This window comes from Anser anser, assembly GCF_964211835.1.
Source record: "Anser anser genome assembly, chromosome: 26".
NCBI classification, from domain to species: Eukaryota; Metazoa; Chordata; class Aves; order Anseriformes; family Anatidae; genus Anser; species Anser anser.
The window spans coordinates 7,164,641-7,308,819 of record NC_139747.1 but is presented as its reverse complement, the minus strand read 5'-3'; positions in this window follow the sequence as shown (position 1 = coordinate 7,308,819).

Here is a 144,179-nt window from a genome sequence, read left to right as displayed (position 1 = left end):
TGGATGAGAGGTCCAGAGATTATTTTGCCTTCGAGTGGGAGGACCCCGAAACGGGACGAAAACAACAATTAAGATGGACTGTGCTACCACAGGGGTTTACAGAGTCACCAAATCTATTTGGACAAACTTTAGAAAAAATTTTACAAGATTTCACGTTACCTAGGGGGGTCAAATTATTGCAATATGTGGATGATCTATTAATAGCAGGAGAAACTGAAGAGGGAACCCGAGAAGCTACTATTAAATTGCTAAACTTTTTAGGGGAAAGAAGATTAAAGGTGTCTCGATCGAAATTACAGTTTGTGGAACAGGAAGTAAAATACTTGGGGCACTGGCTGAGTAAGGGAAAAAAGAAATTAGATCCTGACAGGGTATTAGGGATTCTATCTTTAAGACCCCCACAAACTAAAAAGGAAATTCGGCAAGTATTGGGATTATTAGGATATTGTAGACCGTGGCTTGAAGGCTACAGTGAAAAGGTCAAATTCTTATATGAGAAATTAACTAATAACCAGCTTAAGTGGTTCACAGAGGATGATCAGAAATTTGAGGAAATAAAAAGGGCTTTAATACAGGCACCTGTACTGAGCCTTCCGGATCTGGAAAAACCTTTCTATCTCTTTGTAAATACATCGAACCAAACAGCATATGGAGTTCTCACTCAAGATTGGGCAGGGATTAAGAAACCTGTAGGGTATTGCTCTAGGTTGCTTGATCCAGTAAGTAGAGGGTGGCCTGCTTGTCTTCAAGCTCTGGTCGCTACAGCATTACTAATAGAAGAAGTTAGGAAGATTACCTTTAGTGCTCCTTTAAAGGTGTATACTCCACACAATGTTAGAAGTGTCTTACAGCAAAAAGCAGAAAAATGGTTAACGGATAGTCGGATCCTAAAGTATGAAGCAATACTAATTGACTCACCTGACTTAGAACTGAGGGTAACCTCTGCTCAGAGCCCAGCACAATTTTTGTTCGGAGAACCACAGGAGGGAGTACAACATAACTGTTTAGAGGTAATTGAGACTCAGACAACAGTGAGGCCGGATTTAAAGGATGCTGAGTTGGAGAAAGGAGAGGCACTGTTTGTAGATGGCTCCTCCCGAGTAGTGGAAGGAAAAAGAAAATCAGGATATGCAATAATTAATAAGAACTTAGAACCTGTGGAATCCGGACCTTTGAGCCCATCATGGTCAGCTCAGGCTTGTGAGCTGTATGCCCTATGTAGGGCCCTGGAACTATTAAAAGGGAAAAGTGGGACGATATATACAGACTCTAAATATGCATATGGGGTGGTCCATACTTTTGGAAAAATTTGGGAAGAAAGAGGTCTAATTAACACTCAAGGGAGGAATCTTATACATCAAGAGTTAATAATAAAAATTTTAAGGGCATTAAGAGAACCAAAGGAGATAGCAGTGGTACATGTAAGAGGACACCAAAAGGGATTGGATTATCGAATCAGAGGAAATAATCTAGCAGATAAGGAGGCCCAGGAAGCAGCCCTGAGGACTCAGGTTGTTAAAATCAATGTGATACGAGAGGAAGAAAGGCGAGAAAGAGAAGAAAAGAAATTTACCCCTGAAGAACAAGCAAAATTGGAGAAAATAGGGGCTAAGTTAGAACAAGGAGAATGGACACTGCCTGACGGGCGAGAGATATTGCCAAAAGCCTATGCGAGGCAAATACTGGAACGTTTACATGCACAAACACATTGGGGTATGAAGGCATTAAGCGATCATTTCCTTAAACAATTTGGTTGCATTGGAATTTTTGAAATAGCGAAACAAATTACACAAGGTTGTTTAACTTGTCAGAAAATAAATAAGAAAATGTTTCGACAAGCAGCTATGGGAGGGAGAAAAACAGCTTATAGGCCTTTCGAGAAAGTACAAGTTGATTTCACTGAATTGCCCAAGGTAGGGAGAATGAAATATCTATTGGTAATCGTAGATCATTTAACACAATGGGTAGAAGCTTATCCTGTAGCACGAGCTACTGCACAGACAGTGGTAAAAATTTTATTGGAACATTTAATACCAAGGTATGGGATAATCCAGTACATTGATTCTGATCAGGGCACACACTTTACTTCTAAAATAATAAAATTGTTGTGTCAATCATTAGGTATTCAGTGGGAATACCACACTCCCTGGCACCCACAGAGCTCAGGGAAAGTAGAAAGGATGAATCAAACAATAAAACAACAATTGACTAAGTTAATGATCGAGACACAGCTGCCCTGGACGAAATGCTTACCATTGGCACTTTTAAACATAAGAACTAAACCACACAGTGAGACTGGATTATCATCATATGAAATGTTATATGGTATGCCTTATTCTCAAGGGATGCCCCTAGGGAACAATGTAATTGAGGATCATAGTATCCAGAAATACATAATTACCATTGGAAGGAGATTGCAGGAGCTAAGAGAAATTGGGATGATGACTCAGACACCACCTTTAGGATTTGCTATTCATAAGATACAACCAGGAGACAAGGTCTTAATAAAAACCTGGAGAGAAGAATCATTGAACCCCCGATGGGAGGGACCGTACCTTGTTTTACTTACTACTGAAACAGCTGTGAGAACGGCAGAAAGGGGTTGGACCCACGCATCCAGAATAAAAGGACCAATAACTACCGAAGCCTGGAGGGTTGAGTCCACTCCTGGGGAACTGAAACTGAGATTAAAGAGGAACTGATATCCCAGCAATAAGGTTCTGCATGAATTAAGGGCACTGGATAAAGAGGACAAGTCTGAAGGGAGGAAAGGGAGAAGGCAAGACCGGGGTAGGACCCTCCACTGCGGTGTGTATGGTCTACCGAGGGAGGCAACCCCTATGGGTATTGACTGCCGAGTGAGAGGGCCTCGACCGGACTTCTCCCGCGCTAAGATCAGGTTGTCCTGAGAAAAGTAACATGAGAATCTCTTAAACCCATAATGAAATTGTGATTAGTTTTTCCAGGAGCTGGATCACCCCGAAGGGCTGAATGGTAACACAAGCTCTGAAAGCGGGCCCAACCTCATGATTGAAGGCGTTTCCCACACTCTCAAGATTGGACGACGAAAAAGGATAAGAAATGCTATACTTTCTGGTATTGTTTTTACAGGGGCAATTGGGCCATGGGCAAGAATGGAGGAATAACTTTTTCACTTTGGGGGAGGAAGTGGCTAGGGCCTTTAACCTTAGTAACTGCTGGATTTGTGGAGGACCGGGGGGAACTGAAAGTTGGCCCTGGGTAGCAGGCCCAGTTGAACCCAAGTGGTGGGTCAGTAATCTGAGCGAAGTTCATAATGGGACGCAATTTTGGAAAGAGGAAGGAGGCCCATGGCAGTTACACTCGTCAGCTCGGGGTGTATACTGCTTGAACAGAACAGGAACAGTGGCGGTGGGAAAAAGCATTTGCAATTGGACTCTGTCTCCTGGATATGATTGTACCGATCCTGGATGTAGTCCTATAAACTGTACAGCACGTAGTGGGAAATGGAACACCACACATGTTCAGCTGAGAAATGGGACTTGGCTGAAATGCTCATACAGAGAATTTTTTGGATCCGGATGTAAAACTGTGGCAAGAGCCCAAGCGGGGGGACAATTCGATAGTCGAATCTTAGACTGTCAACATGATAACACAACTAAGGAACAGCATGTGGTGCGGGTCTATCGCTGGAGATGGCAGAATGAGAATGGGAGGCGAGTGTTCTTTAAGCATTTCTGGTCAGCTTATAATATAACTGGCCACCAAGGAGAACTGAATTGTGACTGTAAGTGGAAACCTGATGCGGGAGCTTGGAAGTGCGCATGTACGAGTACGAACGGGGCAGACATTGTAACAGGACCACTCGGTAACAAGGACACTCTGTATTATCACGCCCCAAGGGCTAAAAAGGGATGGAATGGTCCTTTTCCAAACGGGACGTGGGCCCTAAAGGGACATTATTGGGTGTGTGGCAAACATGCTTACAAGAGGCTACCTGAAAATTGGTCGGGAATATGCTATGTGGGGTACATAAGACCCTTGTTCTTTTTATTGTCACAAACACAAGGAGATCATTTAGGAATAAGATTATATGATGACCTGAACAGAGTGAAACGATCTATAGATACTTCCTTAACCGGGGGTAGTGCCCAAGAATGGGGAAAGGATGAATGGCCTCCTGAAAGAATCATACAGCATTATGGGCCAGCCACCTGGAACCCGAATGAGTTGATATCAGGAGCCCGAGAACCTATTTATAATTTGAACCGAATAATTAGGTTGCAAGCTATCCTCGAGGTTGTAACAAATCAAACAGCGACAGCCTTGGATCTTTTGGCTGACCAATCCACTCAAATGAGAAATGCTATATTCCAACATAGAATGGTCTTAGACTATTTACTAGCAGAAGAAGGGGGAGTATGTGGAAAACTGAACGATTCTAACTGTTGTCTACAGATTGATGATAATGGAAAAGTGGTCAAGCAGATAACAAAGGAAATTAGAAAGTTAGCCCACGTCCCAGTACAAACTTGGAAGGGTATGGATTGGGATTTCTTTTCATGGTTGCCTGGTGAACCATGGGTTAAAAGGATGCTGTTTTTATTTTTATGTGGTATAGTGACATTATTGTTTATACCTTGTATGATACCTTGCTTTACGTTGTTGATACGGCGAGTAATAAATAGCACCCAATTTGTGATGACTTCAGTGGAGAGAAAAGGTGACGTGTCGATAATGATGCTTAAGAAGTGGACACCCCGAGAACTGACTGATGAAATCCAATTGTTACTGACAAAGGTTGAAGGAGAGACACGAATTGATGATTAAAAAAAAAAAAAAAAGGGAGGAATTGTAAGAAATGGTCCAGCAATTCGTGCCACTAAGGGGTTTTGAAGGGTTAACATTGAGGCCTGGGTTTAGGCGAGAAAAGAACAAAGGGATTTCTTCGGAGAAAAACTGCTGACTTTGCACGAATGTGCAGTAACTTCTGACAGCCGGCCAAGAGACCACTAGATAAGGAGGAAGAATATGAGCCTCCCTGTCTCCCTGTCCGAGCGGCCCCCGAGAAAGTAACAGAGACTGATAAGCAGGTGCACCTGGAAGGACGTCGGATTCGGGAAACCAATTATAATAACCTTGCCTCTTTTAGAAGTAGTAATAAATATGTATTAGCCTAGGCGTATAAAAAATTAGATGCCTTACGTAACGGGTGTGCGTCCCGGTAGAGCAGAGACTCCCGGCGCACCCAGCGCTGTTTGCTTGCCTTTATTCGTTTAATAAATTGTAAACTCTGATTGTAATCCTATTTGGGACTCAGTCATTTATAACAGTATCAACCCCTACCAATCGGTATTTATAACCTCTTGCTTTAGGCAGTTCCACGAAGTCTATTTGCCAGTAATCTCCAGGCTCTATTCCAGCTCTAGTTCTTCCCATCTCAGCATGTTTCCTTGCTACCGGATTATTCTTTAAGCAAAGCTCACATTTTGACATTACTGACTTTGCCATTGTTAACATGTGTACCGAGATGACACCTCGTTTCAAATAGGTCACCATTGCTTCTGCACCCCAGTGACATTCATTATGTTTTATTTGTAAGATTTCTCGCATTATTATAGGAGGTACTATGAGTTGTCCTGTCGTAGTCACATACCACCCGTCAGGATTCTTCTGGGCCTTCATCAAATTTGCAAGTCTCTCATCTTCCGCTGAATACTTTGGGTCTTTAGGTAATTTAAAACAAGAGAGGCCTACCTTCGATGGAATTAGAGCCATTACTTTCCATACTTCACGTGCAACCTTCCGGGCCGTCAAATCCGCCAGTCTGTTACCTTCTGCAATCTCTGACACCCCTCCTTGATGAGCTTTACAATGCATTATGGCCACCTGTTGGGGTTTCTGTACAGCTGTTATTAATTTCAATAGTTCTTCCTGGTATTTTATATTAGTCCCTTGTGAGGATAGCATTCCCCTTTCTTTCCATAATGCCCCATGTATGTGGACTACCCCGAATGCATATTTTGAATCTGTCCAAATATTCACGTTCTTACCCTCGCTTAGTTCCAGGGCTCGTGTCAGGGCGACTATTTCTGCTCGTTGGGCTGAAGTCCCCGGAGGTAGGGAATTTGCCTCAATCACTACCTTTGATGTAGTTGCCGCGTATCCTGCATAACGAGTCCCATTTTCCACAAAGCTGCTTCCATCCGTGAAAAGTTCCCAATCCGGTCTCCCCCGAGGCTGATCCTTTAAGTCTGTTCTGCTGGCATAGGTATGTTCGATGATCTCCACGCAATCATGACTGAGGTCTCCTTCCTCCGTAGTTGTTCCTAGAAACACTGCTGGGTTCAATAAGTTAGTAGTTCTTAAGATTACATCATCTTGCTCAGTTAGTATAGCTTGATATTTCATCATTCGGCTGGGCGATAGCCAATGGCCCCCCTTTTGCTCCAATACCGTAGTCACCATATGTGGCACGAACACTCAATTTGCTTCCCTAATGTGAGCTTCCTGGCTTCCTGTATTAAAAGGACTGTGGCTGCCACGGCCCTTAAACACGAGGGCCATCCAGCGCTTACTGCATCCAATTGTTTAGAAAAATACCCCACAGGTCTTTTCCAGCTCCCAAGTCGCTGGGTCAGTACTCCTAATGCCAATCGTTGTCTCTCATGCACAAACAGCTGGAAGTCCTTTGATAAGTCCGGGGCATGGCATTCTGTACCCCGACTTGTACCCAATCTTGCTATCTCTTCAGCCTCCTTATTCCATCCCCTGTGTTATAATCCCATTGGGGATCCTCGGTGGGGAAGTTTTGATCTAGATTTCCAAGCACTAATCCATTACGTATATCTTCTCGGGCTCTCTCTCTGGCTGCCCGCAATACCATGTCTTTTTCTGTCGAGTCCATCAAAGTATCCAGGATCACCTGGAGATCATCCCAATCGGGATTTTGGGTTTTAATTATCATTTTCATTACCCTAGCTACTTTATCTGGGTTTTCCCTGTAGGTGCCGGCTGCTTGTTTCCATATCATTAAATCCCCAGCTGAAAAAGGCACCTTAACATATACCGGTCCTTCTGTCCCCACTCCTTGCCTGAGGGGAGCGATTATTTTCCCTCCCTGTTCATTTATAGTTTCTCCTGCCCTTCGCTGTTGCCGGGTCCTATGTGACACAGGGGAGACTAAAGTCGGGGATTCTCCATCACTACTGCTATCTTCCTTTTCTCTTTTCCCTCCCTGTCCTGGCTCTTCCGGCGGAGCCGACGGCGCAACTTCCAAATCAATATTTCCATTATTCATTTCCCCATAATACTTATTATTCTCTATTGCCTGATGCTGTATACAGTGTCCCTCCTTAGTACATGCACAACAACGTTCCTCAGTTGAAACCTCAAGCACCATTATTCCACAAGCATGCTGCCATTCAGGCTTTCGGCGCAAATAAAAGAATAATTCCACATACGACAGTTCATCATATTTTCCTTCCCGCTTACAGAATAGCATCAATTGTAAAATTGTATTATATTGCAATGTTCCATTCTCAGGCCAAGTTTCTTGGTCCTCTAGCTTATACTGTGGCCACCAAATATTACAATAATCAATCAGCTTTCCTTTCCGCATTTCTTGACCAAAACCTCCCTCTTTCCAGTGTGCTAGCAAACACCCCAGCGGGGATGTCCGCGGGATAGGTACATCTTTTCCCAGAATTCCTTTGATCTTTTTCATTTTGAGCTTATGATACAAACCCAAAAGCTGCCAGAGCAGCAGCACACTTTCCCAGAAGCTGCCGGAGCAGCAGTACACTCTCCCAAAAGCTGCCGGAGCAGCAGCGTGCTCTCCCAGAAGCTGCCGGAGCAGCAGCACGCTTTCCCAAAAGCTGCCGGAGCAGCAGCATGCTCTCCCAAAAGCTGCCGGAGCAGCAGCACGCTTTCCCAAAAGCTGCCGGAGCAGCAGCGTGCTCTCCCAAAAGCTGCCGGAGCAGCAGCACGCTTTCCCAAAAGCTGCCGGAGCAGCAGCGTGCTCTCCCAAAAGCTGCCGGAGCAGCAGCGTGCTCTCCCAGAAGCTGCCGGAGCAGCAGCACGCTTTCCCAGAAGCTGCCGGAGCAGCAGCATGCTCTCCCAAAAGCTGCCGGAGCAGCAGTACACTCTCCCAAAAGCTGCCGGAGCAGCAGCATGCTCTCCCAAAAGCTGCCGGAGCAGCAGCACGCTTTCCCAAAAGCTGCCGGAGCAGCAGCGTGCTCTCCCAGAAGCTGCCGGAGCAGCAGCACGCTTTCCCAGAAGCTGCCGGAGCAGCAGCGTGCTTACTACATACCAATAATACCAAGTGCTGACCCTTCAGCACAAACCAATACAATTACCAATACCAAACCACCAATGCCGAACCAGCAGAGCTTTCGCTCTGTCTAACGGACGGCGCCTAGGCTTACCCCGGGAGCTCCCTGCCCAACCGAGCGTGGCTTTCGCCGCGTCTGACCGGCAGGCTTTCCCAACCAAATCGGTACCGAATACCCAAAGTTGAAAGCACCTTTGCTTACCACTCCAGTGGTACGTCGTGAGCAGCGGAGGTCGGTCGTGGTCGACTGCTCCCCGAGAATCCCTCGGTGCCGGCTGGAGCGAAACCGAGACACGAGCCGCCTCAGCAGTGCCCACGCTGTCCCACCCGGGTCGCCAAAATGTTAGCGTAGCAACCACATAACCACCAAGTGATTATATGAAGGTGCTTTATTCAGCGCTGGAAGCCGGGGCAGGTGCCCAAATCTGGCCTCAAGTCCCGTTACTTCCCAGCCGTTATTTATACATACAATATTGCGTCAGGTATACATATTCATTACAGGTTGCAACATCAGCCTCGCTTTTCATTCTAATTAGCTCCCCTCCCCTTTGCACATGCGTGGCGCACTCTGGTGGTCGTCCAGGTGGTCGTCCAGATGAAGTAAGGAGTCTTCCTCTCCGCTAAACTTTTCACCTTTCTTACTCGACGCATGCTCCCTCCGCTTCTTGGTTCTGCTTCAACTCATTTCATCATTTCCAGGCCCTTATCCAAGGTCAGGTTGTACCTGTTCCCTCCCAAGGTTCCCCTTCAATGATTCTTTTGATTGTTCAATGTACTCCCTAAGTATCCAGTATACATAGATTAATTGATAATGTAAGTACATTTGGCAATGCTTAATTATACTGTAGGTCCCATTACCTAAGAGACATTAGTAAAACATCCATTCGATTCTCCCCAACACTAACACAGAGACTGCACTGGCACCACTGGGGATGCAGTGCAGTGAGTCCAGAGAGTGCACTGGAACCACTGGGGATGCAGCGCAGTGACTCCAGAGAGTGCACTGGCACCACTGGGGATGCAGTGCAGAGAGTCCAGAGAGTGCACTGGCACCACTGGGGATGCAGTGCCGTGAGTCCAGAGAGTGCATTGCCACCAAAGGGGATGCACTGCAATGAGTCCAGAGAGTGCACTGGCACCAATGGCAACGCAGTGCAGTGAGTCCAGAGAGTGCCTTGGCACCACTGGGGATGCAGTGCAGTGAGTCCAGAGAGTACCCCGGCAGCACTGGGAATGCAGTGCAGTGAGTCCAGAGAGTGCACTGGCACCACTGGGGATGCACTGCAGTGAGTCCAGAGTGTGCACTGGCACCACTGGGGATGCAGTGCAGTGAGTCCAGAGAGTGCACTGGCACCACTGGGGATGCAGTGCAGTGAGTCCAGAGAGTGCACCGGCACCACTGGGGATGCAGTGCAGTGAGTCCACAGAGGGCACTGGCACCACTGGGGATGCAGTGCAGTGAGTCCAGAGAGTGCACTGGCACCACTGGGGATGCAGTGCAGTGAGTCCAGAGAGTGCACTGGCACCACTGGGGATGCACCCCGGTGAGTCCAGAGAGTGCACTGGCACCACTGGGGATGCACCCCGGCAAGTCCAGAGAGTGCACTGTCACCACTGGGGATGCAGTGCAGTGAGTCCAGAGAGTGCACTGGCCCCACTGGGGATGCACTGCAGTGAGTCCACAGAGGGCACTGGCACCACTGGGGATGCAGTGCAGTGAGTCCAGAGATTGCAGTGGCACCACTGGGGATGGAGTGCAGTGAGTCCAGACAGTGCACTGGCACCACTGGGGATGCAGTGCTGTGAGACCAGAGAGTGCACTGGCACCACAGGGGATGCACCCCGGCAAGTCCAGAGAGTGCACTGGCACCACTGGGGATGCAGTGCAGTGAGTCCAGAGAGTGCACTGGCACCACTGGGGATGCACCCCGGCAAGTCCAGAGAGTGCACTCTCTGGACTCACTGAAGTGCATCCCCAGTGGTGCCAGTGCACTCTCTAGACTCACTGAAGTGCATACCCAGTGGTGCCAGTGCACTCACTGTACTCACTGTACTGCATCCCCAGTGGTGCCAGTGCACTCTCTGGACTCACTGCACTAAAACCCCAGTGGTGCCAGTGCAGTCTCTGGACTCACTGCACTGCATCCCCAGTGGTGCCAGTGCACTCTCTGGACTCACCGGGGTGCATCCCCAGTGGTGCCAGTGCACTCTCTGGACTCACTGCAGTGCATCCACTGTGGTGCCAGTACACTCTCTGGACTCACTGCAGTGCATCCCCGGTGGTGCCAGTGCACTCTCTGGACTCACTGCAGTGTATCCATTGTGGTGCCAGTGCACTCTCTGGACTCACTGCACTGCATCCCCAGTGGTGCCAGTGCACTCTCTGGACCCACTGCAGTGCATCCCCTCTGGTGCCAGTGCACTCTCTGGACCCACTGCAGTGCATCCCCACTGGTGCCAGTGCACTCTCTGGACTCACTGCAGTGCATCCCCAGTGGTGCCAGTGCACTCTCTGTAGTCACTGCGCTGCATCCCTAGTGGTGTCAGTGCACTCTCTGGACTCACTGTGCTGCATCCCCAGTGGTGCCAGTGCACTCTCTGGACTCACTGCAGTGTATCCCCTGTTGTGCCAGTGCAATCTCTGGACTCACTGCACTGCATCCCAGTGGTGCCAGTGTAGTCTCTGGACTCACTGCAGTGCATCCCCAGTGGTGCCAGTGCACTCTCTGGACTCACTGCAGTGCATCCCCAGTGGTGCCAGTGCACTCTCTGGACTCACTGCAGTGCAGCCCCAGTGGTGCCAGTGCACTCTCTGGACTCACTGCAGTTTATCCCCAGTGGTGCAAGGGCACTCTCTGAACTCACAGCACTGCATCCCCATTGGTGCCAGTGCACTCTCTGGACTCACTGCACTAAAACCCCAGTGGTGCCAGTGCACTCTCTGCACTCGCTGCACTGCATCCCCAGTGGTGCCAGTGCACTCTCTGAACTCACCGGGGTGCATCCCCAGTGGTGCCAGTACACTCTCTGGACTCACTGCAGTGTATCCCCAGTGGTGCCAGTGCACTCTCTGGACTCACTGCACTGCATCCCCAGTGGTGCCAGTGCACTCTCTGGACTCAGTGCACTGCATCACCAATGGTGCCACTGCACCCTCTGGACTCACTGCACTGCATCCCCTGTGGTGCCAGTACATTCTCTGGACTCACTGCACTGCATCCCCAGTGGTGCCAGTGCACTCTCTGAGCTCACTGCACTGCTTCCGCAGTGGTGCCAGTGCACTCTCTGGAAAAACTGCAGTGCATCCCCAGTGGTGCCCGTGCACTCTATGGACTCACTGCACTGCATCAACAGTGGTGCCAGTGCACTCTCTGGACTCACTGCACTGCATCCCCAGTGGTGCCAGTGTAGTCTCTGGACTCACAGCAGTGCATCCCCAGTGGTGCCAGTGCACTCTCTGGACTCACTGCACTGCATCCCCAGTGGTGCCAGTGTAGTCTCTGGACTCACAGCAGTGCATCCCCAGTGGTGCCAGTGCAATTACTGGACTCACTGCAGTGCAGCTCAGTGGTGCCAGTGCACTCTCTGGACTCACTGCAGTGCATCCCCAGTGGTGCCAGTGCACTGTATGGACTCACTGCAGTTAATCCCCAGTGGTGCAAGGTCACTCTATGGACTAACAGAACTGCATCCCCGTTGGTGCCAGTGCACTCTCTGGACTCACTGCACTAAAACCCCAGTGGTGCCATTGCACTCTCTGGACACACCGGGGTGCATCCCCAGTGGTGCCAGTGCACTCTCTGGACTCACTGCACTAAAACCCCAGTGGTGCCAGTACACTCTCTGGACTCACTGCAGTGCATCCCCAGTGGTGCCAGTGCACTCTCTGGACTCACTGCAGTGCATCCCCTGTTGTGCTAGTGCACTCTCTGCACTCACTGAACTGCATCCCCAGAAGTGCCAGTGCACTCTCTGGACCCACTGCAGTGCATCCCCACTGGTGCCAGTGCACTCTCTGGACTCACTGCAGTGCATCCCCAGTGGTGCCAGTGCACTCTCTGTAGTCACTGCGCTGCATCCCCAGTGGTGTCAGTGCACTCTCTGGACTCACTGTGCTGCATCCCCAGTGGTGCCAGTGCACTCTCTGGACTCACTGCAGTGTATCCCCTGTTGTGCCAGTGCAATCTCTGGACTCACTGCACTGCATCCCAGTGGTGCCAGTGTAGTCTCTGGACTCACTGCAGTGCATCCCCAGTGGTGCCAGTGCACTCTCTGGACTCACTGCAGTGCATCCCCAGTGGTGCCAGTGCACTCTCTGGACTCACTGCAGTGCAGCCCCAGTGGTGCCAGTGCACTCTCTGGACTCACTGCAGTTTATCCCCAGTGGTGCAAGGGCACTCTCTGAACTCACAGCACTGCATCCCCATTGGTGCCAGTGCACTCTCTGGACTCACTGCACTAAAACCCCAGTGGTGCCAGTGCACTCTCTGCACTCGCTGCACTGCATCCCCAGTGGTGCCAGTGCACTCTCTGAACTCACCGGGGTGCATCCCCAGTGGTGCCAGTACACTCTCTGGACTCACTGCAGTGTATCCCCAGTGGTGCCAGTGCACTCTCTGGACTCACTGCACTGCATCCCCAGTGGTGCCAGTGCACTCTCTGGACTCACTGCACTGCATCACCAATGGTGCCACTGCACCCTCTGGACTCACTGCACTGCATCCCCTGTGGTGCCAGTACATTCTCTGGACTCACTGCACTGCATCCCCAGTGGTGCCAGTGCACTCTCTGAGCTCACTGCACTGCTTCCGCAGTGGTGCCAGTGCACTCTCTGGAAAAACTGCAGTGCATCCCCAGTGGTGCCCGTGCACTCTCTGGACTCACTGCACTGCATCAACAGTGGTGCCAGTGCACTCTCTGGACTCACTGCACTGCATCCCCAGTGGTGCCAGTGTAGTCTCTGGACTCACAGCAGTGCATCCCCAGTGGTGCCAGTGCACTCTCTGGACTCACTGCACTGCATCCCCAGTGGTGCCAGTGTAGTCTCTGGACTCACAGCAGTGCATCCCCAGTGGTGCCAGTGCAATTACTGGACTCACTGCAGTGCAGCTCAGTGGTGCCAGTGCACTCTCTGGACTCACTGCAGTGCATCCCCAGTGGTGACAGTGCACTGTATGGACTCACTGCAGTTAATCCCCAGTGGTGCAAGGTCACTCTATGGACTAACAGAACTGCATCCCCGTTGGTGCCAGTGCACTCTCTGGACTCACTGCACTAAAACCCCAGTGGTGCCAGTGCAGTCTCTGGACTCACTGCACTGCATCCCCAGTGGTGCCAGTGCACTCTCTGGACACACCGGGGTGCATCCCCAGTGGTGCCAGTGCACTCTCTGGACTCACTGCACTAAAACCCCAGTGGTGCCAGTACACTCTCTGGACTCACTGCAGTGCATCCCCAGTGGTGCCAGTGCACTCTCTGGACTCACTGCAGTGCATCCCCTGTTGTGCTAGTGCACTCTCTGCACTCACTGAACTGCATCCCCAGAAGTGCCAGTGCACTCTCTGGACTCACTGCACTGCATCCCCGGTGGTGCCAGTGCACTCTCTGGACTCAGTGCAGTGTATCCCTTGTGGTGCCAGTGCACTCTCTGGACTCACTGCACTGCATCCCCAGTGGTGCCAGTGCACTCTCTGGACCCACTGCAGTGCATCCCCACTGGTGCCAGTGCACTCTCTGGACTCACTGCACTGCATCACCATTGGTGCCAGTGCACTCTCTGGACTCACTGCACTGCATCCCCAGTGGTGACAGTGCACTCTCTGGACTCACTGTGCTGCATCCCCAGTGGTGACAGTGCACTCTCTGGACTCACTGCAGTGTATCCCCTGTTGTGCCAGTGCACTCTCTGGACTCACTGCACTGCATCCCAGTGGTGCCAGTGCACTCTCTGGACTCACTGCAGTGCATCCCCAGTGGTGCCAGTGCACTCTCTGGACTCACTGCAGTGCAGCCCCAGTGGTGCCAGTGCACTCTCTGGACTCACTGCAGTGTATCCCCAGTGGTGCAAGGGCACTCTCTGAACTCACAGCACTGCATCCCCATTGGTGCCAGTGCACTCTCTGGACTCACTGCACTAAAACCCCAGTGGTGCCAGTGCACTCTCTGCACTCACTGCACTGCATCCCCAGTGGTGCCAGTGCACTCTCTGGACTCACCGGGGTGCATCCCCAGTGGTGCCAGTGCACTCTCTGGACTCACTGCACTGCATCCCCAGTAGTGCCAGTGCACTCTCTGGACTCACTGCAGTGCATCCCCAGTGGTGCCAGTGCACTCTCTGGACTCACTGCACTGCATCCCCAGTGTTGCCAGTGCACTCTCTGGCAACACTGCAGTGCATCCCCACTGGTGCCAGTGCACTCTCTGGACTCACTGCAGTGCATCCCCAGTGGTGCCAGTGCACTCTCTGTAGTCACTGCGCTGCATCCCCAGTGGTGACAGTGCACTCTCTGGACTCACTGCAGTGCATTCCCAGTGGTGCCAGTGCACACTCTGGACTCACTGCAGTGTATCCCCTGTGGTGCCAGTGCACTCTCTGGACTCACTGCACTGCATCCCAGTGGTGCCAGTGCACTCTCTGGACTCACTGCAGTGCATCCCCAGTGGTGCCAGTGCACTCTCTGAGCTCACTGCACTGCATCCCCAGTGGTGCCAGTGCACTCTCTGCACTCATGCAGTGCATCCCCAGTGGTGCAAGGGCACTCTCTGGACTCACTGCACTAAAACCCCAGTGGTGCCAGTGCAGTCTCTGGACTCACTACACTGCATCCCCAGTGGTGCCAGTGCACCCTCTGGACTCACCGGGGTGCATCCCCAGTGGTGCCAGTGCACTCTCTGGACTCACTGCAGTGCATCCCCTGTGGTGCCAGTACACTCTCTGGACTCACTGCACTGCATCCCCAGTTTGTGCCAGTGCACTCTCTGAGCTCACTGCACTGCATCCCCAGTGGTGCCAGTGCACTCTCTGGACTCACTGCAGAGCAACCCCAGTGGTGCCATTGCACTCTCAGGACTCACTGCAGTGCATCCCCAGTGGTGCCAGTGTACTCTCTGGACTCACTGCAGTGCATCCCCAGTGGTGCCATTGCACTCTCAGGACTCACTGCACTGCATCTCCAGTGGTGCCAGTGCACTCTCTGGAATCACTGCACTGCATCCCCAGTGGAGCCAGTGCACTCTCTGGACTAACTGCATTGCATCCCCAGTGGTGCCAGTGCACTCTCTGGACTCACTGCAGTGCATCCCCAGTGGTACCAGTCCACTCTCTGGAGTCACTGCGCTGCGTCCCCAGTGGTGACACTTTACTCTCTGGACTCACTGTGCTGCATCCACAGTGGTGCCAGTGCACTCTCTGGACTCACTGCAGTGTATCCCCTGTGGTGCCAGTGCACTCTGTGGACTCACTGCACTGCATCCCAGTGGTGCCAGTGCACTCTCTGGACTCACTGCACTGCATCCCCAGTGGCGCCTGTGAAGTCTCTGGACTCACTGCAGTGCAACCCCAGTGGTGCCAGTGTAGTCTCTGGACTCACTGCACTGTAACCCCAGTGGTGCCAGTGCAATCTCAGGACTCACAGCAGTGCAGCTCCAGTTGGTGCCAGTGCACTCTCTGGACTCACTGCACTGCATCCCCAGTGGAGCCAGTGCACTCTCTGGACTCACTGCACTGCATCCCCAGTGGTGCCATTGCACTCTCAGGACTCACTGCAGTGCATCCCCAGTGGTGCCATTGCACTCTCTGGACTCACTGCAGTGCATCCCCAGTGGTGCCAGTGCCCTCTCTGGACTCAGTGCACTGCATCACGAATGATGCCAGTGCACTCTCTGGACTCACTGCACTGCATCCCCAGTGGTGCCAGTGCACTCTCTGGACTCACTGCACTGCATCCCCAGTGGTGCCAGTGCACTCTCTGGACTCACTGCAGTGTATCCCCAATGGTACCAGGGCACTCTGTGGACTCACTGCACTGCATCCCCAGTGGTGCCAGTGCACTCTCTGGACTCACTGCAGTGCATCCCCAGTGGTGCCAGAGCACTCTCTGGACTCACTGCACTGCATCCCCAGTGGTGCCAGTGCACTCTCTGGACTCACTGCAGTGCATCCCCAGTGGTGCCAGTGCACTCTCTGGACTCACTGCACTCCATCCCCACTGGTGCCAGTGCAGTCTCTGGACTCACTGCACTGCATCCCCATTGGTGCCAGTGCACTCTCTCCACTCATGCACTGCATCCCCAGTGGTGCCAGTGCACTCTTTGGACTCACTGCACTGCATGAACAGTGGTGCCAGTGCACTCTCTGGACTCACTGCACTGCATCCCCAGTGGTGCCAGTGTAGTCTCTGGACTCACTGCACTGCATCCCCAGTGGTGCCAGTGCAATCTCAGGACTCACTGCAGTGCAGCTCCAGTTGGTGCCAGTGCAGTCTCTGGACTCACTGCAGTGCATCCCCAGTGGTGCCAGTGCACTCTCTGGACTCACTGCAGTGCATCCCCATTGGTGCCAGTGCACTCTCTGGACTCACTGCACTGCATCCCCAGTGGTGCCAGTGCAATCTCTGGACTCACTGCACTGCATCCCCAGTGGTGCCTGTGAACTCTCTGGACTCACTGCACTGCATCCCCAGTGGTGCCAGTGCACTCTGTGGACTCACTGCACTGCTTCACCAGTGGTGCCAGTGCACTCTCTGGACTCACTGCACTGCATCCCCAGTGGTGCCAGTGCACTCTCTGGACCCACTGCAGTGCATCCCCAGCGGTGCCAATGCACTCTCTGGACTCACTGCAGTGCATCACCAGTGGTGCCAGTGCACTCTCTGGACTCACTGCGCTGCATCCCCAGTGGTGCCAGTGCACTCTCTGGACTCACTGTGCTGCATCCCCAGTGGTGCCAGTGCACTCTCTGGACTCACTGCAGTGTATCCCCTGTTGTGCCAGTGCACTCTGTGGACTCACTGCACTGCATCCCAGTGGTGCCACTGCACTCTCTGGACTCACTGCAGTGCATCCCCAGTGGTGCCAGTGCACTCTCTGGACTCACTGCAGTGCAGCCCCAGTGGTGCCAGTGCACTCTCTGGACTCACTGCAGTGCATCCCCAGTGGGGCCAGTGCACTCTCTGGACTCACTGCACTAAAACCCCAGTGGTGCCAATGCAGTCTCTGGACTCACTGCACTGCATCCCCAGTGGTGCCAGTGCACTCTCTGGACTCACCGGGGTGCATCCCCTGTAGTGCGAGTACACTCTCTGGACTCACTGCACTGCATCCCCAGTGGTGCCAGTGCTCTCTCTGGACTCACTGCACTGCATCCCCAGTGGTGCCAGTGCACTCTCTGGACTCACTGCACTGCATCCCCATTAGAGCCAGTGCATTCTCTGGACTCACTGCAGTGCATCGCTACTGGTGCCTGTGCACTCTCTGGACTCACAGCACTGCATCCCCAGTGGTGCCAGTGCAATCTCTGGACTCACTGCACTGCATCCCCAGTGGTGCCTGTGAACTCTCTGGACTCACTGCAGTGCATCCCCACTGGTGCCAGTGCACTTTCTGGAGTCACTGCAGTGCATCCCCTGTTGTGCCAGTGCACTCTCTGCACTCACTGCACTACATCCCCAGAAGTGCCAGTGCACTCTCTGGACCCACTGCAGTGCATCCCCAGCGGTGCCAGTGCACTCTCTGGACTCACTGCAGTGCATCACCAGTGGTGCCAGTGCACTCTCTGGACTCACTGCGCTGCATCCCCAGTGGTGACAGTGCACTCTCTGGACTCACTGTGCTGCATCCCCAGTGGTGCCAGTGCACTCTCTGGACTCACTGCAGTGTATCCCCTGTTGTGCCAGTGCACTCTGTGGACTCACTGCACTGCATCCCAGTGGTGCCACTGCACTCTCTGGACTCACTGCAGTGCATCCCCAGTGGTGCCAGTGCACTCTCTGGACTCACTGCAGTGCAGCCCCAGTGGTGCCAGTGCACTCTCTGGACTCACTGCAGTGCATCCCCAGTGGGGCCAGTGCACTCTCTGGACTCACTGCACTAAAACCCCAGTGGTGCCAATGCAGTCTCTGGACTCACTGCACTGCATCCCCAGTGGTGCCAGTGCACTCTCTGGACTCACTGCACTGCATCCCCATTAGAGCCAGTGCATTCTCTGGACTCACTGCAGTGCATCGCTACTGGTGCCTGTGCACTCTCTGGACTCACAGCACTGCATCCCCAGTGGTGCCAGTGAACTCTCTGGACTCACTGCAGTGCATCACCAGTGGTGCCAGTGCACTCTGTGGACTCAATGCACTGCATCCCCAGTGGTGCCAGTGCACTCTCTGGACTCACTGCAGTGCATCCCCAGTGGTGCCAGTGCACTCTCTGGACTCACTGCACTGCATCCCCAGTGGTGCCAGTGCACTCTCTGGACAAACTTCAGTGCATCCCCACTGGTGCCAGTGCACTTTCTGGAGTCACTGCAGTGCATCCCCAGTGGTGCCAGTGCACTCTCTGCACTCACTGCACTGCATCCCCAGAAGTGCCAGTGCACTCTCTGGACTCACTGCAGTGCATCCCCAGTGGTGCCAGTGCACTCTCTGTAGTCACTGCGCTGCATCCCCAGAGGTGACAGTGCACTCTCTGGACTCACCGTGCTGCATCCCCAGTGGTGCCAGTGCACTCTCTGGACTCACTGCAGTGTATCCCCTGTTGTGCCAGTGCACTCTGTGGACTCACTGCACTGCATCCCAGTGGTGCCACTGCACTCTCTGGACTCACTGCAGTGCATCCCCAGTGGTGCCATTGCACTCTCTGGACTCACTGCAGTGCAGCCCCAGTGGTGCCAGTGCACTCTCCGTACTCACTGCACTGCATCCCTATTGGTGCCAGTGCACTCTCTGGACTCACTGCACTAAAACCCCAGTGGTGCCAGTGCAGTCTCTGGACTCACTGCACTGCATCCCCAGTGGTGCCAGTGCACTCTCTGGACTCACCGGGGTGCATCCCCAGTGGTGCCAGTGCACTCTCTGGACTCACTGCAGTGCATCCCCTGTAGTGCGAGTACACTCTCTGGACTCACTACAGTGCATCCCCAGTTGGTGCCAGTGCACTCTCTGGACTCACTGCACTGCATCCCCAGTGGTGCCAGTGCACTCTCTGGACCCACTGCACTGCATTCCCAGTGGTGCCAGTGCACTCTCTGGACTCACTGCAGTGCATCCCCAGTGGTGCCAGTGCACTCTCTGGACTCACTGCACTGCATCCCCAGTGGTGCCAGTGCACTCTCTGGACTCACTGCACTGCATCCCCAGTGGTGACAGTGCACTCTCTGGACTCACTGCAGTGTATCCCCATTGGAGCCGGTGCACTCTCTGGACTCACTAAACTGCATCCCCAGTGGTGCCAGTGCAGTCTCTGGACTCACTGCAGTGCATCCCCAGTGGTGCCAGTGCACTGTCTGGACTCACTGCAGTTTATCCCCAGTGGTGCAAGGGCACTCTCTGGACTCACAGCACTGCATCCCCAGTGGTGCCAGTGCACTCTCTGGACTCACTGCACTGCATCCCCAGTGGTTCCAGTGCACTCTCTGGAGTCACTGCACTGCATCCCCATTGGTGCCAGTACACTCTCTGGACTCACTAAACTGCATCCCCAGTGGTGCCAGAGAACTCTCTCACTCACTGCAGTGCATCCCCAGTGGTGCCAGTGCACTGTCTGGACTCACTGCAGTTTATCCCGAGTGGTGCAAGGGCACTCTCTGGACTCACTGCAGTGCATCCCCATTGGTGCCAGTGCACTCTCTGGACTCACTACACTAAAACCCCAGTGGTGCCAGTGCAGTCTCTGGAGTCACTGCAGTGCATCCCCAGTGCTGCCAGTGCACTCTCTGGACTCACCGGGGTGCATCCCCAGTGGTGCCGGTGCAATCTCTGGACTCACTGCACTGCATACCCAGTGGTGCCAGTGCACTCTCTGGACTCACTGCACTGCATCCCCAGTGGTGACAGTGCACTCTCTGGACTCACTGCAGTGTATCCCCATTGGATCCGGTGCACTCTCTGGACTCACTAAACTGCATCCCCAGTGGTGCCAGTGCAGTCTCTGGACTCACTGCAGTGCATCCCCAGTGGTGCCAGTGCACTGTCTGGACTCACTGCAGTTTATCCCCAGTGGTGCAAGGGCACTCTCTGGACTCACAGCACTGCATCCCCAGTGGTGCCAGTGCACTCTCTGGACTCACTGCACTGCATCCCCAGTGGTTCCAGTGCACTCTCTGGAGTCACTGCACTGCATCCCCATTGGTGCCAGTACACTCTCTGGACTCACTAAACTGCATCCCCAGTGGTGCCAGAGAACTCTCTCACTCACTGCAGTGCATCCCCACTGGTGCCAGTGCACTGTCTGGACTCACTGCAGTTTATCCCGAGTGGTGCAAGGGCACTCTCTGGACTCACTGCAGTGCATCCCCATTGGTGCCAGTGCACTCTCTGGACTCACTGCACTAAAACCCCAGTGGTGCCAGTGCAGTCTCTGGACTCACTGCACTGCATCCCCAGTGGTGCCAGTGCACTCTCTGGACTCACCGGGGTGCATCCCCAGTGGTGCCAGTGCACTCTCTGGACTCACTGCAGTGCATGCCCTGTGGTGCCATTACACTCTCTGGACTCACTGCAGTGCATCCCCAGTGGTGCCAGTGCACTCTCTGGACTCACTGCAGTGCATCCCCAGTGGTGCCAGTGCACTCTCTGGACTCACTGCACTGCATCACCATTGGTGCCAGGGCACTCTCCGGACTCACTGCAGTGCATCCGCAGTGGTGCCAGTGCACTCTTTCGAGTCACTGCACTGCATCCCCATTAGTGCCAGTGCACTCTCTGGACTCACTGCAGTGCATCCCCAGTGGTGCCAGTGTACACTCTGGACTCACTGCACTGCATCACCAGTGGTGCCAGTGCACTCTCTGGACTCACTGCACTGCATCCCCAGTGGTGCCAGTGCACTCTCTGGACTCACTGCAGTGCATCCCCAGTGGTGCCAGTGCACTCTCTGGACTCACTGCACTCCATCCCCACTGGTGCCAGTCCACTCTCTGGACTCACTGCACTGCATCCCCAGTGGTGCCAGTGCAATCTCTCCACTCATGCACTGCATCCCCAGTGGTGCCAGTGCACTCTTTGGACTCACTGCACTGCATGAACAGTGGTGCCAGTGCACTCTCTGGACTCACTGCACTGCATCCACAGTGGTGCCAGTGTAGTCTCTGGACTCACTGCAGTGCATCCCCAGTGGTGGCAGTGCAATCTCAGGACTCACTGCAGTGCAGCTCCAGTTGCTGCCAGTGCAGGCTCTGGACTCACTGCAGTGCATCCCCAGTGGTGCCAGTGCACTCTCTGGACTCACTGCAGTGCATCCCCAGTGGTGCCAGTGCACTCTCTGGACTCACTGCACTGCATCCCCAGTGGTGCCAGTGCACTCTCTGGACTCACTGAAGTGCATCCCCAGTGGTGCCAGTGCACTCTCTGGACTCACTGCACTGCATCCCCAGTGGTGCCAGTGCACTTTCTGGAGTCACTGCAGTGCATCCCCAGTGGTGCCAGTGCACTCTCTGCACTCACTGCACTGCATCCCCAGAAGTGCCAGTGCACTCTCTGGACCCACTGCAGTGCATCCCCAGCGGTGCCAGTGCACTCTCTGGACTCACTGCAGTGCATCCCCAGTGGTGCCAGTGCACTCTCTGTAGTCACTGCGCTGCATCCCCAGTGGTGACATTGCACTCTCTGGACTCACTGTGCTGCATCCCCAGTGGTGCCAGTGCACTCTCTGGACTCACTGCAGTGTATCCCCTGTTGTGCCAGTGCACTCTGTGGACTCACTGCACTGCATCCCAGTGGTGCCACTGCACTCTCTGGACTCACTGCAGTGCAGCCCCAGTGGTGCCAGTGCACTCTCTGGACTCACTGCACTGCATCCCCATTGGTGCCAGTGCACTCTCTGGACTCACTGCACTAAAACCCCAGTGGTGACAGTGCAGTCTCTGGACTCACTGCACTGCATCCCCAGTGGTGCCAGTGCACTCTCTGGACTCACCGGGGTGCATCCCCAGTTGTGCCAGTGCACTCTCTGGACTCACTGCACTGCATCCCCTGTAGTGCGAGTACACTCTCTGGACTCACTGCACTGCATCCCCAGTGGTGCCAGTGCACTCTCTGGACTCACTGCACTGCATCCCCAGTGGTGCCAGTGCACTCTCTGGACTCACTGCACTGCATCCCCATTAGTGCCAGTGCATTCTCTGGACTCACTGCAGTGCATCGCTACTGGTGCCTGTGCAGTCTCTGGACTCACTGCACTGCATCCCCAGTGGTGCCAGTGCACTCTCTGTAGTCACTGCGCTGCATTCCCAGTGGTGCCAGTGCACTCTCTGGACTCACTGCACTGCATCCCCAGTGGTGCCAGTGCACTCTCTGGACTCACTGCACTTCATCCCCAGTGGTGCCAGTGCACTTTCTGGAGTCACTGCAGTGCATCCCCTGTTGTGCCAGTGCACTCTATGCACTCACTGCACTGCATCCCCAGAAGTGCCAGTGCACTCTCTGGACCCACTGCAGTGCATCCCCAGTGGTGCCAGTGCACTCTCTGGACTCACTGCAGTGCATCCCCAGTTGTGCCAGTGCACTCTCTGTAGTCACTGCGCTGCATCCCCAGTGGTGACAGTGCACTCTCTGGACTCACTGTGCTGCATACCCAGTGGTGCCAGTGCACTCTCTGGACTCACTGCAGTGTATCCCCTGTTGTGCCAGTGCACTCTGTGGACTCACTGAACTGCATCCCAGTGGTGCCACTGCACTCTCTGGACTCACTGCAGTGCATCCCCAGTGGTGCCAGTGCACTCTCTGGACTCACTGCAGTGCAGCCCCAGTGGTGCCAGTGCACTCTCTGGACTCACTGCACTGCATCTCCATTGGTGCCAGTGCACTCTCTGGACTCACTGCACTAAAACCCCAGTGGTGCCAGTGCAATCTCTGGACTCACTGCACTGCATCCCCAGTGGTGCCAGTGCACTCTCTGGACTCACTGCACTGCATCCCCTGTAGTGCGGGTACACTCTCTGGACTCACTACAGTGCAGCTAAGTGGTGCCAGAGCACTCTCTGGACTCACTGCACTGCATCCCCAGTGGTGCCAGTGCACTCTCTGGTCTCACTGCACTGCATCCCCAGTGGTGCCAGTGCACTCTCTGGACTCACTGCAGTTTATCCCCAGTGGTGCAATGGCACTCTCTGGACTCACAGCACTGCATCCCGATTGGTGCCAGTGCACTGTCTGGACTCACTGCACTAAAACCCCAGTGGTGCCAGTGCACTCTCTGGACTCACTGCAGTGCTTCCGCACTGGTGCCAGTGCACTCTCTGGACTCACTGCACTGCATCCCCAGTGGTGCCAGTGCACTCTCTGGACTCACTGCAGTGCATCCCTTGTGGTGCCTTTGCACTCTCAGGACTCACTGCACTGCATCCCCAGTGGTGCCAGTGCACTCTCTGGACTCAGTGCACTGCATCCCCAGTGGTGCCAGTGCACTCTCTGAACTCAGTGCACTGCATCCCCAATGGTGCCACTGCACTCTCCGGACACACTGCAGTGCATCCCCAGTGGTGCCAGTGCACTCTCTGAGCTCTTTGCAGTGCATCCCAAGTGGTGCCAGTGCACTCTCTGGACTCACTGCACTGCATCCCCGGTGGTGCCAGTGCACTCTCTGGACTCACTGCAGTGCATCCCCAGTGGTGCCAGTGCCCTCTCTGTACTCAGTGCACTGCATCCCCAATGGTGCCAGTGCACTCTCTGGACTCACTGCACTGCATTCCCAGTGGTGCCAGTGCACTCTCTGGACTCACTGCAGTGCATCACCAGTGGTGCCAGTGCACTCTCTGGACCCACTGCAGTGCAACCCCACTGGTGCCAGTGCACTCTCTGTAGTCACTGCACTGCGTCCCCAGTGGTGCCAGTGCACTCTCTGGACTCACTGCAGTGTATCCCCTGTGGTGCCAGTGCACTCTGTGGACTCACTGCACTGCATCCCCAGTGGTGCCAGTGCACTCTCTGGAGTCGCAGCACTGCATCAACAGTGGTGCCAGTGCACTCTCTGGAGTCACTGCACTGCATCCCCAGTGCTCCAGTGCACTCTCTGGACTCACTGCAGTGCATCCCCAGTGGTGCCAGTGCACTCTCTGGACTCACTGCACTGCATCCCCAGTGGTGCCAGTGCACTCTCTGGACTCACTGCACTTCATCCCCAGTGGTGCCAGTGCACTCTCTGGACTCACTGCATTGCATCCCCAGTGGTGCCAGTGCACTCTCTGGACTCACTGCACTGCATCCCCAGTGGTGCCACTGCACTCTCTGGACTCACTGCACTGCATCACCGTTGGTGCCAGGGCACTCTCCGGAGTCACTGCAGTGCATCCGCAGTGGTGCCAGTGCACTCTTTCGAGTCACTGCAGTGCATCCCCAGTGGTGCCAGTGCAGTCTCTGAAATCACTGCAGTGCATCCCCAGTGGTGCCAGTGCACTCTCTGCACTCACTGCACTGCATCCCCAGTGGTGCCAGTGCACTCTGTGGACTCACTGCAGTGCATCCCCAGTGTTGCCAGTGCACTCTCTGGAGTCACTGCACTGCATCCCCAGTGGTGCCAGTGCACTCTCTGGACTCACTGCACTGCATCCCCAGTGGTGCCAGTGCACTCTATAGACTCACTGCAGTGCATCCCCAGTGGCGCCAGTGTACTCTCTGGACTCACTGCACTGCATCCCCAGTGGTGCCAGTGCACTCTCTGGACTCACTGCACTGCATCCCCAGTTGTGCCAGTGCACTCTCTGGACTCACCGGGGTGCATACCCAGTGGTGCCAGTGCACTCTCTGGACTCACTGCAGTGCTTCCGCACTGGTGCCAGTGCACTCTCTGGACTCACTGCACTGCATCCCCAGTGGTGCCAGTGCACTCTCTGGACTCACTGATGTGCATCCCTTGTGGTGCCTTTGCACTCTCAGGACTCACTGCACTGCATCCCCAGTGGTGCCAGTGCACTCTCTGGACTCAGTGCACTGCATCCCCAGTGGTGCCAGTGCACTCTCTGAACTCAGTGCACTGCATCCCCAATGGTGCCACTGCACTCTCTGGACACACTGCAGTGCATCCCCAGTGGTGCCAGTGCACTCTCTGAGCTCTTTGCAGTGCATCCCAAGTGGTGCCAGTGCACTCTCTGGACTCACTGCACTGCATCCCCAGTGGTGCCAGTGCACTCTCTGGACTCACGGCAGTGCATCCCCAGTGGTGCCAGTGCAACTACTGGACTCACTGCAGTGTAGCTCAGTGGTGCCAGAGCACTCGCTGGACTCACTGCACTGCATCCCCAGTGGTGCCAGTGCACTCTCTGGACTCACTGCACTGCATCCCCAGTGGTGCCAGTGCACTGTCTGGACTCACTGCAGTATATCGCCATTGGAGCCGGTGCACTCTCTGGACTCACTAAACTGCATCCCCAGTGGTGCCAGAGAACTCTCTGGTCTCACTGCAGTGCATCCCCAGTGGTGCCAGTGCACTCTCTGGACTCACTGCACTAAAACCCCAGTGGTGCCAGTGCACTCTCTGGACTCACTGCACTGCATCCCCAGTTGTGCCAGTGCACTCTCTGGACTCACCGGGGTGCATACCCATTGGTGCCAGTGCACTCTCTGGACTCACTGCAGTGGTTCCGCACTGGTGCCAGTGGACTCTCTGCACTCACTGCACTGCATCAACAGTGGTGCCTCTGCACTCTCTGGAGTCACTGCACTGCATCCCCAGTGGTGCCAGTGCACTCTCTGGACTCACTGTAGTGCATCCCCAGTGGTGCCAGTGCACTCTCTGGACTCACTGCACTGCATCCCCAGTGGTGCCTGTGCACTCTCTGGACTCACTGCAGTGCATCCGTTGTGGTGCCTTTGCACTCTCAGGACTCACTGCACTGCATCCCCAGTGGTGCCAGTGCACTCTCTGGACTCAGTGCACTGCATCCCCAGTTTTGCCAGTGCACTCTCTGAACTCAGTGCACTGCATCCCCAATGGTGCCACTGCACTCTCTGGACTCACTGCAGTGCATCCCCAGTGGTGCCAGTGCACTCTCTGGACTCACTGCACTGCATCCCCAGTTGTGCCAGTGCACTCTCTGAGCTCTTTGCAGTGCATCCAAAGTGGTGCCAGTGCACTCTCTGGACTCACTGCACTGCATCCCCAGTGGTGCCAGTGCACTCTCTGGACTCACGGCAGTGCATCCCCAGTGGTGCCAGTGCACTCTCTGGACTCACTGCACTGCATCCCCAGTGGTGCCAGTGTAGTCTCTGGACTCACAGCAGTGCATTCCCAGTGGTGCCAGTGCAACTACTGGACTCACTGCAGTGTAGCTCAGTGGTGCCAGAGCACTCTCTGGACTCACTGCACTGCATCCCCAGTGGTGCCAGTGCACTCTCTGGACTCACTGCACTACATCCCCAGTGGTGCCAGTGCACTGTCTGGACTCACTGCAGTATATCGCCATTGGAGCCGGTGCACTCTCTGGACTCACTAAACTGCATCATCAGTGGTGCCAGAGAACTCTCTGGTCTCACTGCAGTGCATCCCCACTGGTGCCAGTGCACTGTCTGGACTCACTGCATCCCCAGTGGTGCCAGGGCACTCTCTGGACTCACTGCACTGCATCCCCAGTGGTGCCAGTGCACTCTCTGCACTCACTGCACTGCATCACCTGTGGTGCCAGTACACTCTCTGGACTCACTGCAGTGCATCCCCAGTGGTGCCAGTGTACTCTCTGCACTCACTGCACTGCATCCCCAGTGGTGCCAGTGCACTCTCTGGACTCACTGCAGTGCATCCCCAGTGGTGCCAGTGCACTTTCTGGAGTCACTGCAGTGCATCCCCTGTTGTGCCAGTGCACTCTCTGCACTCACTGCACTGCATCCCCAGTGGTGCCAGTGCACTCTCTGGACTCACTGCACTGCATCCCCAGTGGTTCCATTGCACTCTCTGGACTCACTGCATTGGATCCCCAGTGGTGTCAGTGCACTCTCTGGACTCAGTGCAGTGCATCCCCAGTGGTGCCAGTGCACTCTCTGGACTCACTGCAGTGCTTCCCCACTGGTGCCAGTGCACTCTCTGGACTCACTGCACTGCATCCCCAGTGGTGCCAGTGCACTCTCTGGACTCACTGTAGTGCATCCGCAGTAGTGCCAGTGCACTCTTTCGAGTCACTGCACTGCATCCCCATTAGTGCCAGTGCAATCTCTGGACTCATTGCAGTGCATCCCCAGTGGTGCCAGTGCACTCTCTGGACTCACTGCACTGCATCCCCAGTGGTGCCAGTGCACTCTCTGAACTCACTGCACTGCATCCCTAATGGTGCCAGTGCACTCTCTGGACTCACTGCAGTGCATCCAAAGTGGTGCCAGTGCACTCTCTGCACTCACTGCACTGCATCCCCAGTGGTGCCAGTGCACTCTCTGCACTCACTGCACTGCATCCCCGCTGTTCCCAGAGCACTCTCTGGAGTCACCGAGGTGCATCCCCAGTGGTGCCAGTGCACTCTCTGGAGTCACCGCACTGCATCCCCAGTGGTGCCAGTGCACTCTCTGGACTCACTGCAGTGCAGCCCCTGAGGTGCCAGTGTACTCTCTGGACTCACTGCACTGCATCCCCAGTGGTGACAGTGCACTCTCTGGAATCACTGCAGTGCATCCCCTGTGGTGCCATTGCACTCTCTGGACTCACCGCACTGCATCCCCAGTGGTGCCTGTGCACTCTCTTGAGTCACTGCACTGCATCCCCAGTGGAGCCAGTGCACTCTATGGATTAACTGCACTGCATCCCCAGTGGTGCCAGTGCACTGTCTGGACTCACTGCACTGCATCCCCAGTGGTGCCAGTGCACTGTCTGGACTCACTGCACTGCATCCCCATTGGTGCCAGTGCACTCTCTGGACTCACTGCACTGCATCCCCAGTGGTTCCAGTGCACTCTCTGGATCACTGCACTGCATCACCATTGGTGCCAGGGCACTCTCCGGACTCACTGCAGTGCATCCCCAGTGGTGCCAGTGCACTCTTTCGAGTCACTGCACTGCATCCCCAGTGGTGCCAGTGCATTCTCTGGACTCACTGCGGTGCATCCCCATTGGTGCCAGTGCACTCTCTGGAGTCAATGCAGTGCATCCCCAGTGGTGCCAGTGCACTCTCTGGAGTCACTGCACTGCATCCCCAGTGCTGACAGTGCACTCTCTGGACTCACTGCAGTGCATCCCCAGTGGTGCCAGTGCACTCTCTGGACTCACTGCACTGCATCCCCAGTGGTGCCAGTGCACTCTCTGCACTCACTGCACTGCATCACCAGGGGTGCCAGTGCACTCTCTGGACTCACTGCAGTGCATCCCCAGTGGTGCCAGTGCACTCTCTGGACTCACTGCACTGCATCCCCAGTGGTGCCAGTGCACTCTCTGGAGACGCAGCACTGCATCAACAGTGGTGCCTCTGCACTCCCTGGAGTCACTGCACTGCATCCCCAGTGCTGCCAGTGCACTCTCTGGACTCACTGCAGTGCATCCCCAGTGGTGCCAGTGCACTCTCTGGACTCACTGCACTGCATCCCCAGTGGTGCCAGTGCACTCTCTGGACTCACTGCATTGCATCCCCAGTGGTACCAGTGCACTCTATGGACTCACTGCACTGCATCCCCAGTGGTGCCACTGCACTCTCTGGCCTCACTGCACTGCATCACCATTGGTGCCAGGGCACTCTCCGGACTCACTGCAGTGCATCCGCAGTGGTGCCAGTGCACTCTTTCGAGTCACTGCACTGCATCCCCATTAGTGCCAGTGCATTCTCTGGACTCATTGGATTGCATGCCCAGTGGTGCCAGTGCACTCTCTGGACTCACTGCACTGCATCCCCTGTGGTGCCAGTGCCCTCTCTGGACTCACTGCACTGCATCCCCAGTGGTGCCAGTGTACTCTGTACTCACTGCACTGCATCCCCAGTGCTGACAGTGCACTCTCTGGACTCACTGCACTGCATCCCCAGTGGTGCCAGTGCATTCTCTGGACTCACTGCACTGCATCCCCAGTGGTGCCAGTGTACTCTCTGGACTCACTGCAGTGCATCCCCTTTTGTGCCAGTGCACTCTCTGGAGTCACTGCACTGCATCCCCAGTGGTGCCAGTGCACTCTCTGGACTCACTGCACTGCATCCCCAGTGGTGCCAGTGCCCTCTCTGGACTCACTGCACTGCATCCCCAGTGGTGCCAGTGTACTCTGGACTCACTGCACTGCATCCCCAGTGGTGCCAGTGCACTCTCTGGACTCACTGCACTGCATCCCCAGTGGTGCCAGTGCATTCTCTGGACTCACTGCACTGCATCCCCAGTGGTGCCAGTGTACTCTCTGGACTCACTGCAGTGCATCCCCTTTTGTGCCAGTGCACTCTCTGGACTCACCGGGGTGCATCCCCAGTGGTGCCAGTGCACTCTCTGGACTCACTGCAGTGCATGCCCTGTGGTGCCATTACACTCTCTGGACTCACTGCAGTGCATCCCCAGTGGTGCCAGTGCACTCTCTGGACTCACTGCAGTGCATCCCCAGTGGTGCCAGTGCACTCTCTGGACTCACTGCAGTGCATCCCCAGTGGTGCCAGTGCACTCTCTGGACTAACTGCACTGCATCACCATTGGTGCCAGGGCACTCTCCGGACTCACTGCAGTGCATCCGCAGTGGTGCCAGTGCACTCTTTCGAGTCACTGCACTGCATCCCCATTAGTGCCAGTGCACTCTCTGGACTCACTGCAGTGCATCCCCAGTGGTGCCAGTGTACACTCTGGACTCACTGCACTGCATCACCAGTGGTGCCAGTGCACTCTCTGGACTCACTGCACTGCATCCCCAGTGGTGCCAGTGCACTCTCTGGACTCACTGCAGTGCATCCCCAGTGGTGCCAGTGCACTCTCTGGACTCACTGCACTCCATCCCCACTGGTGCCAGTCCACTCTCTGGACTCACTGCACTGCATCCCCAGTGGTGCCAGTGCAATCTCTCCACTCATGCACTGCATCCCCAGTGGTGCCAGTGCACTCTTTGGACTCACTGCACTGCATGAACAGTGGTGCCAGTGCACTCTCTGGACTCACTGCACTGCATCCACAGTGGTGCCAGTGTAGTCTCTGGACTCACTGCAGTGCATCCCCAGTGGTGGCAGTGCAATCTCAGGACTCACTGCAGTGCAGCTCCAGTTGCTGCCAGTGCAGGCTCTGGACTCACTGCAGTGCATCCCCAGTGGTGCCAGTGCACTCTCTGGACTCACTGCAGTGCATCCCCAGTGGTGCCAGTGCACTCTCTGGACTCACTGCACTGCATCCCCAGTGGTGCCAGTGCACTCTCTGGACTCACTGCAGTGCATCCCCAGTGGTGCCAGTGCACTCTCTGGACTCACTGCACTGCATCTCCAGTGGTGCCAGTGCACTCTCTGGACTCACTGCAGTTTATCCCCAGTGGTGCAATGGCACTCTCTGGACTCACAGCACTGCATCCCAATTGGTGCCAGTGCACTGTCTGGACTCACTGCACTAAAACCCCAGTGGTGCCAGTGCACTCTCTGGACTCACTGCAGTGCTTCCGCACTGGTGCCAGTGCACTCTCTGGACTCACTGCACTGCATCCCCAGTGGTGCCAGTGCACTCTCTGGACTCACTGCAGTGCATCCCTTGTGGTGCCTTTGCACTCTCAGGACTCACTGCACTGCATCCCCAGTGGTGCCAGTGCACTCTCTGGACTCAGTGCACTGCATCCCCAGTGGTGCCAGTGCACTCTCTGAACTCAGTGCACTGCATCCCCAATGGTGCCACTGCACTCTCCGGACACACTGCAGTGCATCCCCAGTGGTGCCAGTGCACTCTCTGAGCTCTTTGCAGTGCATCCCAAGTGGTGCCAGTGCACTCTCTGGACTCACTGCACTGCATCCCCGGTGGTGCCAGTGCACTCTCTGGACTCACTGCAGTGCATCCCCAGTGGTGCCAGTGCCCTCTCTGTACTCAGTGCACTGCATCCCCAATGGTGCCAGTGCACTCTCTGGACTCACTGCACTGCATTCCCAGTGGTGCCAGTGCACTCTCTGGACTCACTGCAGTGCATCACCAGTGGTGCCAGTGCACTCTCTGGACCCACTGCAGTGCAACCCCACTGGTGCCAGTGCACTCTCTGTAGTCACTGCACTGCGTCCCCAGTGGTGCCAGTGCACTCTCTGGACTCACTGCAGTGTATCCCCTGTGGTGCCAGTGCACTCTGTGGACTCACTGCACTGCATCCCCAGTGGTGCCAGTGCACTCTCTGGAGTCGCAGCACTGCATCAACAGTGGTGCCAGTGCACTCTCTGGAGTCACTGCACTGCATCCCCAGTGCTCCAGTGCACTCTCTGGACTCACTGCAGTGCATCCCCAGTGGTGCCAGTGCACTCTCTGGACTCACTGCACTGCATCCCCAGTGGTGCCAGTGCACTCTCTGGACTCACTGCACTTCATCCCCAGTGGTGCCAGTGCACTCTCTGGACTCACTGCATTGCATCCCCAGTGGTGCCAGTGCACTCTCTGGACTCACTGCACTGCATCCCCAGTGGTGCCACTGCACTCTCTGGACTCACTGCACTGCATCACCGTTGGTGCCAGGGCACTCTCCGGAGTCACTGCACTGCATCCGCAGTGGTGCCAGTGCACTCTTTCGAGTCACTGCAGTGCATCCCCAGTGGTGCCAGTGCAGTCTCTGAAATCACTGCAGTGCATCCCCAGTGGTGCCAGTGCACTCTCTGCACTCACTGCACTGCATCCCCAGTGGTGCCAGTGCACTCTGTGGACTCACTGCAGTGCATCCCCAGTGTTGCCAGTGCACTCTCTGGAGTCACTGCACTGCATCCCCAGTGGTGCCAGTGCACTCTCTGGACTCACTGCACTGCATCCCCAGTGGTGCCAGTGCACTCTATAGACTCACTGCAGTGCATCCCCAGTGGCGCCAGTGTACTCTCTGGACTCACTGCACTGCATCCCCAGTGGTGCCAGTGCACTCTCTGGACTCACTGCACTGCATCCCCAGTTGTGCCAGTGCACTCTCTGGACTCACCGGGGTGCATACCCAGTGGTGCCAGTGCACTCTCTGGACTCACTGCAGTGCTTCCGCACTGGTGCCAGTGCACTCTCTGGACTCACTGCACTGCATCCCCAGTGGTGCCAGTGCACTCTCTGGACTCACTGATGTGCATCCCTTGTGGTGCCTTTGCACTCTCAGGACTCACTGCACTGCATCCCCAGTGGTGCCAGTGCACTCTCTGGACTCAGTGCACTGCATCCCCAGTGGTGCCAGTGCACTCTCTGAACTCAGTGCACTGCATCCCCAATGGTGCCACTGCACTCTCTGGACACACTGCAGTGCATCCCCAGTGGTGCCAGTGCACTCTCTGAGCTCTTTGCAGTGCATCCCAAGTGGTGCCAGTGCACTCTCTGGACTCACTGCACTGCATCCCCAGTGGTGCCAGTGCACTCTCTGGACTCACGGCAGTGCATCCCCAGTGGTGCCAGTGCAACTACTGGACTCACTGCAGTGTAGCTCAGTGGTGCCAGAGCACTCGCTGGACTCACTGCACTGCATCCCCAGTGGTGCCAGTGCACTCTCTGGACTCACTGCACTGCATCCCCAGTGGTGCCAGTGCACTGTCTGGACTCACTGCAGTATATCGCCATTGGAGCCGGTGCACTCTCTGGACTCACTAAACTGCATCCCCAGTGGTGCCAGAGAACTCTCTGGTCTCACTGCAGTGCATCCCCAGTGGTGCCAGTGCACTCTCTGGACTCACTGCACTAAAACCCCAGTGGTGCCAGTGCACTCTCTGGACTCACTGCACTGCATCCCCAGTTGTGCCAGTGCACTCTCTGGACTCACCGGGGTGCATACCCATTGGTGCCAGTGCACTCTCTGGACTCACTGCAGTGGTTCCGCACTGGTGCCAGTGGACTCTCTGCACTCACTGCACTGCATCAACAGTGGTGCCTCTGCACTCTCTGGAGTCACTGCACTGCATCCCCAGTGGTGCCAGTGCACTCTCTGGACTCACTGTAGTGCATCCCCAGTGGTGCCAGTGCACTCTCTGGACTCACTGCACTGCATCCCCAGTGGTGCCTGTGCACTCTCTGGACTCACTGCAGTGCATCCGTTGTGGTGCCTTTGCACTCTCAGGACTCACTGCACTGCATCCCCAGTGGTGCCAGTGCACTCTCTGGACTCAGTGCACTGCATCCCCAGTTTTGCCAGTGCACTCTCTGAACTCAGTGCACTGCATCCCCAATGGTGCCACTGCACTCTCTGGACTCACTGCAGTGCATCCCCAGTGGTGCCAGTGCACTCTCTGGACTCACTGCACTGCATCCCCAGTTGTGCCAGTGCACTCTCTGAGCTCTTTGCAGTGCATCCAAAGTGGTGCCAGTGCACTCTCTGGACTCACTGCACTGCATCCCCAGTGGTGCCAGTGCACTCTCTGGACTCACGGCAGTGCATCCCCAGTGGTGCCAGTGCACTCTCTGGACTCACTGCACTGCATCCCCAGTGGTGCCAGTGTAGTCTCTGGACTCACAGCAGTGCATTCCCAGTGGTGCCAGTGCAACTACTGGACTCACTGCAGTGTAGCTCAGTGGTGCCAGAGCACTCTCTGGACTCACTGCACTGCATCCCCAGTGGTGCCAGTGCACTCTCTGGACTCACTGCACTACATCCCCAGTGGTGCCAGTGCACTGTCTGGACTCACTGCAGTATATCGCCATTGGAGCCGGTGCACTCTCTGGACTCACTAAACTGCATCATCAGTGGTGCCAGAGAACTCTCTGGTCTCACTGCAGTGCATCCCCAGTGGTGCCAGTGCACTGTCTGGACTCACTGCATCCCCAGTGGTGCCAGGGCACTCTCTGGACTCACTGCACTGCATCCCCAGTGGTGCCAGTGCACTCTCTGCACTCACTGCACTGCATCACCTGTGGTGCCAGTACACTCTCTGGACTCACTGCAGTGCATCCCCAGTGGTGCCAGTGTACTCTCTGCACTCACTGCACTGCATCCCCAGTGGTGCCAGTGCACTCTCTGGACTCACTGCAGTGCATCCCCAGTGGTGCCAGTGCACTTTCTGGAGTCACTGCAGTGCATCCCCTGTTGTGCCAGTGCACTCTCTGCACTCACTGCACTGCATCCCCAGTGGTGCCAGTGCACTCTCTGGACTCACTGCACTGCATCCCCAGTGGTTCCATTGCACTCTCTGGACTCACTGCATTGGATCCCCAGTGGTGTCAGTGCACTCTCTGGACTCAGTGCAGTGCATCCCCAGTGGTGCCAGTGCACTCTCTGGACTCACTGCAGTGCTTCCCCACTGGTGCCAGTGCACTCTCTGGACTCACTGCACTGCATCCCCAGTGGTGCCAGTGCACTCTCTGGACTCACTGTAGTGCATCCGCAGTAGTGCCAGTGCACTCTTTCGAGTCACTGCACTGCATCCCCATTAGTGCCAGTGCAATCTCTGGACTCATTGCAGTGCATCCCCAGTGGTGCCAGTGCACTCTCTGGACTCACTGCACTGCATCCCCAGTGGTGCCAGTGCACTCTCTGGACTCACTGCACTGCATCCCTAATGGTGCCAGTGCACTCTCTGGACTCACTGCAGTGCATCCAAAGTGGTGCCAGTGCACTCTCTGCACTCACTGCACTGCATCCCCAGTGGTGCCAGTGCACTCTCTGCACTCACTGCACTGCATCCCCGCTGTTCCCAGAGCACTCTCTGGAGTCACCGAGGTGCATCCCCAGTGGTGCCAGTGCACTCTCTGGAGTCACCGCACTGCATCCCCAGTGGTGCCAGTGCACTCTCTGGACTCACTGCAGTGCAGCCCCTGAGGTGCCAGTGTACTCTCTGGACTCACTGCACTGCATCCCCAGTGGTGACAGTGCACTCTCTGGAATCACTGCAGTGCATCCCCTGTGGTGCCATTGCACTCTCTGGACTCACCGCACTGCATCCCCAGTGGTGCCTGTGCACTCTCTTGAGTCACTGCACTGCATCCCCAGTGGAGCCAGTGCACTCTATGGATTAACTGCACTGCATCCCCAGTGGTGCCAGTGCACTGTCTGGACTCACTGCACTGCATCCCCAGTGGTGCCAGTGCACTGTCTGGACTCACTGCACTGCATCCCCATTGGTGCCAGTGCACTCTCTGGACTCACTGCACTGCATCCCCAGTGGTTCCAGTGCACTCTCTGGATCACTGCACTGCATCACCATTGGTGCCAGGGCACTCTCCGGACTCACTGCAGTGCATCCCCAGTGGTGCCAGTGCACTCTTTCGAGTCACTGCACTGCATCCCCAGTGGTGCCAGTGCATTCTCTGGACTCACTGCGGTGCATCCCCATTGGTGCCAGTGCACTCTCTGGAGTCACTGCAGTGCATCCCCAGTGGTGCCAGTGCACTCTCTGGACTCACTGCACTGCATCCCCAGTGCTGACAGTGCACTCTCTGGACTCACTGCAGTGCATCCCCAGTGGTGCCAGTGCACTCTCTGGACTCACTGCACTGCATCCCCAGTGGTGCCAGTGCACTCTCTGCACTCACTGCACTGCATCACCAGGGGTGCCAGTGCACTCTCTGGACTCACTGCAGTGCATCCCCAGTGGTGCCAGTGCACTCTCTGGACTCACTGCACTGCATCCCCAGTGGTGCCAGTGCACTCTCTGGAGACGCAGCACTGCATCAACAGTGGTGCCTCTGCACTCCCTGGAGTCACTGCACTGCATCCCCAGTGCTGCCAGTGCACTCTCTGGACTCACTGCAGTGCATCCCCAGTGGTGCCAGTGCACTCTCTGGACTCACTGCACTGCATCCCCAGTGGTGCCAGTGCACTCTCTGGACTCACTGCATTGCATCCCCAGTGGTACCAGTGCACTCTATGGACTCACTGCACTGCATCCCCAGTGGTGCCACTGCACTCTCTGGCCTCACTGCACTGCATCACCATTGGTGCCAGGGCACTCTCCGGACTCACTGCAGTGCATCCGCAGTGGTGCCAGTGCACTATTTCGAGTCACTGCACTGCATCCCCATTAGTGCCAGTGCATTCTCTGGACTCATTGGATTGCATGCCCAGTGGTGCCAGTGCACTCTCTGGACTCACTGCACTGCATCCCCTGTGGTGCCAGTGCCCTCTCTGGACTCACTGCACTGCATCCCCAGTGGTGCCAGTGTACTCTGTACTCACTGCACTGCATCCCCAGTGCTGACAGTGCACTCTCTGGACTCACTGCACTGCATCCCCAGTGGTGCCAGTGCATTCTCTGGACTCACTGCACTGCATCCCCAGTGGTGCCAGTGTACTCTCTGGACTCACTGCACTGCATCCCCTTTTGTGCCAGTGCACTCTCTGGAGTCACTGCACTGCATCCCCAGTGGTGCCAGTGCACTCTCTGGACTCACTGCACTGCATCCCCAGTGGTGCCAGTGCCCTCTCTGGACTCACTGCACTGCATCCCCAGTGGTGCCAGTGTACTCTGGACTCACTGCACTGCATCCCCAGTGGTGCCAGTGCACTCTCTGGACTCACTGCACTGCATCCCCAGTGGTGCCAGTGCATTCTCTGGACTCACTGCACTGCATCCCCAGTGGTGCCAGTGTACTCTCTGGACTCACTGCAGTGCATCCCCTTTTGTGCCAGTGCACTCTCTGGACTCACCGGGGTGCATCCCCAGTGGTGCCAGTGCACTCTCTGGACTCACTGCAGTGCATGCCCTGTGGTGCCATTACACTCTCTGGACTCACTGCAGTGCATCCCCAGTGGTGCCAGTGCACTCTCTGGACTCACTGCAGTGCATCCCCAGTGGTGCCAGTGCACTCTCTGGACTCACTGCAGTGCATCCCCAGTGGTGCCAGTGCACTCTCTGGACTCACTGCACTGCATCACCATTGGTGCCAGGGCACTCTCCGGACTCACTGCAGTGCATCCGCAGTGGTGCCAGTGCACTCTTTCGAGTCACTGCACTGCATCCCCATTAGTGCCAGTGCACTCTCTGGACTCACTGCAGTGCATCCCCAGTGGTGCCAGTGTACACTCTGGACTCACTGCACTGCATCACCAGTGGTGCCAGTGCACTCTCTGGACTCACTGCACTGCATCCCCAGTGGTGCCAGTGCACTCTCTGGACTCACTGCAGTGCATCCCCAGTGGTGCCAGTGCACTCTCTGGACTCACTGCACTCCATCCCCACTGGTGCCAGTCCACTCTCTGGACTCACTGCACTGCATCCCCAGTGGTGCCAGTGCAATCTCTCCACTCATGCACTGCATCCCCAGTGGTGCCAGTGCACTCTTTGGACTCACTGCACTGCATGAACAGTGGTGCCAGTGCACTCTCTGGACTCACTGCACTGCATCCACAGTGGTGCCAGTGTAGTCTCTGGACTCACTGCAGTGCATCCCCAGTGGTGGCAGTGCAATCTCAGGACTCACTGCAGTGCAGCTCCAGTTGCTGCCAGTGCAGGCTCTGGACTCACTGCAGTGCATCCCCAGTGGTGCCAGTGCACTCTCTGGACTCACTGCAGTGCATCCCCAGTGGTGCCAGTGCACTCTCTGGACTCACTGCACTGCATCCCCAGTGGTGCCAGTGCACTCTCTGGACTCACTGCAGTGCATCCCCAGTGGTGCCAGTGCACTCTCTGGACTCACTGCACTGCATCCCCAGTGGTGCCAGTGCACTTTCTGGAGTCACTGCAGTGCATCCCCAGTGGTGCCAGTGCACTCTCTGCACTCACTGCACTGAATCCCAGGAAATGCCAGTGCACTCTCTGGACCCACTGCAGTGCATCCCCAGCGGTGCCAGTGCACTCTCTGGACTCACTGCAGTGCATCCCCAGTGGTGCCAGTGCACTCTCTGTAGTCACTGCGCTGCATCCCCAGTGGTGCCAGTGCACTGTCTGGACTCACTGTGCTGCATCCCCAGTGGTGCCAGTGCACTCTCTGGACTCACTGCACTGCATTCCCAGTGGTTCCAGTGCACTCTCTGGATCACTGCACTGCATCACCATTGGTGCCAGGGCACTCTCCGGACTCACTGCAGTGCATCCCCAGTGGTGCCAGTGCACTCTTTCGAGTCACTGCACTGCATTCCCAGTGGTGCCAGTGCATTCTCTGGACTCACTGCACTGCATCCCCAGTGGTGCCAGTGCACTCTCTGGACTCACTGCACTGCATCACCTGTGGTGCCAGTACACTCTCTGGACTCACTGCAGTGCATCCCCAGTGGAGCCAGTGCACTCTCTGCACTCACTGCACTGCATCACCAGTGGTGCCAGTGCACTCTCTGGACTCACTGCAGTGCATCCCCAGTGGTGCCAGTGCACTTTCTGGAGTCACTGCAGTGCATCCCCTGTTGTGCCAGTGCACTCTCTGCACTCACTGCACTGCATCCCCAGTGGTGCCAGTGCACTCTCTGGACTCACTGCACTGCATCCCCAGTGGTTCCATTGCACTCTCTGGACTCACTGCATTGGATCCCCAGTGGTGTCAGTGCACTCTCTGGACTCAGTGCAGTGCATCCCCAGTGGTGCCAGTGCACTCTCTGGACTCACTGCAGTGCTTCCCCACTGGTGCCAGTGCACTCTCTGGACTCACTGCACTGCATCCCCAGTGGTGCCAGTGCACTCTCTGGACTCACTGCAGTGCATCCCCAGTAGTGCCAGTGCACTCTTTCGAGTCACTGCACTGCATCCCCATTAGTGCCAGTGCAATCTCTGGACTCATTGCAGTGCATCCCCAGTGGTGCCAGTGCACTCTCTGGACTCACTGCACTGCATCCCCAGTGGTGCCAGTGCACTCTCTGGACTCACTGCACTGCATCCCTAATGGTGCCAGTGCACTCTCTGGACTCACTGCAGTGCATCCAAAGTGGTGCCAGTGCACTCTCTGCACTCACTGCACTGCATCCCCAGTGGTGCCAGTGCACTCTCTGCACTCACTGCACTGCATCCCCGCTGTTGCCAGAGCACTCTCTGGAGTCACCGAGGTGCATCCCCAGTGGTGCCAGTGCACTCTCTGGAGTCACCGCACTGCATCCCCAGTGGTGCCAGTGCACTCTCTGGACTCACTGCACTGCATCCCCAGTGGTGCCAGTGCACTCTCTGGTCTCACTGCACTGCATCCCCAGTGGTGCCAGTGCACTCTCTGGACTCACTGCAGTTTATCCCCAGTGGTGCAATGGCACTCTCTGGACTCACAGCACTGCATCCCGATTGGTGCCAGTGCACTGTCTGGACTCACTGCACTAAAACCCCAGTGGTGCCAGTGCACTCTCAGGACTCACTGCACTGCATCCCCAGTGGTGCCAGTGCACTCTCTGGACTCAGTGCACTGCATCCCCAGTGGTGCCAGTGCACTCTCTGAACTCAGTGCACTGCATCCCCAATGGTGCCACTGCACTCTCTGGACACACTGCAGTGCATCCCCAGTGGTGCCAGTGCACTCTCTGAGCTCTTTGCAGTGCATCCCAAGTGGTGCCAGTACACTCTCTGGACTCACTGCACTGCATCAACAGTGGTGCCAGTGCACTCTCTGGAGTCACTGCACTGCATCCCCAGTGCTCCAGTGCACTCTCTGGACTCACTGCAGTGCATCCCCAGTGGTGCCAGTGCACTCTCTGGACTCACTGCACTGCATCCCCAGTGGTGCCAGTGCACTCTCTGGACTCACTGCACTTCATCCCCAGTGGTGCCAGTGCACTCTCTGGACTCACTGCATTGCATCCCCAGTGGTGCCAGTGCACTCTCTGGACTCACTGCACTGTATCCCCAGTGGTGCCTGTGAAGTCTCTGGACTCACTGCACTGCATCACCGTTGGTGCCAGGGCACTCTCCGGAGTCACTGCAGTGCATCCGCAGTGGTGCCAGTGCACTCTTTCGAGTCACTGCAGTGCATCCCCAGTGGTGCCAGTGCAGTCTCTGAAATCACTGCAGTGCATCCCCAGTGGTGCCAGTGCACTCTCTGCACTCACTGCACTGCATCCCCAGTGGTGCCAGTGCACTCTGTGGACTCACTGCAGTGCATCCCCAGTGTTGCCAGTGCACTCTCTGGAGTCACTGCACTGCATCCCCAGTGGTGCCAGTGCACTCTCTGGACTCACTGCACTGCATCCCCAGTGGTGCCAGTGCACTCTCTAGACTCACTGCAGTGCATCCCCAGTGGCGCCAGTGTACTCTCTGGACTCACTGCACTGCATCCCCAGTGGTGCCAGTGCACTCTCTGGACTCACTGCACTGCATCCCCAGTTGTGCCAGTGCACTCTCTGGACTCACCGGGGTGCATACCCAGTGGTGCCAGTGCACTCTCTGGACTCACTACAGTGCTTCCGCACTGGTGCCAGTGCACTCTCTGGACTCACTGCACTGCATCCCCAGTGGTGCCAGTGCACTCTCTGGACTCACTGATGTGCATCCCTTGTGGTGCCTTTGCACTCTCAGGACACTGCACTGCATCCCCAGTGGTGCCAGTGCACTCTCTGGACTCAGTGCACTGCATCCCCAGTGGTGCCAGTGCACTCTCTGAACTCAGTGCACTGCATCCCCAATGGTGCCACTGCACTCTCTGGACACACTGCAGTGCATCCCCAGTGGTGCCAGTGCACTCTCTGAGCTCTTTGCAGTGCATCCCAAGTGGTGCCAGTGCACTCTCTGGACTCACTGCACTGCATCCCCAGTGGTGCCAGTGCACTCTCTGGACTCACGGCAGTGCATCCCCAGTGGTGCCAGTGCAACTACTGGACTCACTGCAGTGTAGCTCAGTGGTGCCAGAGCACTCGCTGGACTCACTGCACTGCATCCCCAGTGGTGCCAGTGCACTCTCTGGACTCACTGCACTGCATCCCCAGTGGTGCCAGTGCACTGTCTGGACTCACTGCAGTATATCGCCATTGGAGCCGGTGCACTCTCTGGACTCACTAAACTGCATCCCCAGTGGTGCCAGAGAACTCTCTGGTCTCACTGCAGTGCATCCCCAGTGGTGCCAGTGCACTCTCTGGACTCACTGCACTAAAACCCCAGTGGTGCCAGTGCACTCTCTGGACTCACTGCACTGCATCCCCAGTTGTGCCAGTGCACTCTCTGGACTCACCGGGGTGCATACCCATTGGTGCCAGTGCACTCTCTGGACTCACTGCAGTGCTTCCGCACTGGTGCCAGTGGACTCTCTGCACTCACTGCACTGCATCAACAGTGGTGCCTCTGCACTCTCTGGAGTCACTGCACTGCATCCCCAGTGGTGCCAGTGCACTCTCTGGACTCACTGTAGTGCATCCCCAGTGGTGCCAGTGCACTCTCTGGACTCACTGCACTGCATCCAAAGTGGTGCCAGTGCACTCTCTGGACTCACTGCAGTGCATCCGTTGTGGTGCCTTTGCACTCTCAGGACTCACTGCACTGCATCCCCAGTGGTGCCAGTGCACTCTCTGGACTCAGTGCACTGCATCCCCAGTTTTGCCAGTGCACTCTCTGAACTCAGTGCACTGCATCCCCAATGGTGCCACTGCACTCTCTGGACTCACTGCAGTGCATCCCCAGTGGTGCCAGTGCACTCTCTGGACTCACTGCACTGCATCCCCAGTTGTGCCAGTGCACTCTCTGAGCTCTTTGCAGTGCATCCAAAGTGGTGCCAGTGCACTCTCTGGACTCACTGCACTGCATCCCCAGTGGTGCCAGTGCACTCTCTGGACTCACGGCAGTGCATCCCCAGTGGTGCCAGTGCACTCTCTGGACTCACTGCACTGCATCCCCAGTGGTGCCAGTGTAGTCTCTGGACTCACAGCAGTGCATTCCCAGTGGTGCCAGTGCAACTACTGGACTCACTGCAGTGTAGCTCAGTGGTGCCAGAGCACTCTCTGGACTCACTGCACTGCATCCCCAGTGGTGCCAGTGCACTCTCTGGACTCACTGCACTACATCCCCAGTGGTGCCAGTGCACTGTCTGGACTCACTGCAGTATATCGCCATTGGAGCCGGTGCACTCTCTGGACTCACTAAACTGCATCCCCAGTGGTGCCAGAGAACTCTCTGGTCTCACTGCAGTGCATCCCCAGTGGTGCCAGTGCACTGTCTGGACTCACTGCATCCCCAGTGGTGCCAGGGCACTCTCTGGACTCACTGCACTGCATCCCCAGTGGTGCCAGTGCACTCTCTGGACTCACTGCACTGCATCACCTGTGGTGCCAGTACACTCTCTGGACTCACTGCAGTGCATCCCCAGTGGTGCCAGTGTACTCTCTGCACTCACTGCACTGCATCCCCAGTGGTGCCAGTGCACTCTCTGGACTCACTGCAGTGCATCCCCAGTGGTGCCAGTGCACTTTCTGGAGTCACTGCAGTGCATCCCCTGTTGTGCCAGTGCACTCTCTGCACTCACTGCACTGCATCCCCAGTGGTGCCAGTGCACTCTCTGGACTCACTGCACTGCATCCCCAGTGGTTCCATTGCACTCTCTGGACTCACTGCATTGGATCCCCAGTGGTGTCAGTGCACTCTCTGGACTCAGTGCAGTGCATCCCCAGTGGTGCCAGTGCACTCTCTGGACTCACTGCAGTGCTTCCCCACTGGTGCCAGTGCACTCTCTGGACTCACTGCACTGCATCCCCAGTGGTGCCAGTGCACTCTCTGGACTCACTGTAGTGCATCCGCAGTAGTGCCAGTGCACTCTTTCGAGTCACTGCACTGCATCCCCATTAGTGCCAGTGCAATCTCTGGACTCATTGCAGTGCATCCCCAGTGGTGCCAGTGCACTCTCTGGACTCACTGCACTGCATCCCCAGTGGTGCCAGTGCACTCTCTGGACTCACTGCACTGCATCCCTAATGGTGCCAGTGCACTCTCTGGACTCACTGCAGTGCATCCAAAGTGGTGCCAGTGCACTCTCTGCACTCACTGCACTGCATCCCCAGTGGTGCCAGTGCACTCTCTGCACTCAATGCACTGCATCCCCGCTGTTCCCAGAGCACTCTCTGGAGTCACCGAGGTGCATCCCCAGTGGTGCCAGTGCACTCTCTGGAGTCAACGCACTGCATCCCCAGTGGTGCCAGTGCACTCTCTGGACTCACTGCAGTGCAGCCCCTGAGGTGCCAGTGTACTCTCTGGACTCACTGCACTGCATCCCCAGTGGTGACAGTGCACTCTCTGGAATCACTGCAGTGCATCCCCTGTGGTGCCATTGCACTCTCTGGACTCACCGCACTGCATCCCCAGTGGTGCCTGTGCACTCTCTTGAGTCACTGCACTGCATCCCCAGTGGAGCCAGTGCACTCTATGGATTAACTGCACTGCATCCCCAGTGGTGCCAGTGCACTGTCTGGACTCACTGCACTGCATCCCCAGTGGTGCCAGTGCACTGTCTGGACTCACTGCACTGCATCCCCATTGGTGCCAGTGCACTCTCTGGACTCACTGCACTGCATCCCCAGTGGTTCCAGTGCACTCTCTGGATCACTGCACTGCATCACCATTGGTGCCAGGGCACTCTCCGGACTCACTGCAGTGCATCCCCAGTGGTGCCAGTGCACTCTTTCGAGTCACTGCACTGCATCCCCAGTGGTGCCAGTGCATTCTCTGGACTCACTGCGGTGCATCCCCATTGGTGCCAGTGCACTCTCTGGACTCACTGCACTGCATCCCCAGTGGTGCCAGTGCACTCTCTGGACTCACTGCACTGCATCCCCAGTGCTGACAGTGCACTCTCTGGTCTCACTGCAGTGCATCCCCAGTGGTGCCAGTGCACTCTCTGGACTCACTGCAGTGCATCCCCAGTGGTGCCAGTGCACTCTCTGCACTCACTGCACTGCATCACCAGGGGTGCCAGTGCACTCTCTGGACTCACTGCAGTGCATCCCCAGTGGTGCCAGTGCACTCTCTGGACTCACTGCACTGCATCCCCAGTGGTGCCAGTGCACTCTCTGGAGACGCAGCACTGCATCAACAGTGGTGCCTCTGCACTCCCTGGAGTCACTGCACTGCATCCCCAGTGCTGCCAGTGCACTGTCTGGACTCACTGCAGTGCATCCCCAGTGGTGCCAGTGCACTCTCTGGACTCACTGCAGTGCATCCCCAGTGGTGCCAGTGCACTCTCTGGACTCACTGCACTGCATCCCCAGTGGTGCCAGTGCACTCTCTGGACTCACTGCATTGCATCCCCAGTGGTACCAGTGCACTCTCTGGACTCACTGCACTGCATCCCCAGTGGTGCCACTGCACTCTCTGGCCTCACTGCACTGCATCACCATTGGTGCCAGGGCACTCTCCGGACTCACTGCAGTGCATCCCCAGTGGTGCCAGTGCACTCTTTCGAGTCACTGCAGTGCATCCCCAGTGGTGCCAGTGCACTCTCTGGACTCACTGCAGTGTATCCCCTGTGGTGCCAGTGCACTCTCTGGACTCACTGCACTGCATCCCCAGTGGTGCCAGTGCACTCTCTGGACTCACTGCACTGCATCCCCAGTGGTGCCAGTGCACTCTCTGGACTCACTGCAGTGCATCCCCTGTGGGTGCCAGTGCACTCTCTGGACTCACTGCAGTGCATCCACAGTGGTGCCAGTGCACTCTCTGGGCTCACTGCACTGCATCACCATTGGTGCCAGGGCACTCTCCGGACTCACTGCAGTGCATCCGCAGTGGTGCCAGTGCACTCTTTCGAGTCACTGCACTGCATCCCCATTAGTGCCAGTGCATTCTCTGGACTCATTGGATTGCATGCCCAGTGCTGCCAGTGCACTCTCTGGACTCACTGCACTGCATCCCCTGTGGTGCCAGTGCCCTCTCTGGACTCACTGCACTGCATCCCCAGTGGTGCCAGTGTACTCTGTACTCACTGCACTGCATCCCCAGTGCTGACAGTGCACTCTCTGGACTCACTGCACTGCATCCCCAGTGGTGCCAGTGCATTCTCTGGACTCACTGCACTGCATCCCCAGTGGTGCCAGTGTACTCTCTGGACTCACTGCAGTGCATCCCCTTTTGTGCCAGTGCACTCTCTGGAGTCACTGCACTGCATCCCCAGTGGTGCCAGTGCACTCTCTGGACTCACTGCACTGCATCCCCAGTGGTGCCAGTGCCCTCTCTGGACTCACTGCACTGCATCCCCAGTGGTGCCAGTGTACTCTGGACTCACTGCACTGCATCCCCAGTGCTGACAGTGCACTCTCTGGACTCACTGCACTGCATCACCAGTGGTGCCAGTGCATTCTCTGGACTCACTGCACTGCATCCCCAGTGGTGCCAGTGTACTCTCTGGACTCACTGCAGTGCATCCCCTTTTGTGCCAGTGCACTCTCTGGAGTCACTGCACTGCATCCCCAGTGGTGCCAGTGCACTCTCTGGACTCACTGCAGTGCATCCCCTGTGGTGCCATTACACTCTCAGGACTCACTGCACTTCATCCCCAGTGGATCCTGTGCACTCTCTTGAGTCACTGCACTGCATCCCCAGTGGAGCCAGTGCACTCTATGGACTAACTGCACTGCATCCCCAGTGGTGCCAGTGCACTGTCTGGACTCACTGCACTGCATCCCCAGTGGTGCCAGTGCACTCTCTGGACTCACTGCACTGCATTCCCAGTGGTTCCAGTGCACTCTCTGGATCACTGCACTGCATCACCATTGGTGCCAGGGCACTCTCCGGACTCACTGCAGTGCATCCCCAGTGGTGCCAGTGCACTCTTTCGAGTCACTGCACTGCATTCCCAGTGGTGCCAGTGCATTCTCTGGACTCACTGCACTGCATCCCCAGTGGTGCCAGTGCACTCTCTGGACTCACTGCACTGCATCACCTGTGGTGCCAGTACACTCTCTGGACTCACTGCAGTGCATCCCCAGTGGTGCCAGTGTACTCTCTGCACTCACTGCACTGCATCACCAGTGGTGCCAGTGCACTCTCTGGACTCACTGCAGTGCATCCCCAGTGGTGCCAGTGCACTTTCTGGAGTCACTGCAGTGCATCCCCTGTTGTGCCAGTGCACTCTCTGCACTCACTGCACTGCATCCCCAGTGGTGCCAGTGCACTCTCTGGACTCACTGCACTGCATCCCCAGTGGTTCCATTGCACTCTCTGGACTCACTGCATTGGATCCCCAGTGGTGTCAGTGCACTCTCTGGACTTAGTGCAGTGCATCCCCAGTGGTGCCAGTGCACTCTCTAGACTCACTGCAGTGCTTCCCCACTGGTGCCAGTGCACTCTCTGGACTCACTGCAGTGCATCCCCAGTGGTGCCAGTGCACTTTCTGGAGTCACTGCAGTGCATCCCCTGTTGTGCTAGTGCACTCTCTGCACTCACTGCACTGCATCCCCAGTGGTGCCAGTGCACTCTCTGGACTCACTGCACTGCATCCCCAGTGGTTCCATTGCACTCTCTGGACTCACTGCATTGGATCCCCAGTGGTGTCAGTGCACTCTCTGGACTCAGTGCAGTGCATCCCCAGTGGTGCCAGTGCACTCTCTGGACTCACTGCAGTGCTTCCCCACTGGTGCCAGTGCACTCTCTGGACTCACTGCACTGCATCCCCAGTGGTGCCAGTGCACTCTCTGGACTCACTGTAGTGCATCCGCAGTAGTGCCAGTGCACTCTTTCGAGTCACTGCACTGCATCCCCATTAGTGCCAGTGCAATCTCTGGACTCATTGCAGTGCATCCCCAGTGGTGCCAGTGCACTCTCTGGACTCACTGCACTGCATCCCCAGTGGTGCCAGTGCACTCTCTGGACTCACTGCACTGCATCCCTAATGGTGCCAGTGCACTCTCTGGACTCACTGCAGTGCATCCAAAGTGGTGCCAGTGCACTCTCTGCACTCACTGCACTGCATCACCAGTGGTGCCAGTGCACTCTCTGCACTCACTGCACTGCATCCCCGCTGTTCCCAGAGCACTCTCTGGAGTCACCGCACTGCATCCCCAGTGGTGCCAGTGCACTCTCTGGACTCACTGCAGTGCAGCCCCTGAGGTGCCAGTGTACTCTCTGGACTCACTGCACTGCATCCCCAGTGGTGACAGTGCACTCTCTGGAATCACTGCAGTGCATCCCCTGTGGTGCCATTGCACTCTCTGGACTCACCGCACTGCATCCCCAGTGGTGCCTGTGCACTCTCTTGAGTCACTGCACTGCATCCCCAGTGGAGCCAGTGCACTCTATGGATTAACTGCACTGCATCCCCAGTGGTGCCAGTGCACTGTCTGGACTCACTGCACTGCATCCCCAGTGGTGCCAGTGCACTGTCTGGACTCACTGCACTGCATCCCCATTGGTGCCAGTGCACTCTCTGGACTCACTGCACTGCATCCCCAGTGGTTCCAGTGCACTCTCTGGATCACTGCACTGCATCACCATTGGTGCCAGGGCACTCTCCGGACTCACTGCAGTGCATCCCCAGTGGTGCCAGTGCACTCTTTCGAGTCACTGCACTGCATCCCCAGTGGTGCCAGTGCATTCTCTGGACTCACTGCGGTGCATCCCCATTGGTGCCAGTGCAGTCTCTGGAGTCACTGCAGTGCATCCCCAGTGGTGCCAGTGCACTCTCTGGACTCACTGCACTGCATCCCCAGTGCTGACAGTGCACTCTCTGGTCTCACTGCAGTGCATCCCCAGTGGTGCCAGTGCACTCTCTGGACTCACTGCAGTGCATCCCCAGTGGTGCCAGTGCACTCTCTGCACTCACTGCACTGCATCACCAGGGGTGCCAGTGCACTCTCTGGACTCACTGCAGTGCATCCCCAGTGGTGCCAGTGCACTCTCTGGACTCACTGCACTGCATCCCCAGTGGTGCCAGGGCACTCTCTGGAGACGCAGCACTGCATCAACAGTGGTGCCTCTGCACTCCCTGGAGTCACTGCACTGCATCCCCAGTGCTGCCAGTGCACTCTCTGGACTCACTGCAGTGCATCCCCAGTGGTGCCAGTGCACTCTCTAGACTCACTGCAGTGCATCCCCAGTGGTGCCAGTGCACTCTCTGGACTCACTGCACTGCATCCCCAGTGGTGCCAGTGCACTCTCTGGACTCACTGCATTGCATCCCCAGTGGTGCCAGTGCACTCTCTGGACTCACTGCACTGCATCCCCAGTGGTGCCACTGCACTCTCTGGACTCACTGCACTGCATCACCATTGGTGCCAGGGCACTCTCCGGACTCACTGCAGTGCATCCCCAGTGGTGCCAGTGCACTCTTTCGAGTCACTGCAGTGCATCCCCAGTGGTGCCAGTGCACTCTCTGGACTCACTGCAGTGTATCCCCTGTGGTGCCAGTGCACTCTCTGGACTCACTGCACTGCATCCCCAGTGGTGCCAGTGCACTCTCTGGAATCACTGCAGTGCATCCCCAGTGTTCCCAGAGCACTCTCTGGACTCACTGCAGTGCATCCCCTGTGGGTGCCAGTGCACTCTCTGGACTCACTGCAGTGCATCCACAGTGGTGCCAGTGCACTCTCTGCACTCACTGCACTGCATCCCCAGTGGTGCCACTGCACTCTCTGGGCTCACTGCACTGCATCACCATTGGTGCCAGGGCACTCTCCGGACTCACTGCAGTGCATCCGCAGTGGTGCCAGTGCACTCTTTCGAGTCACTGCACTGCATCCCCATTAGTGCCAGTGCATTCTCTGGACTCATTGGATTGCATGCCCAGTGGTGCCAGTGCACTCTCTGGACTCACTGCACTGCATCCCCTGTGGTGCCAGTGCCCTCTCTGGACTCACTGCACTGCATCCCCAGTGGTGCCAGTGTACTCTGGACTCACTGCACTGCATCCCCAGTGCTGACAGTGCACTCTCTGGACTCACTGCACTGCATCCCCACTGGTGCCAGTGCATTCTCTGGACTCACTGCACTGCATCCCCAGTGGTGCCAGTGTACTCTCTGGACTCACTGCAGTGCATCCCCTTTTGTGCCAGTGCACTCTCTGGAGTCACTGCACTGCATCCCCATTGGTGCCAGTGCACTCTCTGGACTCACTGCACTGCATCCCCTGTGGTGCCAGTGCCCTCTCTGGACTCACTGCACTACATCCCCAGTGGTGCCAGTGTACTCTGGACTCACTGCACTGCATCCCCAGTGCTGACAGTGCACTCTCTGGACTCACTGCACTGCATCCCCAGTGGTGCCAGTGCATTCTCTGGACTCACTGCACTGCATCCCCAGTGGTGCCAGTGTACTCTCTGGACTCACTGCAGTGCATCCCCTTTGGTGCCAGTGCACTCTCTGGAGTCACTGCACTGCATCCCCAGTGGTGCCAGTGCACTCTCTGGACTCACTGCAGTGCATCCCCTGTGGTGCCATTGCACTCTCAGGACTCACTGCACTGCATCCCCAGTGGTGCCTGTGCACTCTCTTGAGTCACTGCACTGCATCCCCAGTGGAGCCAGTGCACTCTATGGACTAACTGCACTGCATCCCCAGTGGTGCCAGTGCACTGTCTGGACTCACTGCACTGCATCCCCAGTGGTGCCAGTGCACTCTCTGGACTCACTGCACTGCATTCCCAGTGGTTCCAGTGCACTCTCTGGATCACTGCACTGCATCACCATTGGTGCCAGGGCACTCTCCGGACTCACTGCAGTGCATCCCCAGTGGTGCCAGTGCACTCTTTCGAGTCACTGCACTGCATTCCCAGTGGTGCCAGTGCATTCTCTGGACTCACTGCACTGCATCCCCAGTGGTGCCAGTGCACTCTCTGGACTCACTGCACTGCATCACCTGTGGTGCCAGTACACTCTCTGGACTCACTGCAGTGCATCCCCAGTGGAGCCAGTGCACTCTCTGCACTCACTGCACTGCATCACCAGTGGTGCCAGTGCACTCTCTGGACTCACTGCAGTGCATCCCCAGTGGTGCCAGTGCACTTTCTGGAGTCACTGCAGTGCATCCCCTGTTGTGCCAGTGCACTCTCTGCACTCACTGCACTGCATCCCCAGTGGTGCCAGTGCACTCTCTGGACTCACTGCACTGCATCCCCAGTGGTTCCATTGCACTCTCTGGACTCACTGCATTGGATCCCCAGTGGTGTCAGTGCACTCTCTGGACTCAGTGCAGTGCATCCCCAGTGGTGCCAGTGCACTCTCTGGACTCACTGCAGTGCTTCCCCACTGGTGCCAGTGCACTCTCTGGACTCACTGCACTGCATCCCCAGTGGTGCCAGTGCACTCTCTGGACTCACTGCAGTGCATCCCCAGTAGTGCCAGTTCACTCTTTCGAGTCACTGCACTGCATCCCCATTAGTGCCAGTGCAATCTCTGGACTCATTGCAGTGCATCCCCAGTGGTGCCAGTGCACTCTCTGGACTCACTGCACTGCATCCCCAGTGGTGCCAGTGCACTCTCTGGACTCACTGCACTGCATCCCTAATGGTGCCAGTGCACTCTCTGGACTCACTGCAGTGCATCCAAAGTGGTGCCAGTGCACTCTCTGCACTCACTGCACTGCATCCCCAGTGGTGCCAGTGCACTCTCTGCACTCACTGCACTGCATCCCCGCTGTTGCCAGAGCACTCTCTGGAGTCACCGAGGTGCATCCCCAGTGGTGCCAGTGCACTCTCTGGAGTCACCGCACTGCATCCCCAGTGGTGCCAGTGCACTCTCTGGACTCACTGCAGTGCAGCCCCTGAGGTGCCAGTGTACTCTCTGGACTCACTGCACTGCATCCCCAGTGGTGACAGTGCACTCTCTGGAATCACTGCAGTGCATCCCCTGTGGTGCCATTGCACTCTCTGGACTCACCGCACTGCATCCCCAGTGGTGCCTGTGCACTCTCCGGACTCACTGCACTGCATCCCCAGTGGAGCCAGTGCACTCTATGGATTAACTGCACTGCATCCCCAGTGGTGCCAGTGCACTGTCTGGACTCACTGCACTGCATCCCCAGTGGTGCCAGTGCACTGTCTGGACTCACTGCACTGCATCCCCATTGGTGCCAGTGCACTCTCTGGACTCACTGCACTGCATCCCCAGTGGTTCCAGTGCACTCTCTGGATCACTGCACTGCATCACCATTGGTGCCAGGGCACTCTCCGGACTCACTGCAGTGCATCCCCAGTGGTGCCAGTGCACTCTTTCGAGTCACTGCACTGCATCCCCAGTGGTGCCAGTGCATTCTCTGGACTCACTGCGGTGCATCCCCATTGGTGCCAGTGCAGTCTCTGGAGTCACTGCAGTGCATCCCCAGTGGTGCCAGTGCACTCTCTGGACTCACTGCACTGCATCCCCATTGCTGACAGTGCACTCTCTGGACTCACTGCACTGCATCCCCAGTGGTGCCAGTGTACTCTCTGGACTCAGTGCACTGCATCCCCAGTGGTGCTGTGCACTCTCTGGACTCACTGCATTGCATCCCCAGTGGTGCCAGTGCACTCTCTGGGCTCATTGCACTGCATCCCCAGTGGTGCCAGTGCACTCTCTGGACTCACTGCAGTGCATCCCCTTTTGTGCCAGTGCACTCTCTGGACTCACTGCACTGCATCCCCAGTGGTGCCAGTGCACTCTCTGGACTCACTGCAGTGCATCCCCAGTGGTGCCAGTGCACTCTCTGGACTCACTGCAGTGCATCCCCAGTGGTGCCAGTGTACTCTCTGGACTCACTGCAGTGCATCACCAGGGGTGCCAGTGCACTCTCTGTACTCACTGCAGTGCATCCCCAGTGGTGCCAGTGCACTCTCTGGACTCAGTGCACTGCATCCCCAGTGGTGCCAGTGCACTCTCTGGACTCACTGCAGTGCATTCCCAGTGGTGTCAGTGCACTCTCTGGACTCACTGCACTGCATCCCCACTGGTGCCAGTGCACTCTCTGGACTCACTGCACTGCATCCCCAGTGGTGCATGTGTAGTCTCTGGACTCACTGCAGTGCATCACCAGCGGTGCCAGTGCACTCTCTGGACTCACTGCATTGCATCCCCAGTGGTGCCAGTGCACTCTCTGGACTCAGTGCAGTGCATCCCCAGTGGTGCCAGTGCACTCTCTGGTCTCACTGCACTGCATCCCCTGTTGTGCCAGTGCACTCTCTGGACTCAATGCAGTGCATCCCCACTGCTGAGAGTGCACTCTCTGGACTCAGTGCACTGCATACCCCATGGTGTCAGTGCACTCTCTGGACTCACTGCACTGCATCCCCAGTGGTGCCTGTGAAGTCTCTGGACTCACTGCACTGCATCCCCAGTGGTGCCAGTGTAGTCTCTGGACTCACTGCACTGTAACCCCAGTGGTGCCAGTGCAATCTCAGGACTCACAGCAGTGCAGCTCCAGTTGGTGCCAGTGCACTCTCTGGACTCACTGCACTGCATCCCCAGTGGTGCCATTGCACTCTCAGGACTCACTGCAGTGCATCCCCATTGGTGCCAGTGCACTCTCTGGACTCACTGCAGTGCATTCCCAGTGGTGTCAGTGCACTCTCTGGACTCACTGCAGTGAATCCCCAGTGGTGCCAGTGCACTCTCTGGTCTCACTGCACTGCATCCCCTCTGGTGCCAGTGCACTCTGTGGACTCAATGCAGTGCATCCCCACTGCTGAGAGTGCACTCTCTGGACTCAGTGCACTGCATCCCCAGTGGTGCCAGTGCACTCTCTGGACTCACTGCACTGCATCCCCAATGGTGCCAGTGCACTCTCTGGACTCACTGCACTGCATCCCCAGTGGTGCCAGTGGCTCTCTGGACTCACTGCAGTGTAGCTCAGTGGTGCCAGTGCACTCTCTGGACTCACTGCACTGCATCACCAGTGGTGCCAGTGCACTCTCTGGACTCACCGGGATGCATCCCCGGTGGTGCCAGTTGACTCTCTGGACTCACTGCACTGCATCCCCAAGGTGTCAGTGCACTCTCTGGATCACTGCACTGCTCCAGCCACGGTAGCCCCTCCAGCAGCTGCAAACGCTCCTGACACTCCAGCCGCCTCAGCCGCTCCAACCGCGGCAGCCGCTCCAGCCGTGGCAGCCGCTCTACTCGGTAGCGGCTTTATCGGCTGCCGCGACTGGAGCGGCTGCCGCGGCTGCCGCGGCTGGAGCGGCTGCCGCGGCTGGAGCGGCTGAGGCGGCTGGTGTGTCAGGAGCGTTTGCAGCTGCTGGAGGGGCTACCGCGGCTGGAGCAGTGCAGTGATCCAGAGAGTGCACTGACACCTTGGGGATGCAGTGCAGTGAGTCCAGAGAGTCAACTGGCACCACTGGGGATGCAGTACAGTGAGTCCAGAGAGTGTACTGGCACCACAGGGGATGCACTGCAGTTACTCCAGAGAGTGCACTGGCACCACTGGGGATGCAGTGCAGTGAGTCCAGAGAGTGCACTGGCACCATTGGGGATTCAGTGCAGTGAGTCCAGAGAGTGGACTGGCACCACTGGGGATGCAGTGCAGTGAGTCCAGAGATTGCACTGGCACCACTGGGGATGCACTGCATTGAGTCCAGAGAGTGCACTGGCACCACTGGGGATGCAGTACAGTGAGTCCAGAGAGTGCACTGGCACCACTGGGGATGCACTGCATTGAGTCCAGAGAGTGCACTGGCACCACTGGGGATGCACTGCAGTGAGTCCAGAGAGTGCACTGGCACCACTGGGGATGCAGTGCAGTGAGTCCAGAGAGTGCACTGGCACCACTGGGGATGCCGTGCAGTGAGTCCAGAGAGTGCACTGGCACCACTGGGGATGTAGTGCAGTGAGTCCAAATAGTGCACTGGCACCACTGGGGATGCAGTGCAGTGAGTCCAGAGAGTGCACTGGCACCACTGGGGATGCAGTGCAGTGAGTCCAGAGAGTGCACTGGCACCACTGGGGATGCACCCCGGTGACTCCAGAGAGTGCACTGGCACCACTGGGGATGCAGTCCAGTGAGTACAGAGAGTGCACTGGCACCTTGGGGATGCAGTGCAGTGAGTCCAGAGAGTGCACTGGCACCACTGGGGATGCAGCGCAGTGAGTCCAGAGAGTGCACTGGCACCACTGGGGATGCAGTGCAGTGAGTCCAGAGAGTGCACTGGCACCATTGGGGATTCAGTGCAGTGAGTCCAGAGAGTGCACTGGCACCACTGGGGATGCAGTGCAGTGAGTCCAGAGAGTGCACTGGCACCACTGGGGATGCAGTGCAGTGAGTCCAGAGAGTACACTGGCACCACTGGGGATGCAACCCGGTGACTCCAGAGAGTGCACTGGCACCACTGGGGATGCAGCGCAGTGAGTCCAGAGAGTGCACTGGCACCACTGGGGATGCACTGCAGTGGGTCCAGAGAGTACCCCGGCAGCACTGGGGATGCAGTGCAGTGAGCTCAGAGAGTGCACTGGCACCACTGGGGATGCACTGCAGTGAGTCCAGAGAGTGCATTGGCACCACTGGGGATGCAGTGCAGTGAGTCCAGAGAGTGCACTGGCACCACTGGGGATGCACTGCAGTGAGTCCAGAGAGTGCACTGGCACCACTGGGGATGCACCCCGGTGAGTCCAGAGAGTGCACTGGCACCATTGGGGATGCACCCCGGCAAGTCCAGAGAGTGCACTGGCACCACTGGGGATGCAGTGCAGTGAGTCCAGAGAGTGCACTGGCCCCACTGGGGATGCAGTGCAGTGAGTCCACAGAGGGCACTGGCACCACTGGGGATGCACTGCAGTGAGTCCAGAGAGTGCACTGGCTCCACTGGGGATGCACCCCGGTGAGTCCAGAGAGTGCACTGGCACCACTGGGGATGCACCCCGGCGAGTCCAGAGAGTGCACTGGCACCACTGGGGATGCACCCCGGTGAGTCCAGAGAGTGCACTGGCACCACTGGGGATGCAGTGCAGTGAGTCCAGAGAGTGCACTGGCACCACTGGGGATGCACTGCAGTGAGTCCAGAGAGTGCACTGGCACCACTGGAGGTGCAGTGAGTCCAGATGTTAGCGTAGCAACCACATAACCACCAAGTGATTATATGAAGGTGCTTTATTCAGCGCTGGAAGCCGGGGCAGGTGCCCAAATCTGGCCTCAAGTCCCGTTACTTCCCAGCCGTTATTTATACATACAATATTGCGTCAGGTATACATATTCATTACAGGTTGCAACATCAGCCTCGCTTTTCATTCTAATTAGCTCCCCTCCCCTTTGCACATGCGTGGCTCACTCTGGTGGTCGTCCAGGTGGTCGTCCAGATGAAGTAAGGAGTCTTCCTCTCCGCTAAACTTTTCACCTTTCTTACTCGACGCATGCTCCCTCCGCTTCTTGGTTCTGCTTCAACTCATTTCATCATTTCCAGGCCCTTATCCAAGGTCAGGTTGTACCTGTTCCCTCCCAAGGTTCCCCTTCAATGATTCTTTTGATTGTTCAATGTACTCCCTAAGTTTCCAGTATACATAGATTAATTGATAATGTAAGTACATTTGGCAATGCTTAATTATACTGTAGGTCCCATTACCTAAGAGACATTAGTAAAACATCCATTCGATTCTCCCCAACACTAACATCCCCCCCCCTTTGAAAATACTTCACTCATACCAAGAGCAAGTATTTTCATTACTGTTAGGTTGAATCAGGTTAGTAGAGGTTAGTGAGTATAACTTGATATAGAGATTAGTAAGTATAATCTTAACGCATCTTCGTTAGTCTACTATCTTATTGATTCCTCTATGCCTGCTTGTTAACGCTAGTACTATAGGATGGGGGTGGAGTAAGTGGGATAGGGTGTTCTGGGTGATTCCCAGTAACCTACTAACCTCCTTGACCACGTTGGCAATGAAATGTGGTCCCCTGTCTGAAGAAATACCCAACGGTACACCAAATCTAGGGATTATTTCCCGTAGTAACCATTTTACCGTTTCCTTTGCTTAGTTGGTGTGACAGGGAAGGGCCTCTGGCCATCCTGAAAAAGAATTGTAAGAAATGGTCCAGCAATTCGTGCCACTAAGGGGTTTTGAAGGGTTAACATTGAGGCCTGGGTTTAGGCGAGAAAAGAACAAAGGGATTTCTTCGGAGAAAAACTGCTGACTTTGCACGAATGTGCAGTAACTTCTGACAGCCGGCCAAGAGACCACTAGATAAGGAGGAAGAATATGAGCCTCCCTGTCTCCCTGTCCGAGCGGCCCCCGAGAAAGTAACAGAGACTGATAAGCAGGTGCACCTGGAAGGACGTCGGATTCGGGAAACCAATTATAATAACCTTGCCTCTTTTAGAAGTAGTAATAAATATGTATTAGCCTAGGCGTATAAAAAATTAGATGCCTTACGTAACGGGTGTGCGTCCCGGTAGAGCAGAGACTCCCGGCGCACCCAGCGCTGTTTGCTTGCCTTTATTCGTTTAATAAATTGTAAACTCTGATTGTAATCCTATTTGGGACTCAGTCATTTATAACAATTGGGGGCTCGTCCGGGATGGTCTTGGTTCCTGAATTCTGACTTGATCTAGGAGGGGCGCCCCCACCATTTGGTGGCTCCTGTTCGAGTCAGGTCGGGACTAATGCCATCTCGAACCTGAATAAGGGCAAGCAAAGATTTAGATTTTTATGAGCTCCCTTTTGCCGGCTGCAGCACTATATTTTGCCCGTAATTCTGCGCGCGAAGATCCGAACGAAGACGACGGAGTCGTAAGTATTTAATGTGTATACCGTTCGGTTGGGTGGGATTCGGTTGCCTGTGTGTGTGAGAGTGTGATTGAGACGGAACGTAGTTCCGAAGCGATTGTGGAGGTCTTCTAACCGCGGTTCCAATCTCCCGCGAGGGACTTGGCCGGTGAAGGACCGAAGCGATTCCTATAGGATTCGTGGGTGGGTGATAGGTCCTAAACCCCCTGCAAGACACTCTCACTAAGGCAACCAAGGGCTGTAGGAATTGCCACAGTAAAATTCCTAGATGGGTCAGATTAAATCGAAGACCCGGGACCAGAGAAAAGGGAGCAAATTACCAGACATACCACCAGAAAGTCCATTAGGGATAATGATTAGAAATTGGAACGATAGGGGCCCCAGAAAAGGAAAAAGCAAAGTAAAAATGATTCAGTATTGTATGATAGAATGGCCAAAGGAGCCTTTAAGACCACATGTCTTTTGGCCTATTTTCGGATCTTTTGAAGACTGGGTTTGCCAGGCTTTAAATCTACATGTTAACTCAAAGGAACCTTTTAGTCAGGAGGAAAGTGATTATGCAAGGTTATGGATCAGGACTTCACGTCCTTTTCCAGCCTCAGTATTTACACTAAAAACAGAGGAGGAGTTTGAAGAAGGAGAAGAAAAACGGGAAAAAGAAAAAGAGGATAAATGGGAGCCATTAGATAATTTACCACCTCTATATTCTAACAATCCACCTCTGGCAGTGGCCCCACCTCCGGCAGCTGTGGTATCTCCACCGCCGACAGCACCGGAATCAGACCGACCCCCGGCTGCATGTACGAGAAGTAGGACTGCCACATCTGAGGGAGCTTCTCTATATCCCTTAAGAGAGGTACCCCTGGGAGGCACTCAGGGAGGCATTGGGTTTGTGGCAGTCCCCTTAAATACCACAGATGTAAGGAATTTCAAGAAAGAAATGGGGGCCTTATTAGATGACCCCCTCGGAGTAGCTGAAAGACTGGACCAATTCCTAGGTCCCAATACTTATACCTGGGAAGAAATACAGTCCATTTTAGGGATCTTATTTACTGTCGAGGAAAAAGGAATGATTAGGCAAGCTGGAATGAGAATGTGGGAGAGACAGAATCAGGCAGGACCCCCAGGAGACCAAAAATGGCCAAACGTGGATCCCCACTGGGATCATCAACAACCCCAAGGAAGGCAGAATATGAGGGATTTGAGAACATTAATCATACAGGGAATAAGGGAAGCTGTTCCCCGAGGGCAAAACATTAATAAAGCATTTCATGAGCAACAAGGGAAAGACGAATCTCCAACAGAATGGTTGGAGAGATTAAGGAGAAGTTTACAAATGTATTCTGGAATTGACCCGAATACAGTGGCTGGAACTGCACTCCTTAGAACGCAATTTGTAGCTAAATCCTGGGGGGACATAAGGAGGAAATTAGAGAAGCTGGAAGATTGGCAAGAGAGGGGATTAGAAGAGTTACTTAGGGAAGCACAGAAAGTATATGTTAGGAGAGATGAGGAAAAACAAAAAGCAAAAGCTAAGATTTTTGTAGCAGCAGTAAGAGAAAGTCAGAGAAATAAGACTCTGTCCGGAGAAAGGAGGGAGAAGGGAATAGAGAAAGCCCCTAGGGGGCAGTCTTGTCGAGAGAAATACACCATTCCCGCTTGTTACTATTGCAACAAGAAGGGACACGTTCAGAGGAACTGTCGTAAGCGGGAACAAGATGAGAAAACATTCAAAGAAGAATAGGGGTGTCAGGGGCTATATCTTCTGGGGACGTCAACATCAACGGAGCCCTTGATAAAACTACTAATTGGTCCCCATAAAGAGGAAGTTTTGTTTTTAGTGGACACAGGAGCTGAAAAATCTACTATTCAAAAACTTCCAAAAGGAGTAGAGGAAGGGAACAATTATATGTCAGTAATAGGGGCAAAAGGAGAGCCTTTTAGAGTGCCTGTCTTGAAAAATGTAAAAGTAGAAACTGGGAAGAAAACTTATGTTAATGATTTTCTTTTGCTCCCTGAAGCGGAGTACAATTTACTGGGGAGAGATTTGATTTTAAGATTGAATTTGAGCATTCAGAGTCAAGGGGACGAATTGCAGATTAAATTATACACTTTGACACAAAAAGATGAAGAAGTCATTAACCCTTTAGTATGGTATAAGGAGGGGGAGACCGGAAGGATAGAAATGGACCCCATAAATATTCAAATAATGGATCCCCATCGTCCAATCCGAGTCAAACAATACCCTATACCAATGGAGGGTCGAAAGGGGTTAAAACCTGTGGTTGACAGACTTCTGGAAAAAGGAACTTTAGAACCGTGCATGTCGCCTCATAATACACCCATCCTCCCCGTAAAAAAATCGGATGGGTCATACAGGATGGTGCAAGACCTGAGAGCTGTAAATCAGCGAACACTCGCTAAATTCCCTGTGGTGGCAAATCCTTATACTTTATTGAGTCGCATATCTCCCAAACATACCTGGTATAGTGTAATAGATCTGAAAGATGCATTTTGGGCCTGCCCTCTGGATGAGAGGTCCAGAGATTATTTTGCCTTCGAGTGGGAGGACCCCGAAACGGGACGAAAACAACAATTAAGATGGACTGTGCTACCACAGGGGTTTACAGAGTCACCAAATCTATTTGGACAAACTTTAGAAAAAATTTTACAAGATTTCACGTTACCTAGGGGGGTCAAATTATTGCAATATGTGGATGATCTATTAATAGCAGGAGAAACTGAAGAGGGAACCCGAGAAGCTACTATTAAATTGCTAAACTTTTTAGGGGAAAGAAGATTAAAGGTGTCTCGATCGAAATTACAGTTTGTGGAACAGGAAGTAAAATACTTGGGGCACTGGCTGAGTAAGGGAAAAAAGAAATTAGATCCTGACAGGGTATTAGGGATTCTATCTTTAAGACCCCCACAAACTAAAAAGGAAATTCGGCAAGTATTGGGATTATTAGGATATTGTAGACCGTGGCTTGAAGGCTACAGTGAAAAGGTCAAATTCTTATATGAGAAATTAACTAATAACCAGCTTAAGTGGTTCACAGAGGATGATCAGAAATTTGAGGAAATAAAAAGGGCTTTAATACAGGCACCTGTACTGAGCCTTCCGGATCTGGAAAAACCTTTCTATCTCTTTGTAAATACATCGAACCAAACAGCATATGGAGTTCTCACTCAAGATTGGGCAGGGATTAAGAAACCTGTAGGGTATTGCTCTAGGTTGCTTGATCCAGTAAGTAGAGGGTGGCCTGCTTGTCTTCAAGCTCTGGTCGCTACAGCATTACTAATAGAAGAAGTTAGGAAGATTACCTTTAGTGCTCCTTTAAAGGTGTATACTCCACACAATGTTAGAAGTGTCTTACAGCAAAAAGCAGAAAAATGGTTAACGGATAGTCGGATCCTAAAGTATGAAGCAATACTAATTGACTCACCTGACTTAGAACTGAGGGTAACCTCTGCTCAGAGCCCAGCACAATTTTTGTTCGGAGAACCACAGGAGGGAGTACAACATAACTGTTTAGAGGTAATTGAGACTCAGACAACAGTGAGGCCGGATTTAAAGGATGCTGAGTTGGAGAAAGGAGAGGCACTGTTTGTAGATGGCTCCTCCCGAGTAGTGGAAGGAAAAAGAAAATCAGGATATGCAATAATTAATAAGAACTTAGAACCTGTGGAATCCGGACCTTTGAGCCCATCATGGTCAGCTCAGGCTTGTGAGCTGTATGCCCTATGTAGGGCCCTGGAACTATTAAAAGGGAAAAGTGGGACGATATATACAGACTCTAAATATGCATATGGGGTGGTCCATACTTTTGGAAAAATTTGGGAAGAAAGAGGTCTAATTAACACTCAAGGGAGGAATCTTATACATCAAGAGTTAATAATAAAAATTTTAAGGGCATTAAGAGAACCAAAGGAGATAGCAGTGGTACATGTAAGAGGACACCAAAAGGGATTGGATTATCGAATCAGAGGAAATAATCTAGCAGATAAGGAGGCCCAGGAAGCAGCCCTGAGGACTCAGGTTGTTAAAATCAATGTGATACGAGAGGAAGAAAGGCGAGAAAGAGAAGAAAAGAAATTTACCCCTGAAGAACAAGCAAAATTGGAGAAAATAGGGGCTAAGTTAGAACAAGGAGAATGGACACTGCCTGACGGGCGAGAGATATTGCCAAAAGCCTATGCGAGGCAAATACTGGAACGTTTACATGCACAAACACATTGGGGTATGAAGGCATTAAGCGATCATTTCCTTAAACAATTTGGTTGCATTGGAATTTTTGAAATAGCGAAACAAATTACACAAGGTTGTTTAACTTGTCAGAAAATAAATAAGAAAGTGTTTCGACAAGCAGCTATGGGAGGGAGAAAAACAGCTTATAGGCCTTTCGAGAAAGTACAAGTTGATTTCACTGAATTGCCCAAGGTAGGGAGAATGAAATATCTATTGGTAATCGTAGATCATTTAACACAATGGGTAGAAGCTTATCCTGTAGCACGAGCTACTGCACAGACAGTGGTAAAAATTTTATTGGAACATTTAATACCAAGGTATGGGATAATCCAGTACATTGATTCTGATCAGGGCACACACTTTACTTCTAAAATAATAAAATTGTTGTGTCAATCATTAGGTATTCAGTGGGAATACCACACTCCCTGGCACCCACAGAGCTCAGGGAAAGTAGAAAGGATGAATCAAACAATAAAACAACAATTGACTAAGTTAATGATCGAGACACAGCTGCCCTGGACGAAATGCTTACCATTGGCACTTTTAAACATAAGAACTAAACCACACAGTGAGACTGGATTATCATCATATGAAATGTTATATGGTATGCCTTATTCTCAAGGGATGCCCCTAGGGAACAATGTAATTGAGGATCATAGTATCCAGAAATACATAATTACCATTGGAAGGAGATTGCAGGAGCTAAGAGAAATTGGGATGATGACTCAGACACCACCTTTAGGATTTGCTATTCATAAGATACAACCAGGAGACAAGGTCTTAATAAAAACCTGGAGAGAAGAATCATTGAACCCCCGATGGGAGGGACCGTACCTTGTTTTACTTACTACTGAAACAGCTGTGAGAACGGCAGAAAGGGGTTGGACCCACGCATCCAGAATAAAAGGACCAATAACTACCGAAGCCTGGAGGGTTGAGTCCACTCCTGGGGAACTGAAACTGAGATTAAAGAGGAACTGATATCCCAGCAATAAGGTTCTGCATGAATTAAGGGCACTGGATAAAGAGGACAAGTCTGAAGGGAGGAAAGGGAGAAGGCAAGACCGGGGTAGGACCCTCCACTGCGGTGTGTATGGTCTACCGAGGGAGGCAACCCCTATGGGTATTGACTGCCGAGTGAGAGGGCCTCGACCGGACTTCTCCCGCGCTAAGATCAGGTTGTCCTGAGAAAAGTAACATGAGAATCTCTTAAACCCATAATGAAATTGTGATTAGTTTTTCCAGGAGCTGGATCACCCCGAAGGGCTGAATGGTAACACAAGCTCTGAAAGCGGGCCCAACCTCATGATTGAAGGCGTTTCCCACACTCTCAAGATTGGACGACGAAAAAGGATAAGAAATGCTATACTTTCTGGTATTGTTTTTACAGGGGCAATTGGGCCATGGGCAAGAATGGAGGAATAACTTTTTCACTTTGGGGGAGGAAGTGGCTAGGGCCTTTAACCTTAGTAACTGCTGGATTTGTGGAGGACCGGGGGGAACTGAAAGTTGGCCCTGGGTAGCAGGCCCAGTTGAACCCAAGTGGTGGGTCAGTAATCTGAGCGAAGTTCATAATGGGACGCAATTTTGGAAAGAGGAAGGAGGCCCATGGCAGTTACACTCGTCAGCTCGGGGTGTATACTGCTTGAACAGAACAGGAACAGTGGCGGTGGGAAAAAGCATTTGCAATTGGACTCTGTCTCCTGGATATGATTGTACCGATCCTGGATGTAGTCCTATAAACTGTACAGCACGTAGTGGGAAATGGAACACCACACATGTTCAGCTGAGAAATGGGACTTGGCTGAAATGCTCATACAGAGAATTTTTTGGATCCGGATGTAAAACTGTGGCAAGAGCCCAAGCGGGGGGACAATTCGATAGTCGAATCTTAGACTGTCAACATGATAACACAACTAAGGAACAGCATGTGGTGCGGGTCTATCGCTGGAGATGGCAGAATGAGAATGGGAGGCGAGTGTTCTTTAAGCATTTCTGGTCAGCTTATAATATAACTGGCCACCAAGGAGAACTGAATTGTGACTGTAAGTGGAAACCTGATGCGGGAGCTTGGAAGTGCGCATGTACGAGTACGAACGGGGCAGACATTGTAACAGGACCACTCGGTAACAAGGACACTCTGTATTATCACGCCCCAAGGGCTAAAAAGGGATGGAATGGTCCTTTTCCAAACGGGACGTGGGCCCTAAAGGGACATTATTGGGTGTGTGGCAAACATGCTTACAAGAGGCTACCTGAAAATTGGTCGGGAATATGCTATGTGGGGTACATAAGACCCTTGTTCTTTTTATTGTCACAAACACAAGGAGATCATTTAGGAATAAGATTATATGATGACCTGAACAGAGTGAAACGATCTATAGATACTTCCTTAACCGGGGGTAGTGCCCAAGAATGGGGAAAGGATGAATGGCCTCCTGAAAGAATCATACAGCATTATGGGCCAGCCACCTGGAACCCGAATGAGTTGATATCAGGAGCCCGAGAACCTATTTATAATTTGAACCGAATAATTAGGTTGCAAGCTATCCTCGAGGTTGTAACAAATCAAACAGCGACAGCCTTGGATCTTTTGGCTGACCAATCCACTCAAATGAGAAATGCTATATTCCAACATAGAATGGTCTTAGACTATTTACTAGCAGAAGAAGGGGGAGTATGTGGAAAACTGAACGATTCTAACTGTTGTCTACAGATTGATGATAATGGAAAAGTGGTCAAGCAGATAACAAAGGAAATTAGAAAGTTAGCCCACGTCCCAGTACAAACTTGGAAGGGTATGGATTGGGATTTCTTTTCATGGTTGCCTGGTGAACCATGGGTTAAAAGGATGCTGTTTTTATTTTTATGTGGTATAGTGACATTATTGTTTATACCTTGTATGATACCTTGCTTTACGTTGTTGATACGGCGAGTAATAAATAGCACCCAATTTGTGATGACTTCAGTGGAGAGAAAAGGTGACGTGTCGATAATGATGCTTAAGAAGTGGACACCCCGAGAACTGACTGATGAAATCCAATTGTTACTGACAAAGGTTGAAGGAGAGACACGAATTGATGATTAAAAAAAAAAAAAAAAGGGAGGAATTGTAAGAAATGGTCCAGCAATTCGTGCCACTAAGGGGTTTTGAAGGGTTAACATTGAGGCCTGGGTTTAGGCGAGAAAAGAACAAAGGGATTTCTTCGGAGAAAAACTGCTGACTTTGCACGAATGTGCAGTAACTTCTGACAGCCGGCCAAGAGACCACTAGATAAGGAGGAAGAATATGAGCCTCCCTGTCTCCCTGTCCGAGCGGCCCCCGAGAAAGTAACAGAGACTGATAAGCAGGTGCACCTGGAAGGACGTCGGATTCGGGAAACCAATTATAATAACCTTGCCTCTTTTAGAAGTAGTAATAAATATGTATTAGCCTAGGCGTATAAAAAATTAGATGCCTTACGTAACGGGTGTGCGTCCCGGTAGAGCAGAGACTCCCGGCACACCCAGCACTGTTTGCTTGCCTTTATTCGTTTAATAAATTGTAAACTCTGATTGTAATCCTATTTGGGACTCAGTCATTTATAACAGTATCAACCCCTACCAATCGGTATTTATAACCTCTTGCTTTAGGCAGTTCCACGAAGTCTATTTGCCAGTAATCTCCAGGCTCTATTCCAGCTCTAGTTCTTCCCATCTCAGCATGTTTCCTTGCTACCGGATTATTCTTTAAGCAAAGCTCACATTTTGACATTACTGACTTTGCCATTGTTAACATGTGTACCGAGATGACACCTCGTTTCAAATAGGTCACCATTGCTTCTGCACCCCAGTGACATTCATTATGTTTTATTTGTAAGATTTCTCGCATTATTATAGGAGGTACTATGAGTTGTCCTGTCGTAGTCACATACCACCCGTCAGGATTCTTCTGGGCCTTCATCAAATTTGCAAGTCTCTCATCTTCCGCTGAATACTTTGGGTCTTTAGGTAATTTAAAACAAGAGAGGCCTACCTTCGATGGAATTAGAGCCATTACTTTCCATACTTCACGTGCAACCTTCCGGGCCGTCAAATCCGCCAGTCTGTTACCTTCTGCAATCTCTGACACCCCTCCTTGATGAGCTTTACAATGCATTATGGCCACCTGTTGGGGTTTCTGTACAGCTGTTATTAATTTCAATAGTTCTTCCTGGTATTTTATATTAGTCCCTTGTGAGGATAGCATTCCCCTTTCTTTCCATAATGCCCCATGTACGTGGACTACCCCGAATGCATATTTTGAATCTGTCCAAATATTCACGTTCTTACCCTCGCTTAGTTCCAGGGCTCGTGTCAGGGCGACTATTTCTGCTCGTTGGGCTGAAGTCCCCAGAGGTAGGGAATTTGCCTCAATCACTACCTTTGATGTAGTTGCCGCGTATCCTGCATAACGAGTCCCATTTTCCACAAAGCTGCTTCCATCCGTGAAAAGTTCCCAATCCGGTCTCCCCCGAGGCTGATCCTTTAAGTCTGTTCTGCTGGCATAGGTATGTTCGATGATCTCCACGCAATCATGACTGAGGTCTCCTTCCTCCGTAGTTGTTCCTAGAAACACTGCTGGGTTCAATAAGTTAGTAGTTCTTAAGATTACATCATCTTGCTCAGTTAGTATAGCTTGATATTTCATCATTCGGCTGGGCGATAGCCAATGGCCCCCCTTTTGCTCCAATACCGTAGTCACCATATGTGGCACGAACACTCAATTTGCTTCCCTAATGTGAGCTTCCTGGCTTCCTGTATTAAAAGGACTGTGGCTGCCACGGCCCTTAAACACGAGGGCCATCCAGCGCTTACTGCATCCAATTGTTTAGAAAAATACCCCACAGGTCTTTTCCAGCTCCCAAGTCGCTGGGTCAGTACTCCTAATGCCAATCGTTGTCTCTCATGCACAAACAGCTGGAAGTCCTTTGATAAGTCCGGGGCATGGCATTCTGTACCCCGACTTGTACCCAATCTTGCTATCTCTTCAGCCTCCTTATTCCATCCCCTGTGTTATAATCCCATTGGGGATCCTCGGTGGGGAAGTTTTGATCTAGATTTCCAAGCACTAATCCATTACGTATATCTTCTCGGGCTCTCTCTCTGGCTGCCCGCAATACCATGTCTTTTTCTGTCGAGTCCATCAAAGTATCCAGGATCACCTGGAGATCATCCCAATCGGGATTTTGGGTTTTAATTATCATTTTCATTACCCTAGCTACTTTATCTGGGTTTTCCCTGTAGGTGCCGGCTGCTTGTTTCCATATCATTAAATCCCCAGCTGAAAAAGGCACCTTAACATATACCGGTCCTTCTGTCCCCACTCCTTGCCTGAGGGGAGCGATTATTTTCCCTCCCTGTTCATTTATAGTTTCTCCTGCCCTTCGCTGTTGCCGGGTCCTATGTGACACAGGGGAGACTAAAGTCGGGGATTCTCCATCACTACTGCTATCTTCCTTTTCTCTTTTCCCTCCCTGTCCTGGCTCTTCCGGCGGAGCCGACGGCGCAACTTCCAAATCAATATTTCCATTATTCATTTCCCCATAATACTTATTATTCTCTATTGCCTGATGCTGTATACAGTGTCCCTCCTTAGTACATGCACAACAACGTTCCTCAGTTGAAACCTCAAGCACCATTATTCCACAAGCATGCTGCCATTCAGGCTTTCGGCGCAAATAAAAGAATAATTCCACATACGACAGTTCATCATATTTTCCTTCCCGCTTACAGAATAGCATCAATTGTAAAATTGTATTATATTGCAATGTTCCATTCTCAGGCCAAGTTTCTTGGTCCTCTAGCTTATACTGTGGCCACCAAATATTACAATAATCAATCAGCTTTCCTTTCCGCATTTCTTGACCAAAACCTCCCTCTTTCCAGTGTGCTAGCAAACACCCCAGCGGGGATGTCCGCGGGATAGGTACATCTTTTCCCAGAATTCCTTTGATCTTTTTCATTTTGAGCTTATGATACAAACCCAAAAGCTGCCAGAGCAGCAGCACACTTTCCCAGAAGCTGCCGGAGCAGCAGTACACTCTCCCAAAAGCTGCCGGAGCAGCAGCGTGCTCTCCCAGAAGCTGCCGGAGCAGCAGCACGCTTTCCCAAAAGCTGCCGGAGCAGCAGCATGCTCTCCCAAAAGCTGCCGGAGCAGCAGCACGCTTTCCCAAAAGCTGCCGGAGCAGCAGCGTGCTCTCCCAAAAGCTGCCGGAGCAGCAGCACGCTTTCCCAAAAGCTGCCGGAGCAGCAGCACACTCTCCCAAAAGCTGCCGGAGCAGCAGCGTGCTCTCCCAGAAGCTGCCGGAGCAGCAGCACGCTCTCCCAAAAGCTGCCGGAGCAGCAGCGTGCTCTCCCAAAAGCTGCCGGAGCAGCAGCACGCTTTCCCAGAAGCTGCCGGAGCAGCAGCGTGCTTACTACATACCAATAATACCAAGTGCTGACCCTTCAGCACAAACCAATACAATTACCAATACCAAACCACCAATGCCGAACCTGCAGAGCTTTCGCTCTGTCTAACGGACGGCGCCTAGGCTTACCCCGGGAGCTCCCTGCCCAACCGAGCGTGGCTTTCGCCGCGTCTGACCGGCAGGCTTTCCCAACCAAATCGGTACCAAATACCCAAAGTTGAAAGCACCTTTGCTTACCACTCCAGTGGTACGTCGTGAGCAGCGGAGGTCGGTCGTGGTCGACTGCTCCCCGAGAATCCCTCGGTGCCGGCTGGAGCGAAACCGAGACACGAGCCGCCTCAGCAGTGCCCACGCTGTCCCACCCGGGTCGCCAAAATGTTAGCGTAGCAACCACATAACCACCAAGTGATTATATGAAGGTGCTTTATTCAGCGCTGGAAGCCGGGGCAGGTGCCCAAATCTGGCTTCCAGTCCCGTTACTTCCCAGCCGTTATTTATACATACAATATTGCGTCAGGTATACATATTCATTACAGGTTGCAACATCAGCCTCGCTTTTCATTCTAATTAGCTCCCCTCCCCTTTGCACATGCGTGGCGCACTCTGGTGGTCGTCCAGGTGGTCGTCCAGATGAAGTAAGGAGTCTTCCTCTCCGCTAAACTTTTCACCTTTCTTACTCGACGCATGCTCCCTCCGCTTCTTGGTTCTGCTTCAACTCATTTCATCATTTCCAGGCCCTTATCCAAGGTCACGTTGTACCTGTTCCCTCCCAAGGTTCCCCTTCAATGATTCTTTTGATTGTTCAATGTACTCCCTAAGTATCCAGTATACATAGATTAATTGATAATGTAAGTACATTTGGCAAAGCTTAATTATACTGATAGGTCCCATTACCTAAGAGACATTAGTAAAACATCCATTCGATTCTCCCCAACACTAACACAGAGACTGCACTGGCACCACTGGGGATGCAATGCAGTGAGTCCAGAGAGGGCACTGGCACCACTGGGGATGCAGCGCAGTGACTCCAGAGAGTGCACTGGCACCACTGGGGATGCACTGCAGTGAGTCCAGAGAGTGCACTGGCACCACTGGGGATGCAGAGCAGTGAGTCCAGAGAGTGCACTGGCACCACCTGGGATGCAGTGCAGTGAGTCCAGAGAGGGCACTGGCACCACTGGCGATGCACTGTAGTGAGTCCAGAGAGTGCACTGGAACCAGTGGGGATGCAGCGCAGTGAGTCCAGGGACTGCACTGGCACCACTGGGGATGCACTGCAGTGAGTCCAGAGAGTGCACTGGCACCACTGGGGATGCACTGCAGTGACTCCAGAGAGTGCACTGGCACCACTGGGGATGCACTGCAGTGAGTCCAGAGAAGGCACTGGCACCACTGGGGATGCAGTGCAGTGAGTCCAGAGAGTGCACTGGCACCACCTGGGATGCAGTGCAGTGAGTCCAGAGAGTGCACTGGCACCACTGGTGATGCAGTGCAGTGACTCCAGAGAGTGCACTGGCACCACTGGAGTTGCAGTGCAGTGAGTCCAGAGAGTGCACTGGCACCACTGGGGATGCAGCGCAGTGACTCCTGAGAGTGCACTGGCACCAGTGGGGATGCAGTGCAGTGAGTCCAGAGAGTGCACTGGCACCACTGGGGATGCAGTGCCGTGAGTCCAGAGAGTGCATTGGCACCACTGGAGATGCACTGCAATGAGTCCAGAGAGTGCACTGGCACCAATGGCAACGCAGAGCAGTGAGTCGAGAGTGTGCACTGGCACCACAGGGGATGCAGTGCAGTGAGTCCAGAGAGTGCACTAGCACCACTGGGGATGCACTGCAGTGAGTCCAGAGTGTGCACTGGCACCAATGGGGATGCAGTGCAGTGAGTCCAGAGAGTGCACTGGCACCACTGGGGATGTAGTGCAGTGAGTCCAGAGAGTGCACTGGCACCACTGGGGATGCAGTGCAGTGAGTCCAGAGAGTGCACTGGCACCACTGGGGGTGCAGTGCAGTGAGTCCAGAGAGTGCACTGGCACCACTGGAGATGCACTGCAGTGAGTCCAGAGAGTGCACTGGCACCACTGGGATGCAGTGCAGTGAGTCCAGAGAGTGCACTGGCACCACTGGGGATGCACTGCAGTGAGTCCAGAGAGTGCACTGGCACCACAGGGATGCAGTGCACTGAGTCCACAGAGTGCACTGGCACCACAGGGGATACACTGCAGTGAGTCCAGAGAGTGCACTGGCACCACTGGGGATGCAGTGCCGTGAGTGCAGAGAGTGCACTGGCACCGCTGCGGTTGCACCCCGGTGTTTTCAGAGAGTGCACTGGTACCACTGGGGATGCAGTGCAGTGAGTCCAGAGAGTGCACTGGCACCACGGGGGATGCAGTGCAGTGAGTCCAGAGAGTGCACTGGCACCACTGGGGATGCAGTGCAGTGAGTCCAGAGAGTGCACTGGCACCTTGGGGATGCAGTTCAGTGAGTCCAGAGAGTGCAGTGGCACCACTGTGGATGCACTGCAGTGACTCCAGAGAGTGAACTGGCACCACTGGCGATGCAGTGCACTGAGTCCAGAGAGGGCACTGTCAGTAATGGAGATGCAGTGCAGTGAGTCCAGAGAGTGCACTGGCACCACTGGGGATGCAGTGCAGTGAGACCAGAGACTTCACAGGCACCACTGTGGATACAGTGCAGTGAGTCCAGAGAGTGCACTGGCACCACTGGGGATGCAGTGCAGTGAGTGCAGAGAGTGCACTGGCACAAAAGGGAATGCACTGCAGTGAGTCCAGAGAGTGCACTGGCACCACTGGGGATGCAGTGCAGTGAGTCCAGAGAGTGCACTGGCACCACTGGGGATGCACTGCAGTGAGTCCAGAGAGTGCAGTGGCACCACTGGGGATGCAGTGCACTGAGTCCAGAGAGTACACAGGCACCACTGGGGATGCAGTGCAGTGAGTCCAGAGAGTGCACTGTCAGCACTGGGGATGCAGTGCAGTGAGTCCATACAGTGCACTGGCACCAACTGGAGCTGCACTGCTGTGAGTCCTGAGATTGCACTGGCACCACTGGGGATGCACTGCAATGAGTCCAGAGACTTCACAGGCACCACTGGGGATGCAGTACAGTGAGTCCAGAGAGTGCACTGGCACCACTGGGGATTCAGTTCAGTGAGTCCAGAGAGTGAACTGGCACCACTGGGGTTGTAGAGCAGTGAGTCCAGAGAGTGCACTGGCACCTCTGGGGATGCACCCCGGTGACTCCAGAGAGTGCACTGGCACCACTGGGGATGCACCCCGGCAAGTCCAGAGAGTGCACTGTCACCACTGGGGATGCAGTGCAGTGAGTCCAGAGAGTGCACTGGCACCACTGGGGATGCAGTGCAGTGAGTCCAGAGAGTGCAGTGGCACCAGTGGGGATGCAGTGCAGTGAGTCCAGAGAGTGCACTGGTACCACTGGGGATGCAGTGCAGTGAGTCCAGAGAGTGCACTGGTACGATTGGGGATGCACTGCAGTGAGTCCAGAGAGTGCACTGGCACCACTGGGTATGCACTGCAGTCAGTCCAGAGAGTGCACTGGCACCACTGGGGATGCAATGCAGTGAGTCCAGAGAGTGCACTGGCACCACTGGGGATGAACCCCGGAAAGTCCAGAGAGTGCACTGGCACCACTTGGGATGCAGCGCACTGAGTCCAGAGAGTGCACTGGCACCACTGGGGATGCAGTGCAGTGAGTCCAGAGAGTGCACTGGCACCACTGGGGATGCACCCCGGTGAGTCCAGAGAGTGCACTGGCACCACTGGGGATGCACTGCAGTGAGTCCAGAGAGTGCACTGGCACCACTGGGGATGCACTGCAGTGAGTAAAGAGAATGCACTGGCACCTTTGGGTTTGCACTGCAGTGAGTCCAGAGAGTGCACTGGCACCACTGGGGATGCAGTGCAGTGAGTCCAGAGAGTGCACTGGCACCACTGGGGATGCAGTGCAGTGAGTCCAGAGAGTGCACTGGCACCACTGGGGATGCACTGCAGTGAGTCCAGAGAGTGCACTGGCACCACTGGGGATGCAGTGCAGTGAGTAAAGAGAGTGCACTGGCACCACTGTGGATGCAGTGCAGTGAGTCCAGAGAGTGCACTGGCACCACTGTGGATGGACTGCAGTGAGTCCAGAGAGTGCACTGGCACCACTGGGGATGCAGTGCAGTGAGTCCAGAGAGTGCACTGGCACCACTGGGGATGCACTGCAGTGAGTCCAGAGAGTGCACTGGCACCACTGGGGATGCACTGCAGTGAGTCCAGAGAGTGCAGTGGCACCATTGGGATGCAGTGCAGTGAGTCCAGAGAGTGCACTGGCACCACTGGGGATGCACTACAGTGAGTCCAGAGAGTGCACTGGCACCACAGGGATGCAGTGCACTGAGTCCACAGAGTGCACTGGCACCACAGGGGATACACTGCAGTGAGTCCAGAGAGTGCACTGGCACCACTGGGGATGCAGTGCCGTGAGTGCAGAGAGTGCACTGGCACCGCTGCGGTTGCACCCCGGTGTTTTCAGAGAGTGCACTGGCACCACTGGGGATGCAGTGCAGTGAGTCCAGAGAGTGCACTGGCACCACGGGGGATGCAGTGCAGTGAGTCCAGAGAGTGCACTGGCACCACTGGGGATGCAGTGCAGTGAGTCCAGAGAGTGCACTGGCACCTTGGGGATGCAGTTCAGTGAGTCCAGAGAGTGCAGTGGCACCACTGTGGATGCACTGCAGTTACTCCAGAGAGTGCACTGGCACCACTGGTGATGCACTGCAATGAGTCCAGAGAGCCACTGGCACCACTGGGGATGCAGTGCATTTAGTCCAGAGAGTGAACTGGCACCACTGGCGATGCAGTGCACTGAGTCCAGAGAGGGCACTGTCAGTAATGGAGATGCAGTGCAGTGAGTCCAGAGAGTGCACTGGCACCACTGGGGATGCAGTGCAGTGAGACCAGAGACTTCATAGGCACCACTGTGGATGCAGTGCAGTGAGTCCAGAGAGTGCACTGGTACCACTGGGGATGCAGTGCAGTGAGTCCAGAGAGTGCACTGGTACGATTGGGGATGCACTGCAGTGAGTCCAGAGAGTGCACTGGCACCACTGGGGATGCAGTGCAGTCAGTCCAGAGAGTGCACTGGCACCACTGGGGATGCAATGCAGTGAGTCCAGAGAGTGCACTGGCACCACTGGGGATGAACCCCGGAAAGTCCAGAGAGTGCACTGGCACCACTTGGGATGCAGCGCACTGAGTCCAGAGAGTGCACTGGCACCACTGGGGATGCAGTGCAGTGAGTCCAGAGAGTGCACTGGCACCACTGGGGATGCACCCCGGTGAGTCCAGAGAGTGCACTGGCACCACTGGGGATGCAGTGCAGCGAGTCCAGAGAGTGCACTGGTACGTTTGGGGATGCACTGCAGTGAGTCCAGAGAGTGCACTGGCACCACTGGGGATGCAGTGCAGTGAGTCCAGAGAGTGCACTGGCACCACTGGGGATGCAGTGCAGTGAGTCCAGAGAGTGCACTGGCACCACTGGGGGTGCAGTGCAGTGAGTCCAGAGAGTGCACTGGCACCACTGGGGATGCAGTGCAGTGAGTCCAGAGAGTGCACTGGCACCACTGGGGATGCACTGCAGTGAGTCCAGAGAGTGCACTGGCACCACTGGGATGCAGTGCAGTGAGTCCAGAGAGTGCACTGGCACCACTGGGATGCAGTGCACTGAGTCCACAGAGTGCACTGGCACCACAGGGGATGCACTGCAGTGAGTCCAGAGAGTGCACTGGCACCACTGGGGATGCACTGCCGTGAGCGCAGAGAGTGCACTGGCACCGCTGCGGTTGCACCCCGGTGTTTTCAGAGAGTGCAGTGGCACCACTAGGGATGCAGTGCACTGAGTCCAGAGAGGGCACTGTCAGCAATGGGGATGCAGTGCAGTGAGTCCAGAGAGTGCACTGGCACCACTGGGGATGCAGTGCAGTGAGTCCAGAGACTTCACAGGCACCACTGGGGATGCAGTGCAGTGAGTCCAGAGAGTGCACTGGCACCACTGGGGATGCAGTGCAGTGAGTCCAGAGAGTGCAATGGCACCACAGGGGATGCACTGCAGTGAGTCCAGAGAGTGCACTGGCACCACTGGGGATGCAATGCAGTGAGTCCAGAGAGTGCACTGGCACCACTGTGGATGCACTGCAGTGAGTCCAGAGAGTGCACTGGCACCAACTGGAGCTGCACTACTGTGAGTCCTGAGATTGCACTGGCACCACTGGGATGCACTGCAGTGAGTCCAGAGACTTCACAGGCACCACTGGGGATGCAGTACAGTGAGTCCAGAGAGTGCACTGGCACCACTGGGGATTCAGTTCCTTGAGTCCAGAGAGTGAACTGGCACCACTGGGGATGTAGAGCAGTGAGTCCAGAGAGTGCACTGGCACCACTGGGGATGCACTGCAGTGAGTCCAGAGAGTGCACTGGCACCACCTGGGATGCAGTGCAGTGAGTCCAGAGAGTGCACTGGCACCACTGGTGATGCAGTGCAGTGACTCCAGAGAGTGCACTGGCACCACTGGAGTTGCAGTGCAGTGAGTCCAGAGAGTGCACTGGAACCACTGGGGATGCAGCGCAGTGACTCCTGAGAGTGCACTGGCACCAGTGGGGATGCAGTGCAGTGAGTCCAGAGAGTGCACTGGCACCACTGGGGATGCAGTGCCGTGAGTCCAGAGAGTGCATTGGCACCACTGGAGATGCACTGCAATGAGTCCAGAGAGTGCACTGGCACCAATGGCAACGCAGAGCAGTGAGTCGAGAGTGTGCACTGGCACCACAGGGGATGCAGTGCAGTGAGTCCAGAGAGTGCACTAGCACCACTGGGGATGCACTGCAGTGAGTCCAGAGTGTGCACTGGCACCAATGGGGATGCAGTGCAGTGAGTCCAGACAGTGCACTGGCACCACTGGGGATGCACTGCAGTGAGTCCAGAGAGTGCACTGGCACCACTGGGGATGCACCCCGGCAAGTCCAGAGAGTGCACTGGCACCACTGGGGATGCACTGCAGTGAGTCCAGAGAGTTCACTGGCACCACTGGGTATGCAGTGCAGTGAGTCCAGAGAGTGCACTGGCACCACTGGGGATGCAGTACAGTGAGTCCAGAGAGTGCACTGGCACCACTGGGGTTACAGTGCAGTGAGTAAAGAGAGTGCACTGGCACCACTGTGGATGCAGTGCAGTGAGTCCAGAGAGTGCACTGGCACCACTGGGGATGGACTGCAGTGAGTCCAGAGAGTGCACTGGCACCACTGGGGATGCAGTGCAGTGAGTCCAGAGAGTGCACTGGCACCACTGGGTATGCACTGCAGTGAGTCCAGAGAGTGCACTGGCACCACTGGAGATGCACTGCAGTGAGTCCAGAGAGTGCACTGGCACCACTGGGATGCAGTGCAGTGAGTCCAGAGAGTGCACTGGCACCACTGGGGATGCACTGCAGTGAGTCCAGAGAGTGCACTGGCACCACAGGGATGCAGTGCACTGAGTCCACAGAGTGCACTGGCACCACAGGGGATACACTGCAGTGAGTCCAGAGAGTGCACTGGCACCACTGGGGATGCAGTGCCGTGAGTGCAGAGAGTGCACTGGCACCGCTGCGGTTGCACCCCGGTGTTTTCAGAGAGTGCACTGGCACCACTGGGGATGCAGTGCAGTGAGTCCAGAGAGTGCACTGGCACCACGGGGGATGCAGTGCAGTGAGTCCAGAGAGTGCACTGGCACCACTGGGGATGCAGTGCAGTGAGTCCAGAGAGTGCACTGGCACCTTGGGGATGCAGTTCAGTGAGTCCAGAGAGTGCAGTGGCACCACTGTGGATGCACTGCAGTGACTCCAGAGAGTGAACTGGCACCACTGGCGATGCAGTGCACTGAGTCCAGAGAGGGCACTGTCGGTAATGGAGATGCAGTGCAGTGAGTCCAGAGAGTGCACTGGCACCACTGGGGATGCAGTGCAGTGAGACCAGAGACTTCACAGGCACCACTGTGGATGCAGTGCAGTGAGTCCAGAGAGTGCACTGGCACCACTGGGGATGCAGTGCAGTGAGTGCAGAGAGTGCACTGGCACAAAAGGGAATGCACTGCAGTGAGTCCAGAGAGTGCACTGGCACCACTGGGGATGCAGTGCAGTGAGTCCAGAGAGTGCACTGGCACCACTGGGGATGCACTGCAGTGAGTCCAGAGAGTGCAGTGGCACCACTGGGGATGCAGTGCACTGAGTCCAGAGAGTACACAGGCACCACTGGGGATGCAGTGCAGTGAGTCCAGAGAGTGCACTGTCAGCACTGGGGATGCAGTGCAGTGAGTCCATACAGTGCACTGGCACCAACTGGAGCTGCACTGCTGTGAGTCCTGAGATTGCACTGGCACCACTGGGGATGCACTGCAATGAGTCCAGAGACTTCACAGGCACCACTGGGGATGCAGTACAGTGAGTCCAGAGAGTGCACTGGCACCACTGGGGATTCAGTTCAGTGAGTCCAGAGGGTGAACTGGCACCACTGGGGATGTAGTGCAGTGAGTCCAGAGAGTGCACTGGCACCTCTGGGGATGCACCCCGGTGACTCCAGAGAGTGCACTGGCACCACTGGGGATGCACCCCGGCAAGTCCAGAGAGTGCACTGGCACCACTGGGGATGCAGTGCAGTGAGTCCAGAGAGTGCACTGGCACCACTGGGGATGCAGTGCAGTGAGTCCAGAGAGTGCAGTGGCACCAGTGGGGATGCAGTGCAGTGAGTCCAGAGAGTGCACTGGTACCACTGGGGATGCAGTGCAGTGAGTCCAGAGAGTGCACTGGTACGATTGGGGATGCACTGCAGTGAGTCCAGAGAGTGCACTGGCACCACTGGGTATGCACTGCAGTCACTCCAGAGAGTGCACTGGCACCACTGGGGATGCAATGCAGTGAGTCCAGAGAGTGCACTGGCACCACTGGGGATGAACCCCGGAAAGTCCAGAGAGTGCACTGGCACCACTTGGGATGCAGCGCACTGAGTCCAGAGAGTGCACTGGCACCACTGGGGATCCAGTGCAGTGAGACCAGAGAGTGCACTGGCACCACTGGGGATGCACCCCGGTGAGTCCAGAGAGTGCACTGGCACCACTGGGGATGCAGTGCAGTGAGTCCAGAGAGTGCACTGGTACGTTTGGGGATGCACTGCAGTGAGTAAAGAGAATGCACTGGCACCTTTGGGTTTGCACTGCAGTGAGTCCAGAGAGTGCACTGGCACCACTGGGGATGCAGTGCAGTGAGTCCAGAGAGTGCACTGGCACCACTGGGGATGCAGTGCAGTGAGTCCAGAGAGTGCACTGGCACCACTGGGGATGCAGTGCAGTGAGTCCAGAGAGTGCACTGGCACCACTGGGGATGCAGTGCAGTGAGTAAAGAGAGTGCACTGGCACCACTGTGGATGCAGTGCAGTGAGTCCAGAGAGTGCACTGGCACCACTGTGGATGGACTGCAGTGAGTCCAGAGAGTGCACTGGCACCACTGGGGATGCAGTGCAGTGAGTCCAGAGAGTGCACTGGCACCACTGGGGATGCACTGCAGTGAGTCCAGAGAGTGCACTGGCACCACTGGGGATGCACTGCAGTGAGTCCAGAGAGTGCACTGGCACCATTGGGATGCAGTGCAGTGAGTCCAGAGAGTGCACTGGCACCACTGGGGATGCACTGCAGTGAGTCCAGAGAGTGCACTGGCACCACAGGGATGCAGTGCACTGAGTCCACAGAGTGCACTGGCACCACAGGGGATACACTGCAGTGAGTCCAGAGAGTGCACTGGCACCACTGGGGATGCAGTGCCGTGAGTGCAGAGAGTGCACTGGCACCGCTGCGGTTGCACCCCGGTGTTTTCAGAGAGTGCACTGGCACCACTGGGGATGGAGTGCAGTGAGTCCAGAGAGTGCACTGGCACCACGGGGGATGCAGTGCAGTGAGTCCAGAGAGTGCACTGGCACCACTGGGGATGCAGTGCAGTGAGTCCAGAGAGTGCACTGGCACCTTGGGGATGCAGTTCAGTGAGTCCAGAGAGTGCACTGGCACCACTGTGGATGCACTGCAGTGACTCCAGAGAGTTCACTGGCACCACTGGTGATGCACTGCAATGAGTCCAGAGAGCCACTGGCACCACTGGGGATGCAGTGCATTTAGTCCAGAGAGTGAACTGGCACCACTGGTGATGCAGTGCACTGAGTCCAGAGAGGGCACTGTCAGTAATGGAGATGCAGTGCAGTGAGTCCAGAGAGTGCACTGGCACCACTGGGGATGCAGTGCAGTGAGACCAGAGACTTCACAGGCACCACTGTGGATGCAGTGGAGTGAGTCCAGAGAGTGCACTGGCACCACTGGGGATGCAGTGCAGTGAGTGCAGAGAGTGCACTGGCACAAAAGGGAATGCACTGCAGTGAGTCCAGAGAGTGCACTGGCACCACTGGGATGCACTGCAGTGAGTCCAGAGAGTGCAGTGGCACCACTGGGGATGCAGTGCACTGAGTCCAGAGAGTACACAGGCACCACTGGGGATGCAGTGCAGTGAGTCCAGAGAGTGCACTGTCAGCACTGGGGATGCAGTGCAGTGAGTCCATACAGTGCACTGGCACCAACTGGAGCTGCACTGCTGTGAGTCCTGAGATTGCACTGGCACCACTGGGGATGCACTGCAATGAGTCCAGAGACTTCGCAGGCACTACTGGGGATGCAGTACAGTGAGTCCAGAGAGTGCACTGGCACCACTGGGGATTCAGTTCAGTGAGTCCAGAGAGTGAACTGGCACCACTGGGGATGTAGAGCAGTGAGTCCAGAGAGTGCACTGGCACCACTGGGGATGCACCCCGGCAAGTCCAGAGAGTGCACTGTCACCACTGGGGATGCAGTGCAGTGAGTCCAGAGAGTGCACTGGCACCACTGGGGATGCAGTGCAGTGAGTCCAGAGAGTGCACTGGTACCACTGGGGATGCAGTGCAGTGAGTCCAGAGAGTGCACTGGTATGATTGGGGATGCACTGCAGTGAGTCCAGAGAGTGCACTGGCACCACTGGGTATGCACTGCAGTCAGTCCAGAGAGTGCACTGGCACCACTGGGGATGCAATGCAGTGAGTCCAGAGAGTGCACTGGCACCACTGGGGATGAACCCCGGAAAGTCCAGAGAGTGCACTGGCACCACTTGGGATGCAGCGCACTGAGTCCAGAGAGTGCACTGGCACCACTGGGGATGCAGTGCAGTGAGTCCAGAGAGTGCACTGGCACCACTGGGGATGCACCCCGGTGAGTCCAGAGAGTGCACTGGCACCACTGGGGATGCAGTGCAGTGAGTCCAGAGAGTGCACTGGCACCACTGGGGATGCACCCCGGTGAGTCCAGAGAGTGCACTGGCACCACTGGGGATGCAGTGCAGTGAGTCCAGAGAGTGCACTGGTACGTTTGGGGATGCACTGCAGTGAGTCCAGAGAGTGCACTGGCACCACTGGGGATGCACTGCAGTGAGTCCAGAGAGTGCACTGGCACCACTGGGGATGCAGTGCAGTGAGTCCAGAGAGTGCACTGGCACCACTGGGGGTGCAGTGCAGTGTGTCCAGAGAGTGCACTGGCACCACTGGGGATGCAGTGCAGTGAGTCCAGAGAGTGCACTGGCACCACTGGGGATGCAGTGCAGTGAGTCCAGAGAGTGCACTGGCACCACTGGGGATGCACTGCAGTGAGTCCAGAGAGTGCACTGGCACCACTGGGATGCAGTGCAGTGAGTCCAGAGAGTGCACTGGCACCACTGGGATGCAGTGCACTGAGTCCACAGAGTGCACTGGCACCACAGGGGATGCACTGCAGTGAGTCCAGAGAGTGCACTGGCACCACTGGGGATGCACTGCCCTGAGCGCAGAGAGTGCACTGGCACCGCTGCGGTTGCACCCCAGTGTTTTCAGAGAGTGCAGTGGCACCACTAGGGATGCAGTGCACTGAGTCCAGAGAGGGCACTGTCAGCAATGGGGATGCAGTGCAGTGAGTCCAGAGTGTGCACTGGCACCAATGGGGATGCAGTGCAGTGAGTCCAGAGACTTCACAGGCACCACTGGGGATGCAGTGCAGTGAGTCCAGAGAGTGCACTGGCACCACTGGGGATGCAGTGCAGTGAGTCCTGAGAGTGCAATGGCACCACAGGGGATGCACTGCAGTGAGTCCAGAGAGTGCACTGGCACCACTGGGGATGCAATGCAGTGAGTCCAGAGAGTGCACTGGCACCACTGTGGATGCAGTGCAGTGAGTCCAGAGAGTGCACTGGCACCAACTGGAGCTGCACTACTGTGAGTCCTGAGATTGCTCTGGCACCACTGGGATGCACTGCAGTGAGTCCAGAGACTTCACAGGCACCACTGGGGATGCAGTACAGTGAGTCCAGAGAGTGCACTGGCACCACTGGGGATTCAGTTCCTTGAGTCCAGAGAGTGAACTGGCACCACTGGGGATGTAGAGCAGTGAGTCCAGAGAGTGCACTGGCATCTCTGGGGATGCACCCCGGTGACTCCAGAGAGTGCACTGGCACCACTGGGGATGCACCCCGGCAAGTCCAGAGAGTGCACTGTCACCACTGGGGATGCAGTGCAGTGAGTCCAGAGAGTGCACTGGCACCACTGGGGATGCAGTGCAGTGAGTCCAGAGAGTGCACTGGCACCAGTGGGGATGTCGTGCAGTGAGTCCAGAGAGTGCACTGGTACCACTGGGGATGCACTGCAGTGAGACGAGAGGTTGCAGTGGCGCCACTGGGGATGCAGTGCAGTGAGTCCAGAGAGTGCACTGGTACGATTGGGGATGCACTGTGGTGAGTCCAGAGAGTGCACTGGCACCACTGGGGATGCACTGCAGTGAGTCCAGAGAGTGCACTGGCACCACTGCGGATGCAATGCAGTGAGTCCAGAGAGTGCACTGGCACCACTGGGGATGAACCCCGGCAAGTCCAGAGAGTGCACTGGCACCACTGGGGATGCAGCGCACTGAGTCCAGAGAGTGCACTGGCACCACTGGGGATGCAGTGCAGTGAGTCCAGAGAGTGCACTGGCACCACTGGGGATGCACTGCAGTGAGTCCAGAGAGTGCAGTGGCACCACTGGGGATGCAGTGCACTGAGTCCAGAGAGTACACAGGCACCACTGGGGATGCAGTACAGTGAGTCCAGAGAGTGCACTGTCAGCACTGGGGATGCAGTGCAGTGAGTCCATACAGTGCACTGGCACCAACTGGAGCTGCACTGCTGTGAGTCCTGAGATTGCACTGGCACCACTGGGGATGCACTGCAATGAGTCCAGAGACTTCACAGGCACAACTGGGGATGCAGTACAGTGAGTCCAGAGAGTGCACTGGCACCACTGGGGATTCAGTTCAGTGAGTCCAGAGAGTGAACTGGCACCACTGGGGATGTAGAGCAGTGAGTCCAGAGAGTGCACTGGCACCACTGGGGATGCACCCCGGCAAGTCCAGAGAGTGCACTGTCACCACTGGGGATGCAGTGCAGTGAGTCCAGAGAGTGCACTGGCACCACTGGGGATGCAGTGCAGTGAGTCCAGAGAGTGCACTGGCACCAGTGGGGATGCAGTGCAGTGAGTCCAGAGAGTGCACTGGTACCACTGGGGATGCAGTTCAGTGAGTCCAGAGAGTGCACTGGTACGACTGGGGATGCACTGCAGTGAGTCCAGAGAGTGCACTGGCACCACTGGGTATGCACTGCAGTCAGTCCAGAGAGTGCACTGGCACCACTGGGGATGCAATGCAGTGAGTCCAGAGAGTGCACTGGCACCACTGGGGATGAACCCCGGAAAGTCCAGAGAGTGCACTGGCACCACTTGGGATGCAGCGCACTGAGTCCAGAGAGTGCACTGGCACCACTGGGGATGCAGTGCAGTGAGTCCAGAGAGTGCACTGGCACCACTGGGGATGCACCCCGGTGAGTCCAGAGAGTGCACTGGCACCACTGGGGATGCAGTGCAGCGAGTCCAGAGAGTGCACTGGTACGTTTGGGGATGCACTGCAGTGAGTCCAGAGAGTGCACTGGCACCACTGGGGATGCAGTGCAGTGAGTCCAGAGAGTGCACTGGCACCACTGGGGATGCAGTGCAGTGAGTCCAGAGAGTGCACTGGCACCACTGGGGGTGCAGTGCAGTGAGTCCAGAGAGTGCACTGGCACCACTGGGGATGCAGTGCAGTGAGTCCAGAGAGTGCACTGGCACCACTGGGGATGCACTGCAGTGAGTCCAGAGAGTGCACTGGCACCACTGGGATGCAGTGCAGTGAGTCCAGAGAGTGCACTGGCACCACTGGGATGCAGTGCACTGAGTCCACAGAGTGCACTGGCACCACAGGGGATGCACTGCAGTGAGTCCAGAGAGTGCACTGGCACCACTGGGGATGCACTGCCGTGAGCGCAGAGAGTGCACTGGCACCGCTGCGGTTGCACCCCGGTGTTTTCAGAGAGTGCAGTGGCACCACTAGGGATGCAGTGCACTGAGTCCAGAGAGGGCACTGTCAGCAATGGGGATGCAGTGCAGTGAGTCCAGAGAGTGCACTGGCACCACTGGGGATGCAGTGCAGTGAGTCCAGAGACTTCACAGGCACCACTGGGGATGCAGTGCAGTGAGTCCAGAGAGTGCACTGGCACCACTGGGGATGCAGTGCAGTGAGTCCAGAGAGTGCAATGGCACCACAGGGGATGCACTGCAGTGAGTCCAGAGAGTGCACTGGCACCACTGGGGATGCAATGCAGTGAGTCCAGAGAGTGCACTGGCACCAACTGGAGCTGCACTACTGTGAGTCCTGAGATTGCACTGGCACCACTGGGATGCACTGCAGTGAGTCCAGAGACTTCACAGGCACCACTGGGGATGCAGTACAGTGAGTCCAGAGAGTGCACTGGCACCACTGGGGATTCAGTTCCTTGAGTCCAGAGAGTGAACTGGCACCACTGGGGATGTAGAGCAGTGAGTCCAGAGAGTGCACTGGCATCTCTGGGGATGCACCCCGGTGACTCCAGAGAGTGCACTGGCACCACTGGGGATGCACCCCGGCAAGTCCAGAGAGTGCACTGTCACCACTGGGGATGCAGTGCAGTGAGTCCAGAGAGTGCACTGGCACCACTGGGGATGCAGTGCAGTGAGTCCAGAGAGTGCACTGGCACCACTGGGGATGCACCCCGGCACGTCCAGAGAGTGCACTGGCACCACTGGGGATGCAGCGCACTGAGTCCAGACAGTGCACTGGCACCACTGGGGATGCACTGCAGTGAGTCCAGAGAGTGCACTGGCACCACTGGGGATGCACCCCGGTGAGTCCAGAGAGTGCACTGGCACCACTGGGTATGCACTGCAGTGAGTCCAGGGACTGCACTGGCACCACTGGGGATGCACTGCAGTGAGTCCAGAGAGTGCACTGGCACCACTGGGGATGCACTGCAGTGAGTCCAGAGAGTGCACTGGCACCACTGGGGATGCACTGCCGTGAGTCCAGAGAAGGCACTGGCACCACTGGGGATGCAGTGCAGTGAGTCCAGAGAGTGCACTGGCACCACTGGGGATGCACTGCAGTGAGTCCAGAGAGTGCACTGGCACCACCTGGGATGCAGTGCAGTGAGTCCAGAGAGTGCACTGGCACCACTGGTGATGCAGTGCAGTGACTCCAGAGAGTGCACTGGCACCACTGGAGTTGCAGTGCAGTGAGTCCAGAGAGTGCACTGGAACCACTGGGGATGCAGCGCAGTGACTCCTGAGAGTGCACTGGCACCAGTGGGGATGCAGTGCAGTGAGTCCAGAGAGTGCACTGGCACCACTGGGGATGCAGTGCCGTGAGTCCAGAGAGTGCATTGGCACCACTGGAGATGCACTGCAATGAGTCCAGAGAGTGCACTGGCACCAATGGCAACGCAGAGCAGTGAGTCGAGAGTGTGCACTGGCACCACAGGGGATGCAGTGCAGTGAGTCCAGAGAGTGCACTAGCACCACTGGGGATGCACTGCAGTGAGTCCAGAGTGTGCACTGGCACCAATGGGGATGCAGTGCAGTGAGTCCAGACAGTGCACTGGCACCACTGGGGATGCACTGCAGTGAGTCCAGAGAGTGCACTGGCACCACTGGGGATGCACCCCGGCAAGTCCAGAGAGTGCACTGGCACCACTGGGGATGCAGTGCAGTGAGTCCAGAGAGTTCACTGGCACCACTGGTTATGCAGTGCAGTGAGTCCAGAGAGTGCACTGGCACCACTGGGGATGCAGTACAGTGAGTCCAGAGAGTGCACTGGCACCACTGGGGTTACAGTGCAGTGAGTAAAGAGAGTGCACTGGCACCACTGTGGATGCAGTGCAGTGAGTCCAGAGAGTGCACTGGCACCACTGGGGATGGACTGCAGTGAGTCCAGAGAGTGCACTGGCACCACTGGGGATGCAGTGCAGTGAGTCCAGAGAGTGCACTGGCACCACTGGGTATGCACTGCAGTGAGTCCAGAGAGTGCACTGGCACCACTGGAGATGCACTGCAGTGAGTCCAGAGAGTGCACTGGCACCACTGGGATGCAGTGCAGTGAGTCCAGAGAGTGCACTGGCACCACTGGGGATGCACTGCAGTGAGTCCAGAGAGTGCACTGGCACCACAGGGATGCAGTGCACTGAGTCCACAGAGTGCACTGGCACCACAGGGGATACACTGCAGTGAGTCCAGAGAGTGCACTGGCACCACTGGGGATGCAGTGCCGTGAGTGCAGAGAGTGCACTGGCACCGCTGCGGTTGCACCCCGGTGTTTTCAGAGAGTGCACTGGCACCACTGGGGATGCAGTGCAGTGAGTCCAGAGAGTGCACTGGCACCACGGGGGATGCAGTGCAGTGAGTCCAGAGAGTGCACTGGCACCACTGGGGATGCAGTGCAGTGAGTCCAGAGAGTGCACTGGCACCTTGGGGATGCAGTTCAGTGAGTCCAGAGAGTGCAGTGGCACCACTGTGGATGCACTGCAGTGACTCCAGAGAGTGAACTGGCACCACTGGCGATGCAGTGCACTGAGTCCAGAGAGGGCACTGTCAGTAATGGAGATGCAGTGCAGTGAGTCCAGAGAGTGCACTGGCACCACTGGGGATGCAGTGCAGTGAGACCAGAGACTTCACAGGCACCACTGTGGATGCAGTGCAGTGAGTGCAGAGAGTGCACTGGCACCACTGGGGATGCAGTGCAGTGAGTGCAGAGAGTGCACTGGCACAAAAGGGAATGCACTGCAGTGAGTCCAGAGAGTGCACTGGCACCACTGGGGATGCAGTGCAGTGAGTCCAGAGAGTGCACTGGCACCACTGGGGATGCACTGCAGTGAGTCCAGAGAGTGCAGTGGCACCACTGGGGATGCAGTGCACTGAGTCCAGAGAGTACACAGGCACCACTGGGGATGCAGTGCAGTGAGTCCAGAGAGTGCACTGTCAGCACTGGGGATGCAGTGCAGTGAGTCCATACAGTGCACTGGCACCAACTGGAGCTGCACTGCTGTGAGTCCTGAGATTGCACTGGCACCACTGGGGATGCACTGCAATGAGTCCAGAGACTTCACAGGCACCACTGGGGATGCAGTACAGTGAGTCCAGAGAGTGCACTGGCACCACTGGGGATTCAGTTCAGTGAGTCCAGAGGGTGAACTGGCACCACTGGGGATGTAGTGCAGTGAGTCCAGAGAGTGCACTGGCACCTCTGGGGATGCACCCCGGTGACTCCAGAGAGTGCACTGGCACCACTGGGGATGCACCCCGGCAAGTCCAGAGAGTGCACTGTCACCACTGGGGATGCAGTGCAGTGAGTCCAGAGAGTGCACTGGCACCACTGGGGATGCAGTGCAGTGAGTCCAGAGAGTGCAGTGGCACCAGTGGGGATGCAGTGCAGTGAGTCCAGAGAGTGCACTGGTACCACTGGGGATGCAGTGCAGTGAGTCCAGAGAGTGCACTGGTACGATTGGGGATGCACTGCAGTGAGTCCAGAGAGTGCACTGGCACCACTGGGTATGCACTGCAGTCACTCCAGAGAGTGCACTGGCACCACTGGGGATGCACTGCAGTGAGTCCAGAGTGTGCACTGGCACCACAGGGATGCAGTGCACTGAGTCCACAGAGTGCACTGGCACCACAGGGGATACACTGCAGTGAGTCCAGAGAGTGCACTGGCACCACTGGGGATGCAGTGCCGTGAGTGCAGAGAGTGCACTGGCACCGCTGCGGTTGCACCCCGGTGTTTTCAGAGAGTGCACTGGCACCACTGGGGATGCAGTGCAGTGAGTCCAGAGAGTGCACTGGCACCACTGGGGATGCAGTGCAGTGAGTCCAGAGAGTGCACTGGCACCTTGGGGATGCAGTTCAGTGAGTCCAGAGAGTGCACTGGCACCACTGTGGATGCACTGCAGTGACTCCAGAGAGTGCACTGGCACCACTGGTGATGCACTGCAATGAGTCCAGAGAGCCACTGGCACCACTGGGGATGCAGTGCATTTAGTCCAGAGAGTGAACTGGCACCACTGGTGATGCAGTGCACTGAGTCCAGAGAGGGCACTGTCAGTAATGGAGATGCAGTGCAGTGAGTCCAGAGAGTGCACTGGCACCACTGGGGATGCAGTGCAGTGAGACCAGAGACTTCACAGGCACCACTGTGGATGCAGTGCAGTAAGTCCAGAGAGTGCACTGGCACCACTGGGGATGCAGTGCAGTGAGTGCAGAGAGTGCACTGGCACAAAAGGGAATGCACTGCAGTGAGTCCAGAGAGTGCACTGGCACCACTGGGGATGCACTGCAGTGAGTCCAGAGAGTGCAGTGGCACCACTGGGGATGCAGTGCACTGAGTCCAGAGAGTACACAGGCACCACTGGGGATGCAGTGCAGTGAGTCCAGAGAGTGCACTGTCAGCACTGGGGATGCAGTGCAGTGAGTCCATACAGTGCACTGGCACCAACTGGAGCTGCACTGCTGTGAGTCCTGAGATTGCACTGGCACCACTGGGGATGCACTGCAATGAGTCCAGAGACTTCACAGGCACTACTGGGGATGCAGTACAGTGAGTCCAGAGAGTGCACTGGCACCACTGGGGATTCAGTTCAGTGAGTCCAGAGAGTGAACTGGCACCACTGGGGATGTAGAGCAGTGAGTCCAGAGAGTGCACTGGCACCACTGGGGATGCACCCCGGCAAGTCCAGAGAGTGCACTGTCACCACTGGGGATGCAGTGCAGTGAGTCCAGAGAGTGCACTGGCACCACTGGGGATGCAGTGCAGTGAGTCCAGAGAGTGCACTGGCACCACTGGGGATGCAGTGCAGTGAGTCCAGAGAGTGCACTGGTACCACTGGGGATGCAGTGCAGTGAGTCCAGAGAGTGCACTGGTATGATTGGGGATGCACTGCAGTGAGTCCAGAGAGTGCACTGGCACCACTGGGTATGCACTGCAGTCAGTCCAGAGAGTGCACTGGCACCACTGGGGATGCAGTGCAGTGAGTCCAGAGAGTGCACTGGCACCACTGGGGGTGCAGTGCAGTGTGTCCAGAGAGTGCACTGGCACCACTGGGGATGCAGTGCAGTGAGTCCAGAGAGTGCACTGGCACCACTGGGGATGCAGTGCAGTGAGTCCAGAGAGTGCACTGGCACCACTGGGGATGCACTGCAGTGAGTCCAGAGAGTGCACTGGCACCACTGGGATGCAGTGCAGTGAGTCCAGAGAGTGCACTGGCACCACTGGGATGCAGTGCACTGAGTCCACAGAGTGCACTGGCACCACAGGGGATGCACTGCAGTGAGTCCAGAGAGTGTACTGGCACCACTGGGGATGCACTGCCCTGAGCGCAGAGAGTGCACTGGCACCGCTGCGGTTGCACCCCAGTGTTTTCAGAGAGTGCAGTGGCACCACTAGGGATGCAGTGCACTGAGTCCAGAGAGGGCACTGTCAGCAATGGGGATGCAGTGCAGTGAGTCCAGAGTGTGCACTGGCACCAATGGGGATGCAGTGCAGTGAGTCCAGAGACTTCACAGGCACCACTGGGGATGCAGTGCAGTGAGTCCAGAGAGTGCACTGGCACCACTGGGGATGCAGTGCAGTGAGTCCTGAGAGTGCAATGGCACCACAGGGGATGCACTGCAGTGAGTCCAGAGAGTGCACTGGCACCACTGGGGATGCAATGCAGTGAGTCCAGAGAGTGCACTGGCACCACTGTGGATGCACTGCAGTGAGTCCAGAGAGTGCACTGGCACCAACTGGAGCTGCACTACTGTGAGTCCTGAGATTGCTCTGGCACCACTGGGGATGCAATGCAGTGAGTCCAGAGAGTGCACTGGCACCACTGGGGATGAACCCCGGGAAGTCCAGAGAGTGCACTGGCACCACTTGGGATGCAGCGCACTGAGTCCAGAGAGTGCACTGGCACCACTGGGGATGCAGTGCAGTGAGTCCGGAGAGTGCACTGGCACCACTGGGGATGCACCCCGGTGAGTCCAGAGAGTGCACTGGCACCACTGGGGATGCAGTGCAGTGAGTCCAGAGAGTGCACTGGTACGTTTGGGGATGCACTGCAGTGAGTAAAGAGAATGCACTGGCACCTTTGGGTTTGCACTGCAGTGAGTCCAGAGAGTGCACTGGCACCACTGGTGATGCAGTGCAGTGAGTCCAGAGAGTGCACTGGCACCACTGGGGATGCAGTGCAGTGAGTCCAGAGAGTGCACTGGCACCACTGGGGATGCAGTGCAGTGAGTCCAGAGAGTGCACTGGCACCACTGGGGATGCAGTGCAGTGAGTAAAGAGAGTGCACTGGCACCACTGTGGATGCAGTGCAGTGAGTCCAGAGAGTGCACTGGCACCACTGTGGATGGACTGCAGTGAGTCCAGAGAGTGCACTGGCACCACTGGGGATGCAGTGCAGTGAGTCCAGAGAGTGCACTGGCACCACTGGGGATGCAGTGCAGTGAGTCCAGAGAGTGCACTGGCACCACTGGGGATGCACTGCAGTGAGTCCAGAGAGTGCACTGGCACCATTGGGATGCAGTGCAGTGAGTCCAGAGAGTGCAGTGGCACCACTGGAGATGCACTGCAGTGAGTCCAGAGAGTGCACTGGCACCACAGGGATGCAGTGCACTGAGTCCACAGAGTGCACTGGCACCACAGGGGATACACTGCAGTGAGTCCAGAGAGTGCACTGGCACCACTGGGGATGCAGTGCCGTGAGTGCAGAGAGTGCACTGGCACCGCTGCGGTTGCACCCCGGTGTTTTCAGAGAGTGCACTGGCACCACTGGGGATGCAGTGCAGTGAGTCCAGAGAGTGCACTGGCACCACGGGGGATGCAGTGCAGTGAGTCCAGAGAGTGCACTGGCACCACTGGGGATGCAGTGCAGTGACTCCAGAGAGTGCACTGGCACCTTGGGGATGCAGTTCAGTGAGTCCAGAGAGTGCAGTGGCACCACTGTGGATGCACTGCAGTGACTCCAGAGAGTGCACTGGCACCACTGGTGATGCACTGCAATGAGTCCAGAGAGCCACTGGCACCACTGGCGATGCAGTGCACTGAGTCCAGAGAGGGCACTGTCAGCAATGGGGATGCAGTGCAGTGAGTCCAGAGAGTGCACTGGCACCAGTGGGGATGCAGTGCAGTGAGACCAGAGACTTCACAGGCACCACTGTGGATGCAGTGCAGTGAGTCCAGAGAGTGCACTGGCACCACTGGGGATGCAGTGCAGTGAGTGCAGAGAGTGCACTGGCACAAAAGGGAATGCACTGCAGTGAGTCCAGAGAGTGCACTGGCACCACTGGGGATGCAGTGCAGTGAGTCCAGAGAGTGCACTGGCACCACTGGGGATGCACTGCAGTGAGTCCAGAGAGTGCAGTGGCACCAGTGGGGATGCAGTGCACTGAGTCCAGAGAGTACACAGGCACCACTGGGGATGCAGTGCAGTGAGTCCAGAGAGTGCACTGTCAGCACTGGGGATGCAGTGCAGTGAGTCCATACAGTGCACTGGCACCAACTGGAGCTGCACTGCTGTGAGTCCTGAGATTGCCCTGGCACCACTGGGGATGCACTGCAATGAGTCCAGAGACTTCACAGGCACCACTGGGGATGCAGTACAGTGAGTCCAGAGAGTGCACTGGCACCACTGGGGATTCAGTTCAGTGAGTCCAGAGAGTGAACTGGCACCACTGGGGATGCAGTGCAGTGAGTCCAGAGAGTGCACTGGCACCAGTGGGGATGCACCTCGGCAAGTCCAGAGAGTGCACTGTCACCACTGGGGATGCAGTGCAGTGAGTCCAGAGAGTGCACTGGCACCACTGGGGATGCAGTGCAGTGAGTCCAGAGAGTGCACTGGCACCAGTGGGGATGCAGTGCAGTGAGTCCAGAGAGTGCACTGGTACCACTGGGGATGCAGTGCAGTGAGTCCAGAGAGTGCACTGGTACGATTGGGGATGCACTGCAGTGAGTCCAGAGAGTGCACTGGCACCACTGGGTATGCACTGCAGTCAGTCCAGAGAGTGCACTGGCACCACTGGGGATGCAATGCAGTGAGTCCAGAGAGTGCACTGGCACCACTGGGGATGAACCCCGGAAAGTCCAGAGAGTGCACTGGCACCACTTGGGATGCAGCGCACTGAGTCCAGAGAGTGCACTGGCACCACTGGGGATGCAGTGCAGTGAGTCCAGAGAGTGCACTGGCACCACTGGGGATGCACCCCGGTGAGTCCAGAGAGTGCACTGGCACCACTGGGGATGCAGTGCAGTGAGTCCAGAGAGTGCACTGGCACCACTGGGGATGCAGTGCAGTGAGTCCAGAGAGTGCACTGGTACCACTGGGGATGCAGTGCAGTGAGTCCAGAGAGTGCACTGGCACCACTGGGGATGCAGTGCAGTGAGTCCAGAGAGTGCACTGGCACCACTGGGGGTGCAGTGCAGTGAGTCCAGAGAGTGCACTGGCACCACTGGGGATGCAGTGCAGTGAGTCCAGAGAGTGCACTGGCACCACTGGGGATGCACTGCAGTGACTCCAGAGAGTGCACTGGCACCACTGGGATGCAGTGCAGTGAGTCCAGAGAGTGCACTGGCACCACTGGGATGCAGTGCACTGAGTCCACAGAGTGCACTGGCACCACAGGGGATGCACTGCAGTGAGTCCAGAGAGTGCACTGGCACCACTGGGGATGCACTGCCGTGAGCGCAGAGAGTGCACTGGCACCGCTGCGGTTGCACCCCGGTGTTTTCAGAGAGTGCAGTGGCACCACTAGGGATGCAGTGCACTGAGTCCAGAGAGGGCACTGTCAGCAATGGGGATGCAGTGCAGTGAGTCCAGAGAGTGCACTGGCACCACTGGGGATGCAGTGCAGTGAGTCCAGAGACTTCACAGGCACCACTGGGGATGCAGTGCAGTGAGTCCAGAGAGTGCACTGGCACCACTGGGGATGCAGTGCAGTGAGTCCTGAGAGTGCAATGGCACCACAGGGGATGCACTGCAGTGAGTCCAGAGAGTGCACTGGCACCACTGGGGATGCAATGCAGTGAGTCCAGAGAGTGCACTGGCACCACTGGGGATGCAGTGCCGTGAGTGCAGAGAGTGCACTGGCACCGCTGCGGTTGCACCCCGGTGTTTTCAGAGAGTGCACTGGCACCACTGGGGATGCAGTGCAGTGAGTCCAGAGAGTGCACTGGCACCACAGGGGATGCAGTGCAGTGAGTCCAGAGAGTGCACTGGCACCACTGGGGATGCAGTGCAGTGACTCCAGAGAGTGCACTGGCACCTTGGGGATGCAGTTCAGTGAGTCCAGAGAGTGCAGTGGCACCACTGTGGATGCACTGCAGTGACTCCAGAGAGTGCACTGGCACCACTGGTGATGCACTGCAATGAGTCCAGAGAGCCACTGGCACCACTGGCGATGCAGTGCACTGAGTCCAGAGAGGGCACTGTCAGCAATGGGGATGCAGTGCAGTGAGTCCAGAGAGTGCACTGGCACCAGTGGGGATGCAGTGCAGTGAGACCAGAGACTTCACAGGCACCACTGTGGATGCAGTGCAGTGAGTCCAGAGAGTGCACTGGCACCACTGGGGATGCAGTGCAGTGAGTGCAGAGAGTGCACTGGCACAAAAGGGAATGCACTGCAGTGAGTCTAGAGAGTGCACTGGCACCACTGGGGATGCAGTGCAGTGAGTCCAGAGAGTGCACTGGCACCACTGGGGATGCACTGCAGTGAGTCCAGAGAGTGCAGTGGCACCAGTGGGGATGCAGTGCACTGAGTCCAGAGAGTACACAGGCACCACTGGGGATGCAGTGCAGTGAGTCCAGAGAGTGCACTGTCAGCACTGGGGATGCAGTGCAGTGAGTCCATACAGTGCACTGGCACCAACTGGAGCTGCACTGCTGTGAGTCCTGAGATTGCCCTGGCACCACTGGGGATGCACTGCAATGAGTCCAGAGACTTCACAGGCACCACTGGGGATGCAGTACAGTGAGTCCAGAGAGTGCACTGGCACCACTGGGGATTCAGTTCAGTGAGTCCAGAGAGTGAACTGGCACCACTGGGGATGCAGTGCAGTGAGTCCAGAGAGTGCACTGGCACCAGTGGGGATGAACCTCGGCAAGTCCAGAGAGTGCACTGTCACCACTGGGGATGCAGTGCAGTGAGTCCAGAGAGTGCACTGGCACCACTGGGGATGCAGTGCAGTGAGTCCAGAGAGTGCACTGGCACCAGTGGGGATGCAGTGCAGTGAGTCCAGAGAGTGCACTGGTACCACTGGGGATGCAGTGCAGTGAGTCCAGAGAGTGCACTGGTACGATTGGGGATGCACTGCAGTGAGTCCAGAGAGTGCACTGGCACCACTGGGTATGCACTGCAGTCAGTCCAGAGAGTGCACTGGCACCACTGGGGATGCAATGCAGTGAGTCCAGAGAGTGCACTGGCACCACTGGGGATGAACCCCGGAAAGTCCAGAGAGTGCACTGGCACCACTTGGGATGCAGCGCACTGAGTCCAGAGAGTGCACTGGCACCACTGGGGATGCAGTGCAGTGAGTCCAGAGAGTGCACTGGCACCACTGGGGATGCACCCCGGTGAGTCCAGAGAGTGCACTGGCACCACTGGGGATGCAGTGCAGTGAGTCCAGAGAGTGCACTGGCACCACTGGGGATGCAGTGCAGTGAGTCCAGAGAGTGCACTGGCACCACTGGGGATGCAGTGCAGTGAGTCCAGAGAGTGCACTGGCACCACTGGGGATGCAGTGCAGTGAGTCCAGAGAGTGCACTGGCACCACTGGGGATGCAGTGCAGTGAGTCCAGAGAGTGCACTGGCACCACTGGGGATGCAGTGCAGTGAGTCCAGAGAGTGCACTGGCACCACTGGGGATGCACTGCAGTGACTCCAGAGAGTGCACTGGCACCACTGGGATGCAGTGCAGTGAGTCCAGAGAGTGCACTGGCACCACTGGGATGCAGTGCACTGAGTCCACAGAGTGCACTGGCACCACAGGGGATGCACTGCAGTGAGTCCAGAGAGTGCACTGGCACCACTGGGGATGCACTGCCGTGAGCGCAGAGAGTGCACTGGCACCGCTGCGGTTGCACCCCGGTGTTTTCAGAGAGTGCAGTGGCACCACTAGGGATGCAGTGCACTGAGTCCAGAGAGGGCACTGTCAGCAATGGGGATGCAGTGCAGTGAGTCCAGAGAGTGCACTGGCACCACTGGGGATGCAGTGCAGTGAGTCCAGAGACTTCACAGGCACCACTGGGGATGCAGTGCAGTGAGTCCAGAGAGTGCACTGGCACCACTGGGGATGCAGTGCAGTGAGTCCTGAGAGTGCAATGGCACCACAGGGGATGCACTGCAGTGAGTCCAGAGAGTGCACTGGCACCACTGGGGATGCAATGCAGTGAGTCCAGAGAGTGCACTGGCACCACTGTGGATGCACTGCAGTGAGTCCAGAGAGTGCACTGGCACCAACTGGAGCTGCACTACTGTGAGTCCTGAGATTGCTCTGGCACCACTGGGATGCACTGCAGTGAGTCCAGAGACTTCACAGGCACCACTGGGGATGCAGTGCAGTGAGTCCAGAGAGTGAACTGGCACCACTGGGGATGTAGAGCAGTGAGTCCAGAGAGTGCACTGGCATCTCTGGGGATGCACCCCGGTGACTCCAGAGAGTGCACTGGCACCACTGGGGATGCACCCCGGCAAGTCCAGAGAGTGCACTGTCACCACTGGGGATGCAGTGCAGTGAGTCCAGAGAGTGCACTGGCACCACTGGGGATGCAGTGCAGTGAGTCCAGAGACTGCACTGGCACCAGTGGGGATGCAGTGCAGTGAGTCCAGAGAGTGCACTGATACCACTGGGGATGCACTGCAATGAGTCCAGAGAGTGCACTGGCACCACTGGGGATGCACTGCAGTGAGACGAGAGGTTGAGGTGGCACCACTGGGGATGCAGTGCAGTGAGTCCAGAGAGTGCACTGGTACGATTGGGGATGCACTGCGGTGAGTCCAGAGAGTGCACTGGCACCACTGGGGATGCAGTGCAGTGAGTCCAGAGAGTGCACTGGCACCACTGCGGATGCAATGCAGTGAGTCCAGAGAGTGCACTGGCACCACTGGGGATGCACCCCGGTGAGTCCAGAGAGTGCACTGGCACCACTGGGGATGCAGCGCACTGAGTCCAGAGAGTGCACTGGCACCACTGGGGATGCAGTGCAGTGAGTCCAGAGAGTGCACTGGCACCACTGGGGATGCACCCCGGTGAGTCCAGAGAGTGCACTGGCACCACTGGGGTTGCACTGCAGTGAGTCCAGGGAGTGCACTGGCACCACTGGGGATGCACTGCAGTGAGTCCAGAGAGTGCACTGGCACCACTGGGGATGCACTGCAGTGACTCCAGAGAGTGCACTGGCACCACTGGGGATGCACTGCAGTGAGTCCAGATGTTAGCCTAGCAACCACATAATCACCAAGTGATTATATGAAGGTGCTTTATTCAGCGCTGGAAGCCGGGGCAGGTGCCCAAATCTGGCTTCAAGTCCCGTTACTTCCCAGCCATTATTTATACATACAATATTGCGTCAGGTATACATATTCATTACAGGTTGCAACAGCAGCCTCTCTTTTCATTCTAATTAGCTCCCCTCCCCTTTGCACATGCGTGGCGCACTCTGGTGGTCGTCCAGATGAAGTAAGGAGTCTTCCTCTCCGCTAAACTTTTCACCTTTCTTACTCGACGCGTGCTCCCTCCGTTTCTTGGTTCTGCTTCAACTCATTTCATCATTTCCAGGCCCTTATCCAAGGTCAGGTTGTACCTGTTCCCTCCCAAGGTTCCCCTTCAATGATTCTTTTGATTGTTCAATGTACTCCCTAAGTATCCAGTATACATAGATTAATTGATAATGTAAGTACATTTGGCAATGCTTAATTATACTGTAGGTCCCATTACCTAAGAGACATTAGTAAAATATCCATTCGATTCTCCCCAACACTAACACAGAGACTGCACTGGCAGCACTGGGGATGCACCCCGGCAAGTCCAGAGAGTGCACTGGCACCACTGGGGATGCACTGCCGTGAGTCCAGAGAGTGCACTGGCACCAATGGGGATGCACTGCAGTGAATCCAGAGAGTGCACTGGCACCACTGGGGATGCAGTGCAGTGAGTCAGAGAGTGCACTGGCACCACTGGGGATGCAGTACAGTGAGTCCAGAGAGTGCACTGACACCAATGGGGATGCAGTGCAGTGAGTAAAGAGAGTGCACTGGCACCACTGGGGATGCAGTGCAGTGAGTCCAGAGAGTGCACTGGCACCACTGGGGATGCAGTGCAGTGAGCTCAGAGAGTGCACTGGCACCACTGGGGATGCAGTGCGGTGTGTCCAGAGAGTGCACTGGCACCACTGGGGATGCAGTGCAGTGAGTCCACAGAGGGCACTGGCACCACTGGGGATGCAGTGTAGTGAGTAAAGAGAGTGCACTGGCACCACTGGGGATGCACTGCAGTGAGTCCAGAGAGTGCACTGGCACCACTGGGGATGCACCCCGGTGAGTCCAGAGAGTGCACTGTCACCACTGGGGATGCAGTGCAGTGAGTCCAGAGAGTGCACTGGCACCACCGGGGACGCAGTGCAGTAAGTCCAAAGACTGCACTGGCACCACTGGGGATGCAGTGCAGTGAGTCCAGAGAGGGCACTGGCACCACTGGCGATGCACTGCAGTGAGTCCAGAGAGTGCACTGGCACCACTGGGGATGCACTGCAGTGAGTCCAGAGAGTGCACTGGCACCACTGGGGATGCAGAGCAGTGAGTCCAGAGAGTGCACTGTCACCACTGGTGATGCAGTGCAGTGACTCCAGAGAGTGCACTGGCACCTCTGGAGTTGCAGTGCAGTGAGTCCAGAGAGTGCACTGGAACCAGTGGGGATGCAGCGCAGTGACTCCAGAGAGTGCACTGGCACCACTGGGGATGCAGTTCAGTGAGTCCAGAGAGTGCCTTGGCACCACTGGGGATGCAGTGCAATGAGTCCAGAGAGTACCCCGGCAGCACTGGGGATGCAGTGCAGTGATTCCAGAGAGTGCACTGGCACCACTGGGGATGCAGTGCCGTTGGTCCAGAGAGTGCACTAGCACCACTGGGGATGCACTGCAGTGAGTCCAGAGTGTGCACTGGCACCCCTGGGGATGCAGTGCAGTGAGTCCAGAGAGTGCACTGGCACCACTGGGGATGCAGTGCTGTGAGTCCAGAGAGTGCACTGGCACCACTGGGGATGCACCCCCGTGAGTCCAGAGCGTGCACTGGCACCACTGGGGATGTAGTGCAGTGAGTCCACAGAGGGCACTGGCACCACTGGGGATGCAGTGCAGTGAGTCCACAGAGTGCCCCGGCACCACTGGGGATGCACTGCAGTGAGTCCAGAGAGTGTACTGGCACCACTGGGGATGCAGTTCAGTGACTCCAGAGAGTGCACTGGCACCACTGGGGATGCAGTGCAGTGAGCTCAGAGAGTGCACTGGCACCACTGGGGATGCAGTGCAGTGAGTCCGGAGAGTGCACTGGCACCACTGGGGATGCAGTGCAGTGAGTCCAGAGAGTGCACTGTCAGCACTGGGGATGCACTGCAGTGAGTCCAGAGAGTGCACTGGCACCTCTGGGGATGCAGTGCGGTGAGTCCAGAGAGTGCACTGGCACCACTGAGGATGCAGTGCAGTGAGTCCAGAGAGGTCACTGGCACCACTGGGGATGCAGTGCAGTGAGTCCAGAGAGTGCACTGGCACCACTGGGGATGCAGTGCAGTGAGTCCAGAGAGTGCACTGGCACCACTGGGGATGCACCCCGGCAAGTCCAGACAGTGCACTGGCACCACTGGGGATGCACTGCAGTGAGACGAGAGGTTGCAGTGGCACCACTGGGGATGCAGTGCAGTGAGACCAGAGAGTGCACTGGCACCACTGGGGATGCAGTGCAGTGAGTCCAAAGAGTGCACTGGCACCATTGGGGATGCACTGCAGTGAGTCCAGAGAGTGCACTGGCACCACTGGGGATGCAGTGCAGAGAGTCCACAGAGTGCACTGGCACCACTGGGGATGCAGTGCAGTGAGCTCAGAGAGTGCACTGGCACCACTGGGGATGCAGTGCAATGAGTCCAGAGAGGTCACTGGCACCACTGGGGATGCAGTGCAGTGAGTCCAGAGAGTGCACTGGCACCACTGGGGATGCACCCCGGTGACTCCAGAGAGTGCACTGGCACACTGGGGATGCACTGCAGTGAGTCCAGAGAGTGCACTGGCACCACTGGGGATGCACTGCAGTGAGACCAGAGAGTTCACTGTCACCACTGGGGATGCAGTGCAGTGAGTCCAGAGTGTGCAGTGTCACCACTGGGGATGCACTGCAGTGAGTCCAGAGAGTGCACTGGCACCACTGGGGATGCAGCGCAGTGAGTCCAGAGAGTGCACTGGCACCACTGGGGATGCAGTGCCGTGAGTCCAGAGTGTGCACTGGCACCACTGGGGATGCACTGCAGTGAGTCCAGGGAGTGCACTGGCACCACTGGGGATGCACTGCAGTGAGTCCAGAGAGTGCATTGGCACCACTGGGGATGCAGTGCAGTGAGTCCAGAGAGGGCACTGGCACCACTGGCGATGCACTGCAGTGAGTCCAGAGAGTGCACTGGCACCACTGGGGATGCACTGCAGTGAGTCCAGAGAGTGCACTGGCACCACTGGGGATGCAGAGCAGTGAGTCCAGAGAGTGCACTGTCACCACTGGTGATGCAGTGCAGTGACTCCAGAGAGTGCACTGGCACCTCTGGAGTTGCAGTGCAGTGAGTCCAGAGAGTGCACTGGAACCAGTGGGGATGCAGCGCAGTGACTCCAGAGAGTGCACTGGCACCACTGGGGATGCAGTGCAGTGAGTCCAGAGAGTGACTTGGCACCACTGGGGATGCAGTGCAATGAGTCCAGAGAGTACCCCGGCAGCACTGGGGATGCAGTGCAGTGATTCCAGAGAGTGCACTGGCACCACTGGGGATGCAGTGCCGTTGGTCCAGAGAGTGCACTAGCACCACTGGGGATGCACTGCAGTGAGTCCAGAGTGTGCACTGGCACCCCTGGGGATGCAGTGCAGTGAGTCCAGAGAGTGCACTGGCACCACTGGGGATGCAGTGCTGTGAGTCCAGAGAGTGCACTGGCACCACTGGGGATGCACCCCCGTGAGTCCAGAGAGTGCACTGGCACCACTGGGGATGTAGTGCAGTGAGTCCACAGAGGGCACTGGCACCACTGGGGATGCAGTGCAGTGAGTCCACAGAGTGCCCCGGCACCACTGGGGATGCAGTGCAGTGAGTCCAGAGAGTACAGTGGCACCACTGGGGATGCAGTGCAGTGAGTCCAAAGAGTGCACTGGCACCATTGGGGATGCACTGCAGTGAGTCCAGAGAGTGCACTGGCACCACTGGGGATGCAGTTCAGTGACTCCAGAGAGTGCACTGGCACCACTGGGGATGCAGTGCAGTGAGCTCAGAGAGTGCACTGGCACCACTGGGGATGCAGTGCAGTGAGTCCGGAGAGTGCACTGGCACCACTGGGGATGCAGTGCAGTGAGTCCAGAGAGTGCACTGTCAGCACTGGGGATGCACTGCAGTGAGTCCAGAGAGTGCACTGGCACCTCTGGGGATGCAGTGCGGTGAGTCCAGAGAGTGCACTGGCACCACTGAGGATGCAGTGCAGTGAGTCCAGAGAGTGCACTGTCAGCACTGGGGATGCAGTGCAGTGAGTCCAGAGAGTGCACTGGCACCACTGGGGATGCAGTGCAGTGAGTCCAGAGAGTGCACTGGCACCACTGGGGATGCACCCCGGCAAGTCCAGACAGTGCACTGGCACCACTGGGGATGCACTGCAGTGAGACGAGAGGTTGCAGTGGCACCACTGGGGATGCAGTGCAGTGAGACCAGAGAGTGCACTGGCACCACTGGGGATGCAGTGCAGTGAGTCCAAAGAGTGCACTGGCACCATTGGGGATGCACTGCAGTGAGTCCAGAGAGTGCACTGGCACCACTGGGGATGCAGTGCAGAGAGTCCACAGAGTGCACTGGCACCACTGGGGATGCAGTGCAGTGAGCTCAGAGAGTGCACTGGCACCACTGGGGATGCAGTGCAATGAGTCCAGAGAGGTCACTGGCACCACTGGGGATGCAGTGCAGTGAGTCCAGAGAGTGCACTGGCACCACTGGGGATGCACCCCGGTGACTCCAGAGAGTGCACTGGCACACTGGGGATGCACTGCAGTGAGTCCAGAGAGTGCACTGGCACCACTGGGGATGCACTGCAGTGAGACCAGAGAGTTCACTGTCACCACTGGGGATGCAGTGCAGTGAGTCCAGAGAGTGCACTGGTACCACTGGGGATGCACTGTAGTGAGTCCAGATGTTAGCGTAGCAACCACATAATCACCAAGTGATTATATGAAGGTGCTTTATTCAGCGCTGGAAGCCGGGGCAGGTGCCCAAATCTGGCTTCAAGTCCCGTTACTTCCCAGCCGTTATTTATACATACAATATTGCGTCAGGTATACATATTCATTACAGGTTGCAACATCAGCCTCGCTTTTCATTCTAATTAGCTCCCCTCCCCTTTGCACATGCGTGGCGCACTCTGGTGGTCGTCCAGGTGGTCGTCCAGATGAAGTAAGGAGTCTTCCTCTCCGCTAAACTTTTCACCTTTCTTACTCGACGCATGCTCCCTCTGCTTCTTGGTTCTGCTTCAACTCATTTCATCATTTCCAGGCCCTTATCCAAGGTCAGGTTGTACCTGTTCCCTCCCAGGGTTCCCCTTCAATAATTCTTTTGATTGTTCAATGTACTCCCTAAGTATCCAGTATACATAGATTAATTGATAATGTAAGTACATTTGGCAATGCTTAATTATACTGATAGGTCCCATTACGTAAGAGACATTAGTAAAACATCCATTCGATTCTCCCCAACACTAACATTCCCCCCCCTTTGAAAATACTTCACTCATACCAAGAGCAAGTATTTTCATTACTGTTAGGTTGAATCAGGTTAGTAGAGGTTAGTGAGTATAACTTGATATAGAGATTAGTAAGTATAATCTTAACGCATCTTCGTTAGTCTACTATCTTATTGATTCCTCTATGCCTGCTTGTTAACGCTAGTACTATAGGATGGGGGTGGAGTAAGTGGGATAGGGTGTTCTGGGTGATTCCCAGTAACCTACTAACCTCCTTGACCACGTTGGCAATGAAATGTGGTCCCCTGTCTGAAGAAATACCCAACGGTACACCAAATCTAGGGATTATTTCCCGTAGTAACCATTTTACCGTTTCCTTTGCTTAGTTGGTGTGACAGGGAAGGGCCTCTGGCCATCCTGAAAAAGTATCAACCCCTACCAATCGGTATTTATAACCTCTTGCTTTAGGCAGTTCCACGAAGTCTATTTGCCAGTAATCTCCAGGCTCTATTCCAGCTCTAGTTCTTCCCATCTCAGCATGTTTCCTTGCTACCGGATTATTCTTTAAGCAAAGCTCACATTTTGACATTACTGACTTTGCCATTGTTAACGTGTACCGAGATGACACCTCGTTTCAAATAGGTCACCATTGCTTCTGCACCCCAGTGACATTCATTATGTTTTATTTGTAAGATTTCTCGCATTATTATAGGAGGTACTATGAGTTGTCCTGTCGTAGTCACATACCACCCGTCAGGATTCTTCTGGGCCTTCATCAAATTTGCAAGTCTCTCATCTTCCGCTGAATACTTTGGGTCTTTAGGTAATTTAAAACAAGAGAGGCCTACCTTCGATGGAATTAGAGCCATTACTTTCCATACTTCACGTGCAACCTTCCGGGCCGTCAAATCCGCCAGTCTGTTACCTTCTGCAATCTCTGACACCCCTCCTTGATGAGCTTTACAATGCATTATGGCCACCTGTTGGGGTTTCTGTACAGCTGTTATTAATTTCAATAGTTCTTCCTGGTATTTTATATTAGTCCCTTGTGAGGATAGCATTCCCCTTTCTTTCCATAATGCCCCATGTACGTGGACTACCCCGAATGCATATTTTGAATCTGTCCAAATATTCACGTTCTTACCCTCGCTTAGTTCCAGGGCTCGTGTCAGGGCGACTATTTCTGCTCGTTGGGCTGAAGTCCCCGGAGGTAGGGAATTTGCCTCAATCACTACCTTTGATGTAGTTGCCGCGTATCCTGCATAACGAGTCCCATTTTCCACAAAGCTGCTTCCATCCGTGAAAAGTTCCCAATCCGGTCTCCCCCGAGGCTGATCCTTTAAGTCTGTTCTGCTGGCATAGGTATGTTCGATGATCTCCACGCAATCATGACTGAGGTCTCCTTCCTCCGTAGTTGTTCCTAGAAACACTGCTGGGTTCAATAAGTTAGTAGTTCTTAAGATTACATCATCTTGCTCAGTTAGTATAGCTTGATATTTCATCATTCGGCTGGGCGATAGCCAATGGCCCCCCTTTTGCTCCAATACCGTAGTCACCATATGTGGCACGAACACTCAATTTGCTTCCCTAATGTGAGCTTCCTGGCTTCCTGTATTAAAAGGACTGTGGCTGCCACGGCCCTTAAACACGAGGGCCATCCAGCGCTTACTGCATCCAATTGTTTAGAAAAATACCCCACAGGTCTTTTCCAGCTCCCAAGTCGCTGGGTCAGTACTCCTAATGCCAATCGTTGTCTCTCATGCACAAACAGCTGGAAGTCCTTTGATAAGTCCGGGGCATGGCATTCTGTACCCCGACTTGTACCCAATCTTGCTATCTCTTCAGCCTCCTTATTCCATCCCCTGTGTTATAATCCCATTGGGGATCCTCGGTGGGGAAGTTTTGATCTAGATTTCCAAGCACTAATCCATTACGTATATCTTCTCGGGCTCTCTCTCTGGCTGCCCGCAATACCATGTCTTTTTCTGTCGAGTCCATCAAAGTATCCAGGATCACCTGGAGATCATCCCAATCGGGATTTTGGGTTTTAATTATCATTTTCATTACCCTAGCTACTTTATCTGGGTTTTCCCTGTAGGTGCCGGCTGCTTGTTTCCATATCATTAAATCCCCAGCTGAAAAAGGCACCTTAACATATACCGGTCCTTCTGTCCCCACTCCTTGCCTGAGGGGAGCGATTATTTTCCCTCCCTGTTCATTTATAGTTTCTCCTGCCCTTCGCTGTTGCCGGGTCCTATGTGACACAGGGGAGACTAAAGTCGGGGATTCTCCATCACTAATGCTATCTTCCTTTTCTCTTTTCCCTCCCTGTCCTGGCTCTTCCGGCGGAGCCGACGGCGCAACTTCCAAATCAATATTTCCATTATTCATTTCCCCATAATACTTATTATTCTCTATTGCCTGATGCTGTATACAGTGTCCCTCCTTAGTACATGCACAACAACGTTCCTCAGTTGAAACCTCAAGCACCATTATTCCACAAGCATGCTGCCATTCAGGCTTTCGGCGCAAATAAAAGAATAATTCCACATACGGCAGTTCATCATATTTTCCTTCCCGCTTAAAGAATAGCATCAATTGTAAAATTGTATTATATTGCAATGTTCCATTCTCAGGCCAAGTTTCTTGGTCCTCTAGCTTATACTGTGGCCACCAAATATTACAATAATCAATCAGCTTTCCTTTCCGCATTTCTTGACCAAAACCTCCCTCTTTCCAGTGTGCTAGCAAACACCCCAGCGGGGATGTCCGCGGGATAGGTACATCTTTTCCCAGAATTCCTTTGATCTTTTTCATTTTGAGCTTATGATACAAACCCAAAAGCTGCCAGAGCAGCAGCACACTTTCCCAGAAGCTGCCGGAGCAGCAGTACACTCTCCCAAAAGCTGCCGGAGCAGCAGCGTGCTCTCCCAGAAGCTGCCGGAGCAGCAGCACGCTTTCCCAAAAGCTGCCGGAGCAGCAGCATGCTCTCCCAAAAGCTGCCGGAGCAGCAGCACGCTTTCCCAAAAGCTGCCGGAGCAGCAGCGTGCTCTCCCAAAAGCTGCCGGAGCAGCAGCACGCTTTCCCAAAAGCTGCCGGAGCAGCAGCACACTCTCCCAAAAGCTGCCGGAGCAGCAGCGTGCTCTCCCAGAAGCTGCCGGAGCAGCAGCACGCTCTCCCAAAAGCTGCCGGAGCAGCAGCGTGCTCTCCCAAAAGCTGCCGGAGCAGCAGCACGCTTTCCCAGAAGCTGCCGGAGCAGCAGCGTGCTTACTACATACCAATAATACCAAGTGCTGACCCTTCAGCACAAACCAATACAATTACCAATACCAAACCACCAATGCCGAACCTGCAGAGCTTTCGCTCTGTCTAACGGACGGCGCCTAGGCTTACCCCGGGAGCTCCCTGCCCAACCGAGCGTGGCTTTCGCCGCGTCTGACCGGCAGGCTTTCCCAACCAAATCGGTACCGAATACCCAAAGTTGAAAGCACCTTTGCTTACCACTCCAGTGGTACGTCGTGAGCAGCGGAGGTCGGTCGTGGTCGACTGCTCCCCGAGAATCCCTCGGTGCCGGCTGGAGCGAAACCGAGACACGAGCCGCCTCAGCAGTGCCCACGCTGTCCCACCCGGGTCGCCAAAATGTTAGCGTAGCAACCACATAACCACCAAGTGATTATATGAAGGTGCTTTATTCAGCGCTGGAAGCCGGGGCAGGTGCCCAAATCTGGCTTCCAGTCCCGTTACTTCCCAGCCGTTATTTATACATACAATATTGCGTCAGGTATACATATTCATTACAGGTTGCAACATCAGCCTCGCTTTTCATTCTAATTAGCTCCCCTCCCCTTTGCACATGCGTGGCGCACTCTGGTGGTCGTCCAGGTGGTCGTCCAGATGAAGTAAGGAGTCTTCCTCTCCGCTAAACTTTTCACCTTTCTTACTCGACGCATGCTCCCTCCGCTTCTTGGTTCTGCTTCAACTCATTTCATCATTTCCAGGCCCTTATCCAAGGTCAGGTTGTACCTGTTCCCTCCCAAGGTTCCCCTTCAATGATTCTTTTGATTGTTCAATGTACTCCCTAAGTATCCAGTATACAAGGATTAATTGATAATGTAAGTACATTTGGCAATGCTTAATTATACTGATAGGTCCCATTACCTAAGAGACATTAGTAAAACATCCATTCGATTCTCCCCAACACTAACACAGAGACTGCACTGGCACCACTGGGGATGCAGTGCAGTGAGTCCAGAGAGGGCACTGGCACCACTGGGGATGCAGCGCAGTGACTCCAGAGAGTGCACTGGCACCACTGGGGATGCACTGCAGTGAGTCCAGAGAGTGCACTGGCACCACTGGGGATGCAGTGCAGTGAGTCCAGAGAGTGCACTGGCACCACCTGGGATGCAGTGCAGTGAGTCCAGAGAGGGCACTGGCACCACTGGCGATGCACTGCAGTGAGTCCAGAGAGTGCACTGGCACCACTGGGGATGCACTGCAGTGAGTTCAGAGAGTGCAGTGGCACCACTGGGGATGCAGTGCAGTGAGTCCAGAGAGTGCACTGTCAGCACTGGGGATGCAGAACAGTGAGTCCAGAGAGTGCACTGGCACCACTGGGGATTCAGTTCAGTGAGTCCAGAGAGTGAACTGGCACCACTGGGGATGTAGTGCAGTGAGTCCAGAGAGTGCACTGGCACCTCTGGGGATGCACCCCGGTGACTCCAGAGAGTACACTGGCACCACTGGGGATGCACCCCGGCAAGTCCAGAGAGTGCACTGTCACCACTGGGGATGCAGTGCAGTGAGTCCAGAGAGTGCACTGGCACCACTGGGGATGCAGTGCAGTGAGTCCAGAGAGTGCAGTGGCACCAGTGGGGATGCAGTGCAGTGAGTCCAGAGAGTGCACTGGTACCACTGGGGATGCAGTGCAGTGAGTCCAGAGAGTGCACTGGTACGATTGGGGATGCACTGCAGTGAGTCCAGAGAGTGCACTGGTACCACTGGGGATGCAGTGCAGTGAGTCCAGAGAGTGCACTGGTACGATTGGGGATGCACTGCAGTGAGTCCAGAGAGTGCACTGGCACCACTGGGGATGCACCCCGTTGAGTCCAGAGAGTGCACTGGCACCACTCTGGATGCACCCCGGCAAGTCCAGAGAGTACACTGTCACCACAGGGGATGCAGTGCAGTGAGTCCAGTGAGTGCACTGGCACCACTGGGGATGCAGTGCAGTGAGTCCAGAGAGTGCACTGGTACCACTGGGGATGCAGTGCAGTGAGTCCAGAGAGTGCACTGGCACCACTGGATATGCACTGCAGTGAGCCCAGAGAGTCCACTGGCACCACTGGGGATGCAGTGCAATGAGTCCAGAGAGTGCACTGGCACCACTGGGGATGCAGTGCAGTGAGACCAGAGATTACAGTGGCAGCACTGGGGATGGAGTGCAGTGAGTCCAGAGAGTGCACTGGTACGATTGGTGATGCAGTGCAGTGAGTCCAGAGAGTGCACTGGCACCACTGGGGATGCAATGCAGTGAGTCCAGAGAGTGCACTGGCACCACTGGGATGCAGTGAAGTGACTCAAGAGAGTGCACTGGCACCACTGGGGATGCAGTGCAGTGAGCGCAGAGAGTGCACTGGCACCACTGGGGATGCAGTGCAGTGAGTCCAGAGAGTGCACTGGCACCACTGGGGATGCATTCTGGCAAGTCCAGAGAGTGCACTCTCTGGACTCACTGAAGTGCATCCCCCAGTGGTGCCATTGCACTCTCCGGACTCACTGCACTGCATCCCCAGTGGTGCCAGTGCACTCACTGGACTCACTGCAGTGCATCCCCAGTGGTGCCAGTGCACCCACTGGACTCACTGTACAGCATCAACAGTGGTGCCAGTGCACTCTCTGGACTCACTGCACTGCATTCCCAGTGGTGCCAGTGCACTCTCTGGACTCACTGCACTGCATCCCCAGTGGTGCCAGTGCACTCTCTGGACTCACTGCAGTGCATCCTCAGTGGTGCCACTGCACTCTCTGGACTCACTGCACTGCATCCCCAGTGGTGTCACTGCACTCTCTGGACTCACCGGGGTGCATCCCCAGTGGTGCCAGTGCACTCTCTGGACTCACTGCACTGGATCCCCAGTGGTGCCAGTGCACTATCTGGACTCACTGCAGTGCATCACCAGTGGTGCCAAAGCACTCTCTGGCCTCACTGGACTGCATTCCCAGTGGTGCCAGTGCACTCTCTGGACTCACGGCAGTGCATCTCCAGTGGTGACAGTGCACTCTGTGGACTCACTGCACTGCATCCCCACTGGTGCCACTGCACTCTCTGGACTCACTGCACTGCATCCCCAGTGGTGCCAGTGCACTCTCTGGACTCACTGCACTGCATCACCAGTGGTGCCAGTGCACTCTCTGGACTCACTGTACTGCATCTCCAGTGGTGCCAGTGTACTCTCTGCATTCACTGCAGTGCATCCACAGTGGTGCCAGTGCAATCTCTGGACTCACTGCACTGCATCCCCAGTGGTGCCAGTGCACTCTCTGGACTCACTGCACTGCATCCCCAGTGGTGCCAGTGCACTCTCTGGACTCACTGCACTGCATCCCCAGTGGTGCCAGTGAACTCTCTGGAGTCACTGCACTGCATCCCCAGTGGTGCCAGTGTACTCACTGCACTGCATCCCCAGTGGTGCCAGTGCACTCTCTGGACTCACTACAGTGCATCCCCAGTGGTGTCAGTGTACTCTCTGGACTCACTGCACTGCATCCCCAGTGGTGCCAGTGCACTCTCTGGAGTCACTGCAGTGCATGAACAGTGGTGCCAGTGCACTCTCTGGACTCACTGCACTGCATCCCCAGTGGTGCCAGTGCACTCTCTGGAGTCACTGCGCTGCATCCCCAGTGGTGCCAGTGCACTCTCCGGACTCACTGCAGTGCATCCCCAGTGGTGCCAGTGCACTCTCTGGACTCACTGCAGTGCATCCCCAAGGTGCCAGTGCACTCTCTGGACTCACTGCACTGCATCCCCAGTGGTGCCAGTGCACTCTCTGGACTCACTGCAGTGCATCCCCAGTGGTGCCAGTGCACTCTCTGGACTCACCGCACTGCATCCCCAGTGGTGCCAGTGCACTCTCTGGACTCACTGCACTGCATCCCCAGTGGTGCCAGTGCACTCTCTGGACTCACTGCATTGCATCCCCAGTGGTGCCAGTGCACTCTGTGGACTCACTGTACTGCATCTCCAGTGGTGCCAGTCTACTCTCTGGACTCACTGCACTGCATCCCCAGTGGTGCCAGTGCAATCTCTGGACTCACTGCACTGCATCCCCAGTTGTGCCAGTGCACTCTCTGGACTCATCGCATTGCATCCCCAGTGGTGCCAGTGCACTCTGTGGACTCACTGCACTGCATCCCCAGTGGTGCCAGTGCACTCTCTGGACTCACTGCACTGCATCCTCACTGGTGCCAGTGCAGTCTCTGGACTCACTGCAGTGTATCCCCAGTGGTGCCAGGGCACTCTGTGGACTCACTGCACTGCATCCCCAGTGGTGCCAGTGCACTCTCTGGACTCACTGCACTACATCCCCAGTGGTGCCAGTGCACTCTCTGCACTCACTGCAGTGCATCCCCAGTGGTGCCAGTGCACTCTCTGGACACACTGAAGTGCATCCCCAGTGGTGCCAGTGCAATCTCTGCGCTCACCGGGGTGCATCCCCAGATGTGCCAGTGCACTCTCTGGACTCACTGCACTGCATCCCCAGTGGTGCAGTGCACTCTCTGGACTCACTGCAGTGCATCCCCAGTGGTGCCAGTGCACTCTCTGGACTCACTGCACTGCATCACCAGTGGTGCCAGTGCACTCTCTGGACTCATTGCAGTGCATCCCCAGTGGTGCCAGTGCACTCTCTGAGTCACTGCAATGCATTCCCAGTGGTGCCAGTGCCCTCTGTGGACTCACTACAGTGCATCCCCAGTGGTGCCAGTGCACTCTCTGGACTCACTGCACTGCAACCCCAGTGGTGCCAGTGCACTCTCTGGACTCACTGCAGTGCACCCCCAGTGGTGCCAGTGCACTCTCTGGACTCACTGCAGTGCATCCCCAAGGTTCCAGTGCACTCTCTGGACTCACTGCACTGCATCCCCAAGGTGCCAGTGCACTCTCTGGACTCACTGCAGTGCATCCCCAGTGGTGCCAGTGCACTCTCTGGAGTCACTGCACTGCATGAACAGTGGTGCCAGTGCACTCTCTGGAGTCACTGCACTGCATCCACAGTGGTGCCAGTGCACTCTCTGGACTCACTGCAGTGCATCCCTTGTGGTGCCAGGGCACTCTCTGGACTCACTTCACTGCATCCCCAGTGGTGCCAGTGCACTCTCTGGACTCACTGCAGTGCATCCCCAGTGTGCCAGTGCACTCTCTGCACTCATGCACTGCATCCCCTGTGGTGCCACTGCACTCTTTGCACTCACTGCAGTGCATGAACAGGGGTGCCAGTGCACTCTCTGGACTCACTGCACTGCATCCCCAGTGGTGCCAGTGCACTCTCTGGAGTCACTGCAGTGCATCCCCAAGGTTCCAGTGCACTCTCTGGACTCACTGCACTGCATCCCCAGTGGTGCCAGTGCACTCTCTGGACTCACTGCAGTGCATCCCCAGTGGTGCCAGTGCACTCTCTGGACTCACTGCACTGCATCCCCAGTTGTGCCAGTGCACTCTCTGGACTCACTGCAGTGCATCCCAAGTGGTGCCAGTGCACTCTCTGAACTCACTCCAGTGTATCCCCAGTGGTGTCAGTGCACTCTCTGGACTCACTGCAGTGCATCCCCAGTGGTGCCAGTGCAATCTCTGGACTCACTGCAGTGCATCCCCAGTGGTGCCAGTGCACTCTGTGGACTCACTGTACTGCATCTCCAGGGGTGCGAGTGTACTCTCTGCACTCACTGCACTGCATCCCCAGTGGTGCCAGTGCAATCTCTGGACTCACTGCAGTGCATCCCCAGTGGTGCCAGTGCACTCTCTGGACTCACTAAACTGCATCCCCAGTGGTGCCAGTGCACTCTCTGGACTCACTGCACTGCATCCCCAGTGGTGCCAGTGCACTCTCTGGAGTCACTGCACTGCATCCCCAGTGGTGCCAGTGCACTCTCAGGAGTCACTGCACTGCATCCCCAGTGGTGCCAGTGCACTCTCTGGACTCACTGCACTGCATCCCCAGTGGTGCCAGTGTACTCACTGCACTGCATCCCCAGTGGTGCCAGTGCACTCTCTCGACTCACTACAGTGCGTCCCCAGTGGTGTCAGTGTACTCTCTGGACTCACTGCACTGCATCCCCAGTGGTGCCAGTGCACTCTCTGGAGTCACTGCAGTGCATCCCCAAGGTGCCAGTGCACTCTCTGGACTCACTGCACTGCATCCCCAGTGGTGCCAGTGCACTCTCTGGACTCACTGCGCTGCATCCCCAGTGGTGCCAGTGCACTCTCTGGACTCACTGCAGTGCATCCCCAGTGGTGCCAGTGCACTCTGTGGACTCACTGTACTGCATCCCCAGTGGTGCCAGTGCACTCTCTGGCCTCTCTCCAGTGCATCCCCAGTGGTGCCAGTGCACTCTCTGGAGTCACTGCACTGCATCCCCAGTGGTGCCAGTGCACTCTCTGGACTCACTGCGCTGCATCCCCAGTGGTGCCAGTGCACTCTCTGGACTCACTGCAGTGCATTCCCAGTGGTGCCAGTGCACTCTCTGGACTCACTGCAGTGCATCCCCAAGGTGCCAGTGCACTCTCTGGAGTCACTGCACTGCATCCCCAGTGGTGCCAGTGCACTCTCTGGACTCACTGCACTGCATCACCAGTGGTGCCAGTGCACTCTCTGGACTCACTGCACTGCATCCCCAGTGGTGCCAGTGCACTCTCTGGACTCACCGCACTGCATCCCCAGTGGTGCCAGTGCACTCTCTGCACTCACTGCAGTGCATCCCCAGTGGTGCCAGTGCACTCTGTGGACTCACTGTACTGCATCTCCAGTGGTGCCAGTGTACTCTCTGGACTCACTGCACTGCATCCCCAGTGGTGCCACTGCACTCTCTGGACTCACTGCACTGCATCCTCACTGGTGCCAGTGCACTCTCTGGACTCACTGCAGTGTATCCCCAGTGGTGCCAGGGCACTCTGTGGACTCACTGCACTGCATCCCCAGTGGTGCCAGTGCACTCTGTGGAATCACTGCACTGCATCCCCAGTGGTGCCAGTGCACTCTCTGCACTCACTGCAGTGCATCCCCAGTGGTGCCAGTGCACTCTCTGGACACACTGAAGTGCATCCCCAGTGGTGCCACTGCAATCTCTGGGCTCAGAGGGGTGCATCCCCAGATGTGGCAGTGCACTCTTTGGACTCACTGCACTGCATCCCCAGTGGTGCAGTGCACTCTCTGGACTCACTGCAGTGCATCCCCAGTGGTGCCAGTGCACTCTCTGGACTCACTGCACTGCATCCCCAGTGGTGCCAGTGCACTATCTGGACTCATTGCAGTGCATCCCCAGTGGTGCCAGTGCACTCTCTGAGTCACTGCAATGCATTCCCAGTGGTGCCAGTGCACTCTCTGGACTCACTACAGTGCATCCCCAGTGGTGCCAGTGCACTCTCTGGACTCACTGCACTGCAACCCCAGTGGTGCCAGTGCACTCTCTGGACTCACTGCAGTGCATCCCCAGTGGTGCCAGTGCACTCTCTGGACTCACTGCACTGCATCCCCAGTGGTGCCAGTGCACTCTCTGGACTCACTGCACTGCATCCCCAAGGTGCCAGTGCACTCTCTGGACTCACTGCAGTGCATCCCCAGTGGTGCCAGTGCACTCTCTGGAGTCACTGCACTGCATCAACAGTGGTGCCAGTGCACTCTCTGGTGGCACTGCACTGCATCCCCAGTGGTGCCAGTGCACTCTCTGGACTCACTGCAGTGCATCCCCAAAGGTGCCAGTGCACTCTCTGGACTCACTTCACTGCATCCCCAGTGGTGCCAGTGCACTCTCTGGACTCACTGCACTCCATCCCCACTGGTGCCAGTCCACTCTCTGGACTCACTGAACTTCATCCCCAGTGGTGCCAGTGCACTCTCTGCACTCATGCACTGCATCCCCAGTGGTGCCACTGCACTCTTTGGACTCACTGCAGTGCATGAACAGTGGTGCCAGTGCACTCTCTGGACTCACTGCACTGCATCCCCATTGGTGCCAGTGTAGTCTCTGAACTCACTGTAGTGCATCCCCAGTGGTGCCAGTGCAATCTCAGGACTCACTGCAGTGCAGCTCCAGTTGGTGCCAGTGCAATCTCTGGACTCACGGCACTGCATCCCCAGTGGTGCCAGTGCACTCTCTGGACTCACTGCAGTGCATCCCCAGTGGTGCCAGTGCACTCTCTGGAGTCACTGCAGTGTATCCCCAGTGTTGCCAGTGCACTCTCTGGACTCACTGAACTGCATCCCCAGTGGTGCCAGAGCACTCTCTGGACTCACTGCAGTGCATCCCCAGTGGTGCCAGTGCACTCTCTGGACTCACTGCACTGCATCCCCAGTGGGGCCAGTGCACTCTCTGGACTCAGTGCACTGCATCCCCAGTGGTGCCAGTGCACTCTCTGGACTCACTGCACTGCATCCCCAGTGGTGCCAGTGCAATCTCTGGACTCACTGCACTGCATCCCCAGTGGTGCCTCTGCACTCTCTGGACTCACTGCAGTGCTTCCCAAGTGGTGCCAGTGCACTCTCTGGAGTCACTGCAGTGCATCCCTAGTGGTGCCAGTGCACTCTCTGGACTCACAGCACTGCATCCCCAGTGCTGACAGTGCACTCTCTGGACTCACTGCACTGCATCCCCAGTGCTGACAGTGCATTCTCTGGACTCACTGCACTGCCTCCCCAGTGGTGCCAGTGCACTCTCTGGACTCACTGCACTGCACCCCCAGAGTGCCAGTGCACTCTCTGGACTCACTGCATTGTATCCCCTGTGGTGCCAGGGCACTCTGTGGACTCACTGCACTGCATCCCAAGTGGTGCCAGTGCACTCTCTGGACTCACTGCAGTGCATCCCCAGTGGTGCCAGTGCACTCTCTGGAGTCACTGCACTGCATCCCCAGTGGTGACAGTGCACTCTCTGGACTCACTGCACTGCATCCCCAGTGGTGCATGTGCAGTCTCTGGACTCACTGCACTGCATCCCCAGTGGTGCCAGTGCACTCTCTGGACTCACTGCACTCCATCCCCACTGGTGCCAGTCCACTCTCTGGACTCACTGCACTTCATCCCCAGTGGTGCCAGTGCACTCTCTGCACTCATGCACTGCATCCCCAGTGGTGCCAGTGCACTCTTTGGACTCACTGCAGTGCATGAACTGTGGTTCCAGTGCACTCTCTGGAGTCACTGCACTGCATCCCCAGTGGTGCCAGTGTAGTCTCTTGACTCACTGCAGTGCATCCCCAGTGGTGCCAGTGCAATCTCAGGACTCACTGCAGTGCAGCTCCAGTTGGTGCCAGTGCAATCTCTGGACTCACGGCAGTGCATCCCCAGTGGTGCCAGTGCACTCTCTGGACTCACTGCAGTGCATCCCCAGTGGTGCCAGTGCACTCTGTGGACTCACTGCAGTGCATCCCCAGTGGTGCCAGTGCACTCTGTGGACTCACTGTACTGCATCTCCAGTGGTGCCTGTGTACTCTCTGCATTCACTGCAGTGCATCCACAGTGGTGCCAGTGCAATCTCTGGACTCACTGCACTGCATCCCCAGTGGTGCCAGTGCACTCTCTGGACTCATCGCATTGCATCCCCAGTGGTGCCAGTGCACTCTCTGGAGTCACTGCACTGCATCCCCAGTGGTGCCAGTGCACTCTCTGGAGTCACTGCACTGCATCCCCAGTGGTGCCAGTGCACTCTCTGGAGTCACTGCACTGCATCAACAGTGGTGCCAGTGCACTCTCTGGAGTCACTGCACTGCATCCACAGTGGTGCCAGTGCACTCTCTGGACTCACTGCAGTGCATCCCCAAAGGTGCCAGTGCACTCTCTGGACTCACTTCACTGCATCCCCAGTGGTGCCAGTGCACTCTCTGGACTCACTGCACTCCATCCCCAGTGGTGCCAGTCCACTCTCTGGACTCACTGCACTTCATCCCCAGTGGTGCCAGTGCACTCTCTGCACTCATGCACTGCATCCCCAGTGGTGCAACTGCACTCTTTGGACTCACTGCAGTGCATGAACAGTGGTGCCAGTGCACTCTCTGGACTCACTGCACTGCATCCCCAGTGGTGCCAGTGCACTCTCTGGAGTCACTGCAGTGCATCTCCAAGGTTCCAGTGCACTCTCTGGACTCACTGCACTGCATCCCCAGTGGTGCCAGTGCACTCTCTGGACTCACTGCAGTGCATCCCCAGTTGTGCCAGTTCACTCTCTGGACTCACTGCACTGCATCCCCAGTTGTGCCAGTGCACTCTCTGGACTCACTGCAGTGCATCCCCAGTGGTGCCAGTGCACTCTCTGAACTCACTCCAGTGTATCCCCAGTGGTGTCAGTGCACTCTCTGGACTCACTGCAGTGTATCCCCTGTGGTGCCAGGGCACTCTGTGGACTCACTGCACTGCATCCCCAGTGGTGCCAGTGCATTCTCTGGAATCACTGCAGTGCATCCCCAGTGGTGCCAGTGCACTCTCTGGACTCACTGCACTGCATCCCCAGTGGTGCCAGTGCACTATCTGGACTCATTGCAGTGCATCCCCAGTGGTGCCAGTGCACTCTCTGAGTCACTGCAATGCATTCCCAGTGGTGCCAGTGCACTCTCTGGACTCACTACAGTGCATCCCCAGTGGTGCCAGTGCACTCTCTGGACTCACTGCACTGCAACCCCAGTGGTGCCAGTGCACTCTCTGGACTCACTGCAGTGCATCCCCAGTGGTGCCAGTGCACTCTCTGGACTCACTGCACTGCATCCCCAGTGGTGCCAGTGCACTCTCTGGACTCACTGCACTGCATCCCCAAGGTGCCAGTGCACTCTCTGGACTCACTGCAGTGCATCCCCAGTGGTGCCAGTGCACTCTCTGGAGTCACTGCACTGCATCAACAGTGGTGCCAGTGCACTCTCTGGTGGCACTGCACTGCATCCCCAGTGGTGCCAGTGCACTCTCTGGACTCACTGCAGTGCATCCCCAAAGGTGCCAGTGCACTCTCTGGACTCACTTCACTGCATCCCCAGTGGTGCCAGTGCACTCTCTGGACTCACTGCACTCCATCCCCACTGGTGCCAGTCCACTCTCTGGACTCACTGAACTTCATCCCCAGTGGTGCCAGTGCACTCTCTGCACTCATGCACTGCATCCCCAGTGGTGCCACTGCACTCTTTGGACTCACTGCAGTGCATGAACAGTGGTGCCAGTGCACTCTCTGGACTCACTGCACTGCATCCCCATTGGTGCCAGTGTAGTCTCTGAACTCACTGTAGTGCATCCCCAGTGGTGCCAGTGCAATCTCAGGACTCACTGCAGTGCAGCTCCAGTTGGTGCCAGTGCAATCTCTGGACTCACGGCACTGCATCCCCAGTGGTGCCAGTGCACTCTCTGGACTCACTGCAGTGCATCCCCAGTGGTGCCAGTGCACTCTCTGGACTCACTGCACTGCATCCCCAGTGGGGCCAGTGCACTCTCTGGACTCAGTGCACTGCATCCCCAGTGGTGCCAGTGCACTCTCTGGACTCACTGCACTGCATCCCCAGTGGTGCCAGTGCAATCTCTGGACTCACTGCACTGCATCCCCAGTGGTGCCTCTGCACTCTCTGGACTCACTGCAGTGCTTCCCAAGTGGTGCCAGTGCACTCTCTGGAGTCACTGCAGTGCATCCCTAGTGGTGCCAGTGCACTCTCTGGACTCACAGCACTGCATCCCCAGTGCTGACAGTGCACTCTCTGGACTCACTGCACTGCATCCCCAGTGCTGACAGTGCATTCTCTGGACTCACTGCACTGCCTCCCCAGTGGTGCCAGTGCACTCTCTGGACTCACTGCACTGCACCCCCAGAGTGCCAGTGCACTCTCTGGACTCACTGCATTGTATCCCCTGTGGTGCCAGGGCACTCTGTGGACTCACTGCACTGCATCCCAAGTGGTGCCAGTGCACTCTCTGGACTCACTGCAGTGCATCCCCAGTGGTGCCAGTGCACTCTCTGGAGTCACTGCACTGCATCCCCAGTGGTGACAGTGCACTCTCTGGACTCACTGCACTGCATCCCCAGTGGTGCATGTGCAGTCTCTGGACTCACTGCACTGCATCCCCAGTGGTGCCAGTGCACTCTCTGGACTCACTGCACTCCATCCCCACTGGTGCCAGTCCACTCTCTGGACTCACTGCACTTCATCCCCAGTGGTGCCAGTGCACTCTCTGCACTCATGCACTGCATCCCCAGTGGTGCCAGTGCACTCTTTGGACTCACTGCAGTGCATGAACTGTGGTTCCAGTGCACTCTCTGGAGTCACTGCACTGCATCCCCAGTGGTGCCAGTGTAGTCTCTTGACTCACTGCAGTGCATCCCCAGTGGTGCCAGTGCAATCTCAGGACTCACTGCAGTGCAGCTCCAGTTGGTGCCAGTGCAATCTCTGGACTCACGGCAGTGCATCCCCAGTGGTGCCAGTGCACTCTCTGGACTCACTGCAGTGCATCCCCAGTGGTGCCAGTGCACTCTGTGGACTCACTGCAGTGCATCCCCAGTGGTGCCAGTGCACTCTGTGGACTCACTGTACTGCATCTCCAGTGGTGCCTGTGTACTCTCTGCATTCACTGCAGTGCATCCACAGTGGTGCCAGTGCAATCTCTGGACTCACTGCACTGCATCCCCAGTGGTGCCAGTGCACTCTCTGGACTCATCGCATTGCATCCCCAGTGGTGCCAGTGCACTCTCTGGAGTCACTGCACTGCATCCCCAGTGGTGCCAGTGCACTCTCTGGAGTCACTGCACTGCATCCCCAGTGGTGCCAGTGCACTCTCTGGAGTCACTGCACTGCATCAACAGTGGTGCCAGTGCACTCTCTGGAGTCACTGCACTGCATCCACAGTGGTGCCAGTGCACTCTCTGGACTCACTGCAGTGCATCCCCAAAGGTGCCAGTGCACTCTCTGGACTCACTTCACTGCATCCCCAGTGGTGCCAGTGCACTCTCTGGACTCACTGCACTCCATCCCCACTGGTGCCAGTCCACTCTCTGGACTCACTGCACTTCATCCCCAGTGGTGCCAGTGCACTCTCTGCACTCATGCACTGCATCCCCCGTGGTGCAACTGCACTCTTTGGACTCACTGCAGTGCATGAACAGTGGTGCCAGTGCACTCTCTGGACTCACTGCACTGCATCCCCAGTGGTGCCAGTGCACTCTCTGGAGTCACTGCAGTGCATCCCCAAGGTTCCAGTGCACTCTCTGGACTCACTGCACTGCATCCCCAGTGGTGCCAGTGCACTCTCTGGACTCACTGCAGTGCATCCCCAGTTGTGCCAGTGCACTCTCTGGACTCACTGCACTGCATCCCCAGTTGTGCCAGTGCACTCTCTGGACTCACTGCAGTGCATCCCCAGTGGTGCCAGTGCACTCTCTGAACTCACTCCAGTGTATCCCCAGTGGTGTCAGTGCACTCTCTGGACTCACTGCACTGCACCCCCAGAGTGCCAGTGCACTCTCTGGACTCACTGCAGTGTATCCCCTGTGGTGCCAGGGCACTCTGTGGACTCACTGCACTGCATCCCAAGTGGTGCCAGTGCACTCTCTGGACTCACTGCAGTGCATCCCCAGTGGTGCCAGTGCACTCTCTGGAGTCACTGCACTGCATCCCCAGTGGTGACAGTGCACTCTCTGGACTCACTGCACTACATCCCCAGTGGTGCATGTGCAGTCTCTGGACTCACTGCACTGCATCCCCAGTGGTGCCAGTGCACTCTCTGGACTCACTGCACTCCATCCCCACTGGTGCCAGTCCACTCTCTGGACTCACTGCACTTCATCCCCAGTGGTGCCAGTGCACTCTCTGCACTCATGCACTGCATCCCCAGTGGTGCCAGTGCACTCTTTGGACTCACTGCAGTGCATGAACAGTGGTTCCAGTGCACTCTCTGGACTCACTGCACTGCATCCCCAGTGGTGCCAGTGTAGTCTCTGGACTCACTGCAGTGCATCCCCAGTGGTGCCAGTGCAATCTCAGGACTCACTGCAGTGCATCCCCAGTGGTGCCAGTGCACTCTGTGGACTCACTGTACTGCATCTCCAGTGGTGCCAGTGTACTCTCTGCATTCACTGCAGTGCATCCACAGTGGTGCCAGTGCAATCTCTGGACTCACTGCACTGCATCCCCAGTGGTGCCAGTGCACTCTCTGGACTCATCGCATTGCATCCCCAGTGGTGCCAGTGCACTCTCTGGACTCACTGCACTGCATCCCCAGTGGTGCCAGTGCACTCTCTGGAGTCACTGCACTGCATCCCCAGTGGTGCCAGTGCACTCTCTGGACTCACTGCACTGCATCCCCAGTGGTGCCAGTGAACTCTCTGGAGTCACTGCACTGCATCCCCAGTGGTGCCAGTGTACTCACTGCACTGCATCCCCAGTGGTGCCAGTGCACTCTCTGGACTCACTACAGTGCATCCCCAGTGGTGTCAGTGTACTCTCTGGACTCACTGCACTGCATCCCCAGTGGTGCCAGTGCACTCTCTGGAGTCACTACAGAGCATCCCCAAGGTGCCAGTGCACTCTCTGGACTCACTGCATTGTATCCCCTGTGGTGCCAGGGCACTCTGTGGACTCACTACAGTGCATCCCCAGTGGTGTCAGTGTACTCTCTGGACTCACTGCAGTGCATCCCCAGTGGTGCCAGTGCACTCTCTGGAGTCACTGCACTGCATCCCCAGTGGTGACAGTGCACTCTCTGGACTCACTGCACTGCATCCCCAGTGGTGCATGTGCAGTCTCTGGACTCACTGCACTGCATCCCCAGTGGTGCCAGTGCACTCTCTGGACTCACTGCACTCCATCCCCACTGGTGCCAGTCCACTCTCTGGACTCACTGCACTTCATCCCCAGTGGTGCCAGTGCACTCTCTGCACTCATGCACTGCATCCCCAGTGGTGCCAGTGCACTCTTTGGACTCACTGCAGTGCATGAACTGTGGTTCCAGTGCACTCTCTGGAGTCACTGCACTGCATCCCCAGTGGTGCCAGTGTAGTCTCTGGACTCACTGCAGTGCATCCCCAGTGGTGCCAGTGCAATCTCAGGACTCACTGCAGTGCAGCTCCAGTTGGTGCCAGTGCAATCTCTGGACTCACGGCAGTGCATCCCCAGTGGTGCCAGTGCACTCTCTGGACTCACTGCAGTGCATCCCCAGTGGTGCCAGTGCACTCTGTGGACTCACTGCAGTGCATCCCCAGTGGTGCCAGTGCACTCTGTGGACTCACTGTACTGCATCTCCAGTGGTGCCTGTGTACTCTCTGCATTCACTGCAGTGCATCCACAGTGGTGCCAGTGCAATCTCTGGACTCACTGCACTGCATCCCCAGTGGTGCCAGTGCACTCTCTGGGCTCATCGCATTGCATCCCCAGTGGTGCCAGTGCACTCTCTGGAGTCACTGCACTGCATCCCCAGTGGTGCCAGTGCACTCTCTGGACTCACTGCACTGCATCCCCAGTGGTGCCAGTGAACTCTCTGGAGTCACTGCACTGCATCCCCAGTGGTGCCAGTGTACTCACTGCACTGCATCCCCAGTGGTGCCAGTGCACTCTCTGGACTCACTACAGTGCATCCCCAGTGGTGTCAGTGTACTCTCTGGACTCACTGCACTGCATCCCCAGTGGTGCCAGTGCACTCTCTGGAGTCACTACAGAGCATCCCCAAGGTGCCAGTGCACTCTCTGGACTCACTGCACTGCATCCCCAGTGGTGCCAGTGCACTCTCTGGAGTCACTGCGCTGCATCCCCAGTGGTGCCAGTGCACTCTCTGGACTCACTGCAGTGCATCCCCAGTGGTGCCAGTGCACTCTCTGGACTCACTGCAGTGCATCCCCAAGGTGCCAGTGCACTCTCTGGAGTCACTGCACTGCATCCCCAGTGGTGCCAGTGCACTCTCTGGACTGACTGCACTGCATCCCCAGTGGTGCCAGTGCACTCTCTGGACTCACTGCACTGCATCCCCAGTGGTGCCAGTGCACTCTCTGGACTCACCGCACTGCATCCCCAGTGGTGCCAGTGCACTCTCTGGAGTCACTGCAGTGCATCCCCAGTGGTGCCAGTGCACTCTCTGAACTCACTGCACTGCATCCCCAGTGGTGCCAGTGCACTCTCTGGACTCACTGCACTGCATCCCCAGTGGTGCCAGTGCACTCTGTGGACTCACTGTACTGCATCTCCAGTGGTGCCAGTGTACTCTCTGGACTCACTGCAGTGCATCCCCAGTGGTGCCAGTGCAATCTCTGGACTCACTGCACTGCATCCCCAGTGGTGCCAGTGCACTCTCTGGACTCATCGCATTGCATCCCCAGTGGTGCCAGTGCACTCTCTGGACTCACTGCACTGCATCCTCACTGGTGCCAGTGCACTCTCTGGACTCACTGCAGTGTATCCCCAGTGGTGCCAGGGCACTCTGTGGACTCACTGCACTGCATCCCCAGTGGTGCCAGTGCACTCTCTGGACTCACTGCACTACATCCCCAGTGGTGCCATTGCACTCTCTGCACTCACTGCAGTGCATCCCCAGTGGTGCCAGTGCACTCTCTGGACACACTGAAGTGCATCCCCAGTGGTGCCAGTGCAATCTCTGGGCTCACCGGGGTGCATCCCCAGATGTGCCAGTGCACTCTCTGGACTCACTGCACTGCATTCCCAGTGGTGCAGTGCACTCTCTGGACTCACTGCACTCCATCCCCACTGGTGCCAGTCCACTCTCTGGACTCACTGCACTTCATCCCCAGTGGTGCCAGTGCACTCTCTGCACTCATGCACTGCATCCCCCGTGGTGCAACTGCACTCTTTGGACTCACTGCAGTGCATGAACAGTGGTGCCAGTGCACTCTCTGGACTCACTGCACTGCATCCCCAGTGGTGCCAGTGCACTCTCTGGAGTCACTGCAGTGCATCCCCAAGGTTCCAGTGCACTCTCTGGACTCACTGCACTGCATCCCCAGTGGTGCCAGTGCACTCTCTGGACTCACTGCAGTGCATCCCCAGTTGTGCCAGTGCACTCTCTGGACTCACTGCACTGCATCCCCAGTTGTGCCAGTGCACTCTCTGGACTCACTGCAGTGCATCCCCAGTGGTGCCAGTGCACTCTCTGAACTCACTCCAGTGTATCCCCAGTGGTGTCAGTGCACTCTCTGGACTCACTGCACTGCACCCCCAGAGTGCCAGTGCACTCTCTGGACTCACTGCAGTGTATCCCCTGTGGTGCCAGGGCACTCTGTGGACTCACTGCACTGCATCCCAAGTGGTGCCAGTGCACTCTCTGGACTCACTGCAGTGCATCCCCAGTGGTGCCAGTGCACTCTCTGGAGTCACTGCACTGCATCCCCATTAGTGCCAGTGCACTCTCTGGACTCACTGCACTGCATCCCCAGTGGTGCATGTGCAGTCTCTGGACTCACTGCACTGCATCCCCAGTGGTGCCAGTGCACTCTCTGGACTCACTGCACTCCATCCCCACTGGTGCCAGTCCACTCTCTGGACTCACTGCACTTCATCCCCAGTGGTGCCAGTGCACTCTCTGCACTCATGCACTGCATCCCCAGTGGTGCCAGTGCACTCTTTGGACTCACTGCAGTGCATGAACAGTGGTTCCAGTGCACTCTCTGGACTCACTGCACTGCATCCCCAGTGGTGCCAGTGTAGTCTCTGGACTCACTGCAGTGCATCCCCAGTGGTGCCAGTGCAATCTCAGGACTCACTGCACTGCATCCCCAGAGGTGCCAGTGCACTCTGTGGACTCACTGTACTGCATCTCCAGTGGTGCCAGTGTACTCTCTGCATTCACTACAGTGCATCCACAGTGGTGCCAGTGCAATCTCTGGACTCACTGCACTGCATCCCCAGTGGTGCCAGTGCACTCTCTGGACTCATCGCATTGCATCCCCAGTGGTGCCAGTGCACTCTCTGGACTCACTGCACTGCATCCCCAGTTGTGCCAGTGCACTCTCTGGAGTCACTGCACTGCATCCCCAGTGGTGCCAGTGCACTCTCTGGACTCACTGCACTGCATCCCCAGTGGTGCCAGTGAACTCTCTGGAGTCACTGCACTGCATCCCCAGTGGTGCCAGTGTACTCACTGCACTGCATCCCCAGTGGTGCCAGTGCACTCTCTGGACTCACTACAGTGCATCCCCAGTGGTGTCAGTGTACTCTCTGGACTCACTGCACTGCATCCCCAGTGGTGCCAGTGCACTCTCTGGAGTCACTACAGAGCATCCCCAAGGTGCCAGTGCACTCTCTGGACTCACTGCACTGCATCCCCAGTGGTGCCAGTGCACTCTCTGGAGTCACTGCGCTGCATCCCCAGTGGTGCCAGTGCACTCTCTGGACTCACTGCAGTGCATCCCCAGTGGTGCCAGTGCACTCTCTGGACTCACTGCAGTGCATCCCCAAGGTGCCAGTGCACTCTCTGGAGTCACTGCACTGCATTCCCAGTGGTGCCAGTGCACTCTCTGGACTCACTGCACTGCATCCCCAGTGGTGCCAGTGCACTCTCTGGACTCACTGCACTGCATCCCCAGTGGTGCCAGTGCACTCTCTGGACTCACCGCACTGCATCCCCAGTGGTGCCAGTGCACTCTCTGGAGTCACTGCAGTGCATCCCCAGTGGTGCCAGTGCTCTCTCTGAACTCACTGCACTGCATCCCCAGTGGTGCCAGTGCACTCTCTGGACTCACTGCACTGCATCCCCAGTGGTGCCAGTGCACTCTGTGGAGTCACTGTACTGCATCTCCAGTGGTGCCAGTGTACTCTCTGGACTCACTGCACTGCATCCCCAGTGGTGCCAGTGCAATCTCTGGACTCACTGCACTGCATCCCCAGTGGTGCCAGTGCACTCTCTGGACTCATCGCATTGCATTCCCAGTGGTGCCAGTGCACTCTCTGGACTCACTGCACTGCATCCTCACTGGTGCCAGTGCACTCTCTGGACTCACTGCAGTGTATCCCCAGTGGTGCCAGGGCACTCTGTGGACTCACTGCACTGCATCCCCAGTGGTGCCAGTGCACTCTCTGGACTCACTGCACTACATCCCCAGTGGTGCCAGTGCACTCTCTGCACTCACTGCAGTGCATCCCCAGTGGTGCCAGTGCACTCTCTGGACACACTGAAGTGCATCCCCAGTGGTGCCAGTGCAATCTCTGGGCTCACCGGGGTGCATCCCCAGATGTGCCAGTGCACTCTCTGGACTCACTGCACTGCATCCCCAGTGGTGCAGTGCACTCTCTGGACTCACTGCAGTGCATCCCCAGTGGTGCCAGTGCACTCTCTGGACTCACTGCACTGCATCCCCAGTGGTGCCAGTGCACTCTCTGGACTCATTGCAGTGCATCCCCAGTGGTGCCAGTGCACTCTCTGAGTCACTGCAATGCATTCCTAGTGGTGCCAGTGCCCTCTGTGGACTCACTACAGTGCATCCCCAGTGGTGCCAGTGCACTCTCTGGACTCACTGCACTGCAACCCCAGTGGTGCCAGTGCACTCTCTGGACTCACTGCAGTGCACCCCCAGTGGTGCCAGTGCACTCTCTGGACTCACTGCACTGCATCCCCAGTGGTGCCAGTGCACTCTCTGGACTCACTGCACTGCATCCCCAAGGTGCCAGTGCACTCTCTGGACTCACTGCAGTGCATCCCCAGTGGTGCCAGTGCACTCTCTGGAGTTACTGCACTGCATCAACAGTGGTGCCAGTGCACTCTCTGGAGTCACTGCACTGCATCCACAGTGGTGCCAGTGCACTCTCTGGACTCACTGCAGTGCATCCCCAAAGGTGCCAGTGCACTCTCTGGACTCACTTCACTGCATCCCCAGTGGTGCCAGTGCACTCTCTGGACTCACTGCACTCCATCCCCACTGGTGCCAGTCCACTCTCTGGACTCACTGCACTTCATCCCCAGTGGTGCCAGTGCACTCTCTGCACTCATGCACTGCATCCCCCGTGGTGCCACTGCACTCTTTGGACTCACTGCAGTGCATGAACAGTGGTGCCAGTGCACTCTCTGGACTCACTGCACTGCATCCCCAGTGGTGCCAGTGCACTCTCTGGAGTCACTGCAGTGCATCCCGAAGGTTCCAGTGCACTCTCTGGACTCACTGCACTGCATCCCCAGTGGTGCCAGTGCACTCTCTGGACTCACTGCAGTGCATCCCCAGTTGTGCCAGTGCACTCTCTGGACTCACTGCACTGCATCCCCAGTTGTGCCAGTGCACTCTCTGGACTCACTGCAGTGCATCCCCAGTGGTGCCAGTGCACTCTCTGAACTCACTCCAGTGTATCCCCAGTGGTGTCAGTGCACTCTCTGGACTCACTGCAGTGCATCCCCAGTGGTGCCAGTGCAATCTCTGGACTCACTGCAGTGCATCCCCAGTGGTGCCAGTGCACTCTGTGGACTCACTGTACTGCATCTCCAGTGGTGCCAGTGCACTCTCTGGACTCACTGCACTGCATCCCCAGTGGTGCCAGTGCAATCTCTGGACTCACTGCACTGCATCCCCAGTGGTGCCAGTGCACTCTCTGGACTCACTGCACTGCATCACCATTGGTGCCAGTGCACTCTCTGGACTCACTGCACTGCATCATCACTGGTGCCAGTGCACTCTCTGGACTCACTGCAGTGTATCCCCAGTGGTGCCAGGGCACTCTGTGGACTCACTGCACTGCATCCCCAGTGGTGCCAGTGCACTCTCTGGACTCACTGCACTACATCCCCAGTGGTGCCAGTGCACTCTCTGCACTCACTGCAGTGCATCCCCAGTGGTGCCAGTGCACGCTCTGGACACACTGAAGTGCATCCCCAGTGGTGCCAGTGCAATCTCTGGGCTCACCGGGGTGCATCCCCAGTTGTGCCAGTGCACTCTCTGCACTCACTGCACTGCATCCCCAGTGGTGCAGTGCACTCTCTGGACTCACTGCACTGCATCCCCAGTGGTGCCAGTGCACTCTCTGGACTCACTGCACTGCATCCCCAGTGGTGTCAGTGCACTCTCTGGACTCATTGCAGTGCATCCCCAGTGGTGCCAGTGCACTCTCTGAGTCACTGCAATGCATTCCCAGTGGTGCCAGTGCCCTCTGTGGACTCACTACAGTGCATCCCCAGTGGTGCCAGTGCACTCTCTGGACTCACTGCACTGCAACACCAGTGGTGCCAGTGCACTCTCTGGACTCACTGCAGTGCACCCCCAGTGGTGCCAGTGCACTCTCTGGAGTCACTGCACTGCATCCCCAGTGGTGCCAGTGCACTCTCTGGACTCACTGTGCTGCATCCCCAGTGGTGCCAGTGCACTCTCTGGACTCACTGCAGTGCATCCCCAGTGGTGCCAGTGCACTCTCTGGACTCACTGCAGTGCATCCCCAAGGTGCCAGTGCACTCTCTGGTCTCACTGCACTGCATCCCCAGTGGTGCCAGTGCACTCTCTGGACTCACTGCACTGCATCCTCACTGGTGCCAGTGCACTCTCTGGACTCACTGCAGTGTATCCCCAGTGGTGCCAGGGCACTCTGTGTACTCACTGCACTGCATCCCCAGTGGTGCCAGTGCACTCTGTGGAATCACTGCACTGCATCCTCAGTGGTGCCAGTGCACTCTCTGGACTCACTGCAGTGCATCCCCAGTGGTGCCAGTGCACTCTCTGGACACACTGAAGTGCATCCCCAGTGGTGCCACTGCAATCTCTGGACTCACTGCACTGCATCCCCAGTTGTGCCAGTGCACTCTCTGGACTCACTGCAGTGCATCCCCAGTGGTGCCAGTGCACTCTCTGAACTCACTCCAGTGTATCCCCAGTGGTGTCAGTGCACTCTCTGGACTCACTGCAGTGCATCCCCAGTGGTGCCAGTGCAATCTCTGGACTCACTGCAGTGCATCCCCAGTGGTGCCATGCACTCTGTGGACTCACTGTACTGCATCTCCAGTGGTGCCAGTGCACTCTCTGGACTCACTGCACTGCATCCCCAGTGGTGCCAGTGCAATCTCTGGACTCACTGCACTGCATCCCCAGTGGTGCCAGTGCACTCTCTGGACTCATCGCATTGCATCCCCAGTGGTGCCAGTGCACTCACTGCACTGCATCCCCAGTGGTGCCAGTGCACTCTCTGGACTCACTACAGTGCATCCCCAGTGGTGTCAGTGTACTCTCTGGACTCACTGCACTGCATCCCCAGTGGTGCCAGTGCACTCTCTGGAGTCACTGCAGTGCATCCCCAAGGTGCCAGTGCACTCTCTGGACTCACTGCACTGCATCCCCAGTGGTGCCAGTGCACTCTCTGGACTCACTGCAGTGCATCCCCAGTGGTGCCAGTGCACTCTGTGGACTCACTGTACTGCATCCCCAGTGGTGCCAGTGCACTCTCTGGCCTCTCTCCAGTGCATCCCCAGTGGTGCCAGTGCACTCTCTGGAGTCACTGCACTGCATCCCCAGTGGTGCCAGTGCACTCTCTGGACTCACTGCGCTGCATCCCCAGTGGTGCCAGTGCACTCTCTGGACTCACTGCAGTGCATCCCCAGTGGTGCCAGTGCACTCTCTGGACTCACTGCAGTGCATCCCCAAGGTGCCATTGCACTCTCTGGAGTCACTGCACTGCATCCCCAGTGGTGCCAGTGCACTCTCTGGACTCACTGCACTGCATCCCCAGTGGTGCCAGTGCACTCTCTGGACTCACTGCACTGCATCCCCAGTGGTGCCAGTGCACTCTCTGGACTCACCGCACTGCATCCCCAGTGGTGCCAGTGCACTCTCTGGACTCACTGCAGTGCATCCCCAGTGGTGCCAGTGCACTCTGTGGACTCACTGTACTGCATCTCCAGTGGTGCCAGTGTACTCTCTGGACTCACTGCACTGCATCCCCAGTGGTGCCACTGCACTCTCTGGACTCACTGCACTGCATCCTCACTGGTGCTAGTGCACTCTCTGGACTCACTGCAGTGTATCCCCAGTGGTGCCAGGGCACTCTGTGTACTCACTGCACTGCATCCCCAGTGGTGCCAGTGCACTCTGTGGAATCACTGCACTGCATCCTCAGTGGTGCCAGTGCACTCTCTGCACTCACTGCAGTGCATCCCCAGTGGTGCCAGTGCACTCTCTGGACACACTGAAGTGCATCCCCAGTGGTGCCACTGCAATCTCTGGGCTCACAGGGGTGCATCCCCAGATGTGCCAGTGCACTCTCTGGACTCACTGCACTGCATCCCCAGTGGTGCAGTGCACTCTCTGGACTCACTGCAGTGCATCCCCAGTGGTGCCAGTGCACTCTCTGCACTCACTGCACTGCATCCCCAGTGGTGCCAGTGCACTCTCTGGACTCATTGCAGTGCATCCCCAGTGGTGCCAGTGCACTCTCTGAGTCACTGCAATGCATTCCCAGTGGTGCCAGTGCACTCTCTGGACTCACTACAGTGCATCCCCAAGGTGCCAGTGCACTCTCTGGACTCACTGCACTGCAACCCCAGTGGTGCCAGTGCACTCTCTGGACTCACTGCAGTGCACCCCCAGTGGTGCCAGTGCACTCTCTGGACTCACTGCACTGCATCACCAGTGGTGCCAGTGCACTCTCTGGACTCACTGCACTGCATCCCCAAGGTGCCAGTGCACTCTCTGGACTCACTGCAGTGCATCCCCAGTGGTGCCAGTGCACTCTCTGGAGTCACTGCACTGCATCAACAGTGGTGCCAGTGCACTCTCTGGAGTCACTGCACTGCATCCCCAGTGGTGCCAGTGCACTCTCTGGACTCACTGCAGTGCATCCCCAAAGGTGCCAGTGCACTCTCTGGACTCACTTCACTGCATCCCCAGTGGTGCCAGTGCACTCTCTGGACTCACTGCACTCCATCCCCACTGGTGCCAGTCCACTCTCTAGACTCACTGCACTTCATCCCCAGTGGTGCCAGTGCACTCTCTGCACTCATGCACTGCATCCCCAGTGGTGCCACTGCAGTCTTTGGACTCACTGCAGTGCATGAACAGTGGTGCCAGTGCACTCTCTGAACTCACTGTAGTGCATCCCCAGTGGTGCCAGTGCAATCTCAGGACTCACTGCAGTGCAGCTCCAGTTGGTGCCAGTGCAATCTCTGTATTCACGGCACTGCATCCCCAGTGGTGCCAGTGCACTCTCTGGACTCACTGCAGTGCATCCCCAGTGGTGCCAGTGCACTCTCTGGAGTCACTGCAGTGTATCCCCAGTGTTGCCAGTGCACTCTCTGGACTCACTGAACTGCATCCCCAGTGGTGCCATAGCACTCTCTGGACTCACTGCAGTGCATCCCCAGTGGTGCCAGTGCACTCTCTGGACTCACTGCACTGCATCCCCAGTGGTGCCAGTGCACTCTCTGGACTCACTGCACTGCATCCCCAGTGGTGCCAGTGCACTCTCTGGACTCAGTGCACTGCATCCCCAGTGGTGCCAGTGCACTCTCTGGACTCACTGCACTGCATCCCCAGTGGTGCCAGTGCACTCTCTGGACTCACTGCATTGCATCCCCAGTGGTGCCAGTGCACTCTCTGGACTCACTGCAGTGCATCCCTAGTGGTGCCAGTGCACTCTCTGGACTCACTGCACTGCATCCCCAGTGCTGACAGTGCACTCTCTGGACTCACTGCACTGCATCCCCAGTGCTGACAGTGCACTCTCTGGACTCACTGCACTGCATCCCCAGTGGTGCCAGTGCACTCTCTGGACTCACTGCACTGCACCCCCAGTGGTGCCAGTGCACTCTCTGGACTCACTGCACTGCATCCCCTGTGGTGCCAGGGCACTCTGTGGACTCACTGCACTGCATCCCAAGTGGTGCCAGTGCACTCTCTGGACTCACTGCAGTGCATCCCCAGTGGTGCCTGTGCACTCTCTGGAGTCACTGCACTGCATCCCCAGTGGTGCCAGTGCACTCTCTGGACTCACTGCACTGCATCCCCAGTGGTGCATGTGCAGTCTCTGGACTCACTGCACTGCATCCCCAGTGGTGCCAGTGCACTCTTTGGACTCACTGCACTCCATCCCCACTGGTGCCAGTCCACTCTCTGGACTCACTGCACTGCATCCCCAGTGGTGCCAGTGCACTCTCTGCACTCATGCACTGCATCCCCAGTGGTGCCAGTGCACTGTTTGGACTCACTGCAGTGCATGAACAGTGGTTCCAGTGCACTCTCTGGACTCACTGCACTGCATCCCCAGTGGTGCCAGTGTAGTCTCTGGACTCACTGCAGTGCATCACCAGTGGTGCCAGTGCAATCTCAGGACTCACTGCAGTGCAGCTCCAGTTGGTGCCAGTGCAATCTCTGGACTCACGGCAGTGCATCCCCAGTGGTGCCAGTGCACTCTCTGGACTCACGGCAGTGCATCCCCAGTGGTGCCAGTGCACTCTCTGGACTCACTGCAGTGTATCCCCAGTGGTGCCAGTGCACTCTCTGGACTCACTGAACTACATCCCCAGTGGTGCCAGAGCACTCTCTGGACTCACTGCAGTGCACCCCCAGTGGTGCCAGTGCACTCTCTGGACTCACTGCACTGCATCCCCATTGGTGCCAGTGCACTCTCTGGACTCACTGCACTGCATCCCCAAGGTGCCAGTGCACTCTCTGGACTCACTGCAGTGCATCCCCATTGGTGCCAGTGCATTCTCTGGACTCACTGCAGTGCTTCCCCCTGGTGCCAGTGCACTCTGTGGACTCACTGCACTGCATCCCCAGTAGTGCCAGTGCACTCTCTGGACTACCTGCACTGCATCCCCAGTGGTGCCAGTGCACTCTCTGGACTCACTGCAGTGCATCCCCAGTGGTGCCAGTGCACGCTCTGGACTCACTGCGGTGCAGCCCCTGAGATGCCAGTGCTCTCTCTGGACTCACTGCAGTGCATGCCCAGTGCTGCCAGTGCACTCTCTGGACTCACTGCACTGCATCCCCAGTGGTGCCAGTGCACTCTCAGGAGTCACTGCACTGCATCCCCAGTGGTGCCAGTGCACTCTCTGGACTCACTGCACTGCATCCCCAGTGCTGACAGTGCACTCTCTGGACTCACTGCACTGCATCACCAGTGGTGGCAGTGCACTCTCTGGACTCACTGCAGTGCATCCCCAGTGGTGCCAGTGCACTCTCTGGACTTACTGCATTGCATCCCCAGTGGAGACAGTGCACTCTCTCTAGTCACTGCGCTGCATCCCCAGTGGTGACAGTGCACTCTCTGGACTCACTGCACTGCATCCCCAGTGGTGCCAGTGCACTCTCTGAGCTCTTTGCAGTGCATTCCAAGTGGTGCCAGTGCACTCTCTGGACTCACTGCACTGCATCCCCAGTGGTGCCAGTGCACTCTCTGGACTCACGGCAGTGCATCCCCAGTGGTGCCAGTGCACTCTCTGGACTCACTGCACTGCATCCCCAGTGGTGCCAGTGTAGACTCTGGACTCACAGCAGTGCATCCCCAGTGGTGCCAGTGCAACTACTGGACTCACTGCAGTGTAGCTCAGTGGTGCCAGAGCACTCTCTGGACTCACTGCACTGCATCCCCAGTGGTGCCAGTGCACTCTCTGGACTCACTGCACTGCATCCCCAGTGGTGCCAGTGCACTGTCTGGACTCACTGCAGTGTATCGCCATTGGAGACGGTGCACTCTCTGGACTCACTAAACTGCATCCCCAGTGGTGCCAGAGAACTCTCTGGTCTCACTGCAGTGCATCCCCAGTGGTGCCAGTGCACTGTCTGGACTCACTGAATCCCCAGTGGTGCCAGGGCACTCTCTGGACTCACAGCACTGCATCCCCATTGGTGCCAGTGCACTCTCTGGACTCACTGCACTAAAACCCCAGTGGTGCCAGTGCACTCTCTGGACTCACTGCACTGCATCTCCAGTGGTGCCAGTACACTCTCTGGACTCACTGCAGTGCATCCCCAGTGGTACCAGTGTACTCTCTGGACTCACTGCACTGCATCACCAGCGGTGCCAGTGCACTCTCTGGACTCACTGTAGTGCATCCCCAGTGGTGCCAGTGCAGTTTCTGGAGTCACTGCAGTGCATCCCCTGTTGTGCCAGTGCACTCTCTGCACTCACTGCACTGCATCCCCAGAAGTGCCAGTGCACTCTCTGGACTCACTGCAGTGCATCCCTTCTGGTGCCTTTGCACTCTCAGGACCCACTGCAGTGCATCCCCACTGGTGCCAGTGCACTCTCTGGACTCACTGCACTGCATCCCCAGTGGTGCCAGTGCACTCTCTGAACTCAGTGCACTGCATCCCCAGTGGTGCCACTGCACTCTCTGGACTCACTGCAGTGCATCCCTTGTGGTGCCTTTGCACTCTCAGGACTCACTGCACTGCATCCCCAGTGGTGCCAGTGCACTCTCTGGACTCACTGCACTGCATCCCCAGTGGTGCCCGAGCACTCTCTGAACTCAGTGCACTGCATCCCCAATGGTGCCACTGCACTCTCTGGACTCACTGCAGTGCATCCCCAGTGGTGCCAGTGCACTCTCTGGACTCACTGCACTGCATCCCCAGTGGTGCCAGTGCACTCTCTGAGCTCTTTGCAGTGCATTCCAAGTGGTGCCAGTGCACTCTCTGGACTCACTGCACTGCATCCCCAGTGGTGCCAGTGCACTCTCTGGACTCACGGCAGTGCATCCCCAGTGGTGCCAGTGCACTCTCTGGACTCACTGCACTGCATCCCCAGTGGTGCCAGTGTAGACTCTGGACTCACAGCAGTGCATCCCCAGTGGTGCCAGTGCAACTACTGGACTCACTGCAGTGTAGCTCAGTGGTGCCAGAGCACTCTCTGGACTCACTGCACTGCATCCCCAGTGGTGCCAGTGCACTCTCTGGACTCACTGCACTGCATCCCCAGTGGTGCCAGTGCACTGTCTGGACTCACTGCAGTGTATCGCCATTGGAGACGGTGCACTCTCTGGACTCACTAAACTGCATCCCCAGTGGTGCCAGAGAACTCTCTGGTCTCACTGCAGTGCATCCCCAGTGGTGCCAGTGCACTGTCTGGACTCACTGCATCCCCAGTGGTGCCAGGGCACTCTCTGGACTCACAGCACTGCATCCCAATTGGTGCCAGTGCACTCTCTGGACTCACTGCACTAAAACCCCAGTGGTGCCAGTGCACTCTCTGGACTCACTGCACTGCATCCCCAGTGGTGCCAGTGCACTCTCTGGACTCACCGGGGTGCATCCCCACTGGTGCCAGTGCACTCTCTGGACTCACTGCACTGCATCCCCAGTGGTGCCAGTACACTCTCTGGACTCACTGCAGTGCATCCCCAGTGGTGCCAGTGTACTCTCTGGACTCACTGCACTGCATCACCAGCGGTGCCAGTGCACTCTCTGGACTCACTGTAGTGCATCCCCAGTGGTGCCAGTGCAGTTTCTGGAGTCACTGCAGTGCATCCCCTGTTGTGCCAGTGCACTCTCTGCACTCACTGCACTGCATCCCCAGAAGTGCCAGTGCACTCTCTGGACTCACTGCACTGCATCCCCAGTGGTGCCAGTGCACTCTCTGGACCCACTGCAGTGCATCCCCAGTGGTGCCAGTGCACTCTCTGGACTCACTGCACTGCATCCCCAATGGTGCCAGTGCACTCTCTGTAGTCACTGCACTGCGTCCCCATTGGTGCCAGTGCACTCTCTGGACTCACTGCAGTGTATCCCCTGTGGTGCCAGTGCACTCTGTGGACTCACTGCACTGCATCCCAGTGGTGCCAGTGCACTCTCTGGACTCACTGCACTGCATCCCCAAGGTGCCAGTGCACTCTCTGGACTCAACTGCACTGCATCCCCAGTGGTGCCAGTGCACTCTCTGGACTCACTGCACTGCATCCCCAGTGGTGCCAGTGCACTCTCTGGACTCACTGCAGTGCATCCCCAGTGGTGCCAGTGCACTCTCTGGACTCACTGCACTGCATCCCCAGTGGTGCCAGTGCACTCTCTGGACTCACTGCACTTCATCCCCAGTGGTGCCAGTGCACTCTCTGGACTCACTGCATTGCATCACCAGTGGTGCCAGTGCACTCTGTGGACTCACTGCACTGCATCCCCAGTGGTGTCACTGCACTCTCTGGACTCACTGCACTGCATCACCATTGGTGCCAGTGCACTCTCCGGACTCACTGCAGTGCATCCGCAGTGGTGCCAGTGCACTCTTTCGAGTCACTGCAGTGCATCCCCAGTGGTGCCAGTGCACTCTGTGGACTCACTGTACTGCATCCCCAGTGGTGCCAGTGCATTCTCTGGAATCACTGCAGTGCATCCCCAGTGGTGCCAGTGCACTCTCTGGACTCACTGCACTGCATCCCCAGTGGTGCCAGTGCACTCTCTGGACTCACTGCATTGCATCCCCAGTGGTGCCAGTGCACTCTCTGGACTCACTGCACTGCATCCCCAGTGGTGCCAGTGCACTCTCTGCACTCACTGCACTGCATCCCCAGTGGTGCCAGTGCACTCTCTGGACTCTCTGCAGTGCATCCCCAGTGGTGCCAGTGCACTCTCTGGACTCACTGCACTGCATCCCCAGTGGTGCCAGTGCACTCTCTGGACTCACTGCATTGCATCCCCAGTGGTGCCAGTGCACTCTCTGGACTCACTGCACTACATCCCCAGTAGTGCCACTGCACTCTCTGGACTCACTGCACTGCATCACCATTGGTGCCAGGGCACTCTCCTGACTCACTGCAGTGCATCCGCAGTGGTTACAGTGCACTCTTTTGAGTCACTGCAGTGCATCCCCAAGGTGCCAGTGCACTCTCTGGACTCACTGCAGTGCATCCCCAGTGGTGCCAGTGCACTCTCTGCACTCACTGCACTGCATCCCCAGTGGTGCCAGTGCACTCTCTGGACTCACTGCAGTGCATCCCCAGTGGTGCCAGTGCACTCTCTGGACTCACTGCACTGCATCCCCAGTGGCGCCAGTGCACTCTCTGGAGTCGCAGCACTGCATCAACAGTGGTGCCAGTGCACTCTCCGGACTCACTGCAGTGCATCCGCAGTGGTGCCAGTGCACTCTTTCGAGTCACTGCAGTGCATCCCCAGTGGTGCCAGTGCACTCTGTGGACTCACTGTACTGCATCCCCAGTGGTGCCAGTGCATTCTCTGGAATCACTGCAGTGCATCCCCAGTGGTGCCAGTGCACTCTCTGGACTCACTGCACTGCATCCCCAGTGGTGCCAGTGCACTCTCTGGACTCACTGCATTGCATCCCCAGTGGTGCCAGTGCACTCTCTGGACTCACTGCACTGCATCCCCAGTGGTGCCAGTGCACTCTCTGCACTCACTGCACTGCATCCCCAGTGGTGCCAGTGCACTCTCTGGACTCTCTGCAGTGCATCCCCAGTGGTGCCAGTGCACTCTCTGGACTCACTGCACTGCATCCCCAGTGGTGCCAGTGCACTCTCTGGACTCACTGCATTGCATCCCCAGTGGTGCCAGTGCACTCTCTGGACTCACTGCACTACATCCCCAGTAGTGCCACTGCACTCTCTGGACTCACTGCACTGCATCACCATTGGTGCCAGGGCACTCTCCTGACTCACTGCAGTGCATCCGCAGTGGTTACAGTGCACTCTTTTGAGTCACTGCAGTGCATCCCCAAGGTGCCAGTGCACTCTCTGGACTCACTGCAGTGCATCCCCAGTGGTGCCAGTGCACTCTCTGCACTCACTGCACTGCATCCCCAGTGGTGCCAGTGCACTCTCTGGACTCACTGCAGTGCATCCCCAGTGGTGCCAGTGCACTCTCTGGACTCACTGCACTGCATCCCCAGTGGCGCCAGTGCACTCTCTGGAGTCGCAGCACTGCATCAACAGTGGTGCCTCTGCACTCTCTGGAGTCACTGCACTGCATCCCCACTGGTGCCAGTGCACTCTCTGGACTCACTGCACTGCATCCCCAGTGGTGCCATTGCACTCTCTGGACTCACTGCAGTGCATCCCCAGTGGTGCCAGTGCACTCTCTGGACTCACTGCACTGCATCCCCAGTGGTGCCAGTGCACTCTCTGGACCCACTGCAGTGCATCCCCACTGGTGCCAGTGCACTCTCTGGACTCACTGCACTGCATCCCCAGTGGTGCCAGTGCACTCTCTGTAGTCACTGCACTGCGTCCCCAGTGGTGCCAGTGCACTCTCTGGACTCACTGCAGTGTATCCCCTGTGGTGCCAGTGCACTCTGTGGACTCACTGCACTGCATCCCAGTGGTGCCAGTGCACTCTCTGGACTCACTGCACTGCATCCCCAAGGTGCCAGTGCACTCTCTGGACTCAACTGCACTGCATCCCCAGTGGTGCCAGTGCACTCTCTGGACTCACTGCACTGCATCCCCAGTGGTGCCAGTGCACTCTCTGGACTCACTGCAGTGCATCCCCAGTGGTGCCAGTGCACTCTCTGGACTCACTGCACTGCATCCCCAGTGGTGCCAGTGCACTCTCTGGACTCACTGCACTTCATCCCCAGTGGTGCCAGTGCACTCTCTGGACTCACTGCATTGCATCACCAGTGGTGCCAGTGCACTCTGTGGACTCACTGCACTGCATCCCCAGTGGTGTCACTGCACTCTCTGGACTCACTGCACTGCATCACCATTGGTGCCAGGGCACTCTCCGGACTCACTGCAGTGCATCCGCAGTGGTGCCAGTGCACTCTTTCGAGTCACTGCAGTGCATCCCCAGTGGTGCCAGTGCACTCTGTGGACTCACTGTACTGCATCCCCAGTGGTGCCAGTGCATTCTCTGGAATCACTGCAGTGCATCCCCAGTGGTGCCAGTGCACTCTTTGGACTCACTGCACTGCGTCCCCAGTGGTGCCAGTGCACTCTCTGGACTCACTGCATTGCATCCCCAGTGGTGCCAGTGCACTCTCTGGACTCACTGCAGTGCATCCCCAGTGGTGCCAGTGCACTCTCTGCACTCACTGCACTGCATCCCCAGTGGTGCCAGTGCACTCTCTGGACTCACTGCAGTGCATCCCCAGTGGTGCCAGTGCACTCTCTGGACTCACTGCACTGCATCCCCAGTGGTGCCAGTGCACTCTCTGGACTCACTGCATTGCATCTCCAGTGGTGCCAGTGCACTCTCTGGACTCACTGCAGTGCATCCCCAGTAGTGCCACTGCACTCTCTGGACTCACTGCACTGCATCACCATTGGTGCCAGGGCACTCTCCTGACTCACTGCAGTGCATCCGCAGTGGTGCCAGTGCACTCTTTTGAGTCACTGCAGTGCATCCCCAAGGTGCCAGTGCACTCTCTGGACTCACTGCACTGCATCCCCAGTGGTGCCAGTGCACTCTCTGGACTCACTGCACTGCATCACCAGTGGTGCCAGTGCACTCTCTGGACTCACTGCAGTGCATCCCCAGTGGTGCCAGTGCACTCTCTGGACTCACTGCACTGCATCCCCAGTGGTGCCAGTGCACTCTCTGGAGTCGCAGCACTGCATCAACAGTGGTGCCTCTGCACTCTCTGGAGTCACTGCACTGCATCCCCACTGGTGCCAGTGCACTCTCTGGACTCACTGCACTGCATCCCCAGTGGTGCCAGTGCACTCTCTGGACTCACTGCAGTGCATCCCCAAGGTGCCAGTGCACTCTCTGGACTCACTGCACTGCATCCCCAGTGGTGCCAGTGCACTCTCTGGAGTCGCAGCACTGCATCAACAGTGGTGCCTCTGCACTCTCTGGAGTCACTGCACTGCATCCCCAGTGCTGCCAGTGCACTCTCTGGACTCACTGCAGTGCATCCCCAGTGGTGCCAGTGCACTCTCTGGACTCACTGCACTGCATCCCCAGTGGTGCCAGTGCACTCTCTGGACTCACTGCACTTCATCCCCAGTGTTGCCAGTGCACTCTCTGGACTCACTGGACTGCATCCCCAGTGGTGCCAGTGCACTCTCTGGACTCACTGCACTGCATCTCCAGTGGTGCCACTGCACTCTCTGGACTCACTGCACTGCATCACCATTGGTGCCAGGGCACTCTCCGGACTCACTGCAGTGCATCCACAGTGGTGCCAGTGCACTCTTTCGAGTCACTGCTTTGCATCCCCAGTGGTGCCAGTGCACTCTCTGGACTCACTGCACTGCATCCCCAGTGGTGCCAGTGCACTCTCTGCACTCACTGCACTGCATCCCCAGTGTTCCCAGAGCACTCTCTGGACTCACTGGAGTGCATCCCCAGTGGTGCCAGTGCACTCTCTGGACTCACTGCACTGCATCCCCAGTGGTGCCAGTGCACTCTCTGGACTCACTGCACTGCATCCCCAGTGGTGCAACTGCACTCTCTGGACTCACTGCACTGCATCACCATTGGTGCCAGGGCACTCTCCGGACTCACTGCGGTGCATCCCCAGTGGTACCAGTGCACTCTTTCGAGTCACTGCACTGCATCCCCAGTGGTGCCAGTGCATTCTCTGGACTCCTTGCAGTGCATCCCCAGTGGTGCCAGTGCACTCTCTGGACTCACTGCAGTGCATCCCCAGTGGTGCCAGTGCACTCTCTGGACTTACTGCACTGCATCCCCAGTGGTGCCAGTGCACTCTCTGGACTCACTGCACTTCATCCCCAGTGGTGCCAGTGCACTCTCTGGACTCACTGCATTGCATCACCAGTGGTGCCAGTGCACTCTGTGGACTCACTGCACTGCATCCCCAGTGGTGTCACTGCACTCTCTGGACTCACTGCACTGCATCACCATTGGTGCCAGGGCACTCTCCGGACTCACTGCAGTGCATCCGCAGTGGTGCCAGTGCACTCTTTCGAGTCACTGCAGTGCATCCCCAGTGGTGCCAGTGCACTCTCTGGACTCACTGCACTGCATCCCCAGTGGTGCCAGTGCATTCTCTGGAATCACTGCAGTGCATCCCCAGTGGTGCCAGTGCACTCTCTGGACTCACTGCACTGCATCCCCAGTGGTGCCAGTGCACTTTCTGGACTCACTACATTGCATCCCCAGTGGTGCCAGTGCACTCTCTGGACTCACTGCAGTGCATCCCCAGTGGTGCCAGTGCACTCTCTGCACTCACTGCACTGCATCACCAGTGGTGCCAGTGCACTCTCTGGACTCACTGCAGTGCATCTCCAGTGGTGCCAGTGCACTCTCTGGACTCACTGCACTGCATCCCCAGTGGTGCCAGTGCACTCTCTGGACTCACTGCATTGCATCCCCAGTGGTGCCAGTGCACTCTCTGGACTCACTGCACTACATCCCCAGTGGTGCCACTGCACTCTCTGGACTCACTGCACTGCATCACCATTGGTGCCAGGGCACTCTCCTGACTCACTGCAGTGCATCCGCAGTGGTGCCAGTGCACTCTTTTGAGTTACTGCAGTGCATCCCAAAGGTGCCAGTGCACTCTCTGGACTCACTGCAGTGCATCCCCAGTGGTGCCAGTGCACTCTCTGCACTCACTGCACTGCATCACCAGTGGTGCCAGTGCACTCTCTGGACTCACTGCACTGCATCCCCAGTGGTGCCAGTGCACTCTCTGGAGTCGCAGCACTGCATCAACAGTGGTGCCTCTGCACTCTCTGGAGTCACTGCACTGCATCCCCAGTGCTGCCAGTGCACTCTCTGGACTCACTGCAGTGCATCCCCAGTGGTGCCAGTGCACTCTTTCGACTCACTGCACTACATCCCCAGTGGTGCCAGTGCACTCTCTGGACTCACTGCACTTCATCCCCAGTGGTGCCAGTGCACTCTCTGGACTCACTGCATTACATCCCCAGTGGTGCCAGTGCACTCTCTGGACTCACTGCAGTGCATCTCCAGTGGTGCCACTGCACTCTCTGGACTCACTGCACTGCATCACCATTGGTGCCAGGGCACTCTCCGGACTCACTGCAGTGCATCCACAGTGGTGCCAGTGCACTCTTTCGAGTCACTGCTTTGCATCCCCAGTGGTGCCAGTGCACTCTCTGGACTCACTGCACTGCATCCCCAGTGGTGCCAGTGCACTCTCTGGACTCACTGCACTGCATCCCCAGTGTTCCCAGAGCACTCTCTGGACTCACAGGAGTGCATCCCCAGTGGTGCCAGTGCACTCTCTGGACTCACTGCAGTGCATCCCCAGTGGTGCCAGTGCACTCTCTGGACTCACTGCACTGCATCCCCAGTGGTGCCACTGCACTCTCTGGACTCACTGCACTGCATCACCATTGGTGCCAGGGCACTCTCCGGACTCACTGCAGTGCATCCCCAGTGGTGCCAGTGCACTCTTTCGAGTCACTGCACTGCATCCCCAGTGGTGCCAGTGCATTCTCTGGACTCATTGCAGTGCATCCCCAGTGGTGCCAGTGCACTCTCTGGACTCACTGCACTGCATCCCCAGTGCTGACAGTGCACTCTCTGGACTCACTGCACTGCATCCCCAGTGCTGACAGTGCACTCTCTGGACTCACTGCAGTGCAACCCCAGTGGTGCCAGTGCACTCTCTGGACTCACTGCACTGCATCCCCAGTGGTGCCAGTGCACTCTCTGGACTCACTGCACTGCATCCCTAATGGTGCCAGTGCACTCTCTGGACTCACTGCAGTGCATCCCCAGTGGTGCCAGTGCACTCTCTGGAGTCACTGCACTGCATCCCCAGTGGTGCCAGTGCACTCTCTGCCCTCACTGCACTGCATCCCCGGTGTTCCCAGAGCACTCTCTGGACTCACCGAGGTGCATCCCCAGTGGTGCCAGTGCACTCTCTGGACTCACCGCACTGCATCCCCAGTGGTGCCAGTGCACTCTCTGGAATCACTGCAGTGCATCCCCTGTGGTGCCATTGCACTCTCTGGACTCACTGCACTGCATCCCCAGTGGTGCCTGTGCACTCTCTTGAGTCACTGCACTGCATCCCCAGTGGAGCCAGTGCACTCTATGGACTAACTGCACTGCATCCCCAGTGGTGCCAGTGCACTCTCTGGACTCACTGCACTGCATCCCCAGTGGTGCCAGTGCACTCTCTGGACTCACTGCTCTGCATCCCCAGTGGTTCCAGTGCACTCTCTGGATCACTGCACTGCATCACCATTGGTGCCAGGGCACTCTCCGGACTCACTGCAGTGCATCCCCAGTGGTGCCAGTGCACTCTTTCGAGTCACTGCACTGCATCCCCAGTGGTGCCAGTGCATTCTCTGGACTCACTGCAGTGCATCCCCATTGGTGCCAGTGCAGTCTCTGGAGTCACTGCAGTGCATCCCCAGTGGTGCCAGTGCACTCTCTGGACTCACTGCACTGCATCCCCAGTGCTGACAGTGCACTCTCTGGACTCACTGCACTGCATCCCCAGTGGTGCCAGTGTACTCTCTGGACTCAGTGCACTGCATCCCCAGTGGTGCCACTGCACTCTCTGGACTCACTGCAGTGCATCCCCAGTGGTGCCAGTGCACTCTCTGGACTCACTGCACTGCATCCCCAGTGGTGCCAGTGCACTCTCTGGACTCACTGCAGTGCATCCCCTTTTGTGCCAGTGCACTCTCTGGACTCACTGCACTGCATCCCCAGTGGTGCCAGTGCACTCTCTGGAGTCACTGCACTGCATCCCCAGTGGTGCCAGTGCACTCTCTGGACTCACTGCACTGCATCCCCAGTGGTGCCAGTGCACTCTCTGGACTCACTGCACTGCATCTCCAGTGGTGCCAGTGTACTCTCTGGACTCAGTGCACTGCATCCCCAGTGGTGCCACTGCACTCTCTGGACTCACTGCATGCATCCCACTGGTGCCAGTGCACTCTCTGGACTCACTGCACTGCATCCCCAGTGGTGCCAGTGCACTCTCTGGACTCACTGCACTGCATCCCCAGTGGTGCCAGTGTACTCTCTGGACTCAGTGCACTGCATCCCCAGTGGTGCCACTGCACTCTCTGGACTCACTGCAGTGCATCCCCAGTGGTGCCAGTGCACTCTCTGGACTCACTGCACTGCATCCCCAGTGGTGCCAGTGCACTCTCTGGACTCACTGCAGTGCATCCCCTTTTGTGCCAGTGCACTCTCTGGACTCACTGCACTGCATCCCCAGTGGTGCCAGTGCACTCTCTGGAGTCACTGCACTGCATCCACAGTGGTGCCAGTGCACTCTCTGGACTCACTGCAGTGCATCCCCAGTGGTGCCAGTGCACTCTCTGGACTCACTGCAGTGCATCCCCAGTGGTGCCAGTGCACTCTCTGGACTCACTGCAGTGCATCCCCAGTGGTGCCAGTGCACTCTCTGGACTCACTGCACTGCATCCCCAGTGGTGCCAGTGCACTCTCTGGACTCACTGCATTGCATCACCAGTGGTGCCAGTGCACTCTGTGGACTCACTGCACTGCATCCCCAGTGGTGTCACTGCACTCTCTGGACTCACTGCACTGCATCACCATTGGTGCCAGGGCACTCTCCGGACTCACTGCAGTGCATCCGCAGTGGTGCCAGTGCACTCTTTCGAGTCACTGCAGTGCATCCCCAGTGGTGCCAGTGCACTCTGTGGACTCACTGTACTACATCCCCAGTGGTGCCAGTGCATTCTCTGGAATCACTGCAGTGCATCCCCAGTGGTGCCAGTGCACTCTCTGGACTCACTGCACTGCATCCCCAGTGGTGCCAGTGCACTCTCTGGACTCACTGCATTGCATCCCCAGTGGTGCCAGTGCACTCTCTGGACTCACTGCAGTGCATCCCCAGTGGTGCCAGTGCACTCTCTGCACTCACTGCACTGCATCCCCAGTGGTGCCAGTGCACTCTCTGGACTCACTGCAGTGCATCCCCAGTGGTGCCAGTGCACTCTCTGGACTCACTGCACTGCATCCCCAGTGGTGCCAGTGCACTCTCTGGACTCACTGCATTGCATCCCCAGTGGTGCCAGTGCACTCTCTGGACTCACTGCACTACATCCCCAGTAGTGCCACTGCACTCTCTGGACTCACTGCACTGCATCACCATTGGTGCCAGGGCACTCTCCTGACTCACTGCAGTGCATCCGCAGTGGTGCCAGTGCACTCTTTTGAGTCACTGCAGTGCATCCCCAAGGTGCCAGTGCACTCTCTGGACTCACTGCAGTGCATCCCCAGTGGTGCCAGTGCACTCTCTGCACTCACTGCACTGCATCCCCAGTGGTGCCAGTGCACTCTCTGGACTCACTGCAGTGCATCCCCAGTGGTGCCAGTGCACTCTCTGGACTCACTGCACTGCATCCCCAGTGGCGCCAGTGCACTCTCTGGAGTCGCAGCACTGCATCAACAGTGGTGCCTCTGCACTCTCTGGAGTCACTGCACTGCATCCCCACTGGTGCCAGTGCACTCTCTGGACTCACTGCACTGCATCCCCAGTGGTGCCAGTGCACTCTCTGGACTCACTGCATTGCATCCCCAGTGGTGCCAGTGCACTCTCTGGACTCACTGCACTGCATCCCCAGTGGTGCCAGTGCACTCTCTGGACCCACTGCAGTGCATCCCCAGTGGTGCCAGTGCACTCTCTGGACTCACTGCACTGCATCCCCAATGGTGCCAGTGCACTCTCTGTAGTCACTGCAGTGCATCCCCACTGGTGCCAGTGCACTCTCTGGACTCACTGCAGTGCATCCCCAGTGGTGCCAGTGCACTCTCTGCACTCACTGCACTGCATCCCCAGTGGTGCCAGTGCACTCTCTGGACTCACTGCAGTGCATCCCCAGTGGTGCCAGTGCACTCTCTGGACTCACTGCACTGCATCCCCAGTGGCGCCAGTGCACTCTCTGGAGTCGCAGCACTGCATCAACAGTGGTGCCTCTGCACTCTCTGGAGTCACTGCACTGCATCCCCACTGGTGCCAGTGCACTCTCTGGACTCACTGCACTGCATCCCCAGTGGTGCCAGTGCACTCTCTGGACTCACTGCAGTGCATCCCCAGTGGTGCCAGTGCACTCTCTGGACTCACTGCACTGCATCCCCAGTGGTGCCAGTGCACTCTCTGGACCCACTGCAGTGCATCCCCACTGGTGCCAGTGCACTCTCTGGACTCACTGCACTGCATCCCCAATGGTGCCAGTGCACTCTCTGTAGTCACTGCACTGCGTCCCCAGTGGTGCCAGTGCACTCTCTGGACTCACTGCAGTGTATCCCCTGTGGTGCCAGTGCACTCTGTGGACTCACTGCACTGCATCCCAGTGGTGCCAGTGCACTCTCTGGACTCACTGCACTGCATCCCCAAGGTGCCAGTGCACTCTCTGGACTCAACTGCACTGCATCCCCAGTGGTGCCAGTGCACTCTCTGGACTCACTGCACTGCATCCCCAGTGGTGCCAGTGCACTCTCTGGACTCACTGCAGTGCATCCCCAGTGGTGCCAGTGCACTCTCTGGACTCACTGCACTGCATCCCCAGTGGTGCCAGTGCACTCTCTGGACTCACTGCACTTCATCCCCAGTGGTGCCAGTGCACTCTCTGGACTCACTGCATTGCATCACCAGTGGTGCCAGTGCACTCTGTGGACTCACTGCACTGCATCCCCAGTGGTGTCACTGCACTCTCTGGACTCACTGCACTGCATCACCATTGGTGCCAGGGCACTCTCCGGACTCACTGCAGTGCATCCGCAGTGGTGCCAGTGCACTCTTTCGAGTCACTGCAGTGCATCCCCAGTGGTGCCAGTGCACTCTGTGGACTCACTGTAGTGCATCCCCAGTGGTGCCAGTGCATTCTCTGGAATCACTGCAGTGCATCCCCAGTGGTGCCAGTGCACTCTCTGGACTCACTGCACTGCATCCCCAGTGGTGCCAGTGCACTCTCTGGACTCACTGCATTGCATCCCCAGTGGTGCCAGTGCACTCTCTGGACTCACTGCAGTGCATCCCCAGTGGTGCCAGTGCACTCTCTGCACTCACTGCACTGCATCCCCAGTGGTGCCAGTGCACTCTCTGGACTCACTGCACTGCATCCCCAGTGGTGCCAGTGCACTCTCTGGACTCACTGCACTGCATCCCCAGTGGTGCCAGTGCACTCTCTGGACGCACTGCATTGCATCCCCAGTGGTGCCAGTGCACTCTCTGGACTCACTGCACTACATCCCCACTAGTGCCACTGCACTCTCTGGACTCACTGCACTGCATCACCTTTGGTGCCAGGGCACTCTCCTGACTCACTGCAGTGCATCCGCAGTGGTGCCAGTGCACTCTTTTGAGTCACTGCAGTGCATCCCCAAGGTGCCAGTGCACTCTCTGGACTCACTGCAGTGCATCCCCAGTGGTGCCAGTGCACTCTCTGCACTCACTGCACTGCATCACCAGTGGTGCCAGTGCACTCTCTGGACTCACTGCAGTGCATCCCCAGTGGTGCCAGTGCACTCTCTGGACTCACTGCACTGCATCCCCAGTGGTGCCAGTGCACTCTCTGGAGTCGCAGCACTGCATCAACAGTGGTGCCTCTGCACTCTCTGGAGTCACTGCACTGCATCCCCACTGGTGCCAGTGCACTCTCTGGACTCACTGCACTGCATCCCCAGTGGTGCCAGTGCACTCTCTGGACTCACTGCAGTGCATCCCCAGTAGTGCCAGTGCACTCTCTGGACTCACTGCACTGCATCCCCAGTGGTGCCAGTGCACTCTCTGGACCCACTGCAGTGCATCCCCACTGGTGCCAGTGCACTCTCTGGACTCACTGCACTGCACCCCAATGGTGCCAGTGCACTCTCTGTAGTCACTGCACTGCGTCCCCAGTGGTGCCAGTGCACTCTCTGGACTCACTGCAGTGTATCCCCTGTGGTGCCAGTGCACTCTGTGGACTCACTGCACTGCATCCCAGTGGTGCCAGTGCACTCTCTGGACTCACTGCACTGCATCCCCAAGGTGCCAGTGCACTCTCTG